The sequence below is a fragment of the Pelophylax lessonae genome, assembly GCF_965119305.1.
Source record: "Pelophylax lessonae genome assembly, chromosome: 9".
NCBI classification, from domain to species: domain Eukaryota; kingdom Metazoa; phylum Chordata; class Amphibia; order Anura; family Ranidae; genus Pelophylax; species Pelophylax lessonae.
In genome coordinates this window covers 136,312,313-136,456,491 of record NC_138776.1, presented here as the reverse complement: position 1 = coordinate 136,456,491, position 144,179 = coordinate 136,312,313, and the positions used below count along the sequence as shown (strand labels likewise).

The 144,179-nt window shown below is 43.7% G+C and overlaps 1 protein-coding gene across 3 annotated transcripts; it reads left to right on the top strand.

Annotated features, from left to right (window-relative positions):
• Positions 1 to 34,661: 34,661 nt before the first annotated feature.
• CCAR1 (cell division cycle and apoptosis regulator 1) lies at positions 34,662 to 141,530 on the top strand. Of its 3 annotated transcripts, none has more exons than XM_082268416.1 (25): positions 34,662 to 34,815; positions 50,303 to 50,414; positions 69,005 to 69,180; positions 77,581 to 77,622; positions 79,864 to 79,896; positions 80,059 to 80,252; positions 91,226 to 91,340; positions 91,418 to 91,616; positions 93,098 to 93,227; positions 99,644 to 99,805; positions 101,354 to 101,579; positions 103,381 to 103,494; positions 106,696 to 106,862; positions 107,484 to 107,694; positions 108,362 to 108,445; positions 115,363 to 115,461; positions 115,562 to 115,753; positions 118,531 to 118,761; positions 119,158 to 119,266; positions 120,959 to 121,053; positions 125,495 to 125,641; positions 134,613 to 134,733; positions 136,095 to 136,280; positions 139,373 to 139,578; positions 140,909 to 141,530. In XM_082268416.1, exons 2-25 carry the CDS (start codon positions 50,339 to 50,341, stop codon positions 140,960 to 140,962), a joined length of 3,369 nt encoding a protein of 1,122 aa, XP_082124542.1. In that variant the 5' UTR covers positions 34,662 to 34,815; positions 50,303 to 50,338; the 3' UTR covers positions 140,963 to 141,530. The 3 variants fall into 3 exon arrangements, with proteins under 3 accessions (XP_082124542.1, XP_082124541.1, XP_082124540.1); XM_082268415.1 differs by having other exon boundaries at positions 115,360 to 115,461; XM_082268414.1 differs by having other exon boundaries at positions 115,276 to 115,461.
• The last annotated feature ends 2,649 nt before the right edge of the window (positions 141,531 to 144,179 follow it).

Genomic DNA, 144,179 nt, shown 5'->3' with positions numbered 1-144,179 from the left:
TTTTTATTACAGTTTTAAAAAAATAAATAAATCTGATCACTTTTATTGTTGTCACAAGCAATGTAAACATCCCTTGTGACACCAATATGTAGTGACAGGTACTCTTGATGGAGGGATCGAGGGTCTAAAAGACCCTCGACCCCTCCACTACACTTCCCTGTATGCAAAACGCTGAAAACAGCGTTTTTGCATACAGCCGTTTTTTAAATTTGCCGCCTTTTACAGCACACTAACCCGGACCCTCTTAATCCTTTTTTTTAAACTATTATTATTATTATTATTCAGGATTTCTATAGTGCCAGCGGTTTACGTAGCGCTTTACAATATTAGAGGGAGACAATACATTTACAATACAAATACAGATCAGATGCGGTCCGGTCCGATCCGGATGATGATGATCCATCTATTCCAGATGGTGCAATGGGTCACTGAAGAGTAAGTGACACAATCTGACTCAGCGGCAGTGCGCCCCTAGGAGGCAGTGCTCCCTAGGCCGCTGCCTAGTTAGCCTAGCGGGAGCGCCGGCCCTGTTTAAGAATAGAAATCTATCGTTAATGTCACTTACACTTTCTTGATAAGTCCAAGGGACATTATTAGCTATAAGTAACGACACTCTACGTGACTTAGTTTGTAAATTGGTTGAATGGTAAACAAAAGGAAAGACTCTGTTGTTAAGATATTGTAATTTATCTGTTTTAAAGTGAGTTTCTTGGATGAATGCAACATTAGTTTTTACTCGTTTTAATTCATTTAATAAAATCCGCCTCTTCTCAGGAATGTGGTCCCCCCCTATCCCGGATTAGTTCCCAGAGGAGTCTGGACTGACATTTCCCACTCTCCTGGTCCCTTCCATGGGAAGGATTTCTATCCTTTATACACACGGCACTTTGGGTGCCACTTGTGTGCCTACACTGTACCCAACTGAAATTGATGTCCTTTTTTTCCCACAAACAGAGCTTTCTTTTGGTGGTATTTGATCACCTGTGCGATTTTTACTTTTTGCGCTATAAACAAAAATGATCTGCACAGTGAAAAAGCATTGTACTTAGCTATGATCATTTTGACCACTTTGTTCACAAGTTAAAACCATTTTTTTTCCTAGAAAACTACTTAGAACCCCCAAACATTATATATATTTTTTTAGCAAAGACTCTGGAGAATAAAATGTCGGTCATTGCAATATTTTTTGTCACGCGGTATTTGCGCAGCGTTCTTTAAAACGCCATTTTTTTGGAAAAATTTTGAAAAATCACATTTCACTGCATTTAAAAAATAATACATTTTTTGTGTGTGATTCAATTTGTGTGTGATTCAATGATGGCTTTTTCTTCTACAGTTATCAGCCACAAACTGCTATCTGGAACTTGATAAAAAAAAAAAAATATTTTGACTTGCACTAGCCAGGATTCGAACCTGGGGCTCCCCTAATGGTAAACAGTTTCCCTACCATAGAACCAGCGTACTAGTGCAGCTTTACCTGGTACAAAACGTCCTGTTGTCTTTCATGACCATGATCTGCACAGTGAAAAGGCATTGTACTTAGCTATGATCATTCTGACCATTTTGTTCACAAGTTAAAACCAGTTTTTTTTTCCTAGAAAACTACTTAGAACCCCCAAACATTATATATATTTTTTTAGCAAAGACTCTGGAGAATAAAATGTCGATCATTGCAATATTTTTTGTCACGCGGTATTCGCGCAGCGTTCTTTAAAACGCCATTTTTTTGGAAAAATTTTGAAAAATCACATTTCACTGCATTTAAAAAATAATAAACAGTAAAGTTAGCCCATTTTTTTGTATATTGTGAAAGATGATGTCACGCCGAGTAATTAGATACCCAACATGTTACGGTTTAAAATTGCGCCCCCCTCATGGGATGGCGACAAACTACGGTCAATAGAGATCTCAATAGGTGATGCTTTAAATTTTTTAACGGTTACCAGCTGAGAGTTAGAGAGTAGCTCTATTTTTTAAATTATTGCCCACGCTCTGGCAATCGCGATGATGCCTCACATGTGTAGTTCGAACAGGGATTTCATTTGCGGCTCGACTTCCGTATACGTTTTTTTTTGTGCGCGAGCTAACCGTGACGGGGGGGGGGGCGGGCGGCTAAATTTTTTATTTCCCATTTATTTTTTTATTTTTTTTAACTTTATTACAGTTTTAAAAAAATAAATAAATCTGATCACTTTTATTGTTGTCACAAGCAATGTAAACATCCCTTGTGACACCAATATGTAGTAACAGGTACTCTTTATGGAGGGATCGAGGGTCTAAAAGACCCAAGCCCCCTCCACTACACTTCCCTGTATGCAAAACGCTGAAAACAGCGTTTTTGCATACAGCCGTTTTTTAAATTTGCCGCCTTTTACAGCACACTAACCCGGACCCTCTTAATCCTTTTTTTTAAACTATTATTATTATTATTATTCAGGATTTCTATAGTGCCAGCGGTTTACGTAGCGCTTTACAATATTAGAGGGAGACAATACATTTACAATACAAATACAGATCAGATGCGGTCCGGTCCGATCCGGATGATGATGATCCATCTATTCCAGATGGTGCAATGGGTCACTGAAGAGTAAGTGACACAATCTAACTCAGCGGCAGTGCGCCCCTAGGAGGCAGTGCGCCCTAGGCCGCTGCCTAGTTAGCCTAGCGGGAGCGCCGGCCCTGTTTAAGAATAGAAATCTATCGTTAATGTCACTTACACTTTCTTGATAAGTCCAAGGGACATTATTAGCTATAAGTAACGACACTCTACGTGACTTAGTTTGTAAATTGGTTGAATGGTAAACAAAAGGAAAGACTCTGTTGTTAAGATATTGTAATTTATCTGTTTTAAAGTGAGTTTCTTGGATGAATGCAACATTAGTTTTTACTCGTTTTAATTCATTTAATAAAATCCGCCTCTTCTCAGGAATGTGGTCCCCCCCTATCCCGGATTAGTTCCCAGAGGAGTCTGGACTGACATTTCCCACTCTCCTGGTCCCTTCCATGGGAAGGATTTCTATCCTTTATACACACGGCACTTTGGGTGCCACTTGTGTGTCTACACTGTACCCAACTGAAATTGATGTCCTTTTTTTTCCCACAAACAGAGCTTTCTTTTGGTGGTATTTGATCACCTGTGCGATTTTTACTTTTTGCGCTATAAACAAAAATGATCTGCACAGTGAAAAAGCATTGTACTTAGCTATGATCATTTTGACCACTTTGTTCACAAGTTAAAACCATTTTTTTTCCTAGAAAACTACTTAGAACCCCCAAACATTATATATATTTTTTTAGCAAAGACTCTGGAGAATAAAATGTCGGTCATTGCAATATTTTTTGTCACGCGGTATTTGTGCAGCGTTCTTTAAAACGCCATTTTTTTGGAAAAATTTTGAAAAATCACATTTCACTGCATTTAAAAAATAATAAACAGTAAAGTTAGCCCATTTTTTTGTATATTGTGAAAGATGATGTCACGCCGAGTAAATAGATACCCAACATGTTACGGTTTAAAATTGCGCCCTCCTCATGGGATGGCGACAAACTATGGTCAATAGAGTTCTTAATAGGTGACGCTTTAAATTTTTTTAACGGTTACCAGTTGAGAGTTAGAGTGTAGCTCTATTTTTTAAATTATTGCCCACGCTCTGGCAATCGTGATGATGCCTCACATGTGTAGTTCGAACAGGGATTTCATTTGCGGCTCGACTTCCGTATACGTTTTTTTTGTGCGTGAGCTAACCGTGACGGGGGGGCGGCTACATTTTTTTATTTCCCATTTATTTTTTTATTTTTTTTAACTTTATTACAGTTTTAAAAAAATAAATAAATCTGATCACTTTTATTGTTGTCACAAGCAATGTAAACATCCCTTGTGACACCAATATGTAGTGACAGGTACTCTTTATGGAGGGATCGAGGGTCTAAAAGACCCTAGACCCCTCCACTACACTTCCCTGTATGCAAAACGCTGAAAACAGCGTTTTTGCATACAGCCGTTTTTTTAAATTTGCCGCCTTTTACAGCACACTAACCCGGACCCTCTTAATCCTTTTTTTTAAACTATTATTATTGTTATTATTTTTATTCAGGATTTCTATAGTGCCAGCGGTTTACGTAGCGCTTTATAATATTAGAGGGAGACAATACATTTACAATACAAATACAGATCAGATGCGGTCCGGTCCGATCCGGATGATGATGATCCATTCATTCCAGATGGTGCAATGGGTCACTGAAGAGTAAGTGACACAATCTAACTCAGCGGCAGTGCGCCCCTAGGAGGCAGTGCGCCCTAGGCCGCTGCCTAGTTAGCCTAGCGGGAGCGCCGGCCCTGTTTAAGAATAGAAATCTATCGTTAATGTCACTTACACTTTCTTGATAAGTCCAAGGGACATTATTAGCTATAAGTATCGACACTCTACGTGACTTAGTTTGTAAATTGGTTGAATGGTAAACAAAAGGAAAGACTCTGTTGTTAAGATATTGTAATTTATCTGTTTTAAAGTGAGTTTCTTGGATGAATGCAACATTCGTTTTTACTCGTTTTAATTCATTTAATAAAATCCGCCTCTTCTCAGGAATGTGGTCCCCCCCTATCCCGGATTAGTTCCCAGAGGAGTCTGGACTGACATTTCCCACTCTCCTGGTCCCTTCCATGGGAAGGATTTCTATCCTTTATACACACGGCACTTTGGGTGCCACTTGTGTGTCTACACTGTACCCAACTGAAATTGATGTCCTTTTTTTTCCCACAAACAGAGCTTTCTTTTGGTGGTATTTGATCACCTGTGCGATTTTTACTTTTTGCGCTATAAACAAAAATGATCTGCACAGTGAAAAAGCATTGTACTTAGCTATGATCATTTTGACCACTTTGTTCACAAGTTAAAACCATTTTTTTTCCTAGAAAACTACTTAGAACCCCCAAACATTATATATATTTTTTTAGCAAAGACTCTGGAGAATAAAATGTCGGTTATTGCAATATTTTTTGTCACGCGGTATTTGCGCAGCGTTCTATAAAACGCCATTTTTTTGGAAAAATTTTGAAAAATCACATTTCACTGCATTTAAAAAATAATACATTTTTTGTGTGTGATTCAATTTGTGTGTGATTCAATGATGGCTTTTTCTTCTACAGTTATCAGCCACAAACTGCTATCTGGAACTTGATAAAAAAAAAAAAAAAAATTTTGACTTGCACTAGCCAGGATTCGAACCTGGGGCTCCCCTAATGGTAAACGGTTTCCCTACCATAGAACCAGCGTACTAGTGCAGCTTTGCCTGGTACAAAACGTCCTGTTGTCTTTCATGACCATGATCTGCACAGTGAAAAGGCATTGTACTTAGCTATGATCATTCTGACCATTTTGTTCACAAGTTAAAACCAGTTTTTTTTCCCTAGAAAACTACTTAGAACCCCCAAACATTATATATATTTTTTTAGCAAAGACTCTGGAGAATAAAATGTTGATCATTGCAATATTTTTTGTCACGCGGTATTTGCGCAGCGTTCTTTAAAACGCCATTTTTTTGGAAAAATTTTGAAAAATCACATTTCACTGCATTTAAAAAATAATAAACAGTAAAGTTAGCCCATTTTTTTGTATATTGTGAAAGATGATGTCACGCCAAGTAAATAGATACCCAACATGTTACGGTTTAAAATTGCGCCCCCCTCATGGGATGGCGACAAACTACGGTCAATAGAGATCTCAATAGGTGATGCTTTAAATTTTTTTAACGGTTACCAGTTGAGAGTTAGAGTGTAGCTCTATTTTTTAAATTATTGCCCACACTCTGGCAATCGCGATGATGCCTCACATGTGTAGTTCGAACAGGGATTTCATTTGCGGCTCGACTTCCGTATACGTTTTTTTTGTGCGCGAGCTAACCGTGACGGGGGGGCGGGCGGCTAAATTTTTTTATTTCCCATTTATTTTTTTATTTTTTTTAACTTTATTACAGTTTTAAAAAAATAAATAAATCTGATCACTTTTATTGTTGCCGCCTTTTACAGCACACTAACCCGGACCCTCTTAATCCTTTTTTTTAAACTATTATTATTATTATTATTATTCAGGATTTCTATAGTGCCAGCGGTTTACGTAGCGCTTTACAATATTAGAGGGAGACAATACATTTACAATACAAATACAGATCAGATGCGGTCCGGTCCGATCCGGATGATGATGATCCATTCATTCCAGATGGTGCAATAGGTCACTGAAGAGTAAGTGACACAATCTGACTCAGCGGCAGTGCGCCCCTAGGAGGCAGTGCGCCCTAGGCCGCTGCCTAGTTCGCCTAGCGGGAGCGCCGGCCCTGTTTAAGAATAGAAATCTATCGTTAATGTCACTTACACTTTCTTGATAAGTGTCACGGAACCATGAACCAGACGTACAACAACAGATAAGTGAAAATAAGACAGCTTTATTGAAAAACAAGCTATAAAGCAAAAGTCCAAACGGATGGCGAAACCGATGCAGAGTCTTTGCGAAGCCAGGGGTCAGGAACCGGCAGGGTAGTCAGACGAAGCCAGGATCAGGAACCAACAGGGTAGTCAGACGAAGCCAGGATCAGGAACCAACAGGGTAGTCAGACGAAGCCAGGAACAGGAACCAACAGGGTAGTCAGACGAAGCCAGGAACAGGAACCAGTAGTAGCAGCAGTCTTAGTAGCATGTGAACACAGGAGGACCAAGCAGGGAACTGAAGCCACAGACCTCCTATATATATGAGCTAGGCATCCAGCTCCTCCCAGTGGGAAGGAGGAGCCGCAGGGTGGGAGGCTACAAGAACCCCAGAAACCAAGATGGCCGCCAGCACATGTCAAACGAAGGAGAACAGCAAGAAGGTAAGACCATGACAGTACCTCCCCCTCAAGGGCCCCTCCTCCGCGGAGTAAAGAACGGTTTCTGAGGGAAGCGTGCGTGGAAGGCTCGGAGCAAGGCAGGAGCATGGACATCTGCGGAGGGAACCCAGGAACGCTCCTCTGGACCATAACCACGCCAATGAACCAAAAACTGCACCCGACCGCGGACCAGGCGTGAGTCCAGGATATTGCTCACCTCATACTCCTCACGATTGCCCACTCGGACCGGACGAGGCCGAGGAACCGAGGAAGTGAAACGATTACACACCAGAGGCTTCAACAGGGAGACATGAAACACGTTGGAGATCCGCATGCCAGGAGGAAGCGCAAGGGCATAGGCTACCGGGTTTACCCTGCGAAGCACTCGGAAGGGACCAACAAAGCGAGGCGCCAGCTTGGGAGTGGGCACTCGAAGGTTGAGGTTGCGGGTGGACAACCATACACGGTCTCCGGCCTGGTAGGAAGGAGCAGGCGCTCGTCTGCGATCAGCCTGGAGTCTCTGGCGCTGCGCAGAGACCTCAAGGGACTTCTGGATCTGTACCCAAGAAGCACGTAGGACGGAAAGGTGATCCTCCACAGCCGGAATATCCTGGGGAGAGAATACCTCCGGTAACACGGCAGGTTGGAACCCATAGTTGGCCATGAAGGGAGACGTCCCAGAGGAAGAGTTCACCGCCGTGTTCCTGGCAAACTCAGCCCAAGGCAGGAGGTCAACCCAATTGTCTTGGTGATCGGAGACATAGCAACGAAGGAATTGCTCCAAGGCCTGATTGGATCGTTCTGCGGCCCCATTGGACTGAGGGTGGTAGGCCGAGGAGAAGGAGAGATGAATCCCCAACTGGGAGCAAAAGGCGCGCCAGAACCTGGACACAAACTGACTCCCCCGATCCGACACAATCTCCTTGGGCAAACCGTGCAACCGGAAGACCTCCCTGGCAAAAATCGTGGCCAACTCCTGAGCAGAGGGTAACTTCTTGAGAGGAACACAGTGACACATCTTGGAAAACCGATCCACAATCATGAGAATGACCGTATGGCCTCGGGATGCAGGGAGGTCCACAATGAAATCCATCCCCAGGTGTGACCATGGGCGCTCCCCGGTGGCTAAGGGTTGCAGAAGGCCCAACGGAAGGTGCCGAGGGGACTTACTCTGGGCACAAACGGAGCATGCCGCTACATATGCGGCGATGTCGGAACGTAGGGAAGGCCACCAGAACAGACGTGAAACAGCCCAGGACAGCTGATTCTTTCCAGGATGCCCCGCGGTCTTGGAGTTATGGTAGGTTCGCAACAACCGAGTGCGCAACTCCTCAGGCACAAAACATCTGCCGTTGGGTCTCCCAGAGGGAGCACCAGATTGAGCCGCCAAAATCTGCTCACCCAGGGGAGAGGTCAGGCTGGTGCGAATGGCAGCCAGGATCTGATTCGGAGGTATGACCGAAGTCGGAATCGACTCCTCCCTGGACAGGTCGGAGTACTGCCGTGATAAGGCATCAGCCCTGATGTTCTTGGAACCGGGTAGGTAGGAGACCACGTAATTAAAACGTGACAAGAACAGAGCCCATCTGGCCTGACGTGGTGTCAATCTCTTGGCCTCAGAGAGGTAGGTCAGATTCTTGTGGTCCGTCAGGATGAGGACCGGAACCACCGAACCCTCGAGCAAGTGCCTCCATTCTTTAAGAGCCTGCACGATGGCCAATAACTCCCTGTCACCAATCTGGTAGTTGCACTCCGCGGAAGACAGTTTCCGGGAGTAAAACCCACAAGGAAGCAGAGGACCCTCTGGTGTTCTACGCTGAGACAGAAGGGCGCCTACTCCCGTCTCAGACGCGTCCACCTCGAGGACAAAGGGCAACCCAGGGTTGGGATGCGACAGAATCGGAGCCGACACAAAGGCGGACTTTAGAGCCTCAAAAGCTCGGATGGCCTCGGGCGGCCAGACCTGGGAATTACTGCCCTTCCTGGTCAGATCCGTGAGAGGCTTGGCTAGCATGGAAAAGTCCCTGATGAACTTCCGATAATAATTGGCGAAGCCCAAAAAGCGCTGCAGGGAGCGAAGACCACTGGGCTGGGGCCACTGTAAGACAGCCGAAACCTTCTCAGGATCCATGGAGAACCCCTCAGCGGAAATGATGTAACCTAAGAAGGTTACCTGGGATCGGTGAAACTCGCATTTCTCAAGCTTACCGAACAGCTTGTTCTCTCGTAACCGTTGCAACACTCGTTTGACATCCAGAATGTGGGTCTCCATGGACTCAGAATATACCAAGATGTCATCCAGGTAGACCACCACACACTGCTGCAACAGGTCACGGAAAACATCGTTGATGAATTCCTGAAAGACTGCGGGCGCATTGCACAGCCCAAAGGGCATAACCAAGGATTCATAATGACCGGTCCTGGTGTTAAACGCGGTCTTCCACTCATCGCCCGCCTTGATCCTTACGAGGTTATATGCCGCCCTCAGGTCGAGTTTGGTAAAGACCGTGGCCCCTTTAAGGCGATCGAACAGCTCGGAAATCAAGGGTATCGGGTAAGCGTTCTTGATCGTGATGCGATTGAGACCCCTGTAATCGATGCAAGGCCTCAACTCACCGCCCTTCTTCTTCACAAAGAAAAATCCAGCCCCTGCCGGGGACGAGGATTTGCGAATGTGTCCACGTGAAAGCGCCTCCCTCACGTACTCCTCCATGGCCTCATTCTCCGCTACCGACAATGGATAGACTTTGCCACGAGGAGGAACGGCACCAGATTGTAACTCGATGGCACAATCGTATGGGCGGTGCGGAGGTAGGGCAACCGCGCGCACCTTATCGAATACATCCCGGTACTCCTCGTATTCAGGGGGCAACAGAGAGTCCGAGGAAGTACACAGCAACTTGACAGGCCCATGGATGCAACTAGTCCCACACTGCGGTGACCACGAGAGGATCTCGGCCGATCTCCAATCGAAAATCGGATTATGCTTCTGGAGCCAGGGGTACCCCAAGACCACCGAGTAGTGTGGAGACGAAATAACCTGGAAGCAGACCGACTCTCTGTGGACGGCACCAATGGCTAACCCCACTGGAAGGGTCTCATGAGTCACGTGTGGCGGCAGAAGGGGTCTGCCGTCTATCGCCTCAAGAGCCAGAGGAGAACCTCGAGCCTGCAGAGGAATGGAATTGGCGGCAGCGAACACACTATCAATGAACAAACCACCAGCACCAGAGTCCACCAACGCCTGGGTCGTCACCGAGCCCCCGACCCAGGAAAGGACAACAGTGATCAGTGGTTTGTCAACACGGGAAACCGGGGACGAGGAGACTCCACCCAAGATCTGCCCCCGACAGGATCTCAGGTGCGAGCGTTTCCCTGGACGGTTCGGACATGCCAACCGAAAATGCCCACCGAGACCACAGTACATGCATCGGCCCTCGCGTCTCCGGAGTACCCTCTCCCCCTCGGACAGGCGAGCAAACCCCAGCTGCATGGGTTCACCCCCAGACAAGTCATCCCCAGGAGGCATGGGAGGAGAGGGAGGCACGGGTGGGACAACAAAGGTAGGCGCCAATCTGTTAGGAGGCCTCCGCAGACTCTCCTTAAAGGAAGGTCTCTCCCTGAGTCTGGTGTCAATCAAAATCAGGAAAGAAATAAGAGACTCGAGCTCCACTGGTAGGTCCTTAGCTGCAACCTCATCCTTCAAGGCATCCGAGAGACCATGAGAGAAAGCAGCGACCAGAGCCTCATTATTCCAGCCCACCTCTGCTGCCAGGGTACGAAACTCAATGGCGTATTCAGCTACGGATCGTGAACCCTGTCTGATGGACATAAGGAGCTTCGCAGCAGAGGCAGCACGAGCCGGCACATCGAATACCTTCCGAAGAGAAGCAACAAAACCGGAAAACTCGGCAACCACCGGATTGTTGTTCTCCCATAAAGGGCTGGCCCAGGCCAAGGCCTTGTCCGAGAGCAGCGAGATCAAGAAGCCCACCTTTGATCTCTCAGTAGGAAAGGCATGTGGCAGCAACTCGAAATAAATGCCCACCTGGTTAAGGAAACCTCGGCACTGAGTTGGCTCTCCCCCAAAGCGTTGTGGAAGGGGGGCAGAACCGGACATACCCCGAAACACCGCGGGCGCAACAACAGGTGTCGGGGTAGACTCTGGCGCAACAACCGGAGCGGCAGTAGGAGCGGACCCAGGAGCGACAACCGACCCATCGGCAACGGGAGCGAAATGAACCGTGCGTTCAAGCAGGGTTTGCAACGCCACGGCGAACTGACCCAACAGGTGATCCTGCTGATCAAGTCTGGCAACCAGCGTGGGTAGTGAGGATGGCCCTGTACCGTCAGAATTCGTGGCCTGTGGTACCGTGCGTTCAAGCAGGGTCTGCAACGCCACGGCGAACCGACCCAACAGGTGATCCTGCTGATCAAGTCTGGCAACCAGCGTGGGTAGCGAGGATGGCCCTGTACCGTCAGAATTCATGGCTTGGTCCTAATGTTACGGAACCATGAACCAGACGTACAACAACAGATAAGTGAAAATAAGACAGCTTTATTGAAAAACAAGCTATAAAGCAAAAGTCCAAACGGATGGCGAAACCGATGCAGAGTCTTTGCGAAGCCAGGGGTCAGGAACCGGCAGGGTAGTCAGACGAAGCCAGGATCAGGAACCAACAGGGTAGTCAGACGAAGCCAGGATCAGGAACCAACAGGGTAGTCAGACAAAGCCAGGAACAGGAACCAACAGGGTAGTCAGACGAAGCCAGGAACAGGAACCAGTAGTAGCAGCAGTCTTAGTAGCATGTGAACACAGGAGGACCAAGCAGGGAACTGAAGCCACAGACCTCCTATATATATGAGCTAGGCATCCAGCTCCTCCCAGTGGGAAGGAGGAGCCGCAGGGTGGGAGGCTACAAGAACCCCAGAAACCAAGATGGCCGCCAGCACATGTCAAACGAAGGAGAACAGCAAGAAGGTAAGACCATGACAATAAGTCCAAGGGACATTATTAGCTATAAGTAATGACACTCTACGTGACTTAGTTTGTAAATTGGTTGAATGGTAAACAAAAGGAAAGACTCTGTTGTTAAGATATTGTAATTTATCTGTTTTAAAGTGAGTTTCTTGGATGAATGCAACATTAGTTTTTACTCGTTTTAATTCATTTAATAAAATCCGCCTCTTCTCAGGAATGTGGTCCCCCCCTATCCCGGATTAGTTCCCAGAGGAGTCTGGACTGACATTTCCCACTCTCCTGGTCCCTTCCATGGGAAGGATTTCTATCCTTTATACACACGGCACTTTGGGTGCCACTTGTGTGCCTACACTGTACCCAACTGAAATTGATGTCCTTTTTTTCCCACAAACAGAGCTTTCTTTTGGTGGTATTTGATCACCTGTGCGATTTTTACTTTTTGCGCTATAAACAAAAATGATCTGCACAGTGAAAAAGCATTGTACTTAGCTATGATCATTTTGACCACTTTGTTCACAAGTTAAAACCATTTTTTTTCCTAGAAAACTACTTAGAACCCCCAAACATTATATATATTTTTTTAGCAAAGACTCTGGAGAATAAAATGTCGGTCATTGCAATATTTTTTGTCACGCGGTATTTGCGCAGCGTTCTTTAAAACGCCATTTTTTTGGAAAAATTTTGAAAAATCACATTTCACTGCATTTAAAAAATAATAAACAGTAAAGTTAGCCCATTTTTTTGAATATTGTGAAAGATGATGTCACGCCGAGTAAATAGATACCCAACATGTTACGGTTTAAAATTGCGCCCCCCTCATGGGATGGCGACAAACTACGGTCAATAGAGATCTCGATAGGTGATGCTTTAAATTTTTTTAACGGTTACCAGTTGAGAGTTAGAGTGTAGCTCTATTTTTTAAATTAATGCCCACGCTCTGGCAATCGCGATGATGCCTCACATGTGTAGTTCGAACAGGGATTTCATTTGCGGCTCGACTTCCATATACGTTTTTTTTGTGCGCGAGCTAACCGTGACGGGGGGGGCGGGCGGTTAAATTTTTTTATTTCCCATTTATTTTTTTATTTTTTTTAACTTTATTACAGTTTTAAAAAAATAAATAAATCTGATCACTTTTATTGTTGTCACAAGCAATGTAAACATCCCTTTTGACACCAATATGTAGTGACAGGTACTCTTTATGGAGGGATCGAGGGTCTAAAAGACCCTAGACCCCTCCACTACACTTCCCTGTATGCAAAACGCTGAAAACAGCGTTTTTGCATACAGCCGTTTTTTAAATTTGCCGCCTTTTACAGCACACTAACCCGGACCCTCTTAATCCTTTTTTTTAAACTATTATTATTATTATTATTATTCAGGATTTCTATAGTGCCAGCGGTTTACGTAGCGCTTTACAATATTAGAGGGAGACAATACATTTACAATACAAATACAGATCAGATGCGGTCCGGTCCGATCCGGATGATGATGATCCATCTATTCCAGATGGTGCAATGGGTCACTGAAGAGTAAGTGACACAATCTGACTCAGCGGCAGTGCGCCCCTAGGAGGCAGTGCGCCCTAGGCCGCTGCCTAGTTAGCCTAGCGGGAGCGCCGGCCCTGTTTAAGAATAGAAATCTATCGTTAATGTCACTTACACTTTCTTGATAAGTCCAAGGGACATTATTAGCTATAAGTAACGACACTCTACGTGACTTAGTTTGTAAATTGGTTGAATGGTAAACAAAAGGAAAGACTCTGTTGTTAAGATATTGTAATTTATCTGTTTTAAAGTGAGTTTCTTGGATGAATGCAACATTAGTTTTTATTCGTTTTAATTCATTTAATAAAATCCGCCTCTTCTCAGGAATGTGGTCCCCCCTATCCCAGATTAGTTCCGTAAATGTCAGTCCAGAGGAGTCTGGACTGACATTTCCCACTCTCCTGGTCCCTTCCATGGGAAGGATTTCTATCCTTTATACACACGGCACTTTCGGTGCCACTTGTGTGCCTACACTGTACCCAACTGAAATTGATGTCCTTTTTTTTCCCACAAACAGAGCTTTCTTTTGGTGGTATTTGATCACCTGTGCGATTTTTACTTTTTGCGCTATAAACAAAAATGATCTGCACAGTGAAAAAGCATTGTACTTAGCTATGATCATTTTGACCACTTTGTTCACAAGTTAAAACCATTTTTTTTCCTAGAAAACTACTTAGAACCCCCAAACATTATATATATTTTTTTAGCAAAGACTCTGGAGAATAAAATGTCGATCATTGCAATATTTTTTGTCACGCGGTATTTGCGCAGCGTTCTTTAAAACGCCATTTTTTTGGAAAAATTTTGAAAAATCACATTTCACTGCATTTAAAAAATAATAAACAGTAAAGTTAGCCCATTTTTTTGTATATTGTGAAAGATGATGTCACGCCGAGTAAATAGATACCCAACATGTTACGGTTTAAAATTGCGCCCTCCTCATGGGATGGCGACAAACTATGGTCAATAGAGTTCTCAATAGGTGACGCTTTAAATTTTTTTAACGGTTACCAGTTGAGAGTTAGAGTGTAGCTCTATTTTTTAAATTATTGCCCACGCTCTGGCAATCGCGATGATGCCTCACATGTGTAGTTCGAACAGGGATTTCATTTGCGGCTCAACTTCCGTATACATTTTTTTTATGCGTGAGCTAACCGTGACGGGGGGGCTGCTACATTTTTTTATTTCCCATTTATTTTTTTATTTTTTTTAACTTTATTACAGTTTTAAAAAAATAAATAAATCTGATCACTTTTATTGTTGTCACAAGCAATGTAAACATCCCTTGTGACACCAATATGTAGTGACAGGTACTCTTTATGGAGGGATCGAGGGTCTAAAAGACCCTAGACCCCTCCACTACACTTCCCTGTATGCAAAATGCTGAAAACAGCGTTTTTGCATACAGCCGTTTTTTAAATTTGCCGCCTTTTACAGCACACTAACCCGGACCCTCTTAATCCTTTTTTTTAAACTATTATTATTATTATTATTATTCAGGATTTCTATAGTGCCAGCGGTTTACGTAGCGCTTTACAATATTAGAGGGAGACAATACATTTACAATACAAATACAGATCAGATGCGGTCCGATCCGATCCGGATGATGATGATCCATTCATTCCAGATGGTGCAATAGGTCACTGAAGAGTAAGTGACACAATCTGACTCAGCGGCAGTGCGCCCCTAGGAGGCAGTGCGCCCTAGGCCGCTGCCTAGTTCGCCTAGCGGGAGCGCCGGCCCTGTTTAAGAATAGAAATCTATCGTTAATGTCACTTACACTTTTTTGATAAGTTCAAGGGACATTATTAGCTATAAGTAACGACACTCTACGTGACTTAGTTTGTAAATTGGTTGAATGGTAAACAAAAGGAAAGACTCTGTTGTTAAGATATTGTAATTTATCTGTTTTAAAGTGAGTTTCTTGGATGAATGCAACATTAGTTTTTATTCGTTTTAATTCATTTAATAAAATCCGCCTCTTCTCAGGAATGTGGTCCCCCCCTATCCCGGATTAGTTCCCAGAGGAGTCTGGACTGACATTTCCAACTCTCCTGGTCCCTTCCATGGGAAGGATTTCTATCCTTTATACACACGGCACTTTGGGTGCCACTTGTGTGCCTACACTGTACCCAACTGAAATTGATGTCCTTTTTTTTTCCCACAAACAGAGCTTTCTTTTGGTGGTATTTGATCACCTGTGCGATTTTTACTTTTTGCGCTATAAACAAAAATGATCTGCACAGTGAAAAAGCATTGTACTTAGCTATGATCATTTTGACCACTTTGTTCACAAGTTAAAACCATTTTTTTCCTAGAAAACTACTTAGAACCCCCAAACATTATATATATTTTTTTAGCAAAGACTCTGGAGAATAAAATGTCGGTCATTGCAATATTTTTTGTCACGCGGAATTTGCGCAGCGTTCTTTAAAACGCCATTTTTTTTGAAAAATTTTGAAAAATCACATTTCACTGCATTTAAAAAAATAATACATTTTTTGTGTGTGATTCAATTTGTGTGTGATTCAATGATGGCTTTTTCTTCTACAGTTATCAGCCACAAACTGCTATCTGGAACTTGATAAAAAAAAAAAATATTTTGACTTGCACTAGCCAGGATTCGAACCTGGGGCTCCCCTAATGGTAAACGGTTTCACCATAGAACCAGCGTACTAGTGCAGCTTTACCTGGTACAAAACGTCCTGTTGTCTTTCATTACCATGATCTGCACAGTGAAAAGGCATTGTACTTAGCTATGATCATTCTGACCATTTTGTTCACAAGTTAAAACCATTTTTTTTCCCTAGAAAACAACTTAGAACCCCCAAACATTATATATATTTTTTTAGCAAAGACTCTGGAGAATAAAATGTCCATCATTGCAATATTTTTTGTCACGCGGTATTTGCGCAGCGTTCTTTAAAACACCATTTTTTTGGAAAAATTTTGAAAAATCACATTTCACTGCATTTAAAAAATAATAAACAGTAAAGTTAGCCAATTTTTTTGTATATTGTGAAAGATGATGTCACGCCGAGTAAATAGATACCCAACATGTTACGGTTTAAAATTGCGCCCTCCTCATGGGATGGCGACAAACTATGGTCAATAGAGTTCTCAATAGGTGACGCTTTAAATTTTTTTAACGGTTACCAGTTGAGAGTTAGAGTGTAGCTCTATTTTTTAAATTATTGCCCACGCTCTGGCAATCGCGATGATGCCTCACATGTGTAGTTCGAACAGGGATTTCATTTGCGGCTCGACTTCCGTATACGTTTTTTTTGTACGTTTTCCTGTCACTTTTATTGTTGTCACAAGCAATGTAAACATCCCTTGTGACACCAATATGTAGTGACAGGTACTCTTTATGGAGGGATCGAGGGTCTAAAAGACCCTAGACCCCTCCACTACACTTCCCTGTATGCAAAACGCTGAAAAACGGAATTTTTGTAAAATCTTACCTGTAAAATTCCTTTCTCTGAGTCCTCCGACAGTCGCCGCCTCTTCATATTCGTCACATATGGGGTATTAGACTTTTCTCCGAAGGAGTAGCTAGGCAACAGAATATGTTAACATTAAAGCTTTTAACATATCCAACCCTCAAGGGGTGGTCCCCTCAGTCAATACCCTCCTACTTCCTGCAACAATATCTCAGTTTTAGTGGAATAGCAGTAGAGTATACAACCAAACCCCAAAAGAGGGGCGGGGGCAGCGACTGTCGGAGGACTCAGAGAAAGGAATTTTACAGGTAAGATTTTACAAAAATTCCGTTTTCTCTTACGTCCTCCGACAGTCGCCGCCTCTTCATATTCGTCACATATGGGGACGTCCCAAAGCAGTGCAAACATGAGGGGTGGGAAACGCATCCGCGCCGAAAAGGCAACGCAGTCTCCGCATCAAAGAAAGGAACCTTACCAAAGGAAGGAAACCAGCTGGGCAACAGGAAAAACAAGTGCTCAACAGGAGCAACAACCCAGGAAAAGACAAATAACCAGGGGATAAAAAACTTATCCCAACAGCCAGAGGTCCCCAATAAGGGACCCTAGGGAATTGCCGCACTAAGAACCTTGCGGCCAAAGGAAGCATCCGCCGATGCCTGAACATCTACTTTGTAGAATTTTGTGAAAGTGTGTACGGTCGACCAAGTCGCCGCCTTACACACCTGGGCTACAGAAGCCCCATGACGACAGGCCCAAGACGTACTCAGAGATCTAGTAGAGTGCGCCTTCACAGGCACAGGGGGAACCTTCCCCTGCAAGGCATAGGCCTGTTCAATGGTCTGCCTGATCCATTTGGCGATGGTAGAGGCCGACGCCGCCATGCCCTTCCGAGGACCCTCTGGAAGAACAAACAAGGAGTCCGTCTTTCGAAAAGACTCAGTCGATTTAAGGTAAACCCTTATCGCCCGAACAACATCCAGAGAATGTAATCTCACCTCCTTTGGATGTTTAGGCTTCGCGCACAGCGAAGGCAAGACAATATCCTCATTAAGATGGAATTCCGAAACTCGTTTCGGAAGAAAAGAAGGATTAGGTCGCAAGACCACCTTATCCAAATGAACAACCAGATACGGAGACTTGCAGGACAAAGCTGCCAGCTCCGACACTCTGCGCGTCGAAGTGATCGCCACCAAAAAGGCGACCTTTTTGGACAACATAGACAACGAGATCTCCCTGATCTGTTCAAAAGGAGCACGTTGCAACACAGACAGAACGAGATTCAAGTCCCAAGGGGGCAAAGGATCCCTCCTAGGAGGAACCAGATGCCGCACACCCTGAACAAAAGTGCCAACCAAGGAGTTGGAAGCCACTGGACGTTGAAACAGAACGGCCAGCGCAGACACCTGACCCTTTATCGTAGCCAGCGCCAAACGCTGATCGACACCCGTTTGAAGGAAGGACAGCACTCGGGAAACCGAGTACGTGCGGGGTGAAAACCCCCTGGACTCACACCAGGCAAAATAGGCCTTCCAAGTACGGTAATAAACCTTCCCCGAGGAAGACTTCCTCGCGTTGATCAAAGTATGAACGACCTCTGGGGAGAGACCCTTCTCCTTCAGGACCTCGGTCTCAACAGCCAGGCCGTCAAAGCCAGAGACTGTAAAGCAGGATGGTATATCGGTCCTTGAGACAGGAGATCGTCTCGAAGAGGCAGACGCCACGGGAACACCGAGTACGTGCGGGGTGAAAACCCCCTGGACTCACACCAGGCAAAATAGGCCTTCCAAGTACGGTAATAAACCTTCCCCGAGGAAGACTTCCTCGCGTTGATCAAAGTATGAACGACCTCTGGGGAGAGACCCTTCTCCTTCAGGACCTCGGTCTCAACAGCCAGGCCGTCAAAGCCAGAGACTGTAAAGCAGGATGGTATATCGGTCCTTGAGACAGGAGATCGTCTCGAAGAGGCAGACGCCACGGGGCGTCGACCGCCAGATTCACGAGGTCTGCGTACCAGGACCGGCGAGGCCAGTCCGGTGCCACAAGAATCACCGTGCTGCGTTCCGAGTGTAACCTGCGAAGGAACCTGGACAGCAACTGAATCGGTGGAAATGCGTACATCAGCCTGTACTGATGCCACGGGGCCACTAACGCGTCCGACGCGTCTGCCCGAGGATCGCGCGTCCTTGCCACGAACCTTCTCACCTCGTTGTTGAGACGAGACGCGAACAGGTCCACATCTGGAAGACCCCACTTCGCGCACAACATCTGGAAGACAGCCGGGTGGAGAGACCATTCCCCCTGATCCAGGGTCTGGCGACTCAGATAGTCCGCCTGCCAGTTCTCCACCCCCGGAATGTGAACCGCCGTTATCGCCGGGACATGAGTCTCGGCCCAAGACAGAATGTCAGCCACTTCTCGAGCCGCTCGGGCACTCCTGGTGCCCCCTTGGTCGTTGATGTAGGCCACCGCCGTGGCATTGCCCGTCTGCACCCGAACCGGGTAGCCCTGCAGCCGGTCCGTCCAGCGATGAAGACAGAGATTTATCGCACGCAATTCCAGAATGTTGATCGGAAGGGAAGACTCCCCCTCCGACCAAGTTCCCTGGGCGGACAGAACGCCCAGAACACCACCCCAGCCCGACAGGCTGGCATCCGTGGTGATCACCGTCCACGAGATAGGACGAAACGACTTGCCCCCGGACACCATCGGGGACTGGAGCCACCACAGAAGGTCTCTTCTGGTGCGATGACTCAACGAGATTTGAAGATCCAGAGATTGAGGTCGCCCGTCCCACATGGACAGGATCTCCGCTTGGAGACCCCGCGTGTGAAACTAGGCGAAGGGAATCGCCTCGAAGGCCGAGACCATCAATCCCAGACATCTCATGCACGTCCGCAGAGACGAGTGCGGAACGTCCCTGAGGGACCTGACTTCCTCCTGAAGAGTTCTGAGTTTGTCGCCTGCACCGAGTCCAGAATCATTCCCAGGTAGGGAAGACGAACCGACGGACTCAGTGTCGACTTTGGAAAATTTATCGTCCAACCAAACTCCTTCAGAGTTTGCATCGTGACAGACAGGTCCTTCTCCAGACCCTGGCTGGTCGCAGACCGAACCAGAATGTCGTCCAGATACCCCAGGACAGAAATGCCCTGGGCCCTCAATAATGCCAGAACCGGTGCAAGCACCTTGGTGAAGACCCGCGGAGCCGAGGCGAGACCAAAAGGCAACGCCACAAACTGGTAGTGATCCTCCGCAATGGCAAATCGAAGGAACCTCTGGTGACCCTCGAAAATGGGGATGTGAAGATACGCATCCTTCAAATCGATGGAGGCCATGAATTCCCCCGGAACCAGGGCAGCCACCACCGACCGCAGGGATTCCATGCGGAACTTGTGAACCCGCACAGAGCGGTTCAGAGCCTTCAAGTCCAGAATTGGACGAACCTTGCCCTCCTTTCTGGGCACGGTGAACAGATTGGAATAAAACCCCCGAAACCTGTCTCGATGAGGCACCGGAACTACCACTCCCTGAGCCCTCAGGTCCCGCACCGCCAGGTGCAGGTCCCGTAAACGCTCTGGAGACAGCTGAAGATTTGAGGGAAAAAATCTGCTCTCCGGCCGAGAGAGAAACTCGATCTTGTAACCAGATCGAACGATCTCCTGAACCCATCTGTCCCGCACGCGGGTCAACCAGGGCTGAAGAAAACCGAGCAAGCGTCCCCCCACCCCAAAACTGGGTGAGGGCGCCCCTTCAGGCCGCACTGTTATGGGCTGCGGATCCGGATTGACCTGACTTCTGTTTTCCAGACCAGGGCTTCTTCTGAGAGCCTTGACCTTTGAACGGTTTGCCCTTGTAGTGCGACCGAAAGGCACGAAAGGACCCCTGAGGGGGCCGAAAATTAGCATGCTTCTTCCCAGAAGCCCCCTTAGCCTTGGGGAAATGGGGCAAGAGAGTGCTCTTACCTCCGGTGATCCCCTTAATCAACACATCCAAGGACTCCCCAAAAAGGCGAGACCCATCATAAGGCAGATTGGCTAAGGTCTTACGTGAAGACTGGTCCACCGACCAACATTTCAACCAAACCAGGCGGCGAGACAACACCGCCACGCTGTGCACACGTGCAGCCAACGGGACTAGGTCCAAGTCCGCATCACACAGATACATGACACCCTGGTGGATTTGATCGACCATATCCAGGGTCGCCGGCGAGGCCGAATCGGCCACTAGGACGCGCCTAAGCATCTGCGTCCAACTTGCGACCGCCTGGGCCGCCATGAGAGAGGCAAACAGAGCTTTAAGCATAGAACCCGTAACAGAATAAGTATGACGGGCAAGAGACTCCAATCTCCTATCCGTGGCATCACGGAACACAGGGGAATCCTCTGCAGGAATCGCAGTGGATTTGTTTAAAACCGCAATAGCGTGATCCACCGGGGGTGGCACACACCACCTTTCATCAGTGGAAGGCGAGAAAGGATAATGCAGCTTGAACCTACTTGGTACAGCAAAAGGTTTGCGTAGATTGCGCCATTGTTCCTTAGCAGCGCGCTGAAAATCATCATTGCAGGGAAAAACCTGCGGCGTCCTGCGTTTTCTCTGCGTCCCATAAGCCGCCAAGGCAGCGGGGGGACACACTTCATCCTGCAAACGCAGCGTTTGTTTTATGGAAGCAATCAATTCATCCATGATTGCAGGCGAGCCAGGGGGAGAATTATCAACCCCTTCAACTTCAGCCTCCACCTCGGACCCCACTAGATCCAGGGAGGAGCGGGACCCCGATAAGGAGGCCCCCGCCATAACAACCCCATCACCTTCACCCTCAGAATCAGAGGAAAGAGCAACTCTGGGTCTTTTAGTAGATTGAGCAGCCACCAGCATCTGCACCTGAGCAGCAAGGCCAGCCACAATAGTGGCTAAATCCCCCCCTGGGGGGGAAACAGCGGTCCCCTGGCTTTCCACCAAGGCGGTAGGAAATTTGCCCTCCTGAGAATCCATTGCCCCTATAACAAATGCCGGATAATAAAGGGTTAACTGCCCCTTTAACAAGCGCGGCGAGCGCAGCCCACCGCACCACACACAAGCACAATGAGACCCCCACAGGGACAATAAAACTGACACAGGCAATGGATAGGAAGGATATAACCTGAGGAGACCCTCGCCGCTGCTGCTGCCTCGATCGGTGTTCCTGGAGAAGAGGAAGTGATGCTGCCAGGGCGCTCTATGAAAGCCTATGGGAGGCTACAAGAAAATGGCCGCCATGCATGTAGAACATGCGGCCGGAGCGAGTGTAGGCAAAATGGTGCCGTTTGGCGCCGAAACCGCCGCTCCACAGTACAGTAATGCACACATGTCTGTATATAAAAAAACATGTCAGATCGCCGCAGCGATCGTTGTATAATGCCCAAACATGCCACAAAACATGCCCCACAGCACACAGCTTTACACACTGACAAGGCTGACACACACAGTGTCACACAGCTCCCCCCCCCCCCTTGCAGCCCACAGCATGCAGCCGAGAGATAGGGAGACAAACAGTGTGAATAGAGGCAGGTTACACAGTCCCAGACTGACACCCCCCCAGACAGACAGGTCCCCACATAAATACACTTACCTCACAGTGGCGTGGGGGACCCGCACAGGCGAACAAGCCGCTGCACATGAGGCAGGGAGAGTCGCATACAAGACGCACAGAATGGGGGTTAAGAAACCGCACAGCGTCCAGTGAGGTAGCCACCTCACCAATCATCCCTGCACCGAACAGGGATGGGTCGTTCACTGTGCCAGGAGCGTTACCTGGCTGAACGCTCGATGGCAGGCTGGGAAGCCACTGACCCACGACCTGCGACCAGGGGGATCAGCCCGAGACCCAGCCCGCATGATCCTCTTCATCCGAAGAACTAACTAATGCTGACAAAAAGAACAGCTAAGTAAAGGTAGAGAGAAAACTCAAACAAAAAATCAAAAAAGAAGAAAGAGTCTGGGGCACAAAGCCCCAGCACAGAGAGAGCCAGCCACTCCTGACAAGCTAGACATTAAAACTGGGATATGGTTGCAGGAAGTAGGAGGGTATTGACTGAGGGGACCACCCCTTGAGGGTGGGATATGTTAAAAGCTTTAATGTTAACATATTCTGTTGCCTAGCTACTCCTTCGGAGCAAAGTCTAAGACCCCATATGTGACGAATATGAAGAGGCGGCGACTGTCGGAGGACGTAAGAGAAACAGCGTTTTTGCATACAGCCGTTTTTTTAAATTTGCCGCCGTTTACAGCACACTAACCCGGACCCTCTTAATCCTTTTTTTTAAACTATTATTATTATTATTATTATTATTATTCAGGATTTCTATAGTGCCAGCGGTTTACGTAGCGCTTTACAATATTAGAGGGAGACAATACATTTACAATACAAATACAGATCAGATGCGGTCCGGCACGATCCGGATGATGATGATCCATTCATTCCAGATGGTGCAATGGGTCACTGAAGAGTAAGTGACACAATCTGACTCAGCGGCAGTGCGCCCCTAGGAGGCAGTGCGCCCTAGGCCGCTGCCTAGTTCGCCTAGCGGGAGCGCCGGCCCTGTTTAAGAATAGAAATCTATCGTTAATGTCACTTACACTTTCTTGATAAGTCCAAGGGACATTATTAGCTATAAGTAACGACACTCTACGTGACTTAGTTTGTAAATTGGTTGAATGGTAAACAAAAGGAAAGACTCTGTTGTTAAGATATTGTAATTTATCTGTTTTAAAGTGAGTTTCTTGGATGAATGCAACATTAGTTTTTACTCGTTTTAATTCATTTAATAAAATCCGCCTCTTCTCAGGAATGTGGTCCCCCCCTATCCCGGATTAGTTCCCAGAGGAGTCTGGACTGACATTTCCCACTCTCCTGGTCCCTTCCATGGGAAGGATTTCTATCCTTTATACACACGGCACTTTGGGTGCCACTTGTGTGCCTACACTGTACCCAACTGAAATTGATGTCCTTTTTTTTCCCACAAACAGAGCTTTCTTTTGGTGGTATTTGATCACCTGTGCGATTTTTACTTTTTGCGCTATAAACAAAAATGATCTGCACAGTGAAAAAGCATTGTACTTAGCTATGATCATTTTGACCACTTTGTTCACAAGTTAAAACCATTTTTTTCCCTAGAAAACTACTTAGAACCCCCAAATATTATATATATTTTTTTAGCAAAGACTCTGGAGAATAAAATGTCGGTCATTGCAATATTTTTTGTCATGCGGAATTTGCGCAGCGTTCTTTAAAACGCCATTTTTTGGAAAAATTTTGAAAAATCACATTTCACTGCATTTAAAAAATAATACATTTTTTGTGTGTGATTCAATTTGTGTGTGATTCAATGATGGCTTTTTCTTCTACAGTTATCAGCCACAAACTGCTATCTGGAACTTGATAAAAAAAAAAAATATTTTGACTTGCACTAGCCAGGATTCGAACCTGGGGCTCCCTTAATGGTAAACGGTTTCCCTACCATAGAACCAGCGTACTAGTGCAGCTTTACCTGGTACAAAACGTCCTGTTGTCTTTCATGACCATGATCTGCACAGTGAAAAGGCATTGTACTTAGCTATGATCATTCTGACCATTTTGTTCACAAGTTAAAACCATTTTTTTCCCCTAGAAAACAACTTAGAACCCCCAAACATTATATATATTTTTTTAGCAAAGACTCTGGAGAATAAAATGTTGATCATTGCAATATTTTTTGTCACGCGGTATTTGCGCAGCGTTCTTTAAAACGCCATTTTTTTGGAAAAATTTTGAAAAATCACATTTCACTGCATTTAAAAAATAATAAACAGTAAAGTTAGCCCATTTTTTTGTATATTGTGAAAGATGATGTCACGCCGAGTAAATAGATACCCAACATGTTACGGTTTAAAATTGCGCCCTCCTCATGGGATGGCGACAAACTATGGTCAATAGAGTTCTCAATAGGTGACGCTTTAAAATTTTTTAACGGTTACCAGTTGAGAGTTAGAGTGTAGCTCTATTTTTTAAATTATTGCCCACGCTCTGGAAACGCGATGATGCCTCACATGTGTGGTTCGAACAGGGATTTCATTTGCGGCTCGACTTCCGTATACGTTTTTTTTGTGCGCGAGCTAACCGTGACGGGGGGGTAGCTAAATTTTTTTATTTCCCATTTATTTTTTTATTTTTTTTAACTTTATTACAGTTTTAAAAAAATAAATAAATCTGATCACTTTTATTGTTGTCACAAGCAATGTAAACATCCCTTGTGACACCAATATGTAGTGACAGGTACTCTTTATGGAGGGATCGAGGGTCTAAAAGACCCTAGACCCCTCCACTACACTTCCCTGTATGCAAAACGCTGAAAACAGCGTTTTTACATACAGCCGTTTTTTAAATTTGCCGCCTTTTGCAGCACACTAACCCGCAAGTGACGTCATGGACGCCGCCTCCGGGTTACGTCATCGGAGACCCGATCGAAGCCGTTTCCGGCTTTGATCGGGACTCCATCCAGCCGGCGGACGTCCCGGTGGGACGGAAGCCCCGAACAAAGTCACGGAAAGGCGGCGGGAGGGGGTGGACAACCCCTCCCGCTCACCCAAGTAACGATCGAGCGGCTCTCAAGCCGCATCGGTCATTACCGACGGAAAGCCAACCATCGGCTCTAAACCACGGTACCGGGATGGTGCCTCTAGCTAGAGGCATCATCCCAGTACACTACCACAAAGTTTGCCGACGTAGATCTACGTCCCTTTGCGGTAAGTGGTTAATTAAATTAATTGTCATTTTTGTTCTTTCTTTGGTATTTTAATAAAAATATACATATTTTTTTTTAAATTAAATTAACCACTTAAGCCCAGAGGATTTGGCTGCTCAAAGACCAGGGCCTATTTTGCGATTCGGCATTGCGTGACTTTAACGGACAATTGCGCGGTCGTGCGATTTTTACTTTTTGCGCTATAAATAAAAAAAGAGCGACAATTTTGAAAAAATTTAAAAATCTAATTTTTTTAACATTTTAGGCCAATTTATTTTCTGCTACATATTTTTGGTGAAAAATATTGCAATAAGCATATTTTGATAGGGCTTGCGCAAAAGCAATTGCGTTTACTAACTACGGGAAAGATTTATGTCATTTTTATTGTTTTTATTTTTTTAACACTTATTATTATTCAGGATTTCTATAGTGCCAGCTTTTTACGTAGCGCTTTACAATATTAGAGGGAGACAATACTTTTACAATACAGTAAAATACAAGAAGGATTAAGAGGGTCCTGCTCAGAAGAGCTTACAATCTAATGGGGTGGGGATTTTAATGGACAATTGCGCGGTCGTGCGACACTGAACCCAACTGAAATTGATGTCCTTTTTTTCCCCACAATCAGAGCTTTCTTTTGGTGGTATTTGATCACCTGTGCGATTTTTACTTTTTGCGCTATAAACAAAAATGATCTGCACAGTGAAAAAGCATTGTACTTAGCTATGATCATTTTGACCACTTTGTTCACAAGTTAAAACCATTTTTTTCCCTAGAAAACTACTTAGAACCCCCAAATATTATATATATTTTTTTAGCAAAGACTCTGGAGAATAAAATGTCGGTCATTGCAATATTTTTTGTCACGCGGAATTTGCGCAGCGTTCTTTAAAACGCCATTTTTTGGAAAAATTTTAAAAAATCACATTTCACTGCATTTAAAAAATAATACATTTTTTGTGTGTGATTCAATTTGTGTGTGATTCAATGATGGCTTTTTCTTCTACAGTTATCAGCCACAAACTGCTATCTGGAACTTGATAAAAAAAAAAAATATTTTGACTTGCACTAGCCAGGATTCGAACCTGGGGCTCCCCTAATGGTAAACGGTTTCCCTACCATAGAACCAGCGTACTAGTGCAGCTTTACCTGGTACAAAACGTCCTGTTGTCTTTCATGACCATGATCTGCACAGTGAAAAGGCATTGTACTTAGCTATGATCATTCTGACCATTTTGTTCACAAGTTAAAACCATTTTTTTTCCCTAGAAAACAACTTAGAACCCCCAAACATTATATATATTTTTTTAGCAAAGACTCTGGAGAATAAAATGTTGATCATTGCAATATTTTTTGTCACGCGGTATTTGCGCAGCGTTCTTTAAAACGCCATTTTTTTGGAAAAATTTTGAAAAATCACATTTCACTGCATTTAAAAAATAATAAACAGTAAAGTTAGCCCATTTTTTTGTATATTGTGAAAGATGATGTCACGCCGAGTAAATAGATACCCAACATGTTACGGTTTAAAATTGCGCCCTCCTCATGGGATGGCGACAAACTATGGTCAATAGAGTTCTCAATAGGTGACGCTTTAAAATTTTTTAACGGTTACCAGTTGAGAGTTAGAGTGTAGCTCTGTTTTTTAAATTATTGCCCACGCTCTGGAAACGCGATGATGCCTCACATGTGTGGTTCGAACAGGGATTTCATTTGCGGCTCGACTTCCGTATACGTTTTTTTTGTGCGCGAGCTAACCGTGACGGGGGGGTAGCTAAATTTTTTTATTTCCCATTTATTTTTTTATTTTTTTTAACTTTATTACAGTTTTAAAAAAATAAATAAATCTGATCACTTTTATTGTTGTCACAAGCAATGTAAACATCCCTTGTGACACCAATATGTAGTGACAGGTACTCTTTATGGAGGGATCGAGGGTCTAAAAGACCCTAGACCCCTCCACTACACTTCCCTGTATGCAAAACGCTGAAAACAGCGTTTTTGCATACAGCCGTTTTTTAAATTTGCCGCCTTTTGCAGCACACTAACCCGCAAGTGACGTCATGGACGCCGCCTCCGGGTTACGTCATCGGAGACCCGATCGAAGCCGTTTCCGGCTTTGATCGGGACTCCATCCAGCCGGCGGACGTCCCGGTGGGACGGGAGCCCCGAACAAAGTCACGGAAAGGCGGCGGGAGGGGGGTGGACAACCCCTCCCGCTCACCCAAGTAACGATCGAGCGGCTCTCAAGCCGCATCGGTCATTACCGACGGAAAGCCAACCATCGGCTCTAAACCACGGTACCGGGATGGTGCCTCTAGCTAGAGGCATCATCCCAGTACACTACCGCAAAGTTTGCCGACGTAGATCTACGTCCCTTTGCGGTAAGTGGTTAATTAAATTAATTTTCATTTTTGTTCTTTCTTTGGTATTTTAATAAAAATATACATATTTTTTTTTTAAATTAAATTAACCACTTAAGCCCAGAGGATTTGGCTGCTCAAAGACCAGGGCCTATTTTGCGATTCGGCATTGCGTGACTTTAACGGACAATTGCGCGGTCGTGCGATTTTTACTTTTTGCGCTATAAATAAAAAAAGAGCGACAATTTTGAAAAAATTTAAAAATCTAATTTTTTTAACATTTTAGGCCAATTTATTTTCTGCTACATATTTTTGGTGAAAAATATTGCAATAAGCATATTTTGATAGGGCTTGCGCAAAAGCAATTGCGTTTACTAACTACGGGAAAGATTTATGTCATTTTTATTGTTTTTATTTTTTTAACACTTATTATTATTCAGGATTTCTATAGTGCCAGCTTTTTACGTAGCGCTTTACAATATTAGAGGGAGACAATACTTTTACAATACAGTAAAATACAAGAAGGATTAAGAGGGTCCTGCTCAGAAGAGCTTACAATCTAATGGGGTGGGGATTTTAATGGACAATTGCGCGGTCGTGCGACACTGAACCCAACTGAAATTGATGTCCTTTTTTTCCCCACAATCAGAGCTTTCTTTTGGTGGTATTTGATCACCTGTGCGATTTTTACTTTTTGCGCTATAAACAAAAATGATCTGCACAGTGAAAAAGCATTGTACTTAGCTATGATCATTTTGACCACTTTGTTCACAAGTTAAAACCATTTTTTTCCCTAGAAAACTACTTAGAACCCCCAAATATTATATATATTTTTTTAGCAAAGACTCTGGAGAATAAAATGTCGGTCATTGCAATATTTTTTGTCACGCGGAATTTGCGCAGCGTTCTTTAAAACGCCATTTTTTGGAAAAATTTTGAAAAATCACATTTCACTGCATTTAAAAAATAATACATTTTTTGTGTGTGATTCAATTTGTGTGTGATTCAATGATGGCTTTTTCTTCTACAGTTATCAGCCACAAACTGCTATCTGGAACTTGATAAAAAAAAAAAATATTTTGACTTGCACTAGCCAGGATTCGAACCTGGGGCTCCCCTAATGGTAAACGGTTTCCCTACCATAGAACCAGCGTACTAGTGCAGCTTTACCTGGTACAAAACGTCCTGTTGTCTTTCATGACCATGATCTGCACAGTGAAAAGGCATTGTACTTAGCTATGATCATTCTGACCATTTTGTTCACAAGTTAAAACCATTTTTTTTCCCTAGAAAACAACTTAGAACCCCCAAACATTATATATATTTTTTTAGCAAAGACTCTGGAGAATAAAATGTTGATCATTGCAATATTTTTTGTCACGCGGTATTTGCGCAGCGTTCTTTAAAACGCCATTTTTTTGGAAAAATTTTGAAAAATCACATTTCACTGCATTTAAAAAATAATAAACAGTAAAGTTAGCCCATTTTTTTGTATATTGTGAAAGATGATGTCACGCCGAGTAAATAGATACCCAACATGTTACGGTTTAAAATTGCGCCCTCCTCATGGGATGGCGACAAACTATGGTCAATAGAGTTCTCAATAGGTGACGCTTTAAAATTTTTTAACGGTTACCAGTTGAGAGTTAGAGTGTAGCTCTATTTTTTAAATTATTGCCCACGCTCTGGAAACGCGATGATGCCTCACATGTGTGGTTCGAACAGGGATTTCATTTGCGGCTCGACTTCCGTATACGTTTTTTTTGTGCGCGAGCTAACCGTGACGGGGGGGTAGCTAAATTTTTTTATTTCCCATTTATTTTTTTATTTTTTTTAACTTTATTACAGTTTTAAAAAAATAAATAAATCTGATCACTTTTATTGTTGTCACAAGCAATGTAAACATCCCTTGTGACACCAATATGTAGTGACAGGTACTCTTTATGGAGGGATCGAGGGTCTAAAAGACCCTAGACCCCTCCACTACACTTCCCTGTATGCAAAACGCTGAAAACAGCGTTTTTGCATACAGCCGTTTTTTAAATTTGCCGCCTTTTGCAGCACACTAACCCGCAAGTGACGTCATGGACGCCGCCTCCGGGTTACGTCATCGGAGACCCGATCGAAGCCGTTTCCGGCTTTGATCGGGACTCCATCCAGCCGGCGGACGTCCCGGTGGGACGGGAGCCCCGAACAAAGTCACGGAAAGGCGGCGGGAGGGGGGTGGACAACCCCTCCCGCTCACCCAAGTAACGATCGAGCGGCTCTCAAGCCGCATCGGTCATTACCGACGGAAAGCCAACCATCGGCTCTAAACCACGGTACCGGGATGGTGCCTCTAGCTAGAGGCATCATCCCAGTACACTACCGCAAAGTTTGCCGACGTAGATCTACGTCCCTTTGCGGTAAGTGGTTAATTAAATTAATTTTCATTTTTGTTCTTTCTTTGGTATTTTAATAAAAATATACATATTTTTTTTTTAAATTAAATTAACCACTTAAGCCCAGAGGATTTGGCTGCTCAAAGACCAGGGCCTATTTTGCGATTCGGCATTGCGTGACTTTAACGGACAATTGCGCGGTCGTGCGATTTTTACTTTTTGCGCTATAAATAAAAAAAGAGCGACAATTTTGAAAAAATTTAAAAATCTAATTTTTTTAACATTTTAGGCCAATTTATTTTCTGCTACATATTTTTGGTGAAAAATATTGCAATAAGCATATTTTGATAGGGCTTGCGCAAAAGCAATTGCGTTTACTAACTACGGGAAAGATTTATGTCATTTTTATTGTTTTTATTTTTTTAACACTTATTATTATTCAGGATTTCTATAGTGCCAGCTTTTTACGTAGCGCTTTACAATATTAGAGGGAGACAATACTTTTACAATACAGTAAAATACAAGAAGGATTAAGAGGGTCCTGCTCAGAAGAGCTTACAATCTAATGGGGTGGGGATTTTAATGGACAATTGCGCGGTCGTGCGACACTGAACCCAACTGAAATTGATGTCCTTTTTTTCCCCACAATCAGAGCTTTCTTTTGGTGGTATTTGATCACCTGTGCGATTTTTACTTTTTGCGCTATAAACAAAAATGATCTGCACAGTGAAAAAGCATTGTACTTAGCTATGATCATTTTGACCACTTTGTTCACAAGTTAAAACCATTTTTTTCCCTAGAAAACTACTTAGAACCCCCAAATATTATATATATTTTTTTAGCAAAGACTCTGGAGAATAAAATGTCGGTCATTGCAATATTTTTTGTCACGCGGAATTTGCGCAGCGTTCTTTAAAACGCCATTTTTTGGAAAAATTTTGAAAAATCACATTTCACTGCATTTAAAAAATAATACATTTTTTGTGTGTGATTCAATTTGTGTGTGATTCAATGATGGCTTTTTCTTCTACAGTTATCAGCCACAAACTGCTATCTGGAACTTGATAAAAAAAAAAAATATTTTGACTTGCACTAGCCAGGATTCGAACCTGGGGCTCCCCTAATGGTAAACGGTTTCCCTACCATAGAACCAGCGTACTAGTGCAGCTTTACCTGGTACAAAACGTCCTGTTGTCTTTCATGACCATGATCTGCACAGTGAAAAGGCATTGTACTTAGCTATGATCATTCTGACCATTTTGTTCACAAGTTAAAACCATTTTTTTTCCCTAGAAAACAACTTAGAACCCCCAAACATTATATATATTTTTTTAGCAAAGACTCTGGAGAATAAAATGTTGATCATTGCAATATTTTTTGTCACGCGGTATTTGCGCAGCGTTCTTTAAAACGCCATTTTTTTGGAAAAATTTTGAAAAATCACATTTCACTGCATTTAAAAAATAATAAACAGTAAAGTTAGCCCATTTTTTTGTATATTGTGAAAGATGATGTCACGCCGAGTAAATAGATACCCAACATGTTACGGTTTAAAATTGCGCCCTCCTCATGGGATGGCGACAAACTATGGTCAATAGAGTTCTCAATAGGTGACGCTTTAAAATTTTTTAACGGTTACCAGTTGAGAGTTAGAGTGTAGCTCTATTTTTTAAATTATTGCCCACGCTCTGGAAACGCGATGATGCCTCACATGTGTGGTTCGAACAGGGATTTCATTTGCGGCTCGACTTCCGTATACGTTTTTTTTGTGCGCGAGCTAACCGTGACGGGGGGGTAGCTAAATTTTTTTATTTCCCATTTATTTTTTTATTTTTTTTAACTTTATTACAGTTTTAAAAAAATAAATAAATCTGATCACTTTTATTGTTGTCACAAGCAATGTAAACATCCCTTGTGACACCAATATGTAGTGACAGGTACTCTTTATGGAGGGATCGAGGGTCTAAAAGACCCTAGACCCCTCCACTACACTTCCCTGTATGCAAAACGCTGAAAACAGCGTTTTTGCATACAGCCGTTTTTTAAATTTGCCGCCTTTTGCAGCACACTAACCCGCAAGTGACGTCATGGACGCCGCCTCCGGGTTACGTCATCGGAGACCCGATCGAAGCCGTTTCCGGCTTTGATCGGGACTCCATCCAGCCGGCGGACGTCCCGGTGGGACGGGAGCCCCGAACAAAGTCACGGAAAGGCGGCGGGAGGGGGGTGGACAACCCCTCCCGCTCACCCAAGTAACGATCGAGCGGCTCTCAAGCCGCATCGGTCATTACCGACGGAAAGCCAACCATCGGCTCTAAACCACGGTACCGGGATGGTGCCTCTAGCTAGAGGCATCATCCCAGTACACTACCGCAAAGTTTGCCGACGTAGATCTACGTCCCTTTACGGTAAGTGGTTAATTAAATTAATTTTCATTTTTGTTCTTTCTTTGGTATTTTAATAAAAATATACATATTTTTTTTTTAAATTAAATTAACCACTTAAGCCCAGAGGATTTGGCTGCTCAAAGACCAGGGCCTATTTTGCGATTCGGCATTGCGTGACTTTAACGGACAATTGCGCGGTCGTGCGATTTTTACTTTTTGCGCTATAAATAAAAAAAGAGCGACAATTTTGAAAAAATTTAAAAATCTAATTTTTTTAACATTTTAGGCCAATTTATTTTCTGCTACATATTTTTGGTGAAAAATATTGCAATAAGCATATTTTGATAGGGCTTGCGCAAAAGCAATTGCGTTTACTAACTACGGGAAAGATTTATGTCATTTTTATTGTTTTTATTTTTTTAACACTTATTATTATTCAGGATTTCTATAGTGCCAGCTTTTTACGTAGCGCTTTACAATATTAGAGGGAGACAATACTTTTACAATACAGTAAAATACAAGAAGGATTAAGAGGGTCCTGCTCAGAAGAGCTTACAATCTAATGGGGTGGGGATTTTAATGGACAATTGCGCGGTCGTGCGACACTGAACCCAACTGAAATTGATGTCCTTTTTTTCCCCACAATCAGAGCTTTCTTTTGGTGGTATTTGATCACCTGTGAGATTTTTACTTTTTGCACTATAAACAAAAAAAGAGCGACAATTTTGAAAAAATAACAATATTTTTCACATTTTTTTATATGAAATCCCCCCCCCCAAAATGTAAAAATCAAAGTTTTTTTACATTTTAGGCCAATTTGTTTTCCGCTACATATTTTTGGTGAAAAATATCGCAATAAGCATATTTTGATAGGGTTTGCGCAAAAGTTATTGCGTTTACTAACTACGGGAAAGATTTATGTCATTTTTATTGTTTTTTTTAAACTATTATCATTATTATTATTATTCAGGATTTCTATAGTGTCAGCGGTTTACATAGCGCTTTACAATATTAGAGAGAGACAATACATTTACAATAAAAATACAGATCAGATGCGGTCCGGTCCGGATGATGATGATCCATTCATTCCAGATGGTGCAATGGGTCACTGAAGAGTAAGTGACACAATCTGACACTTTAAAACTGTAATTTTGTAACTTTTAGAAATGCCAGTAAAGACTTGGCTGTGCCAGGAAATGTTGGATGATGTGTCAGTGAATTCCAATCTGGTAGGTTGGCAACAGACACCATAGGTGTGTGCAGCCTATTGCATTAGGGTGTGCACCCCAAAGCTCAAACATGTGTGTTTACATATATACACGATGGTGTCAGTAGGGCAGTGGGCCCTGGACAATAGGGGGAATCTGCGCCTCACTGGGTGATTAGGGTGTGCCCAGGCACCCCTGGCACACGCCTATGACAGACACTGTGAGCTTCTCCCAGTGTGCTTCGGAAGCTTCAGCAAATCAGATAGAGCCTGCTTCATTATCACTGGAGAACAGCCCGCATCATACAGGTCCAGTGATGTCATCAATCCGTATAAAGAAAACATGTCACGTCATCAGAAAGGTTTTATTACAAACATATTAGCCTGGTAATGAGGGCAGAGAAGGGAATCAGGGAAGGTACAATAAAAACAGATGAAAGCTCAGCTGTATGAAGTGAGCCCATAGTGGAGTCCTGGATCTAGGCTGGAGGCGGGGCACAGCTGTGTCACATGACCTCCCCCTTCACCGCTTGAAGGTCGGGAGCCGAGGTGTCATATACCCCGTATATAGAGGAGAGGAGCGGGCAGGTGTCACCCCTTCTTCTATACCGCACCTATCCTAATACCACATACTACGTTCACCCACAATGTCGTGAATCCCTTCACTACAAGTTTGCGACCATTTCGCGACAACGTCCGTACGTCACTCGGCGCGCTGTACGGCTGTCACCACATGCGCTCTTGTGTACGGAAAAGGCTGAGCGAATCACAGGGAAGATAGGACGTCCTCTGCGTGGAGCGGCTGGGATTTCGGCGCATGCGCAGAGCATTGACCTCGGCAGACCGGCCAGAACATGGGCTCGGTGACGGAAAGCGGCGGGGCCGGGTGAGTGGGTGAAGGCGGTTGGGGGGCGGGGTCAGTGCACGGCTCTGGGGCTTGGTGCATAATATAGACCGGGCAGCGGCATTAGTACATGGGTGACAGTGCAAGAGCCAGGTCATTGTGGCTGTGTCAGCGCTCTACATCTTCACCGACTGATGGCTATAAATACACACACAACATTATCCGCTGTCTACTCCGCTACACACACATACTGATGTGTCTGCACAGCACAGTGCGAGGGATGGGTGTGCTTCTCTATGTCATTATTACACTGACAGCTCATACATAGGACAGACTTGTGCTGGGAGACCTCTGTTTTCCTATCGTTCGCCCCATGTCATCACATCATTCCCCCTGTGTCATCACATCATTCGCCCTGTGCCATCACATCATTCCCCCTGTGTCATCGCATCATTCCCCCTGTGCCATCACATCATTCCCCCTGTGTCATCACATCATTCCCCCTGTGCCATCACATCATTCGCCCTGTGCCATCACATCATTCCCCCTGTGTCATCACATCATTCCCCCTGTGTCATCACATCATTCCCCCTGTGTCATCACATCATTCGCCCTGTGCCATCACATCATTCCCCCTGTGTCATCACATCATTCCCCCTGTGCCATCACATCATTCCCCCTGTGTCATCACATCATTCCCCCTGTGCCATGACATCATTCTCCCCGTGTCATCGCATCATTCTCCCCGTGTCATCGCATCATTCTCCCCGTGTCATCGCATCATTCTCCCCGTGTCATCGCATCATTCTCCCCGTGTCATCGCATCATTCTCCCCGTGTCATCGCATCATTCTCCCCGTGTCATCGCATCATTCTCCCCGTGTCATCGCATCATTCCCCCCGTGTCATCACATCATTCCCCCTGTGTCATCACATCATTCCCCCCGTGTCATCACATCATTCCCCCCGTGTCATCGCATCATTCTCCCCGTGTCATCACATCATTCCCCCCGTGTCATCGCATCATTCCCCCCGTGTCATCACATCATTCCCCCCGTGTCATCACATCATTCCCCCCGTGTCATCACATCATTCCCCCCGTGTCATCACATCATTCCCCCTGTGTCATCACATCATTCCCCCCGTGTCATCGCATCATTCTCCCCGTGTCACCACATCATTCCCCCCGTGTCACCAAATCATTCGCCCTGTGCCATCACATCATTCGCCCTGTGCCATCACATCATTCGCCCTGTGTCATCACATCATTCCCCCTGTGTCATCACATCATTCCCCTTGTCTTCTACCCTTATTGATGACATCATTCTCCATCTTCTTACATCATTCCCCCTGTGTCATCACATCATCCCCCTGTCTTCTACCCTTATTGATGACATTATTCCCCATCTGCATACATCATCCCCCCTGTCTTCTACCTTTTATTGATGACATCATCAACCATCTTCTTACATCATTCCCCTGTATCACCACATCATTCCCCCTGTCTTCTTCCCTTATTGATGACATCATTCCTTATTTTTATACATCATTCCCCCTGTCTTCTACCCTTATTGATGACATCATTCCCCCTGCATCATCACATCATTCCTCCTGTGTCATCACATCATTCCCCCTGTCTTCTTCCCTTGGTGATGACATCATGCCCTCTGTCTTCTTCCCTTGGTGATGACATCATGCCCTCTGTCTTCTTCCCTTGGTGATGACATCATGCCCTCTGCCTTCTTCCCTTGGTGATGACATCATGCCCTCTGCCTTCTTCCCTTGGTGATGACATCATGCCCTCTGTCTTCTTCTCTTAGTGATGCCATGAGTCTCCCTGTCTTCTTCCTTACATTACATCTTTCTCCAGCGTTATCCCCTTAGTGAAGAGGACATCCTTTTCCATCTTTATACATCATTCCCCCCTGCCTTCTACCCTTAGTGATGACTTAATTCTTCTACTTTATTTTCCCTGTCTTCTTCCCTTAGTGATGACATCATTGTCCAATGTTATTCCCTTAGTGATGACATCATTCCCCCCTGCCTTATACCCTTAGTGGTGACATCATTCCTCCTGCCTTCTACCCTATTTTACCTGTCTTCTTAAGTGATCTTCTCTTCGTGATGACATTTCGCACACTTGCTTTGCAGGACCAGTTCCTCTCTGTATTGTTCTCTCATTCTTGTAACTGTAAACAGATCCTTTGTTTCTTAAACAAGAGAACTACCTGCTTGTAGGAACAATGACAGCCATGAAAACCATAGCAAGCCTGGGATGTGTTCTCTATAGAAGTCCATCAGATTCTAGTTGTGTTTGCATTGGAAACATAAAGCCTGTTTGTGTGTTGTATGTCTGCCCCAACGTTTCTCAAGTAGTGTTATGTGTACTACATTCCCCTGATCTTGTCTTTTTCTTGGTGTCATTTGTAGTAGTGACCCATGTCATCATTCCGCTTCTATCAGAGAAGAATACTGAACAGAAACATGGTATTCATTTCACATTAGGTATCTTTGTTTTTCATGTTTAGTGTTACATTTAAATGTAACTTTTCTGATAAAATGCATTGACTCCTTTATATATACTGAGGCGACAAGCAGCCTTTTTTTTTTCCTTTCTTTCCCTGTTTTATTGACCATCATCAGCAGCCCAATCCAAAGCTTGTGTTTACATGTAGTCTGTCTGAATGACCAAGGACAGGAGAGGCTTAGGGTCCATTCACAGCAGCGGATGAGCATTATCCTTTGAATTACATGTGCCCACTGGTGCGCTCTGTGTAGTGGTGGTGTGATTCATTGTTACAGCACATTGTACTGTTTTCCCTTTTTTTTTTTTTGTCACAAAGGGGGTTATTTACTAAAACTAGCGAGTGCAAAATCAGGTGCACTTCTGCACATAAACCAATCAGCTTCCAGGTTTTATTGCTAAAGCCCCGTACACACGTACCGATTGTCGGCCGTAAATATTCGGCCGACGACCGATCGGCCGATTGTAGGCTTGTTAGTATGATGCTTCCGACAGCCGACATCGCATTTTCGGCCGAACAGAATCTGTTGTGCAAGCATTAAAATTTTTTTTTGGCCAACACCAGAACGGCCGATTGTTCGCCAGTCAGTACAGATTTCGGCCAACAGACAGCAGATTAGCAAGACTGGGCATGCTCAGAAAAGAAAAAAGACAAGGAAAGTTAACCATCACATGACATCACTTCTGCAGTCGGCTGTTGTTGGCCGACAAAATTAGTGTGCAGTCTTTTGCAGTTTTCAACAGACAGGACAGCCCTGGACAAAAGACCGGTACGGGTCTTTACTGAACAAGCTGAAGTTAGAAGCTGATAGGTTTCTATACAGAACTGCACCAGATTTTGCACTCTTCAGGTTTAGTAAATCCCCTCTAAAATGGCATTTCATTAAACTCCATGCAATGCACATTAGAATGCAGTCTGTCCGCTGAAGTGCATCAATATTAAATAAATCAATTGGACATAAAAAGAAAAAATGAAAAAAAAAAAACCCTGTAAGACAAAGGCATAATGAGCATACTAGCTCATTATGAAATACTTACCTTAGAATGAAGCCCTGGAGTGCCGCCCGCTCTGCGGTGACACGGCCGACATGTTCGGCCCTCCTGGTTCATGTCCTCCGGCCATCTGATTGGCCGGAGGCGCAATGAGATTACTCCCACGCATGCGGGCGGGAGCCGCCATTCACGGCACAGGCTCTGAAGGAATGGCACCGGTGGCTGTTCCTTCAGAGAGCATGCGCCAATGATGTCATTGGCTGCATTAAAAGTAAATATCTTAGGAGATATTTACAGTACCTATAGGTAAGCTTTATTAAAGACTTACCTATAGGTTCAAGTTATGAGAGAGGGTTTACAACCTCTTTAAGGCAGATTGCCTTGTCTATGCCCAAAGAGGCTGGTGAACAAGCCCGTATGCTCCACACACCAGCCATATGTTTTGTTTTTTTTTTTTCCCTACAATTCACACGTTCAACAAAGTGCCAGAAAAAGAAGGCATACAATTATCTGTAGTGTACAGAGCATACATCTCTAGAATATAACTGGGAAGAAGAGAGGCATAAGAGATGACGGGGGGGGGGGGGGGGGGGACACCAAAGATATTAAATCAAACCGATTTGTTGACCGATGCCTTCTGTCTTCTCACCCCTTGTTTGCAGCAATAACACATTTGAACAATGCAATGGTAGGCTTTTCCAGATTAAAGAAAGGGTGAAAACAAGTTAAAAAATGCATTGAAAACAATGCAGCTTTTCATTTATTACTTTGTTAAAGAGGTTGTAAACCTCCGATTTTTTTTTTTTTTTTTTTTTTTTTTTTTAAACGAACACCTGAAAGAAAAACACATAATAAGCTAGTATGCATCGCATACTAGCTCATCATGAAATACTTACCTAAGAACGAAGCCCCGCCATGCCGACCGCTTACCTGTCCATGGGCGACATGTTCTGTCGCCCTTCTTCCGGGTTTGCGGCATCCGGCCATCTGATTGGCTGGAGCCGTGATGACGTCACTCCCGCTCATGCGCACGGGAGCCGACGGTAACGGCACGGGGCTTTGATGTCACTGGCTGCATGTAAGGTAAATATCTCCTTAACGGTGCATGTTTAGGAGATATTTACAGTACCTATAGGTAAGTCTTATTATAGGCTTACCTATAGGTACAAGTTGTAGAGGAGGATTTACTTCCTCTTTAAAGTGAAATTAAACCACCATCCCAAAAGAAAAATTTTGGGCCCCCAGGATCAGTATGCCATAATGTGTTAGTCTGGGTTCACAATGCTGTGCGGAGCGGCTTACAGAAGGAGTCTGGTGCATCCTGGTTCTCCGTTTCAGGGACCAATCAGGCCTGAATTTTTGGCTGTATTCAGACCTGAAACGGACCAGAAGACGCACAGAATTCTTCTCCAAACTTCTCCGCAGCCACCCTGGAGCTGTGTGTACTGCCTCCATTGAGAGCCAGGCACACTCTCCTGACATGCGAATTGGATACGGTGAAAACCCACATCCAATTCGCACTAGTGTGAAGCCAGCCTTAGTATGCACAGCATATTATGGCACACTTACCTTGCATATGGTCCCCTCCAGCACTGTGATGTCAGTGCTCCCTTCTGTTGCTGGTGCTTCCCTCTTCTCCTGGTCTTCTTCCAGATGTTAACTTCTCAGTCTCTTGATTGGCTGGGATGGCATAACTCCCACGCATGCACCCGACAGTTACTTCGCCACAGCACAGTGCCGAGACTGTACACTGAGGTGTGCATGCGGAGCTTGGTGTACACAAATGCTGACATGCAAGGAGAAGCAGTTATGACGGCGGCATACCGAGTCTCTTCTTTCATAAAAACCTTTCCTGTCAGCGTTTTTTAAAAATTGCTTTGCTTACACTTTTTTAAATGGTGCACCAAAATGAAAATTCTGGACTGAAACCGAAAATTCAGGATGCACTTGGCTGAAAATCCAAACAGAAATGGACAGTTTTTTAAAAAAAAATTATTTTTTATATATAAAAAAAAAAAAAAAAAAAAATATATATATATATATATATATATATATATATATATAGTTTTTGAACCACTTTTGCATTTAAAAAAAAAAAACCAAATGCATCCCTTTAAATTCAATGTATGTCTTCACACTGGTCTATTGTGCTTCCATAACAGTGTAACTCCCCATTGAAATGTCTTGCAAAAATGCATAAAAAATGCACCTGTTTTGGGTCACATGACCTATGAAAATCGTGATGCGTTTTTCAGTGGCCATTATCGGCATCTTTTTTTTTTTTTTTTTATTTCTTTCGGCAAAGCGCTGATAACCCTATTTCTCTTACGTCCTCCGACAGTCGCCGCCCACTCACAAGTTTTCACCAATGGGTATTGACCTTTGCTCCGCAGGAGTAGCTAGGCACAAGATTTGTTAATAACAAAGACTTTTAGCATAGACACACCCCTAGGGGCTGTCCCCTCAGTCAATACCTCCCTGCACCAGCATTCCCAACTCAGTTTGATCTTGCCTAGCTTAGGAGTAGCAGGCTTTCCTGTGCTGGGGCTTCAGTCTCAGCCTTCTACCCTTTTTTGATTTTATTTCAAGTATTTTTCTTTTCTTTAATTAGCTGTTATTTTGTCAGCTTTAGCTTAGGGTTCTTCGGATGAAGATGTTCATGCGGAGCTGGGTCTCGGACTGGCCGCCCTGGATCTCAGGGCTGAGAGCCAGATGGATCCCCAGCCTGCCATCGAGCGTTCAGCTTAGGTTTGCCCTGGCACATTGAACGACCCATCCCTGTTCGCTGCAGGGATGCTGCCTGTGAGGTGGCTACCTCACTGGGCGCCATGCTGCGGTCTCGTGCTGCAGTCCACAGGCGTCCTGGCTGCGGCACTCCCTGTCTTCCTTGATAGCGGTTTGTCACTGGAGACGGCTCCCCACGCCATCCGGTACGGTAAGCACCTTCTGTGTGGGGACCTTCTGTGTGGGTGTCAGTCTGTGGCTCCCTGTCAGATCCCTGTATGGCTTGCATTGCTTTTGTGGGCTGCGAGGGGGGGGGGCCCCTCCCGCTCTGCTTGAGTTCTGCTCTGGGTGCAGATATGGGTACAGACATGCTTGTGCGGCGGCCGCTGTTGCGACCCGCCATTTTTTTGCAAAAATACTATGGCCGGCCCTGTCCCTGTACAGCGCCGTGTTTTGGCGCCATTCGCCGCCATTTTGGCAGGCCGCGCTCGTTCGAGCACATGCCGGCGCCATTTTCTTGTAGCCTCATCCCTCAGCCGAGCGGCCATGTTTGCGGAGCCTTCATAGGCTATATCAGTCAGCCGGTCATTGCATCACTTCCTCTTTCTCTGGGACAGCGATCGGTGGCAGCAGCCTGTTTGTGCTCTCTCCAGGTTTTTCCTTCTTTGTCCTGTCATTCCTTGCTCAGTGTCCTCTATCCCTGTGGGATCGGTGCATGCAGTAGTGCACGGTGGGCTGCGCTCGCCGTGGTGTTAAAGGGCCAGTACCTTTTTTTCCTTTCATTGCTGTGGGCATGGATTCTCAGGATAGCAAGTTTCCCCCCGCCCTGGTGGGGGACCAGGGGGCTGCTGCACCCCCCGAAGGGGGCTGATCTGGCCACGGTGGTGGCGTCCTTGGTTTCTCAGGTGCAGATGCTGATGGCTGATCGATCCGCAAAAAGGGCCAGGTTATCCATTTCCTTTGATTCAGAGGGCGATGTGGCTGCTGTGGCTGGCGTGCCCTTCTCAGGGTCTCGCTCATCTCTGGACCTTATGGGGTCTGAGGCGGAGGTGGAGGGGGTTGATGTTTCTCCCCCTGGCTCGCCTGAAGAGCTTGCACTCATGGATGAGCTGATTACCTCTATTAAGGAGACACTGCACCTAGAGGATGAGCCCACTCCTCCTGCTAGGGTGTCCTCCTTTGGAACGCAAAGAACACGCAAATCAGCGCAGGTTTTTCCCTGCCCTGCAGAATTTCATCATACTGTTAATGAGCAGTGGCGCAATTTAAAGAAGCCCTTTACGGTGCCGAATAAGTTTAAACTGCTTTATCCGTTTGCGCCCTCCACCGACGAGCGTTGGTGTGTGGCGCCTCAGGTGGATCGCGCGGTAGCCATTTTGAACAAGGCTACTGCGGTTCCTTCTGAGGATACCCCGGTTTTCCGGGACCCTACGGACAGGAGGCTGGAGTCTCTTGCCCGTCATGCCTATATGGTTGCTGGTTCTATGCTGAAGCCTATTTTTGCTTCTGTTATGGCGGCCCAGGCAGTTGCCTATTGGACGAAGGTACTCAGGCGCACCCTGGTGGCTGATTCGGCTCCGCCTACCACGTTGGCTATGGTGGATCAAATCCATCAAGGTGTCATGTACTTGTGTGATGCGGACTTGAATTTAGCTCCTTTGGCTGCACGCCTGTCCAGCGTGGCGGTGCTAAACCGTTGTCTGATATGGCTAAAAAGTTGGTCGGTCGACCAATCTTCTCGCAAGACGCTGGCAGATTTTCCCTACGCAGGCTCTCGCCTTTTTGGCGAGGCTTTGGATACTCTGATTAAAGGAGTTACGGGGGGCAAGAGTACTCTCTTACCCCAGACTTACAAGCACAAATCTTTCCGTGGCAAACGGAACTCCTCGTTTAGGCCCTCTCAGGGGTCCTTTCGTGCCTTTCGGTCGCAATCCAAGGGCAAGCCCTTCAAAGGCCAAGGCTCCCAGAAGAAGCCGTGGGCGGGTAAGCAGAAGTCTGGCCCGTCCAGTTCCGCCTGAAGGGGCGCCCTCACCCGTTTCTGGGGTGGGGGGACGTCTGCGCGGTTTCCTACAACCTTGGCTGCTCCGCATTCAGGACAGATGGGTTCAGGAAATCGTTCGATCTGGTTACAAGATCGAATTTCTCTCTCGGCCGGCGGGCAGATTTTTTCCCTCAAATCTTCAGCTGTCTCCGGAGCGATTGCAGGATCTGCACCTGGCGGTGCGGGCCCAAGGAGTGGTGGTTCCAGTGCCTCATCGGGACAGATTTCGGGGGTTTTACTCCAATCTGTTCACTGTGCCCAGAAAGGAGGGCAAGGTGCGTCCGATTCTGGACTTGAAAGCTCTGAACCGCTTCGTGCGTGTTTGCAAGTTCCGCATGGAATCCCTGCGCTCAGTGGTGGCTGCCCTGAGTCCGGGGGAATTCATGGCCTCCATCGATTTGAAGGATGCGTACCTACACATCCCCATTTTCGAGGGTCACCAAAGGTACCTTCGATTCGCCATTGCGGAGGATCACTACCAATTCGTGGCGTTACCTTTCGGTCTCGCTTCGGCTCCGCGGGTTTTTACCAAAGTGCTGGCGCCGGTTCTTGCCCTGTTACGGGCACAGGGCATTGCTCTCTTGGGGTATCTGGACGATCTCCTGATCAGGTCACATGCCAGCCAGAGCCTGGTGACCGACCTGTCCACCATGGTGCAGACACTGCAAGAGTTCGGTTGGACCATAAACATTCCGAAGTCGACTCTGTGTCCTTCAGTTCGCCTTCCCTATCTGGGAATGGTTCTGGACTCTGTTCTAGCGAGGGTCTTCCTGCCGGAAGACAAGCTCCGGACACTTCAGGACGAGGTCAGGTCCCTCAGGGACAATCAGCACTCGTCTCTCCGAACGTGCATGAGATGTCTAGGTTTGATGGTCTCGGCTTTCGAGGCGATCCCCTTTGCCCAGTTTCACACGCGGGGTCTCCAGGCGGAGATTCTTTGCCGAGTGGGACGGGCGTCCGCAGTCCCTGGATCTGAGGATCTCATTGAGCCAACACACCAGAAGGGATCTTCTGTGGTGGCTCCAGTCCCCGGCGGTGTCGGGGGGCAAATCTTTTCGTCCTTTGTTGTGGATGGTGATCACCACGGATGCCAGTCTGTCGGGCTGGGGTGGTTTTCTGGGCGTTCTGTCCGCCCAGGGAACTTGGTCGGAGGAGGAGTCCTCCCTTCCAAACAACATTCTGGAATTGCGAGCGATAAAGCTTTGCCTTCTGCAATGGTCGGAACGGCTTCAGGGCCGTCCGGTTCGAGTTCAAACGGACAATGCCACCGCGGTGGCCTACATCAACCATCAAGGGGGCACCAAGAGTACCCGAGCGGCTCGGGAAGTGGCCGACATTCTGTCTTGGGCCGAGACGCACGTCCCCGCGCTAACGGCAGTTCACATACTGGGGGTGGAGAACTGGCAGGCGGACTATCTGAGTCGCCAGACCCTGGACCAGGGGGAATGGTCCCTTCACCCGGATGTCTTCCAGATGTTGTGCGCGAAGTGGGGTTCCCCAGATGTGGACCTGTTCGCGTCTCGTCTAAACAACAAGGTGGAAAGGTTCGTGGCAAGAACGCGCGATCCTCGGGCGGAAGCCTCGGACGCGTTAGTGGCGCCCTGCTCCTTCGCAGGTTAGCCTCGGAACCGCATACGGTGATTCTGGTGGCACCGGACTGGCCTCGCCGGTCTTGGTACGCAGACCTCGTCAATCTGGCAGTCGACGCTCCGTGGCGCCTGCCGCTTCGGGAAGACCTTCTGTCTCAAGGGCCGATATTCCATCCTGCTTTACAGTCGCTGGCTTTGACGGCCTGGCTGTTGAAAGCCAGGTCCTGAAGGATAGGGGTCTCTCCCCTGAGGTCATTCCCACTTTGATCAAGGCTAGAAAATCCTCTTCAGGGAAGATTTACTATGGTACTTGGAAAGCGTATTTTGCCTGGTGTGAGTCCAAGGGGTTTTCCCCTCGCTCGTACTCGGTGTCGAGAGTGTTGGCTTTCCTCCAAACTGGTGTGGACCAGCGTTTGGCGCTGGCCACGATCAAGGGCCAGATTTCTGCGCTGGCCGTTCTTTTTCAGCGCCCTGTGGCGTCAAATTCATTGATTCGCACCTTTGTTCAGGGGGTGCGACATTTGGCCCCTCCTAGGAGGGAACCTTTGCCTCCATGGGACTTGAACTTAGTTCTGTCCGTATTACAACATGCTCCTTTTGAAAAGATCAGGGAGATCTCGTTGTCTCTGTTGTCCAAAAAGGTGGCCTTTTTGGTGGCGATCACTTCGGCTCGCAGGGTGTCGGAGCTGGCGGCTTTGTCCTGCAGCTCCCCCTACTTGGTGCTTCACAGGGATAAGGTGGTCTTGCGACCTATTCCATCCTTTCTTCCGAAAGTGGTCTCGGATTTTCACCTTAATGAAGACATTGTCTTGCCTTCGCTCTGCGCGAAGCCTACGCATCCGAAGGAGGTTGCCTTGCATTCCTTGGATGTTGTCTGGGCGATCAGGGTTTACCTGTCGTCCACTAAGTCTTTTCGCAAGTCGGATTCCCTCTTTGTCCTTCCTGAGGGACCTCGGAAGGGCATGGCGGCGTCGGCTGCGACAATCGCCAAATGGATCAGACAGACCATTGAGCAAGCCTATGCTTTGAAGGGGAAGGTTCCTCCCTTCCCTGTGAAGGCGCACTCTACCAGATCCTTGAGTACGTCTTGGGCTTACCGGCATCAGGCTTCTGTGGCCCAGGTGTGTAAGGCGGCGACTTGGTCCTCCGTTCACACCTTCTCGAAGTTTTATAAGGTGGATGTTCAGGCATCGGCCGATGCCTCCTTTGGCCGTAAAGTTCTCAGTGCGGCAGTGCCTTAGAGACCCTTGTTTTTTGGGTCCTTGGCTGTTGGGGTGTTTTACCCCTGGGTTACTTGTTTTCCTGGGTTGTTGCTCCTGTTGAGCATGTTTTCCTGTTGCCCAGTTGGTTCTCTTACTATGGTAAGGTTCCTTTCTCTGATGTGGGTACTGCGTTGCTTGATATGCGGCTGCGTCTCCCACCCCTCATGTTTACACTGCTTTGGGACATCCCATTGGTGAAGACTTGTGAGTGGGCGGCGACTGTCGGAGGACGTAAGAGAAAACTGAATTTTTGTAAAATCTTACCGTAAAATTCCTTTCTCTGAGTCCTCCGACAGTCGCCGCCCCCCGCCCCTCTTTTGGGGTTTTTGTGTACTCTTACTGCTATGCTACCAAACTGAGTTGGGAATGCTGGTGCAGGGAGGTATTGACTGAGGGGACAGCCCCTAGGGGTGTGTCTTTGCTAAAAGTCTTTGTTATTAACAAATCTTGTGCCTAGATACTCCTGCGGAGCAAAGGTCAATACCCATTGGTAAAGACTTGAGTGGGCGGCGACTATCGGAGGACTCAGAGAAAGGAATTTTACGGTAAGATTTTACAAAAATTCCGTTTTTTGGCAGCCGATATGTTGGTGCATCCCTAGTATTTCAAATTCAAGTAGTGTACATGCCTGAATTTTCAGAGCTTAGGCTGGGAATAGGAGAAGCAGCAAAATGAGCCAATCAATTGTTCTGCAGTGCTCATGGGTACCATGCTGATAGGAGGACAGAGCGGAGTGGCAGAGAGATCATTGTGCAGCTTTCCTGTGTTGCTGCCCGGTCACAGGGACAAGATCTGTAAGGCCCCTTTCACACATACGGTCCGTTCAGTTCATCAGTTCAGTCACGTCAAAATGTATCTGTTTTCTGTCTGTTTTCTGTCTGTTTTCTGTCTGTTTTCTGTCTGTTTTCTGTCTGTTTTCTGTCTGTTTTCTGTCTGTTTTCTGTCTGTTTTCTGTCTGTTTTCTGTCTGTTTTCTGTCTGTTTTCTGTCTGTTTTCTGTCTGTTTTCTGTCTGTTTTCTGTCTGTTTTCTGTCTGTTTTTCGTTTTTTTGTAGTTGTGAAGGAGACACCTTAAAAACTTCCCTAAGCAAGCGCAATCCAGTTAAAATCATAACCTAACTCTGCAGGTCAGAGATAATTAGGAAGGTTTTTAGGAATGAGATTGTTGAAGGTTGATGCTTTTAAAACTCACTTAAGATAACTATCTTGTTGGTGGGTAGTGAACCACTGAAAATATAATTTGGGAGTGTAGTAGTCGTGGCCCATCTCTTATTTCCATACCCGCTGAGCTACAGACCTGGCTGAAAGAAGCATGCAGTGACTGAAAATGGTTGTAAAGTCAGAAGGTTTTTTTAATCTTAATGCATTCTATGCGTTAAGATAAAAATCCTTCTGTGTGCAGCAGCCTCCCTCAACCCCCTCTACCACTTATCTGAGGTCCCTCTCTGTCCAGCGATGTCCACGAGTGTCTCAGTTGTCCGAGATTCTCCCTCCTGATTGGCTGAGACACAGCAGCGCTGCCATTAGCTCCTGCTGCTGTCAGTCAGCTAGCCAATCAGGAGAGAGGTCCTGGCTCCTTGTCTGAATGGACACAGGAACTGTGACTTTGCTCAGGTCCCCCCAAAAGAAAGCTGCCTGCTGTGGTGGCACTGAACCAGGAGGGAAGGGCCCAGAGCGCAGAAGAGGAGAATCCGGGCTGCTCTGTGCAAATCCACTGCGACAGAGCAGGTAAGTATAACATGTTTGTAAAGTCTCGTTTTTTTCCTATAAAAATAACAACCACTTTAAGTCCTAGTGAAGTCAGAGACACTGATCTGCATTCTTGTTTTGGGCTATTGACTTAAAGTGGTTGTAAACCCTTACATACTGTATACTATACAGCTGAAGTTGCACTCTGCAGAGCTCAGTGAGGAGAGTTCTGAGAGCTGATTGGAGGGAGGAGACACCCCCCACCCTTCCCTTCACACAGCTCACAGAAATAGAGCTGAGGCTGTCAATCTACTGGAGATCCCTCCCCTGTCACCATTTTTCTCTTGGTGTCAGGAAAACTTGTCGGAGGTGACTCATGCTGATAGAGGAACGAAGCAGCAGATAGAAATTACATTTAGTCCTCCTAATTGAGACAAGTACACACTATAGAGGGACATGCTTTGTTCATATTTCATGTCTGAGGTTTACATCCATATTGTTGATGCCAAAGGATGAGCAGGACAGCTAAGCAGTGGCAGCCTACATATTTTCTTCGGACAGGTTAAAAAAAAAATAAAACCTGGTCTGCTGCTGGTATCTCCTCTTATGATTAGCCAGAAGGTGTCCTCTCAATTCATAATATGACCATAAATGTAAAGGTGACCCATTTAAAGTTTATGCCTAGAGTTCTACCTATAGGTTGGATCCTGCAGCAGGTCCAGCAGTCTTCTGACATCTTTGTCCATCTTTAGTTTGTGTTGTCAGGCGTATGGATCAGTTTTATTGTCCCTTTGGCTTTGATATTTTGAGTCACTGACTCTGAACAAGTTTGCAGGTCAAAAAGGCCATGATGTCGTATCTGCACCTTGTTCTGGTTTAGCAACACCAAGTATTTGTCATAAGGTTAGCATGGCAGGTCAGCCAAGAAACTAACCTTCAGAATGAATTTAGCAATGCCACTCTGTGGGTCTCGTAGGAAAGGTTTCCTTTGCGTTTGTTATTGTAACATGCAAATTATTTCAGAGATTCAGGTGTAGTGAGCGAAGTCATTAGCCTCTACCTGTCATCTAGTAGACTGGAGCAAAACTGTTTTGTGATAACACTGTTGCTACTTTGGTTCCTAAAACAGGTCAGCAATGACTTTTGTGACTTTGGTTGAATGAGATAATGAAAAAAATATATAATCAACCTTTTGTGGCTTCGGCCAACATGTTTGTGGTAACAGAGGACCAAGTTACCACCAAGGGTTGGTAAAAATAGTTAGGTAAGCCGTGATTTTACTGACATTTAGGCAGCAAGTTAACATGCCCAGCATTATACAAGCTGTTGCAGATGGCACTACCACCAGATATGACTCTTTTATTTTAAGTGAATGAGGCTGCGCCGTAACCACGAGTGAATGAGGCTGCGCCGTAACCACGAGTGAATGAGGCTGCGCCGTAACCACGAGTGGATGAGGCTGCGCCGTAACCACGAGTGGATGAGGCTGCGCCGTAACCACGGGTGGATGAGGCTGCGCCGTAACCACGGGTGCATGAGGCTGCGCCGTAACCACGGGTGCATGAGGCTGCGCCGTGACCACGGGTGCATGAGGCTGCGCCGTGACCACGGGTGCATGAGGCTGCGCCGTGACCACGAGTGAATGAGGCTGCGCCGTGACCACGAGTGAATGAGGCTGCGCCCTAACCACGAGTGAATGAGGCTGCGCCCTAACCACGAGTGAATGAGGCTGCGCCGTAACCACGAGTGAATGAGGCTGCGCCCTAACCACGATTGAAGGAGGCTGCGCCCTAACCACAAGCAAATGCTTGGCTCCAATTTCAACATGTTATCCCCATTCAAAACGTTCCTTTGAGAAAAAAAAAGGCATTCAGGAGGCTGCAGTTTTGCCTCCTGAATACCTGGCAGCTGCTACTTCCCATTGTGGTTCGCTTTTCATAGGGAGCAGAGAGTGCCACCCATCTAATGAGTCTTCATGGAATAGAAGGAACTCCAGACAAACAATAACCCTTAACTAAAAATTCCCCTAAATGTAAAAAAAACTTGCAGAAGAGCCAAATGGGAACTTGTAAAGCTGGTATTGGTTGTTTCACTTGAGCTGGAGCTCCTTTTGGATGAAGTCAGCATTTCCCTGTGCATTCTTCTGCAGAGGGGACTATTGCTATTTATATGTAAGCAGTGGTCTCTCTGCCACAATGTGTTGCATGCCTGTCAAGTCAGACCAATATCTCAGCAATCGGCAAAACTTTTGATCCCTTGTGATTGGAGATTTAGCTCTGACATAGCAGGAGGGGTGTCAGACCAGTGCTTACACACTGATAGTAGAGGTCCTCACTGCCGCTGAATGTTGTTCAAAGAACAAAGGGACATCTGCTGCCCATAGAGGAAAGGGTAACTCATCAGCGATGGAAGACTGGTAAGTTGTGATAAACCTTATCACAAGATGTAGCAGAGCAAAATCAATAATCTAATTAGAAAAAGCTTTAATTTGTTACAATTGATTGCGCCCAACGCAATTCGGCTTCAAAACAACTACTTCAATGCTTTAGTGGATTTCCGTAGCTTGTATGATCTCTAACACGATTTCTGGTACTATAATATATTGTAGAACAATCTCTGGCCTTTGTGCAGGTCTGCCTTTGATATTGATGTTTTATTACTTTTGGCATCAGCTCAAGGTTTTTTATGGGGTTTTGTTTGTTTCTTGCAGGCTACAGTCATAGAATTCTGACGCTTTCCCTCTACAATGGCTCAGTTTGGAGGACAGAAGACGCCCCCTCCATGGGCCACCCAGTTTACAGCGACTGCTGTGTCACAGCCAGGTAAAGGAATGCTCCGATTTTGGCTCCTACCTATATGTTTCATAATTAAACATGGCTTCCACTTATTTTCTGGACATGTCATGAGTCTGCTTTAGACATATGTCGGCAAGTAAAACATTTCTGCACAACATCTTTTTGATATTGTTGGTGATCAAGGTTTAATAAATTTGGTTTGTGGATAAAGTTTTTTATATATGTCTAAAAAGTTAAAGTTGGGCTTTAAAGTACAGGTGGGAATATTCCTATTAAAGTACAACTAAGGCCCCTTTCAAACGTATGCGAACTAAAAGTCGCGCGGTTTTACTGCAATTTTGATGCTATTTTGACTGGACTTGAAGCAATGTCTTTGGACCTCAAACCGCAAAAAAGTCTGCCTAAAGTAGTGCAGGGACTACTTTGAAGTCGTTGCGACTTGAAGTCATACTGATATGAACGGTACTCATTGGAAATCATGGAGTACGACTTGTCATGCGACTTTGCAGTCCCAAATTGCAGGACAAGTCACACAAGTGTGAAAGGGGCCAAAAGGGAAAAAAAGAAGAGGTTTTGAAGTTTTGGATAGAATGGAGAGATTCTCCATTAGGGAGATTCACCCTCTCTATTTGTCTTGTTTACCATTATCATTGAAAGTAAAAGAAAATCCACAAATTGAAGGGAAATCTTCCGATTTAGACACTAGTTCTGGTGAGTTGGGGGTCCCCAGGGGATTCCTTTAATTTGCAGGGAATTCCTTTCACTTCCTGTTTTGGCTTTGGGGCAGGAAGTGGAGGGGAACCTCCCCATTGGGACAAAGAGGCCAAAAAAAAATAAACTGACGGGTTAAGACCCTCCCTTACTCTATCCAAAATGAAAAAGAAAAATTCCCTATGGTTCTACTTTAAAGTGGAATTCCAGGCAAAAATGAGAATCTGCAGAAGATTTCTATTAGTAATATTAAATATTGTATTCTTCACTATTGCCTCTTACAAATGGCTGATTAGAAAATCTTGGACCAATTAGCGCACCTAAATGTGGCTGCTTACAGACTCTTCCGTGTAACATTGTTGTCCCAGCTCTGCCCTGTCCCACTTGGTCCCACTTGTGACGTATGCACGTCACATGCTCCACTGTTGTCCGTTCCAGTCCTCCCTAGCCAATCAGCTCGGCCCTGTATCACTCATTTCCGCCTTCTTGTGACATTGCACATCACATCCATAGAAGAGAATGTGCACACCTGCCAGTCGCTCTATGCTTATCAATGCAGAGGGACTGCGGTCACATGGCAAGCAGTATTATAAGCTACAAAAAAGGTAAACAATATTAATTTTTAGCTTTTGGGGAGTATACTATTGGTTAATGATTTGTTAGGCTTGCGGTGGGCTTTTCAAGGTAGTAAGATTTTACAACCAAAAAGTAGAACTAAGGGCAAAACTTATCTTTTATTTTGGATAGATTAGGGAGAGTTTTATTAACCCCTGTCAGTTGTGGTTTTTTTTTTTGCCAACTGTGTTCCATTGTTTATGTGGGATAGGGCCCTTAGATTGTAAGCTCTTTGACTGATGTGAATGTATAATATACACTCACTGGCCACTTTATTGTTTACACCATGCTAGTACCTGGTTGGGCCCCCTTTTGCCTTCAGAACTGCCTTCATTCTTTGTGACATAGATTCAATAAGGTGTTGGAAACATTCCTCAGAGATTTTGGTCCATATTGACATGATAACATCACGCAGTTGCTGCAGATTTGTCGGCTGCACATCTATGATGCGATTTTCCCCACATCCCAAAGGTGCTCTATTAGATTGAGATCTGGTGACTATGGGGTCATTGGAGTACAGTAAATGTATTCTCCTGTTGAAGAAACCAGTGGTGAGATGATTTGAGCTTTGTGACATGGTGCATTATCCTGCTGGAAGGAGCCATCAGAAGATGGGTACATTGTAGTTATAAAGGAATGGACATGGTCAGCAATAATACTCAGGTAGGCTGTGGAGTTTAAACAAAGCTCTGTTGGTAATAAAGGGCACAAAGTATGCCAAGAACATATCCCCCACACTATTACACCACCACCACCAGCCTGACCCATTGATACAAGGCAGGATGGATCCATCTTTTCATGTTTATGCCAAATTCTGACCCTACCACCTCAATGTCGCAGCTGAAATTGAGACTCCTCAGACCAGGCAATGTTTTTCCAATTTTGGTGAGCTTGTGTGAATTGTAGCCTCAGTTTCCTGTTCTTAGCTGATAGGAGTGGCACCCAGTGTGGTCTTCTGCTGCTGTAGCCCATATGCTTCGAGGTTCCATGTGTTGTGCGTTCAGAGATGGTATTCTTCATACCTTGGTTATAATAAGTGGTTATTCGAGTTACTGTTGCCTTTCTATCATCTGGAAGCAGTCTGGCCATTCTCTGACATCAACAAGGCATTTTCCTCAACTGCCGCCCACTGGATATTTTCTTTTTTGTACATTTTCATTCTTTGTAAACCCTAGTGTTGGTTTGTGTGAAAATCCCAGTAGATCAGCAGTTTTTGAAATACTTAGACCAGCCCATCTGGCACCAACAATGCTATGTTTGTTGTCACTTAAATCCCCTTTCTTCCCCATTCTGATGTTCTGTTTAAACTTCAGCAAGTCGCCTTCACCACGTCTAGATGTTTAAATGTATTGAGTTGCTGCCATGTGATTGGCAGATTATCAATTTGTGTTACAAAGCAATTAAACAGGTGTACCTAATAAAGTGGCCGGTGAGTGTATATGTAAATTTGATGGTGCTGTTTAAGTACCTGTAATAAAATAATAATCATAAATATATGAAGGCTATATTCATCAAGCAGTACTGCCTTTTTGCATAACTGATGTGATTTTTGACAAGTATGAAAGCAATGAATACCATTTTTAATGCAAGGTTACCATCTGCAATTGTGTAGTGCTTACATTGAGCTTACTCCATAGGGGATTGGGGGGAGGGGTGATTGTGATTAATGGCGGTCCGTCCCTTACTCCTGTATAGACGGCCTTTGATGTAAATACTTCATTGTCTAAGTGTTCCATTTTCTATTTGCCTTTATAAAGGATATAATATGGAGTGTGCATGGCTATAAATGTACTGCAAGACACTGCAGACCTATTCGAAGTATTCAATGTAGGTGAATGCACACACAGGTGCGAGTCGTTCCTCGTGCATTTTACTGCTCCTTATTTTGTTAATAAGAGGTATACTTCAGCTTAGGGCAGGCTTTGGATTCATTCCTGTGGTTAGCCGGGCATATTAGATATCAATGTAATACTTCTATTCATATCATAGAGTGGTCTGCGAAGACCAGAGTGATGAGTGGCGGGAAGGAACGGGTTAATATCGGGGTAATATTCCCTTAGCTGGTATCCTGGATGAGAAAAGCCATTCCTTCCTGACATGGAGATCATGTTTATTAACTGAACAGGCATTGATGTCACTGTTGCTATGGGTTGTGTTCTGGCCAAGAACCTTTTAGCTGTGTGTGATTTACCCCGGTTATTTTTATCAGCGCTCCTTATGGTAACTATTTGGCACAATGAAAGAAATGGAACATCTGTGAGCGGTAACAGATTTCTAGATGGTGTAAATGCAAGCTGAAAGACGTGATGTGCCAGACCTCTTTCAGGAGATCTAATGTCACACTATAAAAACGTTCCTGTTACAGTATAATGTTAGGGTAATTCCACTTTCGTGGGGGAAAAAATTAGCAAATAAAGAAAAAATAATATAGCGTATACAATCACGACACGAATCATATTGTAATTGAATGTTCTTAAAAATGACCTTTCCTTTTCAATCTGCAGCTGTTGTAATTTTGTGAAAATGCAATGCAATATGGCTACCTGGAGGTGTTCTGTACACAGAATGTATACTGACCCCCCCAGAAACATCATTTCCTGCTTGTGTGATTGGCTCACCAATTTTCCCAGAAGTCTGCCTAAGGCTGGCCATACTTGGTGAATCTTCTTGTACAATTTTCCTTTACCTTTAAACTATGTAGTGCAAGGGCCTGCCTAATTGGATAGTATTGAAAATTGTTTAGTTTTGACCTCCTAATTCTATGTTTTTTGGTAAGGCCCCTTTCCCACGGGTGATCTGATCCGATTCGCTTGTCAGTTTTTCAGGCGGACCTGATCGGATGCTCCATGCATCCCTATGGGACAGCGGATGTCAGCGGAGACATGTCAGCTGACACCCGCTGCTCTCTGATCCAATCTTGTCAGTGAAATCCGGACGGATGGAAACCCTATTTTCCATTTGTTTGGAGGATTGGATGAGAACGGACAGGTGGACTGTTCTCATCGATCTTCCCATAGAGGACAGTGGGGATCTGACAGCTCTGTCTCCACACACAGAACGGAGACGGAGCTGTCATCCGCCTGCTCAGCGGGGATCGGTGGATCCATCCCCCTGCTGAGCAGAACAGACTCCGTCCGGCGGTGCAGCCGTGTGAAAGAGGCCTAAATCTAAAAGAAAATTGTACAAGAAAATGGAACATGTATGGCCAGCCTAAGGCTGGCCATACATTATACAATGAACACAGAGAAAAATGGCCCGCGGGACTTTGTATGAGGTTGGTGCTATTGGCTGGAGATTAAATGAATACCACAATAAATATGTAAAAAAATATATAATTTTATTGCATTGTATAGACAAGTATAGCGAATAATGATAGCATGTAAAAATATCACATAGCATAGCTCAATGGCTGTAATAGCATAGCGTAATAACATGTACAATATTGGACGCTAATAGGTATCCTGGTGTAACCACTTGGTTTAGATAATAGCCTAGATGCAGTAATAGTATTATCTAAACCAAGTGGTTACACCAGGATACCTATTAGCGTCCAATATTGTACATGTTATTACACTATGCTATTACGGCCATTGAGCTATGCTATGTGATATTTTTACATGCTATCATTATTCGCTATGCTTGTCTATACAATGCAATAAAATTATATATTGTTTTACATATTTATTGTGGTATTCATTTAATCTCCAGCCAATAGCACCAACCTCATACAAAGTCCCGCGGGCCATTTTTCTCTGTGTTCATATGCAATTTGGGATGGAGGCGTGCTTGGGCGGGAACCAGACCATTGCCCTCTTTTTTTATACATTATACAATTTTCTTACAATTTTCTTTAGAATTACCTTCAACTATGTAGTACAAAGGCCTGCCTAATTGAATACAGTTTAAAGTGTTGTTTAGTTTTGACCTCATATTATATGGTTTTTGGTAATTCTAACAGAAAATTTAATATGTATGGCCAGCCTAAGATACAAGTCAAATTTCTGGCATCCCCTGCAACAAAAATGTCATTTTTGGTGAAATACTCCCAATAGGAACACATCTAAAGGAATGCAGACCCAGCAGCTTTCCTCATTAGAGCCCTGCAGCTGCCACAGCTGATAGATAATTACGAAACTACTCCCACTTGACCCACTCAGCACAGAGGAACAAGCAATGATTTCTTCAGAATAACAAAAGGTAGGAATCTGCAACAACGTTTGTTAAAATCCTTGCAATGTACAGAGATCACCCAGAGGGGAATATTTTTTTTCTCAACAAAAGTGGAGTTGCGCTTTAAAGTGCTATGTATATTTTACATAAAAATAATTCCTTACACCAGACAGTGGTTTGTTCTCAAGCCGTGTTTCAGTGTTAGTTTGACAAAAAAATTTGGCTTTTTTATAATGGCAAATTTGGAGGCACTGCTTCTGAGCAGCACAAACCAAAAACAACTATTTAATTATTTTGGATAATTATTTAATTACAACTATTTTATTATTTTGGTTTTTCAAAGCAAATTCCCCCATCTATCCATGTCTCCATACTTTATTTTGTTGAGAAATTGCATTAAAAAACAACCCCCTAGTGTTTTTTGGCCATGGCCATCTTGAGTAAGGGCAAATGATTCATGTAGCATTGACTTCCTTTGATCCATCTGCCCTTAGCTTGGGAATGCATGCAGGCAAATGCACTTAGCTGAGAAAACCCCTCCTCCCCTCCTGAAGATTTCTGGGATGTATGGCATGATTTGCCTAGGCCAGAAATCAGGAAGTAACTGAAGACATGTAAAAAAATAAAAATAAAGTTTAAAACCAGTATACATGATATACTTTCCTATCCATTTTACTAATGCTAGCAGCATAAGGATTAAAAATAATCAATGTTGATTAGGAGAGTGAAGTTCCAACTTAACACCCTATTCACACATCAAAGTTTACATGACAACTCGTACCCCATGTTTTCCAATTATAACCATAAAGTCACAGTGACTTCAAAGTAGTTTATTCACTACCATGGTCTGACTTTCATGCAACTTGGCCATAGACTTCAATGTTAACCCTCAAAAGTTGCATGAAAGTCATACCTGAATGTTTAACATGCAACAGGGGGTCCGACTTTGCAGAGGGACAACAAGTCACATCCAAGGCATACCCATACAAAGTTGCCAAGTTTGCCTGCATGGGATCCACAGGTATTCCATGCCTCCATGTGCATGTAGTTCCATGCATGTCAGTTGCTGCATGGGCAGAGCTGTTCCTCCAAATTTGACTTCCGTATGGGTATGGATTAAGAATCAGTCCCCACATTCTAGAAAGTCACGTAGGATCATTTTACATGTATGTTTAGCAATTTCCAGAGCTTTTTTTTTTTTTTTTTTTTTTTTTTTTTTTTAAAAAGGCTAGAATACATATAAACATAAATGTATTTTATTTTTGTCCATAGATAAACTTTAAAAGAGAAGTATTGACTTACACTTTATACTCACCTAGGTGGATGCAGCATTGATCCGATCTTGCTTCTGTCCCTCGCTGGCCCTGCAGTGAGAACTGAATGATCAAACACTGCTGATCTCTCAGTTCTCCCCCTCCTCTCTGAGCAGAGCGCCATGACCGTTAGTCACTGGCTCTCTGCTATGACTCTCCAGCACTGATTGTAATGCTGGGCTGTGGAGGGGGCGGAAGGGGCTAGCTCAGGCTCTCAGCGAATCGCTGAGAGGCTGAACCAGGTGTCAATGCAGGCATTTGGTTGGATCCTGACCATATGGTCGGAATCTTTCCCGAGCCTGGACCAGCTGGACTTTAGCCCGCTGTCTGCTGAAAATAAGTCACAGGAGTGCAGAGCAAACTGCACTCCTATGACCTGGGAAGGTGTTACCGCTCTAGCGGTCAGTACGCCAAATTACACCTCCACCCCGCAAGCAGGTGCTGGCTCTGCAGTTCAAGCGGGGGAAAAAAAAAGTTCTGGATGGCCGCACTCCAATTGCAAACACTTTTTATTGTTGTAATAAAATCCATACAGCATAGAAGCATTGGAGACACTGTTACAGCAACCACTGACGCGTTTCACACCCTTCACTCGTGCTTAATCATAGCTGACAGAAACCTTAAATGAACAGGCAGATATATATGCATCAAATAAGCCGCAAACCAATTTGTTTACTGGCTGAATCAACTGCCAATACGCCACCCATAATCGTGTGGTTAATGAACTCAAATGGGCGATGTATTGGCGAAGAAAACAAGACCAGATCATCCATATAGGGGCCATAATCCCATCCTCTCACCAAAAACACCATCCATATAAACATATGATGTGAAAATGAAATAAAATAAAAAAAGTATATAGATAAATGAAGATACCCTAGTACCTAGTCAATATGTATATACAATAAACGAATCATTCGTCATAGTGCATGGGTACAATAAATGTCATATGGCATATTCATCATCATTTTTCACTTTCTAACAACAACATATGTATAAAAATGATAACGATAAACGTTATACAAAAAAAACTCTAAAAAATATGTACGGAATTTAAAACCATTAAAGCGGTTGTAAACCCTACGAAATAAAAAAAAAAAAAAAAAAACCTGCAAGACAAAGGCATAATGAGCTAGTATGCATCGCATACTAGCCCATTATGTGTAACTTACCTTAGAACGAAGCCCCGACACGGACCCCTGGACATCGCTGCGGGCGCTGCCATGATCCCTCGCCGCCTCTTCCGGGTTCGGCGGCTCCGGCGCGGTGATTGGCTGGAAGAGACGGCTCCGGCGCGATGATTGGCCGGAGCCGCGGGAGTGATTTTCCGGCAAATAAATTGAAGGTCCCCCTGGACCTTCAGAGCGCATGCGCCGCTCGTGCGAGCGGCTGCATGCACTGTAAATATCTCCTAAACCGTGCCGGTTTAGGAGATATTATTTGTACCTACAGGTAAGCCTTATTATAGGCTTACCTGTAGGTAAAAGTGTCAAAAATCGGGATACTACCGCTTTAAAGAATAATAGGGAATGTATATACAATATATAGTGCAAAAGTATACCTGCGCTGCTAACTAAGCAAATACATAAATAAATCCCAATAAATATGGTGTATAAATAATCTGTGTAAGGTGCTAGTGCTCAACTATAAACACACATTCCTATATCATAATCACAATCAATATATAAAAAACCATAAAAATACAATAAGTACAAATTTTATCACGTGTAAATAAATATCAAAAAAGTCTTTCAATAAAAGACGTGCTTAGATAGTGACAATCTTTGTGCAAAACATAAGTCCAAAGTGCTGCGTGCTCATAAAAAGAAGTGCCGGTGCTCTCTCTACACGAGTAGGTGCTCCCCTCCAGGACCCCTACTCACCAGAAGCCAAATAATACACCGCTTTCAGAATATCCTTAGATAGAACGAGCCTTAATGGACCATCAACTCAATCAGCTTTCCTGTAGGTCATATCATCCAGGTATTGCTCAAAAAAATGGAAAGAGATACTGGCATCGTGAAGTATGTAATCACTTTATTCGATGCACACAATACAAGATACACTTACAATGTGACAAAGGTTAAAACGCCTAAAAAATCATCCCACGGGTTGCCAATCCAAACGGCTATACTCACTCCCCGTGTCACCGTATGTCGGAAGATGGATGTAGTTTGGCGACGTACGTACTCGGACGAACAGCTTGACGCGTTTCGCTCCGCACACAGAGCGTTATCAAAAGCTGGATGGAGGGGAGCACCTACTCGTGTAGAGAAAGCACCGGCACTTCTTTTTATGAGCACGCAGCACTTTGGACTTATGTTTTGCACAAAGATTGTCACTATCTAAGCACGTCTTTTATTGAAAGACTTTTTTGATATTTATTTACACGTGATAAAATTTGTACTTATTGTATTTTTATGGTTTTTTATATATTGATTGTGATTATGATATAGGAATGTGTGTTTATAGTTGAGCACTAGCACCTTACACAGATTATTTATACACCATATTTATTGGGATTTATTTATGTATTTGCTTAGTTAGCAGCGCAGGTATACTTTTGCACTATATATTTTACAAAGGTACACCACCTTTTATACCAGCAGCAGCCCACTATACAGTGGTATCAGAAAAAAAAAAAAATTGTAATCCTCAGCGCTAGCCTACAATCCTTAATGTATATACAATGTTATCAATGTAATACTCCTACGGGACCTATGGGAGAGTACAGCCAAAATAGCTTTGGTTTTACTTCTCCTTTTAATACACTAAACCAGATTGGGTTATTTTGCATAATGCTATGTAAAGCAAACCTCAGCAGTAAAAAATCACTAGAAGCCCAATGGCTATATTGGCATTTTTTAACCTGAATTACTTAATTTTTATATATATATATATATATATATATATATATATATATATATATATATATATATATATATATATATATATATATATATAATATATAACTGTTCTTGCTACTGACATAATAACCTTACTGGTTGTAGTTGCAGAGATTCTCCATTTTCTATGTATCTTTATACTAGATGCATATGGCTGCAAAATGCAGCAATTGTAGAAGACGCTTTTGTCAGAACAAATGAAGCTAGAATGTAAAGCTGGAAGTCAGCACTGCATAATTAAAGGCTGACAGAGCGCTTGTACAAGGAGCTGACAAGAGACCAGATGGCTGCCGTTGGCTGACTAATGAAAGCACTCAAGTGTGCTAATTTGGAAGTTGTCAATATGACTCAATGTCAACATAGCCATCTTAATGGGCCCTCTGGCAATCAAAGATTTTAGGATATCCTCTCGTGGACATAGTTATGGTTGATGCCATCTGTTATTAAATGTAGACATTTCTTTAAATCTCTTTGATATCTGGTGGTATTTTTTCCTCGTGTGTTTAAATGTAGGTTCTCTAATTTATTACTATTACCCCACTTTCTGTTTTATGGCAGTCAAGTAATAATGAGCAATGAATGCATTCTGTTTTAAAGACAAACGGTCCTTTGGAAGGGAAGAATGGTTTGGTAATTACCCTGAAGGTAATACAGCTTTAAGTACATGTAACATACACGATATTACCAAAAGTATTGGGAAGCCTGCCTTTACATGCACATGAACCTTAAAGAGGACGTAAAGTCTTGAAAAAAAATTATTTTTGTTTACTCGAAAAGTAAATGCATAATGTGCTAGTATGCAAGGCATACTAGCACATTATGTGACACCTGCAAATGAAGCCCGCGTCATCTCCGCTGGAGGCCGCGCCCATCTTCCTTTCGGGTCTGCGGACTCCGGCTGTGCTACTGCCCTGTGCCACGTGACGTCAATCCTGCTTATGTGCATGGGAGCCGCTGATCACAGGCTCTGAAGAAACTGCACGGGTGGCTGTTCCTTCAGAGGGCATAAGCCGATGATGCCATCGGCTGCATGCAATGTAAATCTCTCCTAAACGGTGCAAGTTTAGGAGATCTTTACACTAACTATAGGTAAGCCTTATTATAAGCTTACCTATAGGTACACACAGTATAGGGGGGTTTACAACCACTTTAATGGCATCCCAGTCTTAGTCTGTAGGGTTCAGTATTAAGTTGGCCCACCCTTTGCAGCTATAACAGCTTCAACTCTTCTGGGAAGGCTGTCCACAAGGTTTAGGAGTGTGTCTATGGGACCATTCTTCCAGAAGCACATTTGTGAGGTCAGGCACTGATGTGAACGAGAAGGCCTGGCTCGCAGTCCCTGCTCTAATTCATCCCAAAGGTGTTCTATCGGGTTGAGGTCAGGACTCTATGCAGGCCAGTCAAGTTCCTCCACCCCAAACTTGCTTATCCATGTCTTTATGGAACTTGTTTCCTTGGAACAGGAAGGCGCCATCCCCAAGCTGTTCCCACAAAGTTGGGAGCATGAAATTGTCCAAAATGTCTTGGTATGCTGATCCCTTAAGAGTTTACTTCACTGGAACTAAGGGGCCAAGCCCAACCCCTGAAAAACAACCCTACACCGTAATTACCACCCCCCCCCCCTCCACTAAATGATTTGGACCAGTGCACAAATCAATGTCCATAAAGACATGGATGAGCAAGCTTGGAGTGGAGGAACTTGACTGGCCTGCACAGAGTCCTGACCTCAACCCGATAGAACACCTTTGGGATGTATTAGAGCGGAGACTGCAAGCCAGGCCTTCTCCTCCAGCTCAGTGCCTGACCTCACAAATGCGCTTCTGGAAGAATGGTCAAATATTCCCAGAGTAAGAAAAGGGGTGGATCCGCGCTAAGGATAGAAAATTAATAACTGGCTGCTGCCTACCTTCAAAGTATAGCTCAAAGAGATATACCAAAGAAGAAAAGGAGGGGGGGGAGTGAGGTAGATGGCGCTGCCTAAAATGAATAGTAGTGGTATGTCTGGGCAAAGACGGGTGTACTAAGGCAATTCGGCAATTAAATTATAAAGACATGTAGATATCACACTGGTTCATATCCAAAACGAAACCATCAATAAATAAATACGTAAAAGTGCCAAAGTAGTGCAAAAAAGTGATAAATGCAGAGATAACGGAATATGGATGATATACAGGTCCTTCTCCAAAAATTAGCATATTGTGATAAAGTTCATTATTTTCTGTAATGTACTGATAAACATTAGACTTTCATATATTTTAGATTTATTACACACAACTGAAGTAGTGCAAGCCTTTTATTGTTTTAATATTGATGATTTTGGCATACAGCTCATGAAAAACCAAAATTCCTATCTCAAAAAATTAGCATATCATGAAAAGGTTCTCTAAACGAGCTATTAACCTAATCATCTGAATCAACTAATTAACTCTAAACACCTGCAAAAGATTCCTGAGGCTTTTAAAAACTCCCAGCCTGGTTCATTACTCAAAACCGCAATCATGGGTAAGACTGCCAACCTGACTGCTGTCCAGTCCAGAAGGCCATCATTGACACCCTGAAGCAAGAGGGTAAGACACAGAAAGAAATTTCTGAACTAATAGACTGTTCCCAGAGTGCTGTATCAAGGCACCTCAGTGGGAAGTCTGTGGGAAGGAAAAAGTGTGGCAGAAAACGCTGCACAACGAGAAGAGGTGACCGGACCCTGAGGAAGATTGTGGAGAAGGACCGATTCCAGACCTTGGGGGACCTGCAGAAGCAGTGGACTGAGTCTGGAGCCACCGTGTACAGGCGTGTGCAGGAAATGGGCTACAGGTGCCGCATTCCCCAGGTCAGGCCACTTTTGAACCAGAAACAGCGGCAGAAGCGCCTGACCTGGGCTACAGAGAAGCAGCACTGGACTGTTGCTCAGTGGTCCAAAGTACTTTTTTTGGATGAAAGCAAATTTTGCATGTCATTCGGAAATCAAGGTGCCAGAGTCTGGAGGAAGAGGGAAATGCCAAAATGCCTGAAGTCCAGTGTCAAGTACCCACAGTCAGCTTCAGTCAGCTGCTGGTGTTGGTCCACTGTGTTTTATCAAGGGCAGGGTCAATGCAGCTAGCTATCAGGAGATTTTGGAGCACTTCATGATTCCATCTGCTGAAAAGCTTTATGGAGATGAAGATTTCATTTTTCAGCACGACCTGGCACCTGCTCACAGTGCCAAAACCACTGGTAAATGGTTTACTGACCATGGTATTACTGTGCTCAATTGGCCTGCCAACTCTCCTGACCTGAACCCCATAGAGAATCTGTGGGATGTTGTGAAGAGAAAGTTGAGAGACGCAAGACCCAACACTCTGGATGAGCTCAAGGCCGCTATCGAAGCATCCTGGGCTTCCATAACACCTCAGCAGTGCCACAGGCTGATTGCCTCCATGCCACGCCGCATTGAAGCAGTCATTTCTGCAAAAGGATTCCCAGCCAAGTATTGAGTGCATAACTGAACATAATTTTTTGAAGGTTGACTTTTTTTGTATTAAAAACACTTTTCTTTTATTGGTCGGATGAAATATGCTAATTTTTTGAGATAGGAATTTTGGGTTTTCATGAGCTGTATGCCAAAATCATCAATATTTAAAACAATAAAAGGCTTGCACTACTTCAGTTGTGTGTAATGAATCTAAAATATATGAAAGTCTAATGTATATCAGTACATTACAGAAAATAATGAACTTTATCACAATATGCTCATTTTTTGAGAAGGACCTGTATATCTCACCAAGAGTTGGTGAGAAAAATAAGGTGACTGAAACCCATAGGTACAATGTGGTTGGCTATAATAACAAACCGCAATAAATAAATAAATCTAAAGTGCAAAGTGATCTCCAATGTAGTTTATTAGCAATAAATGCCAATATATAAAGTGGCTAATGCTATAAAGACTAAGTGCAAACCTTATAAGTAAATAAGGTGACTGAGAGCTGATAGATAAAATGCGCAATGTGGTAGTTGGATTATAAATAAATAATAGCAAATAACAATACATATATAAATAAAGATCCAAGGTGATCTCCAATGTAAACAATTATCAATAAATAAGGCGACTGGTGCTATAGGGACCAAGTGCATAACCATATAGCTGGAGATAAATAGAGACTAAAGTGATAAATTTAATTTTGGCTGAAAGTCCATTAGGTAATAATTGGTGTTGTTTCTAAGCAATAGGTGAGTCTTGGGGTGATCCGTTCCAGATGTGCAGGTGAGGAATACAAGGTGCTCCACACTCACCAGAACACTGTACCCCTACAGGGGTAGAAGGCATTGTACCCTCCTGGGGTGTATACAACACCTTCTACCCCTGTAGGGGTACCGTGTTCTGGTGAGTGCGGGCTTTACTGAGAGGGGAGCACCTTGTATTCCTCCCCTGCACATCTGGAACGGATCACCCCAAGACTCACCTATTGCTTAGAAACAACACCAATTATTACCTAATGGACTTTCAGCCAAAATTAAATTTATCACTTTAGTCTCTATTTATCTTGCTCCAGCTATATGGTTATGCACTTGGTCCCTATAGCACCAGTCACCTTATTTATTGCGATTTGTTGCTAATTGTTTACATTGGAGATCACCTTGCATCTTTATATATGTATTGTTATTTGCTATTATTTATTTAAAATCCCTCAGCTCTCAGTCACCTTATTTACTTATAAGGTTTGCACTTGGTCTTTATAGCATTAGCCACTTTATATATTGGCATTTATTGCTAATAGACTACATTGGAGATCACTTTGCACTTTAGATTTAGATTTATTTATTGGGGTTTGTTATTATATCCAACCACATTGTACCTATGGGTTTCAGTCACCTTATTTTCCTCACCAACTCTTGGTGAGATATATATCATCCATATTCCGTTATCTCTGCATTTATCACTTTTTTGCACTACTTTGGCATCTACATGTCTTTATAATTTAATTGCCCAATTGCTTAGTATACCCGTCTTTGCCCAGACATACCACTACTATTCATTTTAGGCAGCGCCATCTACCTCACTCCCCCCGTCCAAACATTCCCATAGACACACTCCTAAACCTTGTGGACAGCCTTCCCAGAAGAGTTGAGGCTGTTATAGCTGCAAAGGGTGGGCAGACTCAATATTGAACCCTACAGACTAAGACTGGGATGCCATTAAAGTTCATGTGTGTGTAAAGCCATGCGTCCCAATACTTTTGGTGATATAGTGTATATAGATTGGGCCTAAGTTCGCAGGTCAGCCAAAGAAAAAGTGCTATTTTAGATACCGGTAGTGTACGGGGGGGGGGGGGGGCTGAGTCAGCTTCTGGCTTCTATACATCCTAGATACTCACAGCTTGAGATCACCCTGCCATAAATCTGCTTTGCTTTAATAGCCACAGCAGATGTGAAGACCCAGGAACTCGAGCAGAGATCTGGTCAATGGAAGTTCTGAAAGATATGATGGGACTGACGGTCACTGACCCTTTAAACTAGGTGAACCGAAATGAAAGTTCCGGGGCCGAAACCAAAAATTCAGGATGCACTTTGCCAAAATCAAAATTGACTGCTTTTAAAATATATATATATAGTTTTGTAAATCATTTTATTTTATATTCAACTTTTTAATATCATAATTTTAAATTAATATTCATTTATTGTCGGCCATTATCCTCACCTTTTTAAAGCGGTGTTAAAAATCCTGCTTGCTGCATTTTTGGTGCATATTTGGGCAGCACCTCTCCATTGAAATGCATTGAAAACGCAGCAAGAACGCATCATAAATGCACCGGTGTTGTGTTTTTTGATACATTTTATGAGTCACATGACCTATGAAAAACGCACTATAAGCACGGTAAAATCTGCACCTTTTTTTCTTTCGGCACAACGCTAAAAACCCTATTTATCGGCCGAAAGTTAGGTGCAATACTACTTTAAACTTCAAAATAGCATTGCAGTATATTAAAGCTTACTAAGATCGTACTATGTAACCCTGCCCCTCTCCTCTCCTACATAACAGAGGGGTTAGGTTCTGTAGTCCCCAGAAATTGCTGATAAAAATGTAATTTATAACTGTTAGCAAAGGCAAGAGAACATACGGTGGATATAAAACATCTACACACCCCTGTTAAAATGTCAGGTTTCTGTAATGTAAAAAAATGAGACTTAAGCCCCGTACACACGCACCGATTGTTGGCCGTAAATTTTCAGCCAACGTCCGATCGGCCGATTGTCGGCTTTTTAGTATGATGCTTCCGGCAACCAACTGCGACTTTTCGGCCGAACAAAATCTGGTGTGCAGGCTATAAAATTTTTGTTGGCCGTCAGCAGAACGGCCGATTGTTCGTCAGTCAGTACAGATTTCGGCCGACAAAAATGTGATGATCAAGACTGGGCATGCTCAGAGAAAAAAAAACACACGAAAAGTCGACCAGAACATGACATCACTTCTGCAGTTGGTTGTTGTTGGCCGACAAAATTCGTGTGCAGTCTTTAGCACTTTTCAACCAGCACAACAACGCTGGACAAAAGACGGCCGATCGGTTGGCCAACAATCGGTGCGTGTGTACGAGGCTCAAGTTAAATCACTTCAGAACTTTTTCTACCTTTAATGGGACCTATAAACTGTATAACTCAGTTGAACAAGAAACTGAAATCTGTCAGCTTGCAGGGACATCTTCAGTGCACAGCCCTCCTCAGATCACCCCACAGATTTTCAGTTGGATTCAGGTCTGGGCTCTGGCTGGGCCATTCCAAAACTTTAATCCTCTTCTGGTGAAGCCAATCCTTTGTTGATTTGGATGTATGCTTTGGGTCGTTGTCATGCTGAAAGATGATTCCTCCATTCACCTCATTTTATGTGGATGGAGGAAGCTGGTCATTTTTTTCGTTCAGCCTAAGAACAGTCTGTGACTAGTGTACGGAAAGAGATTCTGTAGCTTCTACTAGCGTGGTCACAAAATCCCTAGATCCAGTAACAGATGGGTGTTGCTGGTGTCCCCAAAAGAGATAATAAACCAGTGGGTAGTTTTAGCTCAGCAGACTTCAGTTGTGCAGTGAATGAATAATAACTTTTGAGCAGGAAGACCCTTTAGGGACTCTCACCTAAACATGCACATATGTCTGGACAAATACTGGGGTAGTTAGAGGAATCATGAAGAAGAGAAAGAAGCAATTTGCTCCTTAAAGTGCTCCCCATGGTGGAGTAGGATATCTAGGGTATCAGCTCTAATGAATAAAAATGCAGCATCGATGCCTACAAACGCTCTCTCCACATTCATTTTACTTCTAGTGCGGAGCATTTCTGTACATTGTGCATCATGAAATTGTCATACTTTATAACATTATTTTTGAATTTAACTCCGTACTAATCAAATTAATCTAAGATTTCCAATGTCTTCATGTCTGTTTTGTAGTGTTAAAGAAAGAGATCTTTAAACCCCTGAAATGTGTTCACTGTTCTGTGCGGTCTCTTTGTGAACAAATGTCAATATTAAAAGCTTTTCAACTCTGTTTTTTATTTTTCTGCCCTTTGTAAAGGAATACACCAATGTCATCATAAATAATAGTGAGGGTAATTCCACCATTTTGAGTTGCCACCAGAACAGTAAGGGTAAATCTTCCAATGGGGTCACTTTTTTCCTATAACAAAGAGGGGATATCCATTCAAGGGATGCTGTGGATGATGACCGTCACAGTTGCTTGTGTTCCCAGCTAAACTGTCAAGCTATCCAATAACTGGTGGTATAATTAATCAGATGTGCAGCACTATGACAACTGCAGATCTAACCAAGACTAAAATGGCAGCTTACTTCATGTAAATTGTAACAATGTAACGGAATCGCGACCCCGCATTGTACTTGTGGGCTTCCAACAGAATACCGCTTCCTCCAGTCTGAACATAGATATCAGATATTCTAGCCACCCAATACAAAACTAGCCGTAACTTAGCTTGTATAGATCTGGAACAAAAACTTTTATTGAACAGAAACACACAATATATACCACACAGGAGGACATCCTTCTCCTGATCAGATTACCCCACCAGGTCAGGTGCCTGATTACATTATCATATGCAGATGAAATTGTGTACAGGAATATAATATATCTAAGGAACCACCAACACAAACAGCATTCTACTTTCCTCTCAGCAACTAATAGATGACAGTGATTTAATTAACTTGAGTTTATGAACTAGCAGACTTGCTGTCATCGAGCTCACAAAATACAATACACATTGCTATAAGTGTAAACCCATCCCCACAGTAGACAATAGATGTGTAAATCAGCACAATCAACAATGTGTGGAAGACAGGTGGTTGAGCTGATAATATTAGCATCTGATATGAGTCTGACTGTGCGGAGCAGTCCCCTATTGGCAGTAGGCAGCTAGGCCTTTAACATGGATCCGAGGCCTAGAGTCCCAGAGTCTTCATATATTCCTTCAGGTATATTGTTGATCAATATTTCTGTCCCATTTGAAGTAATCCAAACCACATTCTCCGTATACATTAAGTGGCTGTCCATCATTTCCTTGGTCGCCCTGTGTCCTAATAGACACAGGGTGACTTACACATAAGAGGGGCCTAGGGAGCTGAGAGAGGGATTTCTCAACCTCTCGAAGGTAAGTTGGGTTCCACTGCCCCCCCTCCCCCAACCAAAGTGACTCCTGTCACATAAAGGATTGGAGGATTCTTCTTTACCTAGACCTCCAGTTGTAATTAAAACATTCTGTCTGCATGTGTAATATGGCGGGGTTTTCCTTTTGTGTTGGTTCTGTTGTGATAAAGTTGATTCTTACTTTTCTCATACTGTATGTTGTTGAAGGTTATATAGTAAACCCTGGTATAAGTGTAGGTTGCTCTACATTTTTGCAGTGTGCATTGTGTAACGTGTTGTACTGTATCAGCTCCATTAGGTGTCCAACAACCATCACTACTGGGAGCTTCACCTACTATCTACACTCAGTCAGCATTGGCAGCAGCGGGTCTCAGCAACCCTTCCCCAGGAAACTATCAACTCACTCAGACTGCAGCACTCCAACAACATGCTGCAGCCGCCGCCGCAGCCGCTGCTCTCCAGCAGGTGAGTCAGTATTACTGTCTTTATTTTATTCAAATGTTATTGTACTGCTATTGTTACAGTAGAGTCATACAAGGCTTTTGTTGGAAGCAACCCTTTTCATGTTGTAGCTGCACCACAATATAATAATATAGATACTAGACTGCAGTGTGATGCACGTTTCAGTGTACCGCGTTGTTTACCTTTTTTTTTTTTTTTAACTTTATTTGAATCATTATGCAGCTCCTTCCAATGTGCTGAGGGAAAATGCTATATGTCTGCATATTACCACACCACCTGGCTGCATTGAAGTGTGAATAACTGTTTTCTATGTGCCCTAGTGATGCCTTGCATTGATTCTGTGCAGTAAAATGCAGGTCAACGCACTATGTGTGAAATAGCCCTATAACCTACGCACCTTTAGGCATTATCAAATCCGTATTGTTCTTTTGTGACGTGTACTTCTTTGTTTACATGGCTAAAAAGCACTACTCTCAAAATCCTTTATATGACCTAGACAAAGATCACATGGTGTACTGGAAGGGACAATAAGGCATATACACACTACAGCAAGAAGCAGAGCTTTGCACGTGTGCTGTTAAGATTATGTTACAGAGCAGGACTCAATAAATCCCAGATGCCAGGTCGCCATAGAAATTGCATCCTGGCGCTTTTCCGGGGGGGGGGGGGGGGGGGCTGGAGTGGGTGCCGGACACTGGATTGGTGGGTTTCCGAAGATTTATGATGGGACAATACACACCTGTGTGCTGCCAGTGGTACAGGGATGCCTCCTGGGTGGGTATGTACACTGGGGCAGAGGCTGTAGGGGGACTAAAAGTCCCAGCATGTGCTGTACCTTCACTGCTGACTGTGTTAGAACTACAAGTCCCAGCATGTGCTGTACCTCACTTATTACAATTTTAAATGTACTAAGTCCTTAGGGATCCTATGAAGGTTAATAGGTTTACACACAGTTATGCCTATGTCGTGCATCTAAAAAAGATACACATCGGGGCTATGTAAGAGAAGGGTTTTTGTCATTAAAAATAAAGCTTTGTTAGTTAAAAAACTGGCTCCTAACTTTTTTAGCTGGCTCCTAGATTCAAAGCAAATATGTTAAGTTCTGCAGTATAGCATAGCTAATAGACCTTTTTTTAAAAAAGTCAGTTTCCTAAGTTGGTCTTTTATTTCTTTCACCAAATCGAATTAAAATCTAGTCCGATTGAATTAATTGTAGTCAATGTCTGTTCACCATATTGGTTGAGTCTGACAGTTTGTAGTGACTGCCAATATCCTACTCTGTGGGGTTGTCTTCCTACACATGGCTTTCCAATTTGTCACAGCAGCACATTCCATTATCTAGTTAATTTGCTTTACCCTTAGCCAGCTAGGAAAAATACTCAAAGGCATAGACCTCAGTTGTTTTATTCTGCTCCTTTCAGAACTTACATCTTGAAGAGCTCATTTTTCTCTAAATGTAAATCATTACTTATTTAAAAATCTTGGCCCATTACAAGTTCTTCCCATAGACTATACATGTCAGGATGCTGTAGAATCCTCAGTTTTAGTCTGAAATTCATAGCGTATACTTCAGACCAGGGGTGTCCAACCTTTGTCCTAGGGGCCTCATGTGGCCCAAGATGGCTATGGGGGCCCAGCACAAGATTGTAAACGTACTTGCATTTTTTTTTCTTTTGGTAAAAATGCATTTACACTTAGAAAACACATGCAACCAAAGTACTGTATATGCCAGTGCATAAGACGACTGGGCGTATAAGACGACCCCCTAATTTTCCAGTTAAAACATAGGTTTTGGGCTATACTTGCCGTATAAGACTACCCCCCTACCACATGACGGGGTCTTGTCTAGCAGCCATTTACACCCACTATTTAGAAAGGAGTATAAAATGTGAACCTTAAGAGGATTAGGGCGCCAGGTTTAGGACTACCAAGCTGGCCCAAAACGAACGTTCCTAATCTGTCAGCCCGCTGGATGTGCTGTAATACTGTATGTACTGTAGCTTTGGCTACATACAGTATACTGTTACTTGACCACCTTCCAGGCTTCTGATCTCTACACAAGCACAGAGCAGACACATTGGGGTTGATTATTAAAGGCAAATAGTCTCTACATTGCAAGTGCAGTTGCTCTAGATCTGAGGAGAACATGCTAGGAAAACAAAGACTTTTTGCTTGCACATGATTGGATGACAGAATCAGCAGAGCTTCCCCTCAGATCTAGTGAAACTGCACTTGCAGTACATTTACAGTGCACATGCAAATGCACAGACTATTTGCCTTTTTGTAAATCAACCCCATTGAGCGTGGAGCAGAGTGATTTGAGTTGTTGACTTGAACAGCTTTGGCGCTTATGTTGTGAGTCTTGAGGATGTTTCTCTTCACAATGCCTGCAGCTACAAAGGTTAGTGAGGGATGGCTTTACAGCTCCTTTGCCAGTTGTTGAGAATATATAAATACTTGGGTGTCCATACAGAGGACACAGGTTCACTTTAAAATTAGTGTGTTTTATAAAAACCTGGGTAAAAACGTAATATAAAAAAAATATCAGACGAAAAATACCGCTTTCGAATCGATCGTACGATAATCTGATCATTGCACGACAGTTCATTCGATATTATCTGATCGGACAAGCACGAAAATTTTTCTCGTACGATACCAGTTTGTACAATTTTTGTTTAATCGGTACAGTTGTCGGTTCGAAAATACAATACAAATTACAGTACAACATATTACATCACTTCCAATTTTGTTTTTTTTTTATTCTGTTGTATGAGAATTTTCGTAACTTTAGTAAACTCTTCATTTTCGATATGCGACCAGCATGCAAAGAAAAATAGGCGATCTGTCATCCGATTTTTCAGATCATGTGTACGGGCCATTAGTCTTGGTCTGCATTCAGCAACAGTGGCGCATTCTATTTAAAATAGTTTGGCTTCACTGCTTTGGAATTAATGTGGGGGTCAGCTTCTTTATGAGCCTTCTCACACAAATAGTTTCTTGGCAAGTTTCCTTTGAGTTAATATGTTTTTTAAACCATTTACGTATAACTTTGTTTCCTTAGTTACTTGTATGTTGTTGTCTTAACAGTTAAAGTGGTTCTAAAGGCAGAAGGTTTTTGCATAAAGATAAAAAAAAAACCTTCTGTGTGTAGCAGCCCCTCTAATACTTACCTGAGCCCCATCTCGATCCAGTGATGTTGCACAAAAGCCTTGGCTGTTCAGGGACTCTCCCTCCTCATTGGCTGAGATCAGGATCAAAGTCGGTAAGCCAGCAATGGTGGGCTCGTGCGTGTTTGAGTTTCCAGGTGCCTTATCCTGCCTAGAAGCCGACACTGCACTCCACTAATCACAGGCACTGAGACATTTCCCGATCTGTGCAGCTGCGGCCTGAGAAATGTCTCACTGCCTGTGATTAGCGGAGCGCAGTGTCGGCTTCCTGGTGGGATCGGGCACGTGGGAACTCGAACACACCTGAGCCCATCTCTGAGCCAGCGAGGAAAGAGAAGGGGAGGGGCCGAGCCGCAGTTCTGTTTCTGAACAGACACTCAGAGCAGCGGCTTGGTTTGGGTGCCCCCATAGCAAGCTGCTGGCTGTGGGGGCACTCAGCAGGAGGGAGGGGCCAGGAGTATTGAAGAGGGACCGCAGAAGAGGAGGATCTGGACTGCTCTGTGCAAAACCACTCCACAGAGCAGGTAAATATAACATGTTTGTTATTTTCAAACAAAAAAAAAACAAGACTGTAATAGCCTTTTAAGGGCTCTTTCACACGGGCGTTCCGTATGTCCGTTTTTCATCCCATCCGTTTGCGGATGAAAAACGGACATAATGTATCTCTATGATCATCCGCTGACATCCGTTTTTTCGTCAGTTCAGTTTTTTGGAACGGATGAGAACCCTATTTTTTCTTCCGTTCAAAAAACGGAACGGACGCAAAAACGGATGTCAGTGGTGTCATCCGCTGACATCCGTATTTACATAGATATACATTATGTCCATTTTTCATCCGCAAACGGATGGGATGAAAAACGGACATACGGACCGGATGACACAAGTGTCATCCGTGTCCGTTGCAAAAAAAAAAAAAAAAAGGACCTGATCGGGCAAAAAAAACTGAACGCCCGTGTGAAAGAGCCCTAAGAAACATGAGTAAGTAAAATAAGTGTAACTTTCACTTTTAGGGCTAAACAACATTAGAGATTGCAACTTCAAGCTGCTGAGTGATACAAGTTCTTGTAGACAATTGCCCTGCCCTATCCTCAGCACATTGAAATTAACGTGCCACAAATTGAGTCTCTGGTAACACAATATTAAGTCACTTCAAAGCAATGAGGCTGCCGTTGTCCTCTCGTTCTAAAAGGTCTAGAAGATGAACTGAACGTATTGAGCAAGAGACAGCAACTAGTATTGTTAGGTCAGCAATAACAATCCCTGTATTTCTGCCATTACAGATTTCCTTTGAAAGGAAACTATTGTGGTAAAAGATTAGGAGCGATCATTGTTGTTTGATTTTATTTGAAAGGTGCATGCTCTGGAGCTGTCATCTTGATCTTTATTTCTCTATTTGGGAAGTCACTGACCCAGAACAAATGTATGTTTTTTGAAGTGCCCCAACATGTCCATGTCTGCATGCTGGTTCCAGGTCAATGACTCACAAAGTTGTGAAGCAATCATGAGGATGATTTACACCTTTTCAAGAAAACCTACACCTATTGCTTCCCTCTGTTCCAGCAACTCCCTGACAGGATCATATTGTAAATAATATAAATTTAAAATCTGTATCGAAGGTCAGAGCTTGTTTTACCATTTTATTGATTTGTTTACTACTATTACCCATGGGGAATTTCATCGTTACTTTTCCAAATAATAGGTTGGGTGTTCTGACCTCACTAGCTGCATGCTTGTAGGCCCAGGTGTCACATACCTGGTGTTGGCACTTGACCTAAAGAGGTAGGCGTCTCTTACACCTCCAGCTCAGGGCACCTGCTAAGGTAACAGAAGGCCCAAGCGCCGCGTGGCACAAGTGCCTGACAGTTCTCACAGTGAAAGGTGCAGAAGAGTCGTCTGTAGGTGTCTCGATGCAGGCTGGACCATGATTGCCGAACATCAGAGATCATAGGCTTTGGGTGCTTGATAGAGGCTGGCAGCTAACTGATGGACAACAGGTACTGGCAGACTGGTGGTAGCTGGGTACAGTTGGCAGGCACAGGTTCCAGGCAGAGAGCAGAGTCTGGCAAACTGGATCGGTAACTTGTGGATAGGTCAGGAGCAAACAAGAGACAGAAGAGTAGTCAGAGTCCAGGCCTGGGTTGGTAATGGAGTGGCAGATCAGCATAAGAAGCAGGCAGAGACATAATCCAGTGACAAGCCAGGGGTCGGTGCAGGCAGAGCTCAGACGTAGTCAGAGGCATAGCAGGTTAGCAGCAGAAGGTCACATGCAGGAACTGGTAGCAGGTATACAGGAAACGTTATAGACCGGGGTCTCCAAACTTTCTATACAAAGGACCATTTTATTGTCCTTCAAACTTTAGGTGGGCCATACACTGGCCGTGGGAGTAAACAATGATCCATAATTAGTATTAGGAGGTATTGGGTAATAGTGTCCCATCATTCGTATCAATGGAAAGGTTACTAACCTGTTGTTGGTGTCAGTGGCAATAATGGCCCAAGGGCCAGATAGAAGCAAGCAAGGTGCCGCAGTTTGGAGACCACTATCATAGACCATACCGCAGGGACCCAGTGCATCAGTTCAGCTTAAATAGCCCACCTGGCGCCTGTCTTAGTCGCAGCATGTGCGCTGGTGTGGCCCACGTGTGAGCTTGCATATGCACACCACGATGTAAATGTGCATTAGACTGGGACAATGGAATTCTGCACTTGCACACACATATGCACCTGAGCACACTAGTCCTTTCCTGACACCAGGTAACTAGAGTTTTCAGAAGAGGTAAGTAGTGGCAGCTTACATATTACCATTAGAATAAGTTTTCTTTAGAGTTGCAAGGCAGTATCATGCTATGTGTTTCTACCATGACAGCTTTCCTGCAGTGGCAGCTTCCATATTTTGTATCCCAACAGTTGCACCCGCTGTCACAGTTTTAAAGAAATGCAGCCGTGCAAGGCTTCGCCCACCCGGCCGCATCATTAATTCACAGACTTCTGTGAATGGAAGAACTACAACTACTGTCGGCCATTGCTGCTGTCTGCTTGTAGGTTCTCATTGAACTACCAGGGCACTGATGAGCACTCTAGATAGTTCCTGTCATTAACTGCCTGTCTGTACAAGGTATGGGCACACCGCTACACTGACAGCGGGAGTCTGAGATTGCACCGTGATCTGCTGATCATGGGTGCAATGCTTTGCAGGCTCTTCATAAAAAAAAATATATATATATATATATATATATATATATATATATATATATATATATAATATATTAATAAACGCACTTTTTTTTTTTATATAAAGATGAGCTTGGCATTTTAAGTGTGAGTTCATTATGACATCGCACCACTAAAACAAGAAAGGCTTGCTGTCTTCGACCAAAAGGTTTCTAGAACATTATCTCTTTGGCTACATTCACACCTGAGCGTAGCGTTTTCGCGCGTTTTTACAGCGATTTTTACCGCGATTTTACAGCCGTTTTTTGTGCAGGCGTTTTTAGATTGAATAGAAACCAATGGAATACGCCTGTAATCTGCCCAAAAAGAAGCTCATGTACTTTTTTGAGCGTTGGGCGTTTTGCTTACAGCGTCAAAACGCTCAGATGTGAACAGGGGCCATTGAAATGAATAGGATTTGTCTTGTTGGGCGTTTTGAGAGCTGATCCTAGAGCAGAAAAACGCCCCAAAAACGCCCCAAAACGCCCCAAAACGCCTACATGTGAAAGGAGCCTTAAGGCAAGTTAAACAATAATACTGTCACTCACCTGAAGCTGCATCATTTGATCTTCCAAAAACTAGCCACATACTTTAAAAAAAAAAAAAAAAAAACAGGATTTGTCTAATGAGAAAATGGCATGATACAATAATATCAACTTACATGTCAAAACAAAACAATGTGGTGAGACAGTAACTGATGAACAGAATCGGTATGGAGTACACAGCAAGTAGGTTACAAGTATGCAGACAATTTATCCAAACATAATCATTCTGAGAAAGGGAGGCCTGCATTGTAAAAGAGAATGACTCGAGTGCTAATTGCGTCGTCCATAGCTGCCAAACCTCATCATTTTTCTTAAGGCACCCCCTACTAATATACGTCAATTTGTTCATGGGTAACAAGCCACATACATTACAGTGTGTGCAAATTGCTTTTGATTTAGCAAAACTATGTAATAGGAGGGGCTTACCCAAACAAATTGTTCATTTTGCACCCAATGCCAAACTCTTGCACTATATACGGTAGTTGGTGGATCTAATTTAGTTGAATGGGGGGCATTTAACCATTCTGTTGCATAGCAAAAAAATGCTAAAGAGGATCAGGGCGACAAGAAGGCTGATTTACTAAGAAGTCTAAAATCTTCACTAAATTTGTAAATATTCACTATGTTTATCAAATCATGTGAAATGTATTTGAACTGGAATTTGCTTTTCACATTTGAAAAATTGAAGTGATTTATTTACACACTTTTTTTACTTAAAAAAAAAAAAAAAAAAAAGATTCTTTGGGGAAATTGGCCTCAGAATATAACTAAAAGGTTCCACTTGATTCATAAATTCCCTCTGCTACTCTTAAGTTGCACTGTAACAGAATGAACCCGGATTATGTCTTTTTAGGGCCAGTTCACGCATATGCGATGCTGGAACCCTGCGAATCCACTGCGGGTTCCAGCATCGCACTCAACTCGCAGGCAGTTCACACTGCCATATGCGAATCGCTGGGGGCGTCAGTACAAAGTTAATGACACCCCCAGATCAGTTCGCATATCGGAGTGCAAACTGTCAGTTCAGGCATGAATCGGATCACATAGGTGTTAATACCCACGCAATCCGATTCTGATGCGCACCAAAAAAAGGGCCTTGCGTGACTTTGGTCCGAATGCGATACAAATTCAGCCATACAATGTGTATGGCTGAATTCGCAATGCACAGACATCGCATGTGATTTGCAGAGCAGTGCGCTGAGAATCACATGCACTGAGAATCGCATGCAATGTTTGACATTGCATATGTGTGAACCGGGACTTAGAGAGAAAATCCTGTTTCATTCTTCTGCATGTTGGCTGCCCAGAATTGCAGGTTTATAGGTTGTAAATACACAGAAAAAGGTGTCCTAGCCTTTTCTACAAGAAAGGGAGACTGAATTGTTTTGATTACTGTACCCCTTGTACATTCTTCTGCCCTTTGATATATGTGGTGGGGGAGCATTCCAAGACTGAAGGCATCATTTGTTTTTCTCTTTCAGCAATACAGCCAGCCACAGCAAATCTACAGTGTACAGCAGCAGGTATGTGCATTTTATTTTCTACTTCTTCCAAAGTCATAGTAATCATTATTAGTAAATCTATATACCGGTAAGTCCTTTACATATGAACATTCAACTTGCAAATTTTCTGAGATGCAAATGTCTTCACATGTCCAATCATGTAAAGCTGGGCACGCACACTCAACCCGCGGGCTTAATGGAAAAAAAACTGACAGGTTGGCATTCCAACACAAGCAATGATGGTACAGAGATCTCCCCCACTGTGCTATTGTGTTCTGACAGGGGGACTCCCGCCTACACTAATCAGCTTTGGCAGCCATTGTCTGCAAGTGCTGATTTTTGTTGGACTTAGGAACGAGCTCCTGGAATGAAACCCCTTCGTAAGTAGGGGACTTAAGCTGGCAATACACTAGCCGAAAAATCGCTCAAACACATTCTCGAAAAAATGAAAAATCGTCTGTGAGAGCAGATGATCGTGCCATCATGTAATGACGGAATTTTGAACGATAAATCGTTCAATGGACATAAATGAATGTTTTTTGTTCAGTTTGTCACATATACTTAGTGCAAACAGTTTGGGTGAGAAACACATTAACCTTTCAATTTATCGTTCGGCAGAATTTTCCAAACTGTTCCTTCGATTTTTTCGGCTCTGAAAAGTTAAAACTGATTTTCTATTAGTGCCCATTAACTGGACGAAAAACGAACGAACCAAATGACAGATTTTCAAATGATTTTTTGGCGAGTGTATGGCCAGCATTACTGCATTTTTTTTTTTTTTGCTTCCACGAACTAGAACACAAAGTGGAGAGTAGGCCTTGTCTATGTTTTTTCTTGTCTAGGGTAAAGTTGGTGTAAACAGCTCCAATATATACACAATTAGAACATACATGTGCAAACTGTTTTAATGTTCAAACTTTTTCTCTTTCATTCATTGAAGGGCGCAGCTTGAATCCATTAGATCATGACCAATGTTATAACGCCACCTGCAGGGCTACGGTTGCTAGGTACAAACAAAAGAACAGGTCAGGGGTGGCCAAACCCCCATATTCAATAACAGCCCAATTTTAGATCCAGGTTTTTTTTTTTTTTTTTTTTTTTCAGTCAACTGCTGGGCTGAGTGGCAGATATACAGTATCTCACAAAAATGAGTACACCCCTCACATTTTGTAATTATTTTATTATATCTTTTCATGTGACAACACTGAAGAAATGACACTTTGCTACAATGTAAAGTAGTGAGTGTACAGCTTGTATAACAGTGTAAATTTTCTGTCCCCTCAAAATAACTCAACACAGCCATTAATGTGTAAGGCATTAAAGCACAGGGTTTCCGGGAATCTGACTTTACCAGAAGTGTTAAATGCTGAACAGTCTTATGGAGAGTGCAGCACTGTGCGCCATTAGCATTGTCTCGTGTACACCATTTTATTGTGCATTTTTGGGATGGCATGAAATTACATTGTTGCAGAGGCGTAACTAGAACCTTAAGGGCCCCGATGCAGGAAACCAGGAAGGGCCCCCCCGGACCCCTGGCTGGGGCCCTTCCCTTCAAGCCTGGGGCTCTTCCCAGTGATCCTGGGGCCCTTTACTCTCGTTGCAGGGCCCTTTCACATGTTCTGCAGTGGGCCCCCTTCCTGCCATCTTTGGGCCTCCCCACGGTGGTGGGATGCCAGGGCCCGGTCGCAAGTGTGACCTTTGTGATCCTGGAAGTTCACCCACTGGTGTCAGTAGTTTTTATTTTTTGGTACTTTAATAGTATTATTTTTTTTATTTTATTTTATTTTTTTCAATGGTCACTGACTATGACTCTGTCCATTCAGAAAAGGAAGGAGCTGGTAAATTACATATTTACCGACCCCTTACTGGTTCTCTACTGTGACACATCTCCTGCAGCAGCCGGCAGGAGAGGGAAGGGAGCACAGTGGGGGGGGGGGGGGTTAGTACAGTGGTGGGGGGGGGGGGGGGCAGGGGAGCAAACAGGGGCCCAGAGACAGCAGAACACAAGTAAACTGGATAGGAGGAGTGGCGGGGGCAGTATACAGAGGAACCAATTTCCTTCATTTTCCTCCTACAGCTACAGGAGGAAAAAGGAGGATAGTGATTCCTCTACATGCTGCCCCAGCCGTCCCTCCTATCCAGTTGTACAGGGGAGCCGCACAGGCCCCCTGGAGCATGGTGCCCTGTTGCAATTGCAACCCCTGTAGTTACGACCTTGCATTGTGGTAAATGTGCTAATTGTATCATCTGTTCTTTATGCAGTTGCAGCAGCCTCAACAGACTTTAATAACTCAGGTGAGTGCTTGTCTGTCATACTGAAACATTCAAATTTAATAACTCAGGTGAGTGCTTGTCTGTCATACTGAAACATTGAAATGTATTGTATAAGCATGCAGCAGAGAGTTCAGTGAGTATATGTCCGTAATGCTGCCAATATTGTATTTTTGTGTATTGCAGCCTGCTGTTGCACTGCCAACAAGTCTCGCCCTGTCCACTCCTCAACAGACTGCACAGATAACAGTCTCTTACCCTACGCCCCGCTCCAGCCAGCAACAAACCCAGCCTCAGAAACAGAGGGTCTTCACTGGGGTTGTTACCAAGCTCCATGAAACGTTTGGCTTTGTGGATGAAGATGTGTTCTTTCAACTCACGTATGTATTAATCTCACCATGAACTAAAAAATGCTGGTAAATTATAGAAACAAATCGCCATACATATAATTTAGCTACTTCTGCATGTTTATTTTTGGAAGTATGATTATTATTATTATTTTACAGGATTTATATAGCGCCAACAGTTTGCGCAGCGCTTTACAATGTGAGGAAAGACAATACAGTTACAGTACAATTCAAAACAGGAGGAACTAGAGGACCCTGCTCATTAGAGCTTACAATCTAGAAGGGAGGGTCAAGTGAAACAAAAGGCAATAACCGTGGGGGATGGGCTGATGGAGAAAATGGAGGTACATTTGTTAGGTGTGGGTAGGATAGGCTTCTCTGAAAAGGAGGGTTTTCAGAGATCGCCTAAAAGCTAATAGAGTAGGAGATAATCGGACAGATAAGGGTAAGGAGTTCCATAGGATTGGAGAGGCTCTGGAAAAGTCCTGGAGGCGAGCATGGGAGGAAGTGACAAGGGAGCTAGAGAGCAGGAGGTTTTGAGAGGAACGAAGAGAGCGATTATTTTGAGACTAGGCTAGTGATGTAGCTGGGGGCTAAGCTGTGGATGGCTTTGTAAGATGATGTAAGTATTTTGAATTTAAGTCGTTGGGTGAGCGGAAGCCAGTGGAGGGCTTGACCCCATATGATGGTTCCCCAAAGTCTATAGTTTTTTGTTTGTAATTAGATTTATGCAGCAATGTAGATTTATGCAGAAATGGGGTCTAATAAGCTGCTGTTGGCTGTTTTTAGTTGAACATTGGCTCAATATGGTGGTTTTTAGTGCACATCAATCTTAATGACGGGATTGTAGACATTATAAGGTGTTGGGTGTTTAAGGTGCAATCCAACCTTAAAGCAGCATTGGTCACCAAGTATAGTGGAAACACTGTTGGCACCACTTCCATCATGAAGGCTCCATAGTTGGTTGACCAGAAAAATCTAACACAATAGCCAGACTTTTATTCTTGGTCTACTGGCTGAGGTCTGTTTTGAAGTCAATATGAAGTCATTATATCGTCAAAAGTATTGGCACGCCTGCCTTTAAACGCACGTGAACTTAATATTGAGTTGGCCCACCCTTTGCAGCTAGAACAGCTTCAACTCTTCTGGGAAGGCTGTCCACAAGGTTTAGAAGTGTGTCTATGGGATCGTTTGACCATTCTTCTAGAAGCGCATTCATGAGGTCATGGGGTTGATGTTGGACAAGAAGCCTGGCTCGCAGTCCCTGCTCTAATTCATTCCAAAGGTGTTCGGTCAGGGTTGAGGTCAGGACTCTGTGCAGGCCAGTCAAGTTCCTCCACCTCAAACTCGCTCTTTATGGACCTTGCTTTGTGCGCTGGTGAGCAGTCATGTTGGAACAGGAAAGGGCCGTCCCCAAACTGTTCCCACAAAGTTGGCCGCATTAAATTGTCCAAAATGTCTTGGTATGTTGGCACCTTAAGAGGCCAAGCCCAACCCTTGAAAAACAACTCCACCATAATCCCACCTCCACAAAATAATTTGGACCAGTGCACAAAGCCCGGTCTATAAAGACATGAATGATCCGAGTTTGGAATGGAGGAACTTGACTGGCCTGCACAGAGTCCTGACCTCAACCTGATAAAACACCTTTGGAATTAGAGCGAAGACTGCAAGCCAGGACTTCTCATCCAAAATCAGTGCCTGACCTCACAAATACGCTTCTGGAAGAATGATCAAACATTCCCATAGACACACTGAATCCACGGACCAAATAAAGTTCATGTGCGTGTAAGGACAGGCGTCCCAATACTTTTGACAATATAGTGTAGGTTGAGTGCAGCAAGAATCCTCTGGGGCACCTTTCTATTATCCCCATTTCGGGTTGTGGTTGTTGTTTTTTGTTTCCTTTTAATAATGCTGTTTGGCATTTTCCATCGACCCTCTTTTTATACTTTATGGACACCATACATTTGGAAGTGGTCTTTCAGGTAGAACTATAGACAAAACTTTTTTTTTTTTTCATTTGGGATAGAGCAGTGATGTCCAAACTGCGGGTCTTTGCTTGCTTTTATCTGGCCCCTGAGGCATTATTCCTACCACTGACACCAACAATGGGGCATAATTCCTGCCACTGACACCTAATATGGGATATAATTCCTTCTACTGACAATAAAAATGGGGTACTATTCCTCCCACCAACACCAACTATTTCTCCCCCAAATACCGAAGATCAGGCATTTACTCCTACTGGGTACAGTTCAACCCCCCACCTTAAAGCCTGAAGTCAGTAAACTGGACCATTCTTTAGAAAGTTTGGAGACCCCCAGGATAGGGTTAGGGAGGGTTACAACCTCTGTCACATTTTTTTTCACCATCTGTGTCCTGTCCCATTGCGTAGATTTCTCTTCACTTCCTGTCCCTTAGCTAAACAGGAAGTGAGAAGAAATCTCTGCAGATTAACCACTTCCGGACCGCCCGCCACTGTTTTTATGTCGGTGCTTTGACGTTAAATACTAGGGTTGGGGCAGCAGATAGCTGCCATAAACCCTGTGTTTTCTTATTCGGCCAGCGTTCCTCTTCCACATAAGTGGTCCCAGTGGCGGATTCGCTGCGGGATCCCTTTTATGGGCAGCGGGAGAGGTGCTCCCCTCCTGCCGTTTCCCTGCTTACCGGAGCCGTCGGTAGCAGGGAAATTGATCTGGTCCTCTGAGGTGCAGTGCAGGAAGTCGAGTGAGGAAAAGATGACCCCCACTTGACTCTATGGCCTTGGAGGACTAGAGCGACGTCATACGTCGCTTCCGCCCAACGGTCTTAAAGGGTCCATTTTGTTGCTGGAAAAAAAATGACATTTCTCTGTCGCTCATTGACAGACGTAGTCTTCTTGATTCACAAGAACTGGGTTATGTTGTCTCCGCAGGAGTAGGACTAGGCAGAAAGAAAAAACGTTCTGGCTCCACCCTAGGGGCAGTCCCAGAGGGTATATCCTCCCTCTCTCTGCTACAAGGCATCAGTTTTTTTCTGTCTAGTCAGGAGTAAGGACCTAAGTTCCTTGCTGGGATCTCTGGTCCTGGCAAGATTTTTTTTAGAAAAAATATTTTTTTTTAGGTAGTTTTCTCCAGTGTTTTTTCCTGTGAGATCTTCAAGCAAATATGCCGGACTGGGCGACACTAGTGGTCACCCCAGCCGGCCTACGAGCGCGCGCAGACCATTGCATTGCGCTTGGTCGGCCGCGACACATTCAAGTAAGTATGCGGGGCCGGGCGACGGGCTGGATGTTGAGATCCAGTGGTCACCCCGGTTTCTGCCTACGAGCGCGTGCAGACCAGAGTTCCGCGCTGGGTCGGCCGCGACGGAGTCCCATTGGAGGGACTGACCTTGCGAGTTAAAAGTCTCGCTTGGACGCCAGGAACCAGAGAGTCGAGGCGTCCGGAGTGGTCCACAACCCCCCACCCCGGTGGAGAGGGTATTGTGAATAGAGGGTGCCTGTCGGTTCGGTATGGTGAGTAAACGTTCCCTTTTTTCCTCGTTATGAGGCAGTATGAATTATGGGCCCCTCCATACATGGTCAGTATCTGTCTGACACTAAAAGCCCCCCTTGGTGGGAAGTGGACTTGGTTTGAGAGCTAACACTCTACCCAGCAGACTGTAGTATTACAGCAGACATAGGAGGTATAATCCTACCTTAATTGTAGTGTACCTCCTGCAGATCGATAAACCGCCATTTAGCATAGATGCAGGTGGATGTGCTGGGAAAAACGATTTCGGCAGTCCGCCGCCATTTTGCCGTAGACCGGGTGCATGAATGTCCTCAGGTCACGCCGGCCGCCATGTTTTTGGAGTCTATTGTCTCCTGTATGGGGGCGGCCATGTTTGATGAGCCCAGCTACCTCGTGGAGAGCTGGGAACGCCGGAAGGCGTACACAGGGGGCGGAGCCACGTCCTTCTACCCGGGAAAACTAATACAGCTCTTTCCAGTCTGTAAAAGACAGACGCTGACTGCAGTTGGTTGGAAACTTCTCTGCATCGGGTGGTGAGCCTTGAGGGTCCCTCTCTCTCTCTGTGGGGATCGAGAAGCAGGTACTCTGAGGGGCGCTATTGCGCTAGGGGGATACACATTAAAAAAAAAAAAAAAGAGGTATTTTTTATAAAAAAAAAAAAAAAAAGAGATGTTTTTTCTTTTTTTACTGGCAAAGTGTCCTGGATTAACATGGACCCTGCCACTCATGTATCTCCACCAGATCCCTTTGAGGGGTCTGCAGGATCCTCCAGCACCCCACTGACAATTGAATCATTGTCAGCTATTATGGAAACTTTTGTGTCCCGGGTGGAAGTGGCTTGTCAGGGACAGGGCGCAAGCCCGCCTAACCCCATATTATCTGAAACTTCGGATTCAGAATCTGAGCCTATTTCTGCAGTTGCAGGTACCTCATCTGGGATGTTTCGGCATCAGCCATAGCCCGAGAGGAAGCGTTGGTAAACGCACTCATTGTATCTGTTCAAGAAACCTTAAGATTACAGGGTACTCCATCGGAAATAGCTGAAACTGAAATCCCCTTTTGGGACTAAAAAACGCATCAAAGTGGCGAAGGTTTTTCCATTGCCCAAATGTTTGGGCAATCCAATCAAAGAAGAATGGAGTCTGCCAAAACGCACTTCTGCTATTTCCAAACGCATTAACAGACGTTATCCGTTTGAGGAAACCCTCATTAAGAAATGGACAGAACCACCTGTGGTGGATTCACCAATTGCTAGATTGAATAAGCCATGGTTATTCCATTAGAAGACGCTCCGTCTTTTAAAAGATCCGGTGGATCGCAAGATAGAAACTATGTCTCGCACCACGTTTTTCCTTGATTGGATCAGCTTTCAGACCAATAATTGCTATTGGGCTGGTTTTGCAGACTGTAACCGAATGGACCAAATGGTTACGCCGGGACTTAGAAGAGGTCCCCCAGGCAGTATCAGATTTGTTGGAACAGATGATACAGGGGTTACAGTTTGTGTGTGATGCGGCGTTAGACGCCACTCCATTTTTGGCGCGAGCATCAGTTTCAGCAGTGATTCTCAGGCGTACACTGTGGCTAAAAGGTTGGTTAGCCGACCAAGGTTCCAAAAAAGCATTGGCTAATATCCCCTTTTTAGGAGAGCGTTTATTTGGAGCCAACTTAGATGAGATCATTAAGGATCTCACGGGTGGAAAGAGCACCTTTTTACGGCAAAATGCTAAGGGTAAAGGAACTCGTCAAAGACGAGGGCCTTCTTTCTCTGCTCACAAAAAGTTTTTTCGCCCCGCGGGTGAAACAATTAAGTCCTCCAAAGCTCCTTCAGGAGGCTTCAGGGGACGTTGGTCGGGCAAGCAAAAGCCCGCCCCCTCCAGACCTGAAGATAAGTCGACCAAAGCCTGAAGGTGCGCCCCCACCCATAATTGGGGTGGGGGGACGTCTTCGCCGGTTCCCGGATCCATGGCTTTCCAGAATCCCGGACAAGTGGGTTTGCGAAATCATAAGATCAGGGTACAAGATCGAGTTTCGATCTCTCCCACCGGCGCGATTCTTCCCTTCCAATATCCGACTATCCCCGGATCGTTTAGAAGATCTGCGGAGAGCAGTCACGGATTTACTACAACAAGGAGTGGTAGTCCACGTTCCTTGGACAGAACGTTTTTTCTAGGGTTTTATTCAAACCTATTTACAATACTCAGGAAAGAGGGCAAAGTGCGTCCAATTCTGGACTTAAGGGCACTCAATTCCTTTCTCAACATAAGAAAATTCAAAATGGAATCCAGTAGCAGCCTTCCTCCATTCAGGGGATGTCCTAGCGTCCATAGAATCTAGGACGCCTATCTTCACATTCCCATTTTCGCAGGGAGAACCACTATCAGTTTGTGGCGTTACCTTTTGGTCTCGCCACGGCTCCTCGGGTCTTCACGAAGGTGTTGGCCCCAATGTTGGCACTACTGCGCCAAAGAGGCATATCGATTCTAGGTTACCTAGACGATCTCCTGCTTCATGCAGAGTCTCTTCAGACCCTGCTACAAAACCTAGAAATTACTATAATTTCTTTACAGGAATTCGGGTGGCTGGTGAACCAGCAAAAGTCATTTCTGGTTCCCACCCAGAGGCTCGAATATCTGGGTCTAATTCTAGACACGTTCAGGACAAGAGTTTTCCTTCCGGTAGGGAAACTCCGGAAGATTCAATCAGCAGTCCAGTTGTTACTATCCAACAGCTGGTCTTCCCTTCGGACTTGCATGAGGGTTCTGGGTTTGATGGTGGCTTCCTTCGAAGCAGTCCCATTTGCCCAGTCCCATACCCGAATTCTTCAGCAAGAGATTCTTCTCAGATGGAATCGGAATCCGGAATCTCTGGACTATCGGATCCGATTGAGCAAACAGACCAGAGAGTCTCCGGTCTGGTGGCTTCAGTCTCCGATACTCAGCCAGGGAAAGTCATTTCTGCCAATATATTGGACGATAGTGACCACGGATGCCAGCCTATCCGGATGGGGAGGAATTCTCGGTCTGTTATCCGTTCAGGGACTTTGGTCCCCGGAAGAATCCAGGTTACCGATAAATGTGTTGGAACTGAGAGCGATCAGACTTTGTCTGATTCACTGGACCGAGCAGCTCCAGGGCAGCCCGGTTCGGATCCAGTTGGACAACGCCATGGCCGTGGCTTATGTCAATCACCAGGGGGGCACCAAGAGTGTCCGAGCGGCCAAGGAAGTGGCTTGCATTCTTCGCTGGGCGGAACGATTTGTTCCAGCTATCTCTGCGGTGTTCATTCCGGGGGTGGAAAATTGGCAGGCAGATTATCTCAGCCGTCAGACTCCGGATCAGGGGGAATGGTCCCTCCATCCAGAAGTTTTCCAGCAGTTGTGCCTACGTTGGGGCACCCCGGATGTGGATCTGGTGGCATCACGATTCAACAGAAAAAGTACAGAGATTCGTGGCTCGCTCCCGCGATCCTCTAGCAGAGACCGCAGAAGCACTGGTCACCCCGTGGGGGCAATACCAGCTAATGTATGCCTTCCCTCCTCTTGGGTTACTGCCAAGACTTCTTCGCAGGATAGAGGAGGAAGGAATTCCAGTAATCCTGGTAGCTCTGGACTGGCCTCGTCGAGCTTGATACGCCGACTTGGTCAGACTGGTGGCGGACGTCCCGTGGAGACTTCCTCTCAGGGAGGATCTACTGTCTCAGGGACCGATCTTCCATCCTGCTTTACGATCGCTGGTTTTTTTAAACGGCCTCGTTATTGAGACCCAGGTGCTGAAGGACAAGGGATTGTCAGCTTCAGTTATTCCTACTCTAGTTAAAACAAGGAAAGCGACTTCCAGAAAGATTAACATCGTACATGGAAGTCTTATATTGTGTGGTGTGAATCCCTTGGGTTCCATCTACATCTTTATTCGGTAGCCCGAATATTGGCTTTTCTGCAACAGGGAGTTGAGCAGAAGCTGGCCTTGAGTGTTATCAAGGGTCTGGTTTCAGCATTTGCTATCTTCTTTCAGAAGCCTTTGGCTACTTATTTCTTGGTGCGGAATTTCATACAGGGGGTGCGACACCTGGCTCCGCCAGTGCACGCGCCGTTACCATCCTGGGATCTTAATTTGGTGCTGTCGGTTCTTCAGACACCTCCCTTTGAAAATATCAGGGAGATTCCCTTGCTTACTTTATCCCAGAAGGTGGCCTTCTTGGTGGCTATCACTTCTGCACGCAGGGTGTCAGAACTGGCTGCATTATCCTGTTGTTCCCCAGATCTGGTGGTTCATAGGGATAAGGTTGTTCTTCATCCGAATCCATCCTTCCTTCCTAAGGTGGTTTCAAAGTTTCATTGAATGAGGACAGTGTATTGTCCTTCCTATGTCCTTAGCCCAATCATCCTCGAGAATTTGCATGGCATTCCTTGGATGTAGTTCGGGCGATCAGGATATATTTGAATACTACGGATTCAATTTGTAAGACGGATTCACTGTTTGTGATCACGGATGGCCCTAAGAAGGGGTTGCCTGTTCTGCTGCGACCATCTTTAGATGGATCAGACAGACGGTGGTATAGGCTTATTTTATCTAAGGGTCGGGATCCCCCGTTCCCTGTTAAAGCGCATTCTACTCGGGCGCTTAGAGTTTCCTGGACCTTCCGCCATCAGGCGTCAGTGGTTCAGGTTTTCAAGGCGACTGTTTAGTCGTCGGTTCATACCTTTACAATATTGTATAAGGTTTATGTGATGGCATCGTCAGATGCCTCTTCTGGCCGCAAGGTTCCTGCAGGCCACTGTTGAGACTGTTGGTCTACCTCGAGGATTTGTGGGGTAGGTCTCATCTGTTTACTCGATGAGTCCTTTGATACTTCTGGTTGGCTCCGGTTGGGCCTTCTAGATTGGATTTTGATTTCTGTCAATCCCACCCCTCATTTGTGGCACTTTTTTTTTTTTGTAAGATCTTACCGTAAAATCCTTTTCTCTTAGCTCATTGACAGACGTAGTACCCGCCCCTCTATCATTGAGTTGGGTTGGGTTAAATTCTCTGTTGCTGCTTTGTGACAGAACTGATGCCTTGTAGCAGAGAGAGGGAGGATATACCCTCTGGGACTGCCCCTAGGGTGGAGCCAGAACGTTTTTTCTTTCTGCCTAGTCCTACTCCTGCGGAGACAACATAACCCAGTTCTTGTGAATCAAGAAGACTACGTCTGTCAATGAGCTAAGAGAAAAGTATTTTACGGTAAGATCTTACAAAAATCCGATTTTTTTTTCTTTCTTTTTTTTGCTTTTACGTGTAGATGTGAGGTCTTCTTGACCCCAGATCTTACATTAAAGAGGACCAGTCCTGCTTATTTCTATTACAATGGATGTTTACATTCCTTGTAATAGGAATAAAAGTGATCAAAAAACATTTTTTAAAGAAACAGTGTAAAGAAAAAAAAAAAAAACACAATTGCTACAGGATCACCTTTATGGGCGGCGGAAGAGGCACCCCTCCTTCCCCTCCTGCTGCTTCCTGGTCGTTTTCCCCACTTACCGGAGCCGTCGGCATAGAGGGGAAAAAGATCCGGTCCGCTGTCCTCTTAGACAGGAAGTCCACAACATGGCCCTCACTCGACTCTATGGCCTTGGAGGACCGGAACTTCTTAGCAACGGCCTTAAAGAGCCCATTTTTCTTTTTTTTTGTTTTTTTGTGTAGATGTGAGATCTGAGGTCTTTTTGACCCCAGATCTCACATTAAAGAAGTCCTGTCATGCTTATTTCTATTACAAGGGATGTTTGCATTCCTTGTAATAGGAACAAAATTGATCGAAAACATTTTTTTTTACAGGACAGTGTAAAAATAAAAAATAAAAGATTAAATAAATAAAAAAAATTAAAGAGTCCTGTCCCCATAAGCTTGCACACAGAAGTGAACGCTTACGCAAGTCGCGCCCGGATATGTAAACGGTGTTCAAATCACACATGTGAGCTATCACCGCAATCGTTAGAGCGAGAGCAATAATTTGAGCCCTAGACATCCTCTGTAACTCTAAACTGGTAACCTGTAGAAATGTTTAAAATGTCGCCTTTGGGGATTTTTTGGTACCAATGTTTGTCGCCATTCCTAATTTTGGCACAATTTTGAAGCATGACATGTTGGATATCTATTTACTTTGCCTAACATTATCTTTCACATTATAGAAAATAATTGGGTTAACTTTGCTGTTTTCTTCATTTTTAATTTAAAAAAGTGTATTTTTCCCAAAAAATTGCGTTTGTAAGACTGCTGCGCAAATACGGTGTGATAAAAAATATTGCAACGATCTCCATTTTATTTGCATGGGTCTCTGCAAAAAAAATATATATTGTTTGGGGGTTCTTAGTAACTTTCTAGCAAAAAAAATCTGGTTTTAACTTGTAAACAACAAGTGTCAGAAAAAGGCCCGGTCCAGAAGTGGTTAAAGTGTCGCCTATGGAGATTTTTTAAGTGTTGCCATTCCATGAGCGTGCGCAATTTTGAAGCATATCTATTTACTTGGCGTAAAATTATCTTACACATTATAGAAAAAAATTGGGCTAATGTTACTGTTTTCTTATTTTCTTAAATTCAAAAAAGTTTAGTTTTTTTCCCAAAAATTGCGTTTGTAAGACCGCTGCACAAATACGGTGTGACAAAGTATTGCAACTAGTGATCGACCAATATCGTTTTTTCATTACCGATATTTTGGTCAACGCGTATCGGCTGATATGGGCCGATATTTTCGTACATTTAAAAAAAAAAATAATTTTTTTAATTGACAGGTACTCTTGTGGAGGGATCTGGGGGTCTAAAAGACCTCAAACCCCTCTTCTGCACTCAAAAGCATTCAAAACGGCTGTTTTGAATGCTGTCGTTTTTTAAATCTGGCGCCAGTACCCGGAAGTGATGTCATGACATGACTTCCGGGTTTTTGCATGGAGACCCAATCTGAGCCGAATGCAGCTTTGATCGGGTCTTCGGCGGCCGTGCAGGCTGGTGGGACGGGAGACCCGGGCGAGCCACGGAAGGTGGTGGGAGGCGTCCCCTCCCGCTCCTTGTAATGACAGCCGAGCGGCTTCTCAGCCACATTGGTTGTCATTACAGGACAGCCGACCGTCAGCTATGGATGCCGGTACCGGGGTGATGCCTCTATCTGCAGGCATCACTCCGGTACATGCACTATCCGAAATATCGGCAATATCGGTAACCTCTGGTGCCGATTGCGATATATCGGGGAAAGTGAAAATTGGCCCTTAATATATCGGCTTTGCCGATAATGGGTCGATCCCTAATTGCAATGATCTCCATTTTATTCTTTAGGGTCTCTGCTTAAAAAAAATATATAATATTTTTGGGTTCCAAGTAATTTTCTAGCAAAAAATACTGATTTTAACTTGTAAACAACAAGTGTCACAAATAGACCCGGTCCTTAAGTGGTTAAGGGAATTCCTTGGTGACCCTTTGGAGAATTACTGTTCTTTTGCCATACAAACTTTTCAGGGGTTTTTTTTTTTTTCTTCTCCAGTGCGGTTAAGGGTAAGTCCCCACAAGTTGGAGATCGGGTTTTGGTGGAAGCTACGTACAATCCAAACATGCCATTTAAATGGAATGCACAGAGGATTCAGACACTTCCAAACCAGGTATGTGAATACCCTCTGCTCTTCCCATCTAACTTGGTTGGTATGGCATTTACAAAGTTAATTTTTTCTTGCTGTAGAACCCAGCTCCAGCACAGCCTTTAATGAAGAACCCACAAACAGTTATGTCACCTGTTGTACAACAGCCTGCTTTTGGGGTTCAGACTCAGCCGCCTCCACAAGCACAAACCTTGTTGCAGGCACAAATTTCCGCTGCTTCGCTAAATCCATTACTTCAGGCACAGCCTTCTCAGCTGTTACAGCAACAGCAGCCTAAAGGTACACTGTATTTTCCTTCAACTCCAGAATTATTCTGCCACTACTACTCCATGGCATCATGCACACAATGAGAATATCAGACAAATGATCGTCCATTTTGTTTTTGTTTTTTTTCTTTTTTTGCATGCTAGTCTCATATCGAAAACTATTAGGATACTAAAGTTACAAAAATTCTCGTACGACAGAATACAACTTTAGAACTGATGTGATGTAATGTATTGTGTTGTAATGTAATGTATTCTTTCATTTTCAAGCATGCGTGGTCTTGGCCTTCCGATTTTTATTTTTTTTTTTTACAGGCGAATACTGTACTGATTAAATGAAAAATCATTTGTTCTGGTATCGTACGAGAAAAATGTTCATATTTGTCTCTTTGGATAATTTTGCATGAATTATCCCAGTCGGCTCTCGAAACCTGTGTACTAACGATCAGATTATCGTACGATTGCTTTGAAAGTGGTATTTTTCATCTGGTTTTCTCATTGTGCATACTAGGCATAAGTCATCCTTGTCTGAAAAGCATAATTTTAACCATGTACTTTGTCAAATTCATGTATAGTTTAAAATGGTCCTTTTTCTCCTTTATGTGCCAAATGATATGTGCCAACTGCTGGTAATGTAATGTTTCTCCAGGCACATAACTCACCAAGTTTAATTGATACTGGTAATTTTTAGTAAATCTAATGCTGGAATGGGCAAAACCGTTCATAAAATAATAATCCCAAATACTAGTCATACACCGCTTGAATTTACTGCTGAATCAGCTGAAATATGGGCCTTTTTGGCTCTATTGGACTCCCCCACTTGAAAAATTTGGAGCCAAGTGGAAAATTGGAACTTGGAAAACTGAAGGAGCCAAGTGGAAAATTGTTGGCTAAATGGTGACTGAATCCGATCCGATGCCAGTTGTCAGAATACTATAGCTGGCAGGGAGGGATTCCTCCATCCTTGCTGTTTAGTGTGGATGGATAAATTGAAGAATGTATGGCTAGGCTTTGCCTTTTGAAATGACTGTAGAAGGAGAATCTCCTTGTTGCCCTTAGTAGTAACCAGTCAGCTTCTCTGTCTCATTTTCTGAGGTGCTCTAGAAAGCTTGGATTTGTTGCAATTCACAAGACAGACAGTTGAGGCCTCGGGAGGAACTTTGAGAGCCGATGAAACTTGTTTTCTAATGAGATTGAGAGAACCTTTTAAAATCGGGCATCAAGAAATCTCCTTTTATATATAACATAAATGGTTGTATATCTTTGTAGTTTTATCTGTCACATTAACATATACAGTAATAAATCTTTTATTTTTTTAAGTAAGCGTTCATATATCCACTTTTCGGGACCATCTTGGTTTTCCTGATTTTGGTACGTTACTGTACAGCTGCTCTAATAATTACTTGAAGTTTTTTCCTATCTTTGTTAAGGATCCAGCCTTATTGCAATTGGTAATTCCGTTGTACCTTACCATATTCTATCTCTTCCCCCTCTCAGCTGGTTTGTTACAAACCCCTGTTCGCATTGTATCCCAGCCACAGCCGGTACGGAGGATTGAACCGCCATCTAGATTTTCTGTGAGGAGTGATCGAGGGGATCCTATTTCCAGTAGAAAAGATGACAGAAAGTTAGTTTCACTTCTATCTTAATAAAACCTAATGCAAATCTCAAAATTGTTACTTTTCTTTGTAGTAATGGATTATATCCTAACTAATTGTAGAGTTCAGGACTCTGTGACACCCCCAGCCCACCCGTAGTTCCTGAGTGGCAGTACATGTCGTGTTACTGTTGAGAGTCTAGTGTGTACTGCTACTTCCAACCTATGGCCCAGCGAGAATAAAGACTCCTGTGTGGGTCAGGGGTCAAGTCACTGAAAAATGAAGGGGGCCCAAAAATTAATCAGGGGGGCCGTAGCATTAAATATCTGGTACCTGGAGTTTTATGTGGGCGTGTGTATGGCATGTGTAAATATAAAATAAAATCTGAATGTGTGAAAACTCTATATAGTGTTTGACATTGTACATGTTCATACTTCTCTTTCGTTCATTGACGAACACAGCTCCTCAACGTCTTGACTGTGTGGATTATGCTGGCCCCTACAGGAGTAGGACACTAGGCAGGAAAGAACTTGACTATGCCTATGGGGCAGTCCCAGGGGGTATACTCCCACTCTCTGCTATAGGTACTCATTTTTTTTTCTGCCTAGTAAGGAGTAGGGACCTAGTTCCTTTCTGGGATCTCTGGTCCTGGCGATTTTTTTCTTTTTAAATGGAAAAATTTCCTCTATTATTTAGTTCCTGTTGAGAATCTACAATCAGTTGCCAGATTGGGTGACAGACTGGGTAATCCAGATCCAGAGGGTCCCCCCCAGTCTGGCCAGCGAGCCCCTGCAGACCGCAGCTCCACCACGATAAATCCCAACTGGACGAGGGCTGGCCTGCGAGTTAAACCTCTCACGAGGGTGCATTTGACTTGGCTTCAGCTTGAGTCGCAGTGTTTCTCCTGGCCGACAACACCTACATTACGATGGAGCGGTGGTCTGTCCGGAGCGGTGCCCACCCTGTTCCTGATGTGGTAGCTGTCCCCCCATGGGGTGGACATACCTTTTTAGGTCTGTCTGGGTGTTGAACTGGTGATGGGGGTGGGTGGGGAGCATGCCGCCGGTGACTGGGCGATCAAACTTTGGGAGGAGGCTGGACTTGATGGGGGAGCCTGCCAGGCCCCCTCCTTCCTCTTGGGATTGTTTTTGAGCTCCTGGGGTCCCCGGGATCCACGTGGTGCCGCCATTTTCTTTTAGCTTTTTATGCTACAGATCGGCGGCCATGTTTGTATAGCCTCAGCAGCCATTTTCTTGTGGTTTCTCATTGGAAATAGCGATGGCCATGTTTTTGAAGCCAGATGGGCGGTGATTCGGCGGTGGGAGCTCCTCCTCAGCCTCTAGTGCTGATCCTGGATTTTTCTCTTCCTGAACGCCGCATGGTGTGCAGTTAGTTCGGTGCTGTAAGTGCTTGATCTATGGTGGTGAGTTTTTTGGGGGTTCTCTCTCCCTCTCTCTGCTGTAGCAGCGGTAGTGCTCTGTGCTGGGCCTTGTGGTGCCACCAGCGTGGTGGGGTGTCCCTTGTAGTGTGATACACTTTTTTTTTTTGGCACTCACAGGTCCTCCAAGGTGGCAAAGGGGTTCTCTCATACCACTTTCTTTGACAATATTGTCACAGAACAGTGAGGGTGCCCAAAACGCACTTTTGCAATTCCTATGCGTTTTGCAATGCGGTACCCTTATGAGGATTCCCCCCTCAAAAAATGAACGGCTCCTCTTGTAGTGGACTCCCTGGTTTCCAGGTTGAATAAAGCCACTGTAATTCCGGTTGAAGAAACCCTGGTCTTCTCTGATCCAGCTTATAGGAGGTCGGAGTCCTTGACCCGCCATATGTTTACTGTAGCTGATTCGGCACTTAGGCCTGTATTTACTATTGCCCTGGTGTCGCAAGCTATGACCGAGTGGGCAAAACTTCTACGCTGGGACCTGGAAGGGGAACAGCTCCCTCCTGCCTTTGTGGAGCTGGCGGATCAGTTGGTCCAAGGGCTACAGTTTGTCTGTGAGGCCTATTTGGAGGTATTATTTGGCTGAAATGCTGGTCTGCGGACCAGGTTTTCTAAGAAGGCCTTATCTGATCTCTCATTTGTGGGGGATCGCCTGTTTGGAGCTTCCTTAGATGATATCCTCAAAGGCCTCACAGGGGGGAAGAGTACTCTTCTTCTACAGGCTTCCAAGGGTAAGGAGCCTCCTTGCAGATGGGGCATTTTCTTTTTGGCTCACAAGAGGCCTTTTCCTCCCTCAGGGTCTCAAGACAAGGGTTCTAACCCCTTCAAGGACTCCACCAGGGGTTCTAGGAGGACCTGGTCTGGCAAGCCACGAGTGGGTTCTGCCAGACCTGCGGACAAGGCTCCCTCTGCATTAAGGGGGGCCCCTCACCCGTGTCTGGGAAGGGAGGACTTCTTTGTTGGTTTCCGGATCCGTGGACCTCCCTGATACAGGACAAGTGGGTCCACGAAGTCATTCGCTCTGGCTACAAGATCGAGTTTCGATCTTATCCCCCGGAAAGACTCTTCCCTTCCAACTTGCGCTTGTCCTCAGATTGCTTAAGGGATCTCTTTGGGGTAGTGCAAGACTTGTTACTTCAAGGGGTGATTGTTCGGTTCTGACATCGGAACGTTTTCATGGTTTTTACTCAAACCTGTTTACAGTCCCCAGGAAGGAAGGGCAAGGTACGTCCAATTCTGGGCCTCAAGGCACTAAACTGCTTTGTGCGGGTACTGAAGTTCTGAATGTAGTCCATTCGCACGGTAGTGGCGTCCCTACACCAGGGGGATTTCCTCGCATCCATCGACATCAAGGACGCCTAACTTCACATCCCAATATGTCCCGGCCACCAGTGCTTCCTCCGCTTTGCCATGGGAGAGGAGCATTATCTGTTAGTGGCATTACCCTTTGTTCTCACCTCTGCTCCTTGGGTCTTCACTAAAGTGTTGGCCCCAGTGCTAGCATTTTTGCATCATGCGGGGGATCGCGGTACTGGGATACCTGGATGATCTGCTGTTGCGAGCAGAGTCTACGACTGCTATGTTGGACAACTTGGAGATTACTCTGTGAACTCTGAGGGAGTTCGGGTGGATTCTGACTCTTCAGAAGTCTGCTCTTGTTCCACCCACCAGTCCTCTGGAAAAACTCCAGAAATTGCAGGAGGCAATTCAGCTTCTGCTGTCCAGCAGATTGTCATCTCTTCAGACCTGCATGCAGATGCCCACGCCTGATGGTGTCTACCTTTGAGGCGGTTCCGTTTGCACAGTTCCACACAATATTTCTGCAAAAAGAGATCCTGGTGAAATGGAACAAGAATCCTCCCTCTATAGACAATCTAATCCTGTTGTACGAGAAGGTCCTTGGTTTGCTGGTTTCATTCTCTGGCACTTCATCAGGGAAAATCTTATCTTCCTCTGTACTGGATGGTCGTCATCACGGATGTCTGTCTGTCCGGGTGGGGAAGAGTCCAGGCTACCGATCAATGTACTGGAACTCTAAGCGATCAGACTTTGTCTGGATCATTGGACTATTTGTCTTCAGGGGTGTCCGGTATGAATTCAGTCTGACAGTGCCACAGCCATGGCTTATGTCCATCACCAAGGGGGCACAAGAAGTGCCCTGGCGGCTCTGGAGGTAGCCGTTATTCTAAGGTGGTCAGAACGTTTCGTTCCAGCCCTCTCTGCTTTGCACATTCCAGGAAAGTGCAGAGGTTTGTGGTACAGTCTCGGGATCTTCTAGCCGATGCCTTAGTTGCTCCTTGGAGTTAGTATCGTCTGATTTACACCTTTCCTCCTCTCAGACATCTGCCGAGACACCTGTGCAGGATCGAGACAGAAGGGATTTCAGTCATTATAGTGGCTCCAGACTGGCCTTGCCAGTCTTGGTACACCGATCTGGTATGGCTAGTCACGGATGCTCCTTGGTGTCTTCCTCTCATGGAAGACCTGCTGTCCTAAGGGCCAATCTTCCATCCTGCTTTACAGTCGCTGGCTTTGATGGTTGTTGAAAGCCAGGTGCTGAAGGATAGAAGGTTGTCTGAATCAGTGATTCCTACACTCTTAAAGGCTAGAAAATCTACCTCTAGGAAGATTTACCATCGCACTTGGCAGACATACATTGCGTGGTGTGAGTCTCTTAGGGTTCACCCTCGCTCCTTTTCTGTGGCTCGGATCTTGGCTTTCCTCCAACGGGGGGTTGAGAAGCGCCTGGCCTTGAGTACCTTCGGCCTTGGCGGTTTTCTTTCAATGTTCCTTGGCCACACATTTCTTGGTGCATACCTTTGTCCAGTGAGTTTGACACTTGACTCCTCCAGTGCGGTCTCTATTGCCGCTGTGGGATCTCAATTTGGTGTTGTCAGTTCTCCAGAAACCACCTTTTAAAAATATTTGGGAGGTCTCCCTGCTTCCGTTGTCTCAGAAGGTGGCCTTTTTGGTGGCTATTACTTCTGCACGCAGGGTGTCAGAGCTGGTGGCGCTGTCTTGTTGTTCACTTTACCTGATGTTTCACAGGGATAAGGTGGTTCTTCATCCGTGTCAGTCGTTCCTTCCAAAGGTCGTCTCTGATTTTCATTGATTAAAGACATCCTGTTGCCTTTCCTGTGTCCCAGGCCTCAGTATCCTAAGGAAATTGCCTTGCATTCCCTGGATGTGGTTCAGGCAATCCGGGTGTACCTGGCAGCTATGGAGTCTTTTAGGAAGTCAGACTCACTATTTGCCCTCACGGATGGACATCGAAAAGGGTTGGCTGCTTCAGCTGCCACCATTTCCAGATGGATCAGACAATGACTCAGGCTTATTCCATTAGGGTCAGGTTCCTCCTTTCCTTGTTGGAGCGCATTCTACTCAGGCGCTTGGTGCTTCCCGGGCCTTCCGTCATCAGGTGTGTGGTGTCACTGAGGGTGTTTTTACTTTTTTCCGGTGAGCTCCAGTTGTTTTATGATTGAGCTCCTTGTTACCTGGTTGGCTATGTTTAGCCTTGGGAAGTATTTTTTCTTGCTGTTCCCACTCCTCATGTTTTGACACTGCTTTGTGATGTCCCACGTAGTCAAGAAGATGAGGAGCTGTGTCCGCCAATGAACGAAAGAGAAAATGGGATTTTTGACTTACTATAAAATGTATTTCTCTGATGTTCGTTGACGGACACAGCACCCACCCTTCTATGGAGTTTGGGTTTTTTCTTCTTACACTGCTTGTAACAAAACTGAGTACCTATAGCAGAGAGTGGGAGTATACCCCCAGGGACTGCCCCATAGGCGTAGTCAAGTTCTTTCCTGCCTAGTGTCCTACTCCTGTAGGGGGCAGTATAACCCACGTAGTCAAGAAGATTAGGAACTGTGTCTGTCAATGAACATCAGAGAAATGGATTTTACGGTAAGTCAAAAATCCCATTATTTCAGTGTTGCTAAACTAAATGCAGCTTTTACATGTTGTTTTCTATTGTTTCAACTGAAACCTGTTAGGGCTCATTAACATTTGTGGTCAGGGGAAAGAGGCAGTAAAAACAGGCAGTTGAGCTGTGTTTTAACTGCTCCCTGACCACCCCCCTTGAGTTGCAAAGGCAGGCAAATGAGGTTGTACACAGGCTGTGGCAAAAATTTTCCCTGACCATTGCGTTTGCTGATGCACTTAGTTGTGGGGCAGAGATGCCCAATCAAATGCCTCTAAAAAGCAATCCACCGCAGATCAATTTTCAGAGGATGGGTGGCAAAGCCTGCCCCATGTGTAAACTTAGCCTTAGTGGCCTGTCCTGAGCAAAGTAAGTGAGTGCAATGGCTCACCTCCTGAAAACGCTAGTTCATAATTGCAGTACTGATTCTGACTTCAGTCCTGGGCCTGCAAAAAATATGCAAGCCAAATTGAAACATCTAACATGTTTCAAAGCATGACCAGCGTGACATTCCGGCAACTAGCATTTTTAAATCGTTCATGACAGGTATCCTTTAAAAATTTTAGGATCTGTAAAGAATGCCCTTGTCAAGTATAGATTCTGTAAATTTTTAGATGTAGACATCCCAATGGACTGTTCGGATTATTGCAGTCTATTGATACATTTACTTATTGGATGAAATAGATGAGCCTGTTCTGTGCTTGCTGCACTTCTGGGGATCTTTGTTCCTTTAGTCTCATTACAGTATTCCTAGAACCAATATAAAAATAGCAAACTCATCAGCCTAATAATTTTGCCATGCTGGCATGCTGTGTCGATGGAAAATTTTCATTGGCTCGTTGCATTTTGGCTGAGTTCATAAAGAACTTGCTATTTGAGTACAATGATATGGTTTTTTTTTTTTTGTTTTTTACAGTGTATATACAAATAACATATGGGATCTGTACATTCTTCATATTTATAAAATGTGCGCTGGTAAAATAAGGCAATGCAGATATACAGTACTTTTTTACATGTGTCTTTGTAAAGCTATTATATAAACCTATGTGATCTGAAAGATTGTAATCTTTTCTTAGCCGAGAAAGAGATCGTGACAGACGCAGGTCACGTGATCGTTCTCCTCAGAGAAAACGGTCAAGAGAGAGATCTCCACGGCGTGAAAGGGAAAGGTCACCTCGCAGGCCCAGACGGGTTGTTCCTCGCTATACTGTTCAGTTCTCCAAGTTTTCCCTGGACTGGTATGTAGGCTGCACGCTACTTCATCAACTCATTATTCTGCTTTAAAAGTCCATTGGTGCTTGTTCAAGGATCATTTGCTTACACATGGCCAGTTATTGATTCACTTATAAGAAGCTCTGCCACACCTCTCCTTTTTTAGTTTGCATGGTATGTATTGATTGACTGTATGAAAACTACAAATCTGAATGGTAGATTTTTCTTAATTGTACATCATATGACACTTCTTTTTACATGATTTCTTGGGTTATGCTGCCACCTTTAGGTAAAAATACACTGGCCAATAAAAAAAAGACAATTATTTTCCCAAACCGTCACAAATCATTTGGAGTACAACCTTACTTGCTTGACGTAATGTATGCCATTTGTCCCATCTGGTGTTATCACTTCCAAAAGTGATTCACTCAGCAGTAGCCCATAGAGGAAAAATTCTAGAAGAAATTGTGTTCTCAGGCTGTTGACCTAGTTCTTTCTTGTTTGAGAAAGACCCTGACAGTCCCTGTGGATGAGGTTGCAGTGTTTTAAGAGGACCTTTATCCAGAACAACTTGATAAAAAAATAATGTTCTTTAGCAAGGAACATACATACATATATATATATATATATATACAATTTTAAATACATTATTTTAATTTGTTACTTATTTTGTCTTTTTTTTTTTTTTTCATTCATAATGGCACTGTAGCAAATGTTTCCTCATATAAAATGGGTATCTACATGCTTTAAGGGACACCTGTCCAATTAATTTAAATTCAGTTTACATAAGTGGGTTAAGTACATCAAGAAAATATCCAGTCAATAATTCAGTGTCTGCTGTGTCTCGTTTGTGAAAGGAAAAGTAAATATGGCTGTGATCTTTGGCATTCGTTTAGGTACTGACTAGTATTCTCTTTTATTAGTATTCTGCCATCTCTGACCATGGAGGAACATTTTTTTTTTTTTTTGCACCACTTGCAGCTACAGTATTGGCTGTGAATGTTGACCGTATTGATTACAATGATTTACTGTGCATACTGGGAAACTTTTATAAGGGGTCTTGCACATGGGGCGGGCTCCGTTTGCAGTCTGCCTGCTCAGCGGGGTATCTATCTGAGCAAGCGGATGGCTGGTCAGTGTTCGCTCCGCTTATGCAGAGAAAACACAGCCAGCTCTCCATTTACACCCGACTGTCATCCAATCCGCCAGATGTCTGTTTTTAGCAGATCAGATTGGATGTTGTTGGGTTGTTGGGAGTCAACGGACACATGTCCGTTGACTCCCGCCGCACCATAGAGGAGGCTCCAATCAGGTTGGCCTAAAAAAAATCTCTCCACTAGTGTGAAAGGGGCCTTAGGCACTGACAGGGATCTGCTGAACTTGGAACAGGTATCCCGGAAATTTTGTGTATAAAATGTTAATCCAAAGAAAAAAGACATATTGCTGTAAGGCAACAGAAGGTCTGAAGGGAGTAAATCTGAAAAGGATTCAGTCATTCTGAGAATACTCCTGCATTCTGCATACTGTATGTTTGCAATTTTTGTTGAGTGCTGTACTTTTTGTTTCTGACGCAGTCCCGGATGTGATATGATGGAGCTGAGGAGACGTTATCAAAACTTATACATTCCCAGTGATTTCTTCGATGCCCAGTTCACATGGGTGGATGCTTTTCCTATCTCTCGTCCTTTTCAGCTTGGTAGCTACAGTAACTTCTATGTAATACACAAGGAAGTGGACCCCCTTGATAAAAATACTGCTGTACTGGACCCTCCTGATGTGGATCACACATACAGTGCAAAGGTGTGGTGTTCATTGGTATACATGGAAAAGCTTTGTATTACTAGAAGGCTTGTTATATGGAATAACATGTGAAATGCTCCAGTGTGTGTTGTGTATATGTACAAAGAATGGGGAGGGCAGGAAGTAACTATCCATACAAATCCCTGGAAGTTACATTTCATTCTTGACAACTAAGCTTCCTATTATAAATGTTACAGTCACAGAGAGTATACATTATACATATTTTGATTATTTAAAACCAGTATACAATATGGCCTTTAAACATTTAAATGTAAAGAATTACACACTCCAGAGTCCACTTATGTATCTATTACTGACACAGTGGATATATAATATATACTTTATGACTGTAAACTACATTTTAAGTACACTAGCTTTGAATTTCTAGTAAACGTAGTTTCAAAATAGTTATCTGCTCCAGTGTCTGTTCTTCAGGTCTTTAAAGTGTGATAGCCACACAATCCTTCATATCTCTGGAGGCAAGTGCTCAATCTTGCTATTCTCCACCCAGAGATCTTTGGTTAGGCGCCAGCTTCAATTAGGCTGCTGCACAGGTTCCCAACAAGACAAATGTCTGTACAATCCTTGTCCTTCCACTACAGGCTAATTAAAACCACATAAAATACCAGTCTTGGGGTTACAGTATCGCATGCCTCATTTGAGAAACTTCAAATTGAAGTGCCAATTATGGTTTTTGGCACATGCCATCTTCGTTTGGGGGCATGTGATGCATTTGGGAAGTTAGTCAAGTAAAGCACACTATAGAGTAACTTAAAGAATGCCATGTTTGCCTTAATCCCCAACCACCTCCAAGCATATTTTCCACTGGGAGCTGAAGGAAATACCTGGTGCTTTTAGGCCTCAATGAGAATGCCATTTACTCCATGTGATATTGCTGGCACATAGAGAGTCCATAGTCCTGTGTAAGCTACAACTCCACTGACTTGTCGTTTACAAGGCGTTTACTTTTGCTCCCAGCAACTAAACAAATGTGACAGGAAAGGAGGGTGAGTATATATGGTGCTGAAGGGTTAGGTAGTAAAATGAACCTGCTGCTTCGCCTTGCATGGAGTAGAGCAAAGATAAGGTTGTCATGCTCTGTATGTTCCTTCAAGTCTTAGACTTGCAGCTGAAGAATAGCCTATAATGGAAAAGGTATACCTGGAAGACAAGTCAAGTTTTTTCTCAATATTGGGATTGCAAGTGGATACTCTTGTCTGGAACCTGTGCAGACAATAAGATGTAAGCTGTAACCAGAGAAAGAAGGGTGCTTCTGGGAGTGTAGCCTGAACTGGGGTTTGGAGAACCTTCTGGACGTAGGACTTATAAATTACAGTTCAAATGAATGTTCAACAGTGTTAAATCTGTAAATTATTGGTCATTCAAGAGACACTAAAGTAACGGCTTGAAGGATACATTATACCAGTGGTCTCCAAACTGGCCTGGGGGCTGAATGTGGCCTTTTCCTTGCCCCTATCCGGTCCTCGAGCACTATTCCTCCCACTGACATTACCAATTGTCACCATTCCTCCCTCTGACACCATGATGCAGAATTATTCTTCCCACTGTCACCAAGGATGGGACACTATTCCTGACATCAATGATGGGTGTATTGTTATCAACGCCACAACATTTTCTACTCCCACTGGCCAGTTTGTAGATCCCCCCCCCTTCCCTCAGCATTATACCATTATTCTCTGTGCCAGTGTGAGATCCAGAACAGGATTCTAGAATGTAGAACTGTGAATATTTTTTTTACTAAAGGATTACCCACTTGGTTTTTCCCTTGTGCTCATATTAGGTCATGTTGTTAGCAAGTCCATCTTTGGAGGATTTATATCACAAGTCATGCGCTCTTGCTGAGGACCCAACGGAAGTTAAAGAAGGCTTCCAGCATCCTGCAAGGCTAATTAAGGTAAATATCAACAGACACATTTGTTGGTTTGAATAACACATTATAAAAAAAAGAAATAGATGCTCTCTTAAAGTGAGCCTAAAGTCGACTGTAATTTAAGGTTCACTTCTTTCATAAAAAATCTATTGTTTGAGCAGCCAAACAGGGTCTCTCACAGAGAACCAGAAACGTTCGAGACTGATAAGACCCAGAAGGAGCCTGCACCAATAAACTGGTATTTTAGAGCATACTGGAGCTTCAAAGGGGAGTTGCAGACTGAAAGACTTTTTGCTTTTAAAACAAATCTGTAAAAAAAGAGAGCGAGATTGAGACAGTCTTTGCTGACCTCTTCCAAAAAATACTACTTGTCACTTACCTGGTATAAGCTTGCAGCTGGTGAAGTCCGAACTACTGATCTTCATTTTTGTTCCAGTTCTGTCCACTCAAAGTAATGTTTGTTCCAGTCAACTCAAAGTTATGACGCTACAGCCAGAAAACGAGTTTCTTCACAGCCTCTATACTTCTATCACCACTGGTTTATTTTAAGGCTGATGGCGCACAGCGGCTACCTCCTTCCCCTCTTTGTTGCTAAGAAAATCATAACATTTTTGGGATCCCTAACATTAACATTTTTAAATAATCAAGTTTTATCAGAGTTACAGCAGTAAAATCGATAGTGCCAATCACTTTTAATGCTTCTCTGTGAAATGTTGCAGCAATTGCTATGGTTATCTACAAATCGCTAAAGAAAATGCTGTAGCAAATTTCTAGTGACTCCAGTGATTAAATTGCTCGCTACAAATCAATTTGAAGCAGCAATTAATCTCTACAAAAAGAAATCCTAAAGCAGAAGACCGGGAAAACCAACATCGACCCTTGTAGTGGTCCCCATTTGCACTGAGTCAAGGGAAATATTCCCAAAGCACACATTCCCTGAAATGACTTGAATCAGGTGGATGCTGTAGCAATTTCCAGCTGGGAGCCGGAATCAACACAAGTCAAAGAAAAATCACAGCACACCGTAGATCTTCAGGATAGCGTCCAAAACTTTGTGATCACATCATTGAAGTAAAATGTTTTTGAGGCAAACAGGACCTCTTCATCAGGCCTACAAATGCATGCTTAATGAAGGGGCCATTTGTACTGCAAGGGTTAGATTCTTGTTTTAGTCTAGGGATAGAAGAATAAGAAGAAATGCCTTTTTTGCTCTCTCCTCTGGTAGCCACTGCTCTTCCCTCTCTCTGACATTCCTGGATGTAGATGGGCCCCTCAACGTCTTTGTGTACAATGCAGGACCTATGGTCCTGCATTGTTTGTGAAGGATATTGGAAAAGCAGCAAAGAGAAGAAACTTCAGGGAGTGGTCATATGGCTGGGAGGAAGCCTGCCAGGGAGAAGATAAGTATTTCTGTTTTTATTTTTTCTACTCCTAGACAAAATGAGCATTTGACCTGTTGCAGTGCACATAGGGATTCACTGCATGGATTGACTTTTGTTTTCCCTGCTTGAAAAGAACCCGCTCTGAGTAAAATATTAATGCTGCCTTTTCTTTCTGAAAATAGTTATGTGGCTTTCATGCTGATCAAAGGTACTTTGACTCTGTCACTCAGATAAAATATATTTAAAACGGATTCTGACTTCATTTTTTGCATGCTTGTTCCAGGTTAGTTAATGTAGTTACTACTAGATGATTGTCAGATGATCAGTGAAAGCCAGGGAAGTACTATTCCTAGTAAAAGACCATTAATGATAGTCCCTGTATTTCACTATAGCATAGATTGTCTTTAAAGTTTTTACTAAGGAAAAACCCTTTTCCTTTTTTGAATTTTAATTTTTATTTTTTATAGGTCTTGAATAGAGTGGAGAGAGTTTAGAACATCTGTCAGTTTTTTATTGCAGTCTGTGTCCCAGCTATAGATATTCACTCTTTCTGTTCTGTTGACCATTATCACCAAAAATGAAGAAAATCCCAAATTTTGGATTGTCACCAGAACAGGAATAGAGGGGAATACTTCCAATGTGGACACTAGTTCTTTTGACCGAGGTGATAACTAGGGATTCCCTTACTTTGAAGCTGGGTTCACACATATGCGAATTGGATGCAGGGAAATTTGCATGACAGCCAATTGTTACCGGCTCTCAAAGAAGCAAATTCACACAGGTCCGGGGTGGCCGCAGCCTGCATTCAAAAAGGGTCCTGTGCACCTTTGGCTCCGATTCAGGTGCAAATTCAGGAAAAAAATTCAGACCTGAATTACACCTGAACCTGTAAAAAGGGACGCACCGAACCCCAGGCATGAACCCACGGTTACATATGTGTGAACCTGGCCTGAAGGAATTTCCTCTCCTTTTCTGTTTTGACTATGGGAAAGGGAAATCACTCCAGCAGGGCACAGTTGGCAAAAACAAAAACTGGTATTAAAACCCTCCTTTATTCAAAATGTAAAAAAAAAGTTTTTACTTTTAATTCTACTTTAAAAAGTAAAAAACAAAACAAGGCAGCAACGTAGCTGCAACTGACAAATACAGGATCTGTAAAGAGATTTGTGGATCATGTTGTCTGTCCAGTCTTATGTGATGTAAAGCACTGATGTATCAGAGATGAGATGGCTTTTAATGTCCAGTTGTTGCTAATGTGCTTTGCCACCCATACAGGTTACACCTCAACCCAACCAGCCTAACCTGGCCTAATAAAATAAATATACTGCATACCTAGATGCATAGTTTTTGATGCTGATAGTTTTTTTTATTTACCCAACTCAGCGGTTTAAAGCCCCGCTCCGGCTAAAACATTTTTTTTAATTAGTAGAGTGGTTAAGAGTTAGAACTATCAAGTTTTTCTTTTTGTGTCCTCAATGGGGCAGGAAGAGAAAGAACAACGAAAACCTGACAGTTTCTACCAAATACATGTATTTTTGTTGCTTTCTCTGTCCCCATTAGAGAGAAAGATCCCTTGTACTTATGAACCCTGGGACAGGAAGTGGGTGCAAAACTCCTGAAATAGGGACGCAGACAGCAACAAAGTAGAGGTTCTAGCCAAGTACCCCTCTGGTGAAAATTAAAGTGTTGACTAGGTTTTAACTGAATCTCAGTAATGCTTGTATAATATCATTGATGAGTTTTTTTTGAGAAACCGATGCCTTTCTGTCTAAATTTTTTTGCATGCATAGTATTTTGAGTTAGCGGTTTAGGCTTAATTGTTCTTGTTTGTTTCCTTGTACAGTTTTTAGTGGGGATGAAGGGTAAGGATGAGGCAATGGCAATTGGAGGACACTGGTCTCCTTCAATGGATGGACTAAATCCAGATAAAGACCCTTCAGTGCTCATCAAAACTGCTGTGCGTTGTTGTAAGGCCCTGACTGGCATTGACCTGAGCTTGTGCACCCAGTGGTAAGTACATTTCTTACCCCGGGACATGTCTATATCAGCAGCTTCCCTTCCCCCAAGCTATGCAGGTGCCCTAGTTATGCCAGATTTGGTATGTCTATCAGGTACAGAGGAGGAGCGGGGGAGATTACATTTTGTATTGCTATTTTACTTAATGTTAAATGTTTATGTGCATTATGAAGACTTTTATTTATTTTTTTTCATGCTCAGCTGCAGATCGTCCAGAAGATCACATCTTACTCTATCTAAATATCCAGTTGTGTTGCCGTGTTTTCTAATGGTATTTCGAGCTTTGTTGACACCCCTCCGAAAATTTTATTTTTTGCTGAAATTACGTTGCCTGATATTGCTTGATATTATGGAGTACTGTCCACATACATTCTCGCAAATTTATGTAAAGTTCAGTATTGACAACCATTCATTCTGTCTTATATACTGTATTCGAAACAATGCTTCGACTTACCTGAAGAAAATCAATGGCCTTTATATAATTGTGTTTTTTTTATTTTCTTTTTGTAGACAACCCAGAGCTAGCTGTTCTTGATGTGCTGCAGGAAAACTAGGTTCTTATGTTCAATGCATTCTAGATTTTGTTTTTCCAACATGCTTCTTCCCTTGCAACAGGTACCGTTTTGCAGAGATTCGCTACCATCGCCCTGAGGAGACCCACAAGGGGCGTTCGGTTCCTGCTCATGTGGAGACAGTGGTTTTATTTTTCCCGGATGTTTGGCATTGCCTTCCCACCCGCTCAGAGTGGGAAAACCTGTGCCGAGGATACAAGCAGCAGCTGGTCGACAAGCTTCAGGGTGAACGCAAAGAAGCTGATGGAGAACAGGCACTGAACGCTAATCCCTTTTTCTATTTCCGCTTCTCGCAGGCACAGGAACACAGGCACAATGCACTGCACACACTAAATACACTCCCTAAAAGAACACTCCTTGTGTGACTTTCACCTATACCAGCTTCCTAACATGGAAAAAAAATGATATTCACATTATATTTCTATATATCATTTTATTAAATTTGTTTTTTTGCCTATAGTAGAATTAGCTTGTGGGGTCCGTTGTATTTAGTGACAGTTGGCCCTTTTCACCATCTTCCCATCTCTGAGAAGGTTCACATTAATCATTTTCATCCCTCTATCTAAATAATAAAATCTGAACCTGGTGATTGTTTGGCTATAAAGGAATAGATATCACTTGGAATTAACACAGGGTGGCTTAAGTTGAAGACATGGGACTATGCACACTGTGCAGTCTATGCAGACGAGCAGTGGCTGTGCATACTTGTATTGCTTTTCCTGTTCATCCTCCCTTTGTTTCACAGATCTGACTCAGACTGACTTAGTGGTCGGTGAAAGTGCTAGAATGTGTGTATGTGCCTCAACAAAGCTTTAGGAGAAGACAATGAAAAATTGTGACCTTGCTACTTGCTCGGACCTACGACAGATTTCATTGCTCCAGTAGTAGTTTACTAACCATGTTCTTGTACATTTGTGTTAGGAAGAAGAAGACAAAGATGATGAGGATGCAAAGGAAATCTGTACTCCTACTCACTGGTCCAAACTTGATCCGAAGATCATGAAGGTAAATTCCTGTTTTTATTGAAAACCATATCCATTTCTGTTTTTTTTTTTTTTTAAGAGAAGAACGCATATGTTTATTACTTTCAGACCACGGGTGAGATTTACTGAGACTGGTGCACACAGAATCTGGTGCAACTGTTCATACTAACCAATCAGCTTCTAACTTCACCATATTCAATTAAGTTTTGGCAATAAACCCTGGAAGCTGAATGGCTACTATGCACAACTGAACCAGATATTTTGTGCATCAGTAAATATCCCCCCCCCCCCCGCCTCACTGATTATAACCGCAGAGCAGTCTGAAAAAAGAAGCAAAGATGGAGCTTCTCTGACTAAATTGTGTATGGAAATTTCATCCTGAGCTGTAACTGGCTTTATTTCGTAAAGCAGACAAGGATAGCCTGGTCACATGTGAGGCTTTTACTTAAAGTAGAACTATAGGCAAAACTTTTTTTTTCTCATTTTGGAAAGAGTAAGGAAGGGTTATAACCCCTGTCAGTTTATTTTTTGTCATCTGTCATGAGATTTCTATTCACTTCCTGTCCTATAGCCAAAACAGGAATTTCGAGGAAATTCTAGCAAATTAAGGGAATCCCTTGGGGACCCGCAGGTCACCAATACTAGTTTCCTCTTTTGAAGACTTCCCTTCTGTTACTTTTCTGGGGACAACCCAAAATTTGTGATTTTCTTTTACTTTTACTTTCACTTTCAATGATAATGGTAAACAGGATAAAAAGAATCTCTCTAATGGGGACACTAACAGGTGTTCAAATTCATCTCCACTCCATCCAAAAACTAGAAAAAAGTTTTGTCTTTAGTTGTACTTTAAAGCATTTGTAAAGTCATATTTTTTTTTATTTAAAACAACAAGCATTTTATACTTACCTTCTCTTTGCAATGCTATTGCACATAGCAGCCCCGATCTTCCGCCTTATGGGTCCCCTGCTGGCACATTTGGCTCCTCCTCTTCTGTGTGTGCCACCATATCAAACTGCTACCAATAATGGGACACGTGTCATGCGGGCTCGATCCCAGGCTGTGCTGCTTGCATCTACAGACACAGACAGCAAGGTTCAGCCTCGCCCCTTCTCCCTTGTCACAGGATTTGACTGACAGCCAAAGCCTGTGAGAATGGAGAGAAGAGGAGAGAGCCACTAAAGATTGGTACAGCACTGGATCGAGATGGGGCACAGGTAAGATTTAGGGGGGTGAGGGAGCGATGCATATACTGAAACATTTTTTTAACTAAATGCAGGGAATGCATTTAGGTAAAAAATGTTCAGGCTTTACAACTATTTTAAAAGTCACAGAAAGGACACGCTTTGATTGACTTCCACTGAGTCTTGTCTACTTACTTTTCCTGTAGAATATTTAAGAACTTAGACATACTCTACATTTATATTGAAGTACCGAACTGTGAGCCATTGTGTCATTAGATGGAAGTACCTAGACATACAATTTGTTTAGGGGAGAAGCTTTAATAATTTACCATAGTATTTTGCATATGATCAGTGAGCAGTTTGCTTATTAACACAAGGGGCTATGCCAATTACATGCAAAGAACAAGACTGTCTAATGCTTATAGCCGCCAATGCCAGTAAATCAAGTCAAGCTGTTTGTCAAGTAGCTGGTGGTTGTAGAACACATTATTGGCCCTTATGCTATATATGTCTATGTCTGAATAAATGTAATCCAATGGAAAGCGCTATTCTATACAGTAAATTGAGGGTTCAAAACATGTTCTGTAAAACTCTGATTAAGCAACTCAATAACAAAGTATTTACATAAAAGTTTATTTTTCTTTTATGTAAGAGCCTCCTTCTTCATCTGGCTAAAATTCAGAACATTTTCCCATTTTGCTTTTAATTTATTTTAAAGCTAAATTCCAACTAAATACACCTGTATTTGTATTTCTGTCTATAGTCCTTGGAAAACTGAATGATAGCACTTATAGTTAAAGTAGAACTTCACCCTAAAGGGGAAGCTCCACTTTATGTACTCCTTCCCCCCTCCTCTAGCACATTTAACACATAATTTGTTTTAGGAAGCGGGTACCTACTTTTCATAGGTTACCGCGACCATTTAAAAAGGTCACCCCCCCCCCCCTTGCTTGTAGCCCTCTGGGACATGTCACAGGCCACAGAAGGCTGCCAGAATTTTGACAAAACTCAGTGCAGCTCAGGCTTTCGCAGTGGAAAGCTGGCTGTGAAGCCACAAGGAGTCACAGCTGGCTTCCTACATTAAACATGCAGGTGCTGAGCACCCGAGAACTGGCAAAACACTCCCTGAACAGTCGCTTTATTAATTCTCAGCAGCTACAGTATTTGTAGCTCCTGACTTTTAATGTTTTCTTTCTGGGGTGAAGATCCTCTTCCAAGTAGAACCCTAGGCAAAAAATGTATTTTCCTATGGAGTGGGGCTGTGCATGGGTTACCTACTCATTTTTGTCTAGGGGATTGCAGAGCGGAGATATACAGTGCCTTGAAAAAGTATTCATACCCCTTGAAATGTTCCACATTTTGTCATGTTACAACCAAAAACAAAAATGTATTATGTGATAGACCAACACAAAGTGGCACATAATTGTGAAGTGGAAGGAAAATGATAAATGATTTTCACAATTTTCTACAAATATTTGGAAAGTGTGGCGTGCATTTGTATTCAGCCCTCCCTTGAGTCAATACTTTGTAGAACCACCTTTCACTGCAATTACAGCTTCAAGTCTTTTTGGGTATGTCTCTACCAGCTTTGCACATCTAGAGAGTGACATTTTTGCCCATTTTTCTTGGCAAAATAGCTCAAGCTCTGTCAGATTGGATGGGGAGCATCTGTAAACAGAAATTTTCAAGTCTTGCCACAGATTCTCTATTGGTATTAGGTCTGGACTTTGACTGGGCCATTCTAACACATGAATATGCTTTCCATATCCATTCCATTAAACCATTTCATTTTAGCCCTGGCTGTATGTTTAGGATCATTGTCCTGCTGGAACCTCCGCCCCAGTCTCAAGTCTTTTGCAGACTCTAACAGGTTTTCTAAGATTGCCCTGTATTTGACTCCATCCATCTTCTCATCAACTCTGACCAGCTTCCCTATCCCTGCTGAAGAAAAGCATCCCACAATATGATGCTGCCCCATCACGTTTCACGGTGGGAATGGTGTGTTAAGAGTGATGTGCAGTGTTAGTTTTCCGCCACACATAGCGTTTTGCTTTTAGGCCAAAAAGTTCAAATTTAGTCCCATCTGACCAGACCACCTTCTTCCACATGTTTCCTGTGTCCCCCACATGGCTTCTCACAAACTGCAAAAGGGACTTCTTATGGCTTTCTTTCAACAATGGCTTTCTTCTTCCCGCTCTTCCATAAAGGACAGATTTGGGAGTGCACGACTAATAGTCGTCCTGTGGACAGATTCTCCCACCTGAATCTCTGCAGCTCCTCCAGAGTTACCATGGGCCTCTTTGCTGCTTCTCTGATTCCTTGCCCGGCCTGTCATTTTAGGTGGACGGCCATGTCTTGGTAGGTTTGCAGTTGTGCCATACTCTTTTTTTCCATTTTCGGATGATGGATTGAACAGTGCTCCGTGAGATGGTCAAAGCTTGGGATATTTTTTTATTACCGAACCCTGCTTTAAACTTTTCCATAACTTTATCCCTGACCTGTCTGGTGTGTTCCTTGACCTTCATGATGCTGTTTCTTCACTAACGTTCTTTAACAAACCTCTGAGGGATTCACAGAACAGCTGTATTTATACTGAGATTAAATTACATACAGGTAGACTCTACTTACTAATTAGATGACTTCTGAAAGCAATTGGTTCCACTAGATTTCAGTTAGGGGTATCAGAGTAAAGGGGACTGGAAACAAATGCAAGCCACACTTTTCAGATATTTATTTGTAAAAAATATTGAAAACCATTTATCATTTTTCCTTTCACTTCACAATTATGTGCCACTTTGTGTTGATATATCACATAAAATCCCAATAAAATACATTTTCGTTTTTGGTTATAACATGACAAAATGAGGAAAATTGAAAGGCGTATGAATACTTTTTTCAAGGCACTGTACTTGCCTAATCTGCCGATTCTCCAAGTGCAAGACTGGTCCCTGCTGCTCCTGCCCCCACCTCACATGCTAGCGGTCTTGTGAATGAACTGTTCCTCATGCCATCACATCCATAGACCGGCTCTGGACATGAGGACAGCAGGAACAGTCCACAGCTAGACGTGGGGGAGCATGGTTTTCCGGAAGATCGAAGGACCAGGTAAGTATAGCCTTTAGTTGTGCCCCTAGACAAAAGGAGCAGTTAACTCATGCAGTATGAGCACAGCCCCACTGCATGGGAGAAACTTTTTTTTCATGGAGTTTATTCTTTGAGGAATATGATGGTGCCCTCTCTCCCCTGCAGACTAGTTTTTGGACAGTGAAAGAGCTGTACCAGACTGAAGACCACCCTCTGCTCACTAATTCTATCAAGCTGTTAGCATATTTACATGTAGCACACATGATTGGCTCATGGTTCTGCTGCTTCTTTGTGATTTACTATTACACAGCCAAGCAAGATCTCCCTTCTGCTGTGTTATTAATGTAGAAGACAGTGGAAAGCTTGAGACTTGATTGTAATGGCTGGACTGTTAGGTTGAGGAGAGATTAAGATCCAGCCAGTACATGGATATCAGTTTTTTTGCAGTCCTCCCCTTTTTAAAGGGTGTTTTTAAGGTTAAGTACAGGCAATAAATGAATTTCACACTTGCACCGTAGGCACTTTGTGCTGCCTGAAAGCACTTCTATTAAATCTTAAATCCTTCCAGTGCACCTGTGGGCACTGAGTGGGTGCAGAATGTCTCAATTTCAGCCCCTATAATGATAGGGTAGTCCCTTTTTATATTATGTACACTATGACACAAGAGGCTTCCTAAGCATACCGGAAATTGATTAAGATTTAACAAAGGTACTTACTAATTCACAAAGTGTACTTCATTTGTTGCTCTCAATTCAGACAGATTCACTTTGAAGTGCAGAGCTTTAAAGAAGATCTATTATTATAATTTTTATTTTACAGTTCTGTCCCCTATTGGACAAAGTACATCCAGTAATTTTAATAAAGTGCTGTGCTATTACAGAAAGATAATGCAAAATCATATATGTGCTCTAAACACAATCGGCAAAAAAGTCAACACAGTAAAATAATTTATTAATGCACAATAAAAATAAAAATCAATAAAAAAATCCCTATTGTATGAGTCCCATAAAGTCGGTGAGTGCATACAAAAAGAGGTAGTAAAACATCCAGTGAAGAAAATCAATGTTAAATCAATCCAAGCAAGTTGAAAAAGTTTGTGAAAGTTGAAAACCTTTACCACAATGGACTCCTTTGGGTGCACTTTCCCCTAAATATATTGACCTTTGCAGCAAGGTCAAAGCATGATCGCTCACATCTACACCTCCTCAGCTTCTTCTAGAACTCTGATCATTACAAGAAATTCAGGTGGTAGATTGATGGGTCAGTCCAATGTTCAAAATGAAATAAGCCAACATAGCACTCACTGCTTTTTATATTTAAATTATAAAAATAAAGTGCCACTCGCATGTTAAAAGATAAGTGGAATTTAAAGCAATATATATGCTTTTGTTTTGATTGTTACTGGGGGGAGCAGATGATTGTGGATGTTCTAAAAAAAATCCAGCTCCTGAAGCCAATAGCGCTCTCCCACTCAGTTCCGTGCATTTATGCCCTACGCATTTCATCAGGCTGGTGTCCCTGATTATGTAATTACAAACCGCAAAGGGTGTGGCTATGTGGAGTGAGAAAGAGTGGCATTTGATTTTAATACTATAATAGCAGTGAGCACTATGTTGGCTGTTATTGTATTATGAACATGTGAATTGCACTTACCCATCCATCAACCACCTCAGTTGCTTGTGATAATCAGAGTTCTAGAAGATTCAACAGGATTTGATTTTGAGATGACCAAGCTGAGAAGGTGTAGATCTGAGTGATCTCATAGGTACGTGCTTTGACCTTTGTTACATTGGTCAATATATTGAGGTAAGGGCGCACCCAAAGGGGCCCATTGTGGTAGAGGCTTTCAATTTTCAAGTACCTTCTTCACTTGCTTGGAGTGATTTCACATAGATTTTTTATCACTGGATGTTTTACCACTGATTTTTGTATACACTTATAGACTTTATTAGACTAGTACAATGAAGATTTTCCATTGATTTTAGATTTTATTGTGCGTTATTGAATTATTGCACTATGCTGACATTTTGTCACTGCTCATGTTAATAGCACATATACCTGCTTCTACATTATTTTTTCTGAAGAAGCGCAGCACTTTGTTTCAGGGTGAAATATTTTATATTTTTGCTTGCAGCTCTTTTTTGGCATTGGTGCACACGATATTTATTCACATGCAGTACTTTGCCCATTTTTCTAAGTGCTTTTCTAACCCTAGTTATGAGTACTGACCTTCCCCCTCTTGCTGCATCTGAGCCAACAACAGCCATGAAGAAGACTGCTGATACATAGCTGCAGCTTGCCTTGACTAGGGGCACTTCTCAAGAGAAGCAGCGACAAGAGGAATGCAAAAGCTGGCATGTCCCCCCCTCCTTATGCATTCCTCCATATCCCTCTTAACTGCTGTTGGATCAGCTACAGCAGGATGAGAGGGGGGCAGGTCAGTCTAGAGTTAGTACTATATGTACTTTGCCCCATATGGGACAGAACTGTGAAATAAAAATTATGAAAGATCTTCTTTAAATAATGCAATAATTCTTAGTTATGATGTGCAGTGTGATGTTTCTATGTATGAACATTTTTTGGACAGGTAAATGATTTGCGAAAAGAGCTAGAAAGTCGAACACTTAGTTCCAAAGGACTAAAATCTCAGTTGATTGCTCGATTAACAAAGCAGCTTCGAGTTGAAGAACAAAAAGAGGAACAGAAGGAGCAAGAAAAGTGTGAAAAAGAAGAGGAGGAGGAGGAAGAGCGGAAATCGGAAGATGATAAAGAGGTTTGTGTCCTTGTGTAACCTTTAGTCCTACCTAAACTCTACTACCTAAATAATACAAAATTAAAATGGCAACAAGTGAACGTGCCGTTTCTTTCGCTAGGAAGAGGAGCGAAAACGTCAGGAGGAAATGGAGCGTCAGCGAAGAGAAAAGAGATACATTTTACCTGACGAGCCAGCAATTATTGTACATCCAAACTGGTTAGCAAAAAATGGCAAGTTTGACTGCAGCATCATGTCTCTAAGCGTCCTGTTGGACTACAGGATAGAGGACAATAAGGAGCACTCATTTGAGGTATGTGCTGTAAATTGCTTATACACTACTTTTGTTTTTTGTTTTTGCTGTAAATTGCTTATACTTTGTTGCAGGAATATGGTCCTATAAAGATGGCAGTAGCTAAAAAAATATATATTTTTTTAACCAATTTATTTACCTATTTTTCCCTGGTGTCATTGCTCCATGCGTTTACTTTTCTAAGGCCTGCGGCTTGTATAGGCAATGCACCATGTCAGATTAGTCATCCATACACACAGCTGTACCTTCTAATGACTGGTGCAGTGATGAGTTTCCCTTTGTGCGCACAACCTCTCCATGCTTGTACAGCTCAGTGGAGGCTGTTTAATGTGCTGACATGGTTTTTTGTATGTATGAATCAAGCCTAATGGGTATAGAAATACAGGTAATAACTATTAAAGTGATAATAAAGGTTTATATATTTTTTCTAATAAAAATAACAAACATGTTATACTTCTCTCCTCTGTGCAGTTGGTTTTGCACAGAGTGGCCCAGATCCTCCTCTTCTCGGGTCCCTCTTTGGTGCTCCTGGCCCCTCCCTCCTGTCGATTGTCCTCACAGCAAGCAGCTGAGGCCTATATTCCACCCTGCCTCTCAGTATCTGGCTTCAACAGTATGGCTGTTAAAAAGTGGTTCTAAAGGCTCAAGGTTTTTTTTTACCTTAATGCATTTTATGCATTTAAGGTAAAAAACCTTCTTTGTGCAGCTCCCCCAGCCCCCTCTAATACTTACCTGAGCCCCATCTGGATCCAGCAATGTGCATGAGAGCAGCAGCTCTCTGGGGTCTCTCTCTTGCCTCATTCCCTTACACAGCTGCTGTCAATCACAGCCAGTGAGCCAATAAGGAGGGGGGGAGGCCGAGCCGCACTCCATGTGTGAATGGACAATGTCTATTCACAGGAGCGTGGCTCCAGGCTTGCTGTTGGGTGCACACGGCAGGGGGAAGGAGGCAGGACCACCAGTGGGGAACCCAAAAAAAAAGGATCTGGGGTGTTCTGTGCAAAACCACTGCACAGAGCAGGTAAGTATAACATAAGGGGAAGAGAACCACAAGCGCCAACGTTCTCTCCCCTTGTGTTTTGATGACAGAGCCGCTTCTCTCTTCACTGCCAGCAGCCATCTCAGTATACAGATCCCTCATTGGAACTTTCCTGCCCTTACCATCCCATTACGGACTGCCTGAGCACTACTGGCTATCTGTTTTGCGCCAATACCCCTTTGTTTTTTAAGTATAACATGTTGGTTGTTTTAAAAAAAAATCTTGCCTTTTAGAAACACTTTAAAGGATAAAGGAGTTGCTGGATCTGTGATTCCTACTTTACTTAAGGCAAGAAAAGCCCCTTCCAGGAAGGTATATTATTATTATTGCACCGGGAAATCCTTTTTTCTTGTATGAAAACGGGCACTTTATTTTACTCTGTACTTTGCATTCTGGCCTTCCTACAAACAAGTCTTGAGCAGAAATTTGTCTTAAATACTCTTAAAAGTCATTTGTTGGCCTTATCTGTTCTTTTTCAAAGACTTCACTTCCCCTTTTGGAAGAGCCTTTCTTCAAGGTGTATCTCCTATTAAGTCCCCCTTCCAGCACCTTTATGCTTCCATAGGATCTCAACTTTGTTTTCTCTGCTGTGCAGAAACCACCCTTTGATCCTAGAGGATTTGTCATGCACAGTAGTCTTTTTGATCGGTATCACCCCTTCCAGACATGTTTTCTGAACTGGTGGCCCTTTCCTGCAAAAGAGCCTTTCCTTATTTCCTAACAACATCAAGGTTGTCTTATGCCCAGGGCCATCATCCATTCTCCCGACAGTGGTCTCAGCATTCCACCCTAATAAAAACATTGTCCTCTCATCCTTATGCCCTGCTCTTAAACATCCAAAGGCGTTTCTCTACATTGCTTGGATGTAGTCAGAGCTAAAGTGAACTCTGCTTTAAAGTTCACTATTGTATGATGGAAGCGAAATCTGATGCGTGCACATTCCACCAGATCAGTGGGAATTTCCTTGGCACCATTGAGGCAGCCTCTGTATCCCAGCTGTGTAAGGCCGCCACCTGGTCTTCTGTTCATACCTTTCAAGGTTTTTTCAGGTGGACATCTCATCTTGTGTGGATGCAGCTTTTGGCTGCAAGATTGTCCCAGTGATTCTATGAAGTTGGTTCCTTCTGACCCTTGTTTGGCCTGTTGGCACCATTCTATTTGTCTTATTGTTGCTCACCCTTCCTATTCATTGCTTGGGGATGTCCCATGGTGTAAGAGTACTGCCTTTGCCCTGTCTAGTACAGTACAATTAGGATGGAAGGAATTTTGACTTACCTGTAAATTCAGATCTACAATACAGGACACCATCCATCTGTTCCATTCTTTGGTTTATTCCTCATTGCTTACTACAAAAATGAGGGTACTGGGGTAGGGTTATAGGGTAGGCGCCCAGAGGGTGTGTCCTCTAAAAAAAAAAAATTTGCCAATGCCCCATCACCTGAAGGTACACGTCTATGACCCATGGTGTATGAATTCTTTACCTGTGTCCTGTACTGTACTTCAGGATATGGAATTTACAAGCAAGTCCTAATTCACCTTGTTACTCCTGGCCACACCATTTTTATATAAGTGTTTGAAAGTAATTTTTCATTGATTGTTGTACTGTATCTGAGCAGAGCCTCATTGCTTTTTGCTACCTCAGCGTTTATTCACGTAAAGTGAAGATGCTATCATTGCTTTCAGCATTGGATAGAAATGGAATTTCACACTTGTCCTGTTTGTTTTGTCTTCCCCTCAGGTGTCTCTTTTTGCAGAGTTGTTCAATGAAATGCTCCAGAGAGACTTTGGAGTGCGGATATATAAAGAGCTTTTAACCCTCCCTGAAAAAGAAGATAAGCGAGACAAAAAAATTAAGAAGGAAGACAGGAGAGACAAGAAAGACGACAAAGATGACGATGAAGAACCAAAACTCAAACGTAGAAAATCCTCAGATGAAAAACTAAGATCAGAAGAAAGAGATGATCGAAAGGTTTGTGTGTTTTTATAGTTTGGATGTTCTACTAAAGGAAAGATGTAGGCATTACAGCAACATTTTCAGCCTGCCCATCATTTTCACGTAAATTTTTCGTGAACTGACTGCTATCACCACATACACCACAGATTGTGAAACAATTTACTGTACAACACTGACAGTGATCCACAATGACTAGTAATTTTTAGGTTCTAGTCAACACATTCTGTAGAGGTGTAGCAACCGGACTGTTGTTTGGATTGCCAATTTGTAATAATACTTTTGGATTTTGCATAAATACCCAAACTGTAGAAATCCTGGATGACAAGTATAGCACTGGGTTGCCGCAGTTTGCCAGTTGTGCCTTTTTTATGCTGTTTTTATGCAGACCCAATATAGTGTCTGTTATTGCAGAAGGATGACAGAAAGCGAGACGATTACAGAGACGATGAAGAAATAGATGAAGACATTCAAGAGGATTATGAGCCTATTGGAGCAGAAGAAGATGATGGTGACTATGAAGGTGTGTATGACTGAGGAACTTAAATGCTGGTGCTGTGCAGGTTACTTACACATTCTCTTCCCGTGTTTAGACCTTGTAAGCAGTAGAAGCTTACTACGCTAACATTTTTTTTGCTTTAATAACCAAGCCGGCAACAGGCCAGTAGTTGGAACTCTCATTCCCTTGCCTAATCCCAGACTTACTGTTTTTTACTTGGTTTTACAAAGCGCACAAGCCTAATGACACTTATTTAAAGAACAAATTCTTGTATTGCTGACATTGTTAAAGCAGAGCTTCACCCAAAAAAGGGGCAGTTCCACTTTTCCTCCTCCTCTCTAATTTTGAGATGTTTTTCTTGGGGGGGGGGGGGGGTACCCAAGCGACTGCTGGACCAATCAAAGGGTGCAGCACGGCTCGCGCATGCTCAGTGGGTAGCTGGCTGTGAAGCTGCAAGGAGTTAGGATGCTGGCGCCTGGACCCGAAGACCGGCAAAGAGCTAGGTCGGTAGCTACAATATTTGTAGCTACTGACTTTCACATTTTTGTTTAAAGGCTGAAGCTCCTCTTTAATGGAAACAGGTCCCACAGCAATACCAAAAGTAGCTCTCCTGCGCTCAGGTTATGCGCTTTAAGAGAAGGAAGTGTAACTTAAACTTCGTTAGTAGCGCCTAGGGTCTTGCTGCCCTCTCAGGACCATGGGTATCCATAAGAACTAGAAAGGTAACAAAAACAAGAGAAGGGTGCACCGATCTAGTGCAATGCCATTAAACATTTATTGAAAGGTAAAAAAGGAATCTTACATCATTCTCCCAAACGCATGTAATCAATACGCATGTCAAAACACTGTATGGACAGATCTCCTCCAGGACATGGACTGTTCCAATACTGCAAGGAGGCCAGATGGCATCTATACAGGTTAGGCTGACTTGTTTTCAAGGGAGAACCCTCTTCCTCAGAGCTCTGAGGAAGAGGGTTCTCCCTTTGAAAATTGAACTGCCCTACTCCTGTACTGATCCAGTGGCTCTTCAGTACCTTTGATTTTTGAGTAAGTATGCAGATCAGGAGCTTGATGCCAATTTATTATAGGCCAGTAATTTTAGAATTTACACCATTGCATCAGCATTGCTTCCAGACATTTTCAGAAGTATAGCAGATTTCCTTAAATTTGAGTTGTTTTAGCTTCTTTGAGAACAGCACCTACAGTATATTATAATTCAGCTCCTGTTCAGTTGCCATTTTCGCTCATGATCATGTGTTGTGAGGCTTCTTGAATAAATATCTTCACTTTATCCCTGCCATATGAATGTACCATTGTGTATGCATAATGGATGTCGTTATGCAGATGTTCTTCAAAGGGGCTAATTTCTTATAAGTGGAGCAATAAACGTGTAAGGAATACAAATCTGGATCTTCCTGCTATGGACAGCAGCTCCATATATTTTCCAGGTTTCATTTCTTTACTTTACACTGATCAGCCTCTGTGCTCTAAGGAATAGCCTAATATCACCTTTTCTCCTCTTGTGTTTTCAGCTTGGGCTTCTTTAGTCGGGCAATGAAAAAGCGGTAGTGATATGCAACCAATCCTATTTGGCAATCAATGAGATTTCAGTTGTTCTGTGCTTGGCTCAGTTAGAAGCATAGTTTTGGTACAAAGTCTTTTGATTCTCAATACTGTATTTTTACTAAACATGAACCATCACACTGTTTATCACAGACAGGGAAGACGATGATGATGACTCAAGCACCAAGGATAAACGAGAGGACAAGAGGGAAAACAGATACAGCAAGGAGTGGCTATCAAAAGATAAGGTATATTAATTATGATCTATATTAACTAATTTCTGTAACATTTTATGCTTGTACAGTATGTAGCACCTGATGGATATAATATACCCCCCAAAACTCTGTATGTTGTCAATAACCATTTCCTTTATATACTTATTTCCAATGTGCTGTCTAAAAACACACTCCTGTCAAAAGTGAAAAAGAATCATTCAAGCACACAAGGGGGGCATAGCCTTCCAGCTCAGTACTTCATTAATATATTGAGGCACTGTCACTAAACTGGGAGCCCCTCCTTGTGCAGGAAAGATTTTGATTAACATATCCATTGCAGACTACTGGAAATCTTTCTCTCATGCAGAAAAATAGTCCATAGTGAAAGGTTTGCCAATGCATCTAATTAGATTCAGACCTGAAATAAAAGTTTAAAGGATAAGTTAATAATAATAAATGCACATTTTTTTTGGAGCCTGTAAATCATTTCACCAGGGATCAGCAGATCGCTGGTGCCATGCACGTCTCCTGCAGATCTGTCAATGTATCTGTTTACCCATACATCCCATACGGGCAAGCAGATACATTGACAGGAAGACTCGATGAACTACCATGGCGCTCCACGGCACCCCACAGAACTGTGGTAGTTCATTGAGAACTACAAGCCGACAGCCGCAAAGGATGTTGGGGCTTGTAGTTCACTCACACACAGAGCTGTGTGAATAAAGGATGCGGCCATGTGGGCGGGGCCCTGAACGGCCGCACTGATTTAATAAACTGTCAGCTAGTATGGGGAACTTCTCACTGTACTGCTGTCACAGGGAGGAGGGGATCAGGTAGAGGCAGCAGCACTGGGAACATCTTTCATGTTCCACCCTAAAAACAGGTGGAACGTGTAACATGTTCCCAAGGTAAAATTATCTTTTAAATGTGAATAATGATACAGGAAGCAGAGAGAGTGACAGTTACATAGATATAGTTGGTTAATCCATCCAGTGAATAGCCTCACTGTCCAATATTGGGGCAACGAAGGTAGGAGGTCTGAATTCCTTATCAACATTCTAATTACAAGTGAGCAACTTAACATATTTAAAGTGGAATTAAAGCCTGCTTCACTTACGTCAACTCCAGTCCCCCCTAGTGTTGCTGACATCATTACCCAGTCTTTAGGGTTTGGAGTCTTCGGCCATCTTAATTGGCTGTCCCAAGATGATGCAACTCCACGCATGCTCAGGTTGGTTAAAGGATACCCAAACCTAAAAAAATGCAATACGTTGCAGCTTTCTAGTCCTTAGATGTGGTGGCAGCATTATTACCCGTGTTTCCCCGAAAATAAGACCGGGTCTTATATTCATGTTGGCTTCAAAAACCACACTAGGGCTTATTTTCAGGGATGTCTTACTTACGGTATGTACAATGACTATCTTCAAATGATTGTAACCCTAAAATAAATATCCTGATCCTTTAAAGCATGATAGACAGCACAGTGCTTGTGCTGTGTCATTTAGCCATTTAGCCTAGAATAAAACAAAATGTTGAAAAAAAAAGTTCTCTCCCCCCTGTCAGTTCAGAAATCCGCATTATGACATTCTGTCCAATGCTTATGTTCATTCATTCCCAAAATAAACCTTGGATAAAGTCATTGTAAAATAAATTATGTAATCGATTTTGTCAAAAGATTATATAATGTGCAGTGTGTCTCCTTTTGTAATTTTATTGTGGAAAACACCTTATTTACAGCGCCGCTGGGTGCTCACGTGACCCTCTGGAGCTCTACTTCCCCTCTCTGAATACTGCAGAGGGAGGGGCTGAGATCAAGGATTTTACTAGGGCTTATTTACAGGGTAGGGCTTATTTTGCAGCCATCCCTGAAAATCATGCTAGGTCTTATTTTCGGGGTAGGGCTTATTTTCAGGGAAACCGGGTATTTTTATTTTTTTGGCTAAGGATAATTTATTCAAGTGCAAAAGTGATTCAAATAGAATACAGTGACAGTTATTAAACCATTTTTAGCTTTTCAAGCTTATCTTCTGTGAACTCCTCCTCAATTTGTGTGAAAGTGTTTGTAGTCCAAATCAGGAGAGCAGCCTAGAGTGACAATTCATAGATACAGTGCATTAGGTGAGCGTTGTCATCCTAGGGAAGCTACTAATGGTGAGCTGCAATATATAAGATTTTTAATATTTGGGTCTGGATACACATTGAAGACTAACTTCACCTTTTCATAAAAATGAGAAGGTGACCAAGCTCTTAGCAACCTCCTCCTGTTTGCAGTTTCTTCTGCAAAAAATCTGTCCTGCTAGTAATTTCTTTTGAGTTTATTATTCAACACAGCACAGGTTTAGCAGGACAGCCAGGACACTAGCATTTTCAGGAGAGATCAACAAAATAAAGCTTTATGATTCTGTTATGACAGGATGCAATTAATCTTTGCCTAATGTATCATCCCTCAGGAAGTCACTGCCTTCCTAATTCTGAGTAAGCACCCCAGGACTTCAGTTTCTCTAATTTAGTGCAACATCTCTCCATAGTTGCCAGAATCCATATCCTTTATCAAGAGGAAATCTGCTAAGTTCTCCTTTTTTTAAAGTTGACCATAGATGATTCTGCCAGTGGGCTGAAAGAAAAAAACAAACGGATTCTTCCATCCACACAAACAAGGTTGATTAAGGAATACCCAACATACCCCCACCCCTACTTCCCATTCACCTAGGATATTGTGTTCTGACAGTGGGACTCTATGCTTGCAGAATACACTGATCACGACCAGCTTCTGTTGAACAAGATTTGCTCATATGGATCAAATATCAGCCACTCAGGGCTGAAACAGACACATTTCAATCCATCTATGGCTTGCCTTAGCCAGTTAAACAGGGCGCAAACTTGAAGTCCTATGACAAAGCTGATGTGGTCACAAAAAGCTCTGTTAATATTAAGGAAGATCTAACAGCCCTGCATAGGCTTCTGTTTTTTGACTGAAATGTAATGTGTGTGATACTCTTTTTATCTAGTCCAGAGGTCTCCAAATGTGGCCCTTTTGCTTGCTTTTGTCCGGCCCTTGGTGCACTATTCCTCCCACTGACATCAACAATGGGGCAATCATTTTTGCTCTGACACCAACAATATGAGGCACTATCCGTCCCACGGACACCAACAGTATGGGGCACTATCCCTCCTGCCGACACCAACAATATTGGGCACCATCCCTTCCGCCGACACTAACAATATGGGGCACTATCCCTCCCACTGACACTAACCATATGGGGCACTATCCCTCCCACCGACACTAACCACATGGGGCACTAATAATTCCCCTAATACCAATGATGGGGCATTGTTTACTCCTACTGATGCCAGGGTGTTTTCTACTCCAACTGACTACGGTCCGTCCCCTAAAGTCTGAAGCACAGTAAGCTGGCCCTTTGTTTCACATTCTGGAGACCCCTTATCTAGCCCTTGAAGATGTCTTATATTTGTTACGCTATATCAACAGTGGGACAGTAAAGTGTTCATATCTTTATTGATCACTGTAATGCTTTGTTATTCCAAACACCTGGCAGATATAAATGAAATATAAAAAATCTGCGCTTAGGATAATTTTAGGCTTCCAATAAAGTATTTGATACTGGCTGTAGCCCACCTGTGCACTATATTCCTGAAAATATAGTAAGAATAAAGATAAAGAGAAGGTGTATGGCGCTGCCAAAGTATACTGATGGTTCCGTATGTCCAACAACGATGCTAAATATGTATTCAATATGTATCTCCACTGTGGATTCTAAATGAATAAAGTGTCAAGTGCATCATATATGTGACAAGTAAAATTATGTGGTGAGTGCAATAATGTAGGGGATCCAATCCTGTGAGAAGTTTCTAATAGTGCTAAAACCGTGAGGAAATATATAAAAATATATAGAAATGGGTGAAAAATACCCACATCCTATTTTTCACCCATTTCTATATATTTTTATATATTTCCTCACGGTTTTAGCACTATTAGAAACTTCTCACAGGATTGGATCCCCTACATTATTGCACTCACCACATAATTTTACTTGTCACATATATGATGCACTTGACACTTTATTCATTTAGAATCCACAGTGGAGATACATATTGAATACATATTTAGCATCGTTGTTGGACATACGGAACCATCAGTATACTTTGGCAGCGCCATACACCTTCTCTTTATCTTTACCTGGCAGATATAGTTTGCATTGTTTTCCAACTTCCATTATTTAGTGCACATGTTGGCTTCCTGCTTGGGGACTTCAACTTCTCCGTGCCTGGAAATTGCTAGAAACTGGGAAAAAACAGGTTTAATTTAATTTGAAATGAAAATATATATTCTATGAAAACCGTATAGAGCCGATTCTGGCCCAGAATGCCTTATTCAGTTTCAAAATCAAAAAGTGTGTTTATTCATTTGTTGTAGATGAATTGAAATTTTCAAAATGTGACTTTTTTTCAGGAGAAAGAAAAGAAACTGATGGTTACAGTAAACAAGGATCTTCTAATGGCATTTGTATATTTTGATCAATGTCATTGTGGCTACTTATTGGAGAAGGACTTAGAAGAAATTATTTATACCCTTGGATTGCATCTGTCAAGAGCACAGGTACTAAACCCTTATGTATGGTGTGTTCCCAATTTCTGCCTCTGGAAGGTGTTTGCTCACCTGGATTTCTCCTTTTTGGGAAGTGAGGGCATTAAGTCTCCTGCTGGGTATTTACTGCTACCCCAGACTGCAGAACCATTCACAATGTGCAGGGGGCACCCGGTTGTGAAGCCACAAACTATCTCTGGCACAATGCCAGGGACAGAAGATTAAGACAGCTTAGGTGAGCACTTTGCTGGATCCTGGGACAGGTGAGCGTGTGTTTATATTGTGACTTTTAGGTCAGCAGCTACAGTTTTTGTAGCTGCTGACTTTTAAAAACACAAATATGACTGGAGCTCCGCTTTAAGCTGGCTGAGTTTCGATCCATCTATGGGAAGGATGGTTGTACAGAAGTCAATCTCTTGATCGACTTCTGTACAACCACCCTGCCGTGGTATATTTTTTATTTTTTTGCCCGATCAGTGCCACCTGCTGTACCCGACAACACTGATCATTGTATTCTACCATGGGGGGGGGGGGGGGCTTGCTCCCAGCTGCAAGATTACAATACCACAATGGGGGGATTCCCCCATCCACATTGAATGGAGGGATTGGCATGTTTTTTTTTCTGTTTTAACTTGCTGATGTAAAAAATGTATGATTTATAGCCTGCCTTACTGTTGTAACCAGGTCTGCACAGTGCAATCAGAGTTTTACATAAACCTCCCAGTGCAAGTCTTGGGGTATTGGGACTTTATATGAGGAGCTGTGCATAAAATCAGGCCAAAAGTACAAAAAGTGTATAGTAAAATACCAAAATTTATTGCGGCTACCACAGCATGTAACAGGAGTGCATAAAAAACACAAATGACATGATGGAAAACATTTCATCATCAATGAGATGGTCATAAACCATTGACATGAGATAAGATGGTACAGAAAGATACATTACAATACTGATAAATATGAAGGTGGGTAGATCACGGAAGATAAATGTTATACAAAGTAAACTAGGATATTCAACACCCTATTGGCATCATGAATTTCTCGACGCGTTTCATAGACTGTAAGCTACTTCTTCAGGAGCGGATGCACAGGAGCGGATGCACAAGAGAATATCTAGAAGGAATGTACAGCATAGGTAGCGAATAGTAAACAGAAAGTATGAATAACTCAATCTGTGTATCAAATGATGAGGACCAAAGGGGGAAAGGAAAACCCCCGCCTAAGGTACATATAGTCCCATCCAATAATTTATCTCAAGACCAACATACAATGGTGTATAGATGCTAAAGGCCAAGGGCTGTCAAAAAGTCCATGATGGGAACGGAGGGAGTAAAACCAAGGACACAGCCATATACAGGAACCACAGAGTAGTAAGGATAAGTAAAGTAGTAAGATGGACATGGCAATGAGGGTAAAGACAACAAAATAAGAATGTGTATATGTGTGTGTGTGTGTGTGTGTGTGTGTGTGTGTGTGTGTGTGTGTGTGTGTGTATATATATATATATATATATATATATAATGTATCCATATAGAATTGTGCCAAGGATATGTGCATGGTGAAGACTACTCTTACTCTTCACTGGTACTCTTCACCATTCACCCTTCACATATCCTTGGCACAATTATTTATGGATACATTACATATATATACATTCTTATTTTGTTGTCTTTACCCTCAGAACCCTCATTGCAATGTCCACCTTACTACTTCTTACTTACCGATTTATGCACAGCTCCTCATTTAAAGTCCCAACCCTCTTTTTTGCTCCATTCTCAGACTTAAGGAAAATTTAGACATTTTTGTGGCCTATAGTACAACCCTAGGAGGTGTTCTACAAAGATGCTGGCTTCACCACTTATGTAACAATAACTACTAAAGGGAGAATATACTGATCTGTATATAAATTATAGTTGTGAAAACATTGAATTGCAGCATGTAAGTGTGAGTTGCGTTTAGAATTCCTTTGAGGTTAACAGTACAGTAATAACTTATTATCTGTGTCCTCAATGAAAACTCACTATAATATTCCTTTAAATGGACTGTAACCTTAAAGTTTATTTCCACTTTTGCAGCCAAAATATGAATAAACATCTACTTTCTCTATCGCTCATTGACAGACGTAGTCTTCTTGATTCTCAAGAGCTGGGTTATGTTGTCTCCGCAGGAGTAGGACTAGGCAGAATGACAAAACGTTCTGGCTCCACCCTAGGGGGCAGTCCCTGAGGGTATATCCTCCCTCTCTCTGCTACAGGGAATCAGTTTTTTTCTGTCTAGTCAGGAGTAAGGACCTAAGTTCCTTGCTGGGATCTTTTGGTCCTGGCAAGACTTTTTTTCTTTAAGAAAAAGACATTTTTTAGGTAGTTTTCTCCAGTGTTTTTTTCCTGTGAGATCTTCAAGCAAAAATGCCGGACTGGGCGACACTTGTGGTCACCCCAGCCGGCCTACGAGCGCGTGCAGACCAGGCATTGCGCTTGGTCGGCCGCGACATATTCAAGTAAGTATGCGGGGCCGGGCGACGGGCTGGATGTGAGATCCAGTGGTCACCCCGGTTTCTGCCTAAAAGCGCGTGCAGACCAGTGCGCTGAGTCGGCCGCGACGGAGTCCCAGTAAAGGGACTGACTTTGCGAGTTAAAAGCTCGCTTGGACGCCAGGACCAGAGAGTCGAGGCGTCCACAAACCCCCACCTCGGTGGAGAGGGTATTATGAAGAGAGGGTGCCTGTCGGTTCGGTATGGTGAGTAAAACGTTCCCTTTTTTCCTCATTTATGAGGCAGTATATATTATGGGCCCCTCCATATATGGTCAGTATATATCTGACACTTACAAGTCCCCCTTGTTATACAGCATGTGTTTGTGGGAAGTGGACTTGGTTCAAGAGCTAACACTCTACCCAGCAGACTGTAACATTACAGCAAACATAGGAGGTATAATCCTACCTTATGTGCAGTGTATCTCTGTAGATCCATATGTCACCTCTCAGCAGAGTGCAGGTGGATGTGCTGGGAAGACGATATCGGCGGTCCGCCGCCATTTTGCCGTAGACCGAATGCATGTATGTCCTCAGGTCACGCCGGCCGCCATGTTTTTGGAGTCTTATGTCTCTTCTATGGGGGCGGCCATGTTTTGTGAGCCCAGCTTCCTCGTGGAGGGCTGGGAACGCCGGAAGGCGTACACAGGGGGCGGAGCCACGCCTTCTGCCCGGGAAAAAGCAAACAGCTCCTTCCAGTCTGTGTAAGACAGACGCTGGCTGCAGTTTGTTGGAAACTGCACTGCATCGGTTGGTGAGCCTTGGGGGTCCCTCTCTCTCTCTCTGGGATCGAGAAGCAGGTACTCTGAGGGGCGCTATTGCGCTAGGGGGAGACACACAAAAAAAAAAAAAAAAAAAAGGTTTTTTTGTTTATTGCTGGCAAAAGTGTCCTGTATTAACATGGACCCTGCCACTCATGTATCTCCTCCGGATCCCCTCGAGGGGTCTGCGGGATCCTCCAGCACCCCATTGACAATTGAATCTTTGTCAGCCATTATGGAAACTTTTGTGTCCCGGGTGGAAGTGGCTTGTCAGGGACAGGGCGCAAGAAAGCGACCCCCGCCTAACCCCTTATTATCTGAAACCTCGGATTCAGACTCTGAGCCTATTTCTGCAGTTGCAGGTACTTCATCTGGTATTGGTGTCTCGGGTCCTGTCTCTTCAGACAGTGAGGAGGATGTTTCGGCATCTGCCATAGCCCGAGAGGAAGCGTTGGTAAACGCACTCATTGTATCTGTTCAAGAGACTTTAAGGTTACAGGGTATTCCATCAGAAATAGCTGAAACTGAGATCCCTTTTGGGACTAAAAAGCGCATCAAAGTGGCAAAGGTTTTTCCATTGCCCAAATGTTTTGGCAACCCAATCGATGAAGAATGGCGTCTGCCAAAACGCACTTTTAATATTTCCAAACGCATTGACAGGCGTTATCCGTTTGAGGAAACCCTTATTAAGAAATGGACAGAACCACCTGTGGTGGATTCACCAATTGCTAGATTGAATAAAGCCACGGTTATTCCTTTAGAAGACGCTCCGTCTTTTAAAGATCCAGTGGATCGCAAGATAGAAGCTATGTCTCGCACCATGTTTTCCTTGATTGGATCAGCTTTCAGGCCAATAATTGCTATTGGTCTGGTTTCGCAGGCTGTAACTGAATGGACCAAGTGGTTACGCCGGGACTTAGAAGAAGTCCCTCAGGCGGTATCAGATTTGTTAGAACAAATGATACAGGGGTTACAGTTTGTATGTGATGCGGCGTTAGACGCCACTCCATTAATGGCGCGAGCATCAGTCTCAGCAGTGGTTCTCAGGCGTACACTGTGGCTAAAAGGTTGGATAGCCGACCAAGGTTCCAAAAAAGCATTGGCTAATATCCCCTTTTCAGGAGAACGTCTATTTGGAGCCAACTTAGATGAGATCATTAAGGATCTCACCGGTGGAAAAAGCACCTTTTTACCGCAAAATTTTAAAGGTAGAGGAACTCGTCAAAGACGAGGGCCTTCTTTTTCTGCTCACAAGAGGTTTTTTCGTCCAGCGGGTGAAAAAACTAAGTCCTCCAAGGTTCCTACAGGAGGCGTCAGGGGTCGTTGGTCGGGCAAGCAAAAGCCCGCCCCCTCCAGACCTGAAGATAAACCATCCAAAGCCTGAAGGTGCGCCCCCACCCATAACTGGGGTGGGGGGACGTCTTCGCCGGTTCCCGGATCCATGGCTTTCCAGAATCCCGGACAAATGGGTTTGCGAAGTCATAAAGTCAGGGTACAGGATCGAGTTTCGATCTCTCCCACCGGCGCGATTCTTCCCTTCCAATATCCGACTATCTCCGGATCGTCTAGAAGATCTGCGGAGAGCAGTCACAGATCTACTACAACAAGGAGTGGTAGTCCACGTTCCTTGGACAGAACGGTTTCAAGGGTTTTATTCAAACCTGTTTACAATACCCAGGAAAGAGGGCAAAGTGCGTCCAATTCTGGACTTAAGAGCACTCAATTCTTTCGTCAACATAAGAAGATTCAGAATGGAGTCCATTCGCACGGTAGCAGCCTTCCTGCATCCAGGGGATGTCCTAGCGTCCATAGACATCAAGGACGCCTATCTTCACATTCCCATTTTCGCAGGACATCAGCGTTTTCTACGCTTTTCCGTAGAGGAGAACCACTATCAGTTTGTGGCGTTACCTTTCGGTCTCGCCACGGCTCCGCGGGTCTTCACAAAAGTGTTGGCCCCAATGTTGGCACTTCTGCGCCAAAGAGGTATATCGATTCTAGGTTACCTAGACGATCTTCTGCTTCATGCAGAGTCTCCTCAGACCTTGCTACAAAACATAGAAATTACTATGATTTCTTTACAGGAATTCGGGTGGCTGGTGAACCAGCAAAAGTCTTTTCTGGTTCCCACCCAGAGGCTCGAATATCTGGGTCTAATTCTAGACACAGTCAGGACAAGAGTGTTTCTTCCGGTAGGGAAACTTCGAAAGATTCAATCAGCAGTCCAGTTGTTACTGTCCAACAGCTGGTCTTCCCTTCGGACTTGCATGAGGGTTCTGGGGTTGATGGTGGCTTCATTCGAAGCAGTCCCATTTGCCCAGTCCCATACCCGAATTCTTCAGCAAGAGATTCTCCTCAGATGGAATCGGAATCCGGAATCCCTGGACAATCAGATACGATTGAGCAAACAGACCAGAGAGTCTCTGGTTTGGTGGCTTCGGTCTCCAATGCTCAGCCAGGGAAAGTCATTTCTGCCAATATATTGGACGATAGTGACCACGGATGCCAGTCTATCCGGATGGGGAGGAATTCTCGGTCAATTATCTGCCCAGGGACTTTGGTCCCCGGAAGAATCCAGATTACCGATAAATGTATTGGAACTGAGAGCGATCAGACTTTGTCTGATTCACTGGACCGAGCAGCTCCAGGGCAGCCCGGTTCGGATCCAGTCGGACAATGCCACGGCCGTGGCTTATGTCAATCACCAGGGGGGCACCAAGAGTGTCCGAGCGGCCAAAGAAGTGGCTTGCATTCTTCGCTGGGCGGAACGATTTGTTCCAGCAATCTCTGCGGTGTTCATTCCGGGGGTGGAGAATTGGCAGGCAGATTATCTCAGCCGTCAGACCCTGGATCAGGGGGAATGGTCCCTCCATCCAGACGTTTTCCACCAGTTGTGCCTACGGTGGGGCACCCCGGATGTGGATCTGTTGGCATCACGATTCAACAGGAAAGTTCAGAGATTCGTGGCTCGCTCCCGCGATCCTCTAGCAGAAACCGCAGACGCACTGATCGCCCCGTGGGGGCAATACCAGCTAATATATGCCTTCCCTCCTCTCGCGTTACTGCCAAGACTTCTTCGCAGGGTAGAGGAGGAAGGAATCCCAGTAATCCTGGTAGCTCCGGACTGGCCTCGTCGAGCTTGGTACGCCGACATGGTCAGACTGGTGGCGGACGTCCCGTGGAGACTTCCTCTCAGAGAGGATCTACTGTCTCAGGGACCGATCTTCCATCCTGCTTTACGATCGCTGGCTTTAACGGCCTGGCTATTGAGACCCAGGTGCTGAAGGACAAAGGTTTGTCAGCTTCAGTTATTCCTACTCTAGTTGAAGCAAGGAAAGCGACTTCCAGAAAGATTTATCATCGCACATGGAAGTCCTACATTGCATGGTGTGAACCTTTGGGGTTCCGTCCTCGGTCTTATTCGATTAGTCGAATATTGGCTTTTCTGCAACAAGGGGTTGAGCAGAAACTGGCCTTGAGTACTATCAAGGGTCAGGTCTCAGCATTAGCCATCTTCTTTCAGAAGCCTTTGGCTACTCATTCCTTGGTGCGGAATTTCATCCAGGGGGTGCGACATCTGGCTCCGCCAGTGCACGCGCCGTTACCCCCCTGGGATCTTAATTTAGTGTTGTCGGTTCTTCAGAAACCTCCCTTTGAAGATATTAGGGAGATTCCTCTACCCACGTTGTCCCAGAAGGTGGCCTTCTTGGTGGCTATTACTTCTGCACGCAGGGTGTCAGAACTGGCCGCATTATCTTGTCGTTCACCATATCTGGTGGTTCATAGAGATAAGGTGGTTCTTCGTCCGAATCCATCCTTCCTACCAAAAGTAGTTTCAGAATTTCATCTGAATGAAGAAATTGTATTACCTTCCCTGTGTCCTAAGCCCAGTCATCCTCGGGAATTTGCTTTGCACTCCTTGGATGTGGTCCGGGCGATCAGGGTATACTTGAAAACGACAGACTCGTTTCGCAAGACGGATTCACTTTTTGTGATCCCAGATGGACCCAAAAAGGGGTTGCCTGCATCTGCCGCGACCATTTCCAGATGGATCAGACAGACGGTAGTGCAGGCTTATTCTATTAAGGGTCGGGAGCCCCCGTTCCCTGTTAAAGCGCACTCCACTCGGGCACTTAGTGCGTCATGGGCCTTTCGCCATCAGGTGTCAGTGGTCCAGGTGTGCAAGGCGGCTACCTGGTCGTCGGTGCATACCTTCTCTAAACATTATAAAGTTGATGTAATGGCATCGTCTGATGCCTCGTTTGGCCGCAAGGTTTTGCAGGCCGCAATTTGAGGAGACCAGTGGTCTACCTCGAGGGTTTTTTTTTTTCCGTTGGAAAATTTTTCTTTAGTCTCATTCTTTGTTTATAATGAGCCTTTAAAACTTCTAGTTTGGCACCGGTTGGGCCTACTAGATTGGATTTGATTTTGTCAATCCCACCCCTCATTTGTGGCACTGCTTCTGGATGTCCCAGCTCTTGAGAATCAAGAAGACTACGTCTGTCAATGAGCGATAGAGAAAAATGGATTTTTGTAAGAACTTACCGTAAAATCCTTTTCTCTTAAGCTCATTGACAGACGTAGTACCCGCCCCTCTATCATTGAGTTGGGTTGGGTTAAATTCTCTGTACTGCTTTAAACAGAACTGATTCCCTGTAGCAGAGAGAGGGAGGATATACCCTCAGGGACTGCCCCCTAGGGTGGAGCCAGAACGTTTTGTCATTCTGCCTAGTCCTACTCCTGCGGAGACAACATAACCCAGCTCTTGAGAATCAAGAAGACTACGTCTGTCAATGAGCTTAAGAGAAAAGGATTTTACGGTAAGTTCTTACAAAAATCCATTTTTATCATTTTTACATGTCCCTATTCACATAGCATGGCACCAAAAAAATTCCTGCTCACCATTTTAAGCACGTTTACCTTGCTTATAATCCTATAAATTGTATGTAATACACTTATAAAAACACAAATGTCCCTTATCTTCACATTGCCATTGTTTCAAAGAAGTAGAAGCTGCCTAGAGAGTCCTGTGTATAAATCTGCTGCAAAGAAACAACTGGAAATGTAATACCAGATGCAGATTAAATAGTTTGTTTACTTGGATCTTTACCCTACATAGTGGTTAGAATATCTGAAGGACACTGAACAATTTGATTTTAATGTTTGTGGCCACACTTGGGAATGGGGCCCAAATGCAGCTCCATTTATTTGCAGGTAATTGCTGCATTAGTGATTACCTGCGATCAGCCTTGAATAACTGTGGGCCTGCAATTGCTTCCAATGGGGCTTCCTGCCTGCAACTAATCACAGGGGACCCCGCTGGGTCTCCCACAAATATTGGCAAACTGCTCCATTGGAAAGTGTGAATGGGGCCTTAGATTGCACTCACGCTAGTTGGAAAACTCTAGAAGTATATTGTCTGGTCTGTTGGCAGATTTTCAGAATCAATATGCATTGTATTGTGTGTAATAATTGTTAAAACATCAGACCGTTCTAGTGTATTAGTAGGCAGCTGTATGTCATTGTCTGTGGACCAGCCTGGGATCAAGGGTCTCTACAGGAATTGAATGGAAGTCTTACACAAGTACTTGTCTGCCCTTTGACACTTGTACCTTTTTAGGTCAGGACAGGTTCAATTTTACCATGCTTGATTTTTTTCACCAATTTATGATCTCAAAAAAATGTTGTTGCAGGTGAAAAAACTAATAAGCAAAGTTTTGCTGAAGGAATCGTTAAATTACCGGAAGTTTACAGACACTTGCACAGATGATGGGAGTCATGAAGAGACGGATATCTTTAATGAAGATATTCTAGGTATTCTGTGAACTGTTGTGCCTTGGTGTTTGCCAGCCATTACAGGATAAAAACCATGCCCTGCAGATTGCTTAGAATAAAGTATACTTAAAGGCAATTTATTTATTTTTGGCTAGAGTGGAGAGGATTAGAACACCTGTCAGGTTTTATTGCTGCCTATGCCCCAGTTAGGGAGATTAACCCTCTTGATTTGTCATGTTTACTGCTATCACTGAAAATAAAAGAAAACCCCAAATCTTGGGTTGTCCCCAAAACAGTAATAGCAGGGAAATCTTCCAGTGGGGACATTAGTTCTGGTGACAACCAGGGATTTACTCACTTTGGATGGATTTTGCTAACTTCCTGTTAATGGCTATGGGACAGGAAGTTAAAGTAAGGCTCATGGCTTTTATAATACATGAAGGTTAAACCCCCCCCCCCCCCCAAACCACAATACTTACCTGAGCCCAATCCTGATCCATTGTTGTGCACGAAAGCCCCAGCTCTCCCAGGTCTCTCTGCCCTCATTGGCTGAGACAGCAGTGGTAGCTATTGGCTCCTGCTACAGTCATTCACAGACAGCCAATGAGGAAAGGGCTGGGCTGCACTCTGGTTGTGAATGGACACATGGAGCAGCAGCTCGGTAGACCCCATAGCAAGCAGATTGCTTGGGGGGCACATGGCAGGAGGGAGGGGTCTGGAGCACCAAGGGGGGACACAAGAAGGGGAGGATTGGGGCTGCTCTGTGCAAAACCACCGCACAGAGCAGGTAAGTAGAACATGTTTGTTATTTGAAAATAAAAAAAAAAGGATTGTAAAGTCATTTTTTTTCTTTATGCATTAAGATAAAAAGCATTTTGTGTGCAGCAGTTCCTCTCAGCCCCCCTAATAATTACCTGAGCCCCCTCTCTATCCAGCAATGTCCAGTGCGTCAGCCGTCCGGGACTCTTTCCGGATTGGCTGAGACACTGCAGTGGCGCAATTGGCTCCCGCTGCTGTCAATCAAACTTCATAAGCCAATCAGGGGAGAGAGGGCATCTCAGTTTTTGAATGGATACACAGAGCTGCATCTCAGCTCTGGTGCCCCCATAGCAAGTTGCTTGCTGTGGGGGCACTCAACAGGAGGGGAGGGGCCAGGAGCTCCTGTTAGGGTCCCGAGAAGAGGAGGATCTGGGTTGCCCTGTGCAAAACCACTGCACAGAAAAGGTAAGTATAACATGTTATTTTAATCGAAACAATCACTCTGTCACCACTGGGACACAGATGTCAAACCTGACCGGGTTTACAACCCTCCCTTATTCTACCAAAATTGCACAAAAAAAATGTTTTGCCTTTATTTTTACTTGAAATTGATTTATTTTCTCCATTTACTACTTTACTAGGAAACAGATTGCTTTTGCCATCCAAAATTGCACGAACTGGTGTTTCCTCTGTGGAAGAAAAGGGCGGACTGATTGTGTACAATGGTGCGATGGTTGATGTGGGAAGTCTTCTGCAGAAGCTAGAAAAGAGTGAGAAGGCAAGAACAGAGCTGGAGCAGAGGCTTCAGGCTCTTCAGTCTAAAACAGGTATTCTATTTAAAAAAAAAAAAGACACCCATCTGTGTATGTATGTGGTATGCTGTAGGACAGGGGTAGGCAACCTTAACTGGTTCCCATCTGGAAACCTCTCTTCGATCCTGGTGAACATCATATGACATCCTTCCGGATCGAGCCATGAGCAACGGAGTGATTTGTCTTCACCGGCTGCGTTCACCGGACACAGCCGATGACTGATCACTGTACTGGCCCGCTGCCGGTACCATGTGACAGCTGTAACCAATCACAGCAGGGTCACATGACAGTTGTAAACAATGGATGGCTTCCTTTCAAGCCATTCATTGTATACAATGTATACAATTGTGTTGCTAGCTGTGGTTGGTCAGCGTGATCACATGGTACAGACTGGGCCAATCACAGCCCATCTGTACCATGTGACTAGCTCTGACAAATCACAGCTAATCAAAACAAACTAAATGAATCGATTTCATTCATAAAATGCTTGCATATAGCAATGAAATTCACTGCTATATGCAAACAATGTGTAAAAACATACACTGATCTCTTCCCCAGAGTAGTACAATGTTACTTATGGTAACATTATATTGCTCTGGTCAAAGTGTGTGGAAGGAGTAAAAAAAAAAAAAATGCCCGTCTGGTCCTCGGTCAGCTCTATGCTAAACTTCTGCTGACGATCGCACAGGCGAGACCAGAAAAGCACCCCCCCCCCCGCTGCCTGTAAAAACAATCAAGTGGTGAAACAGCCGCTATGATTGTTTTTACTGTGCAGGGAATCCCTGGCTGCAGCTGCAGGCATCATCCAAAAATCGCCACTTCTAGTCCCCGACATCATATGATGTCAACCCGGGGGAAGTGGTTAGTAACCAGATTAAATGATTGGTTTGTTTTTTTGGTAAAAAACGACCTTTTTGTGGTTGTAATTTAGTGATTGTCCATGGGTCAGGGGGGTGTGCAAATTTTGGATCTCTGTGGGGAACTAGACAGGCCAGGGTAAAGCGGTTGTAAACCCTGGGGGAAAAAAATCCCCCCCCCCCCCCCCCAAAAAAAAACCCTGTAAGACAAAAGTATAATTGGCTAGGATGCATCGCATACTAGCTCATTATGAAATACCCTAGAACAAAGCCCTCCAGCGGCGCCCACACGCCGCTGAGATGGCTGACATCTTCCCCAGTTTTTCTTCCAGATTCGCGGAATAAACGTCATTCTCAATCATGTGCGCGGGAGCCTCCATTTACAGCACGGGCTCTGAAGGTCCAGCACGGTAAGCCGGACCTTCAGAGCGCATGCGTCAATGACGTCATCCGCTGCATGCACTCTGAATATCTCCTAAACTGTGCAAATTTAGGAGATATTCACAGTACCTACAGGTAAGTCTTATTACAGGCTTACCTGTAGGTACAATTAAAAAAGTAAGACTTCCACTTTAAAATGTATATGCAAACTGTAGTTGTTCTGGCACCTCCCTACTACAGCCTGTTTAGAGAAGCTTAGGCCCGTAACCCTCTAGATCAGGGGTGTCAAACTCCATTTCATTGTGGGCCACATCAGCATTATGGTTGCCCTCAAAGGGCCGGTTGTATCTGTAAGACTAGATGTCCAGAGCACCTGACCCGATTTCTCCCCCCACCCCTACATCCGATGTCAAGGGCTCCCCCATTACCTTGTGCTTCTGCTGGGAAGAAGCTGGGGGCAGAGCTGGAAAGAAGAAAAAAAGTGCAGGGTCAGGAGAAGAACCAGAGGAGGGCTGGAGTCTGCTGAATGCAGAGACCAGGGGCTGCTGTGGCTGCACAGAGAGAGACACTGGATCTGTAGGAGAAGTTCTGTCGTCCTCTCTGCTGAGGGGGAGGGGAGCAGAGGTGAGTCTCTCCGCGGCTGCACGGAGAAGTGCAGGATCTGGCAGAGGAGTTCTGTCCGCTTCCCTGCTGCTGACTGCTGAGAGAAGGTGGGGACAGAAATGAGGGGTTTGCCACAGCTGCAGGAGAGATGCGAGGGCCACATGAAATGGCCCATGGGGCTTGGGTTTGCCACATGTGCTCTAGTCTAGAGTATCAGTACAAAAATGGTGTTCAGACGTCTGTTTGGTGATAGTGTACTACTGAATGGAAACAAAACTGCCATCTGTAGCTATTTGGATGGTGCTTTTTTAGGTCAGTGTTTCTCAACCTTTTTCCAGGCAAGGTGCCCTTAAAAAATATTCTCAGTCTCAAGGCATCCCAGTTTAATGCCTAATACACACAATGAGAAAATCAGATGAAGAATACCTTTTGAAGCTATCGTACAATATTCTGATCGTTAGTACACAGCTTTCGAGAGCCAATCAGAATAGTTCATGCAAAATTATCAGAAGAGACAAACGCAAACCTTTTTCTCATACTATAACAGAACTATTTTCGTTTAATCGTCACAGTATTCGTCTGTAAAAAAATCGAGTGAACAAGACCACACACATGTAGAAACTAAAAAAAAACAATACATTACATCATCACTTGAAGTTTTATTCTGTCTTACGAGAATTTTCATAACTCTAGTAATCTATAGAGTTAAGGCTTGGTTCACATTACTCTCCCTACCATTGATTTCACTGTCCTAAGTGCATTCAGTGTCTGAGCTCCCGCAGTGCTGGTGTACAGTTTGGCTGAGGAGCGGGACCCTGGTCTCATCTGAATGTCCTACTCTACCAGGATGCTGTGGCACCCCAGTTGTGGTCGAAGACCACAATAGAAAGTTAGTGGGGTTTTAACCGATTTTCTTTTTCTTCAATGGTGACAATATTTTAGTGATCTGAGGGACAGTCTCTAAAGGGTACAGAAAGAACCTGACAAAGTTAATCTTGAGCAAGAATTTTTAAAAACATTTTTTATTTTGAGTGTAGTGGAGGAGGCAGTAAGTTAAGTGATATGGATGTATGTCTGTAGCTCTATCTCTCACCATTTCAGTTCAGATCTGAAGAACAAAATCATCACATCTGTTCCCAAGGTGCTGTGTTTGTGCAAAGCTTTCTTTTACCCTCAGACACTTCGGTTTATAGGCTTCTTAATGCATTTTGTTGATGACTCATTGGTTAGTCTGTGTGGATCACTGCTGTACTTTGTTTGTCACAGAGGTAGATGAAAAGACCATCTCTCAGCTAGAAGCTTCTAATAAAAGTTTATCTGGGGAGCTGAAAGAAGCAAAGAGTGACCTCAGTCACTTACGGGAGAGCCTGAAATCCCTGGAAGACACAAACTGCCAATATGAGGACCAGCTGACTAAAACTATTCGAGAGCTTTCTACAACCATGGAGGGGATCCAAACTGTTCTCAGCAGGGTAAGTGTTTTGCTTTTTGGATACAGTGCACAGAATCTTCCCCCTGGTGGGATTTTGCAAATTCAAGTGAACATGACTATTAGTCAGGTCACTGGTATCAGATTGCAGACACAAAGTATATTATTGCTCAGAGCCACTTCTGATGTACACTAGGGATGCGATTTCTGCACAACACAATGTAGATCCTGTCATTCAGAATTGTAGTGTAAGAACCTTATTGGTCAGTGGAAGCTCTCATAGGGGACAGCTGAATGGTGGGGGAACTATGCTGAGTGGGTAGGGCTTCACTCCCAAGTCAGACGAAATTGAACATTTAGCATCAAGAAATCGGCTACATGGGAATAGATTGAATTGAATGGTCTTTGCCCCGATGATAGTTTGGTCAGTTAGGTAAGTGGTGGGGTAGTGGGCTTACATAACTGCCACACTTTGTGCTGTTAATATGAGTATGCATTGTGTTTTGGCCTGCTTTCTGTTGAAGCACCAGCCCATTGCTTACAGACATACTTACCTGAAGTATTTGCATAGTGCTAAGCGTGCACAGTGTGATGTCAGCATGGACCGCTATTAGAAAACCTGTGTCCTATTATATGGGAGCTGCCATTACCAACCTGTCCTTTTTTTTTAATTTTTTTTTATACGCTGAACTAAAGGCTTTCTGAGTAATTGATATAGAACAAGTATGCATATCATGGACTTTCTGACTCTACTAGCTGCATGATTGGTTCGGACCAGTGATTCAAAGTATGGAGCACAGAGACAGTTGAGTTACTGGTATTTTCAGAAGGAAGTTGGCAATGCAGTGCGCCCCGAGCCCACCCAGTTGTGTGATAATAGCGAATGAAAATCACACGGATCCTCCTCCTGGCCAATCAGGAAGTGGGTTTTGAGACCCGTTTCCCGATTGGCCGAAAGTAGAAGCCGTGCCATTGGGCATGGAGGAGGGAGAAGATGGAGGAGCCGAAGCTTCCGCCGCCTGCTGCTGCATCCAGGCATGGTGAGTGCATGGCACCGCACTAGGCCCCTTGGGGGCCAGCAGCCACAGGGACTGGTCTTGTGCTGGAAGGTTCGAAGGATTAGGTGAGCTTTTCTCTCTCCAAATCTTCTAGACAAAAATGAGGACAACCCCATTGGGGGGGAGAGAGAAATTGCCCGGAGTTCAGCTTTAAAATTAAGACCCACTTCCCTAGACCGGCATCTCCTCCCATTGTTGTACGGGAACCAAATATTAACTTTACTAGATGACCGTTTTCTCCAACTATGTCTCCATATCTCCTCCAACTAAACATTATCTTCTACTTTGCACCAACCATCTTTAATTTATTCACAGAATCCGCTGGCTTCTGAGGACTATAAATCAAAAGAGAACGGATCCAGTTTTTGATGCAACTTTCACTTTGTTTTGGAAAAAAAAACTAAAATGCTAAGTAATTTAATGCAATTCATGGTTTTCCAATGTGAAGAGAGATGGTATGTAGTGTTGCTTAATATTTAATGGAGGAGAGCTGTAAATAGTTTTATGAATGAGTGAGATGCGTTGTGGTGATTTGCCTGTAATTAACAGCAGAATATACATTTTTGAAATATGTTTAGGATAACATAAATGTTAGCAATTGAACTAGATTATATAATAAATACAATCTATATATATATTTTCTCTTGCTATCCCTCTTTTTTATGTATATATTAAATAACTGAAAAGTCCTAATTATTTTTATCTGGTCTTTTAGTATGTATTTCCATTTGTTGTGAGGAAATAATAGCTACACAACCTAGATTGACAGTACTCAGCAATAAAACGATAGTCAAATTATGTCAGCTAACGCATTGGAATTACTTGTATTAATGCATTGCCCTGTCTGTTTAATTTCTTCCCCTGTGTATAAATAAATGCAAGCAGTATTCAACTAATATTGTACAATAAAAGGCCAGTCTAATTGAATAAAATGCCTCATGACAAATTAACTTTCTGCTTTTTTTTTTTTTTGCAGTAATACAGTTGAGAGTTTGACCCAGAATTTGATCTAAACACCACAAACTGAAACACTATTTAATTCATTTTTATTATTCAAAGCAAATTCATCCTTCTGCTATCCACATCTTCACGTTGAAGCCCCCTAGCCTTTCTTGCTGCAGTGTTCTTGAGTAAGGGCAGATTTATTCATGTAGCATTTACTTTCTGGAATCCATCTGCGCCTTAACTCAGGCATGCACGCAGGAGAGTGACAACACCTGGAAAATATTTTGGTTTATGCAAGAATCATAAAAAATGTGTTAAAAAAAAAGTTCAATATACATTCCTATCCAGGGCTGCTGTTAGAAATCGCGGGGCCCCCCCCCCAAGAAAATATTAAAGATATATTTAGCTAAAATTACAATAAAATCACTATTATCAGACACAAATATAACATAACTTGCATAATTCCTGCTAAATCTAAAAAAAAAAAAAGGATGTTAAATAAAAAAGAAGGTGAGAAAAATATACAGGCTGGGCAGTTGGAGCTCAGGGATCAGACAGAGAGAGAGAAACAAAGTTACAATTTACAAATAAACTCCTTAGCAGAGATAAGTGCTGGGGAGGGGGATTAGTGAGGGACGACTGTCTCTTTCTCAACAGATAAAAGCTGATAGCAGGGAGAGGGACAGATCAGATTCAGGTGCTGGAGGAAGATTTCTGTATTTGTTGTCCATCACTAATCCCCCTCTCTATGTGGGCCCCCCTGTGTGCTCGGGCCCCCTACAAGAGGGCTGGTGGTCCCCCCCTATCAGCGGCCCTGTTCCTATCTATTTACTAAGTCCAGCAGAATAACTATTAAAAAATTTAAAGCGGTTATCCCATGCAAAAAACACAATTACATTTTTACGTGTGTGAGAGCGAGCATGATATACAAATTTCATGGTGACTTCTCTAAAGCAGACCTTCAGCGTAAATTAATTCTCATATTAAACAAGCAAAAAATTGGGGGAGCAAACCCTGAACATGTATATCTAAAGCCGGTGCAGCTATGGACCAGGCAACATGTATATTAAAAAAGAATAGCGCAACCATGCAAAAGAAATGACTATTAAATATGGAGACAATTTTTTGCTTGTTTATTATGTATTCGGTCTGACCAGACTTCTATGGTTGAGCATCCCACCCCCCACACACACACCTGTACTCTATCAGAGTCCACCATCAAGTAGATACAGGAGGAGTCCTTTGTAGTGCATTAGCACATCCATCCCAGCAAGGAGTGTTGTCTCCAAGGGTTGGAGAGGCTGGATTCACCCCTTTTTTATGGATAGTGTAGGACCCACTGATAATGGGGTACTTTGACGCAGTGGTGGGCTTGAGCACGATATGGCCATATGGTGGGACTAAACCCCCATTTTTATTTATGGATTGTCTCCATATTTAATAGTCATTTCTTTTGCATGGTTGCGCTATTCTTTTTTAATTCTCATATTAGTCTTGCACAGCCCCACTAAATGATTATCGTTTTTTAGGGTCTTTGTGGCTTTTTACAGATTCTCACATGGTATGTCTCTCTCTCTCCTGTGTGAGAGCTGCTGGCCACTGGCACAACCTGAAAAAGCTATATGTTGCAGTCTTCTGCTGAGAGAAGGTTGATTGCTCTAGCTGGTCCAAGGATCCTTAGGAGAACACAAGGTACAGTGACAAATCCAGGAGATGTAATAAACATGATAATGACCAAAAAATAACATGGAAGGAGGAGAGAGACCTATTTTTCCATATAGTTAAACTTCTCAGCATAAAGGAAAAGGTTTGATTTACAGCACATTGGATCTTCTCACTGGCACTTTTGGGCTAAAGAAGCATGTTGGACTTTCATATAACTGCATTTACCTATTTTCATAAGGTGTTTTTTTTTTGTTTTCTTGCATGGTGTGTGGGTGTACCATTATCACATTGATATAAGTGATATATGTAATGGCCAGAGAGGGATTATTCAGTATAGATACTCTAATCTCAGTGCCCAGGACCTACAGATCCATGTACTTGTCTGTGACCCACAGTGCATGAATTAGTTGCAAGCACTGACATTTTCGGTGCAGCAACTGACAGAATTCTAAAGGGCCTGCTTCTTCACCTTTGGTAATCTTCTCAGGTTCTTGTTTTTAAAGCCCCTTTCACACAGGCATTGTTTTCTTCATTCGTTCACTCACATTTTTTTGTTAGAAAATCAGATGAAAAACAGATCCAGACTTCAGTTTTTACATATGTTTTCTAACAAATGTAAATTTTTTGGAACAATTTGAATTGGTCAAAAAATGTTTGACCAATCTAAATAACTGGTTGCTAAGGGGCAAGTTGGCTGGAGCATTCTTAACAACCAGTGACTCACTCATCAGCTGTTAGCAGGTTTCCCCACTGACAGCTGAATGTAAACGAAACAATGCTGGCAATTAAAAATTCTGGGGAAAAAAAATGCGTTTGAGTCCCCTCCCATCCATACCAGGCCCTTAAGGTCTGGTGTGGATTTTAAGGGGAAACCCATGACAACATTTTATAAAGATGGCAAATCCAAACCAGACCTTTACCTGAGCATGGGGGGTGAAGAAAACGAGCAACCCCCTGAACCAGGCCACATGCTGCC

Bases quoted from the DNA above. Each gene is read 5' to 3' on its own strand.
- CCAR1 (XM_082268414.1), top strand. From the start codon at position 50,339: ATGGCTCAGTTTGGAGGACAGAAGACGCCCCCTCCATGGGCCACCCAG. The intron at 99,806-101,353 runs GTATGTAGGCTG...TTTCTGACGCAG, and splicing joins TCCAAGTTTTCCCTGGACTG to TCCCGGATGTGATATGATGG. The intron at 103,495-106,695 runs GTAAATATCAAC...TTCCTTGTACAG, and splicing joins ATCCTGCAAGGCTAATTAAG to TTTTTAGTGGGGATGAAGGG.